Source organism: Diprion similis, chromosome 11 (assembly GCF_021155765.1).
Source record: "Diprion similis isolate iyDipSimi1 chromosome 11, iyDipSimi1.1, whole genome shotgun sequence".
Classification (NCBI taxonomy): domain Eukaryota; kingdom Metazoa; phylum Arthropoda; class Insecta; order Hymenoptera; family Diprionidae; genus Diprion; species Diprion similis.
Window position 1 is genome coordinate 630,578 of NC_060115.1, and position 103,040 is coordinate 733,617.

At 40.5% G+C, this 103,040-nt stretch overlaps 12 protein-coding genes across 20 annotated transcripts; 2 read left to right on the forward strand and 10 right to left on the reverse strand.

Annotated features, from left to right (window-relative positions):
* The first annotated feature begins 8,089 nt into the window (after nucleotides 1-8,089).
* Nucleotides 8,090-13,257, forward strand: LOC124412457. The gene is made up of 13 exons (XM_046892330.1): nucleotides 8,090-8,700; nucleotides 8,800-9,170; nucleotides 9,267-9,489; nucleotides 9,595-9,814; nucleotides 9,912-10,203; nucleotides 10,423-10,539; nucleotides 10,623-10,703; nucleotides 10,817-10,946; nucleotides 11,057-11,503; nucleotides 11,583-11,950; nucleotides 12,071-12,293; nucleotides 12,622-12,841; nucleotides 12,924-13,257. Exons 1-13 carry the CDS (start codon nucleotides 8,217-8,219, stop codon nucleotides 13,219-13,221), a joined length of 3,474 nt encoding a protein of 1,157 aa, XP_046748286.1. The 5' UTR covers nucleotides 8,090-8,216; the 3' UTR covers nucleotides 13,222-13,257.
* Nucleotides 13,258-15,283: 2,026 nt separating this feature from the next.
* Nucleotides 15,284-17,494, forward strand: LOC124412458 (UDP-glucosyltransferase 2-like). The gene is made up of 5 exons (XM_046892331.1): nucleotides 15,284-15,776; nucleotides 15,856-16,223; nucleotides 16,344-16,566; nucleotides 16,895-17,114; nucleotides 17,197-17,494. Exons 1-5 carry the CDS (start codon nucleotides 15,311-15,313, stop codon nucleotides 17,492-17,494), a joined length of 1,575 nt encoding a protein of 524 aa, XP_046748287.1. The 5' UTR covers nucleotides 15,284-15,310.
* Nucleotides 17,495-20,885: 3,391 nt separating this feature from the next.
* LOC124412576 (myrosinase 1-like) lies at nucleotides 20,886-24,437 on the reverse strand. Of its 3 annotated transcripts, none has more exons than XM_046892567.1 (8): nucleotides 24,356-24,437; nucleotides 23,110-23,212; nucleotides 22,759-22,892; nucleotides 22,429-22,686; nucleotides 22,184-22,367; nucleotides 21,707-22,101; nucleotides 21,385-21,632; nucleotides 20,886-21,209 (listed from the first exon to the last, which is right to left on the reverse strand). In XM_046892567.1, exons 2-8 carry the CDS (start codon nucleotides 23,201-23,203, stop codon nucleotides 20,999-21,001), a joined length of 1,524 nt encoding a protein of 507 aa, XP_046748523.1. In that variant the 5' UTR covers nucleotides 23,204-23,212; nucleotides 24,356-24,437; the 3' UTR covers nucleotides 20,886-20,998. The 3 variants fall into 3 exon arrangements, with proteins under 3 accessions (XP_046748523.1, XP_046748524.1, XP_046748522.1); XM_046892568.1 differs by lacking the exon at nucleotides 24,356-24,437 and adding an exon at nucleotides 23,293-23,334 and having other exon boundaries at nucleotides 22,196-22,367; nucleotides 23,110-23,214; XM_046892566.1 differs by lacking the exon at nucleotides 24,356-24,437 and adding an exon at nucleotides 23,293-23,314 and having other exon boundaries at nucleotides 23,110-23,214.
* An 812-nt stretch (nucleotides 24,438-25,249) lies between these two features.
* LOC124412585 (myrosinase 1-like) lies at nucleotides 25,250-27,396 on the reverse strand. The gene is made up of 8 exons (XM_046892582.1): nucleotides 27,322-27,396; nucleotides 27,141-27,241; nucleotides 26,912-27,045; nucleotides 26,496-26,829; nucleotides 26,080-26,422; nucleotides 25,852-26,002; nucleotides 25,540-25,781; nucleotides 25,250-25,468 (listed from the first exon to the last, which is right to left on the reverse strand). The coding sequence occupies exons 1-8, from the start codon at nucleotides 27,372-27,374 to the stop codon at nucleotides 25,339-25,341; spliced, it is 1,488 nt and encodes a 495-aa protein (XP_046748538.1). The 5' UTR covers nucleotides 27,375-27,396; the 3' UTR covers nucleotides 25,250-25,338.
* Nucleotides 27,397-29,084: 1,688 nt separating this feature from the next.
* Nucleotides 29,085-32,160, reverse strand: LOC124412459 (myrosinase 1-like; the record flags this gene model as incomplete). Its single annotated transcript, XM_046892333.1, has 7 exons — nucleotides 29,085-29,131; nucleotides 29,329-29,462; nucleotides 29,544-29,785; nucleotides 29,869-30,019; nucleotides 30,093-30,429; nucleotides 31,377-31,713; nucleotides 32,131-32,160. Coding segments are annotated over 7 exons (1,278 nt in total), but the record flags the coding sequence as incomplete, so codon positions are not given.
* A 3,479-nt stretch (nucleotides 32,161-35,639) lies between these two features.
* On the reverse strand, nucleotides 35,640-74,888 carry LOC124412581 (myrosinase 1-like). Of its 6 annotated transcripts, none has more exons than XM_046892576.1 (8): nucleotides 74,802-74,888; nucleotides 74,627-74,727; nucleotides 37,318-37,451; nucleotides 36,917-37,253; nucleotides 36,506-36,842; nucleotides 36,282-36,432; nucleotides 35,957-36,198; nucleotides 35,640-35,875 (listed from the first exon to the last, which is right to left on the reverse strand). In XM_046892576.1, exons 1-8 carry the CDS (start codon nucleotides 74,849-74,851, stop codon nucleotides 35,737-35,739), a joined length of 1,491 nt encoding a protein of 496 aa, XP_046748532.1. In that variant the 5' UTR covers nucleotides 74,852-74,888; the 3' UTR covers nucleotides 35,640-35,736. The 6 variants fall into 6 exon arrangements, with proteins under 6 accessions (XP_046748532.1, XP_046748530.1, XP_046748533.1 ...); XM_046892574.1 differs by lacking the exons at nucleotides 74,627-74,727; nucleotides 74,802-74,888 and adding exons at nucleotides 71,654-71,754; nucleotides 71,828-71,993; XM_046892577.1 differs by lacking the exons at nucleotides 35,640-35,875; nucleotides 35,957-36,198; nucleotides 36,282-36,432; ... (3 more) ...; nucleotides 74,627-74,727; nucleotides 74,802-74,888 and adding exons at nucleotides 38,468-38,696; nucleotides 38,771-39,009; nucleotides 39,083-39,233; ... (3 more) ...; nucleotides 40,778-40,878; nucleotides 40,944-41,051.
* LOC124412584 (myrosinase 1-like) lies at nucleotides 44,813-46,960 on the reverse strand. 2 transcript variants are annotated; one of them, XM_046892581.1, is made up of 8 exons: nucleotides 46,851-46,960; nucleotides 46,689-46,780; nucleotides 46,476-46,609; nucleotides 46,079-46,412; nucleotides 45,666-46,002; nucleotides 45,434-45,584; nucleotides 45,104-45,345; nucleotides 44,813-45,029 (listed from the first exon to the last, which is right to left on the reverse strand). In XM_046892581.1, exons 1-8 carry the CDS (start codon nucleotides 46,895-46,897, stop codon nucleotides 44,888-44,890), a joined length of 1,479 nt encoding a protein of 492 aa, XP_046748537.1. In that variant the 5' UTR covers nucleotides 46,898-46,960; the 3' UTR covers nucleotides 44,813-44,887. The 2 variants fall into 2 exon arrangements, with proteins under 2 accessions (XP_046748537.1, XP_046748536.1); XM_046892580.1 differs by having other exon boundaries at nucleotides 46,689-46,789; nucleotides 46,851-46,954.
* On the reverse strand, nucleotides 54,144-56,372 carry LOC124412578 (myrosinase 1-like). Its single transcript, XM_046892570.1, has 8 exons — nucleotides 56,272-56,372; nucleotides 56,097-56,197; nucleotides 55,886-56,019; nucleotides 55,477-55,810; nucleotides 55,046-55,385; nucleotides 54,811-54,961; nucleotides 54,464-54,705; nucleotides 54,144-54,348 (listed from the first exon to the last, which is right to left on the reverse strand). The coding sequence occupies exons 1-8, from the start codon at nucleotides 56,322-56,324 to the stop codon at nucleotides 54,186-54,188; spliced, it is 1,518 nt and encodes a 505-aa protein (XP_046748526.1). The 5' UTR covers nucleotides 56,325-56,372; the 3' UTR covers nucleotides 54,144-54,185.
* On the reverse strand, nucleotides 61,752-63,900 carry LOC124412577 (myrosinase 1-like). Its single transcript, XM_046892569.1, has 8 exons — nucleotides 63,831-63,900; nucleotides 63,656-63,756; nucleotides 63,445-63,578; nucleotides 63,036-63,369; nucleotides 62,601-62,940; nucleotides 62,366-62,516; nucleotides 62,023-62,264; nucleotides 61,752-61,926 (listed from the first exon to the last, which is right to left on the reverse strand). Exons 1-8 carry the CDS (start codon nucleotides 63,881-63,883, stop codon nucleotides 61,764-61,766), a joined length of 1,518 nt encoding a protein of 505 aa, XP_046748525.1. The 5' UTR covers nucleotides 63,884-63,900; the 3' UTR covers nucleotides 61,752-61,763.
* LOC124412586 (myrosinase 1-like) lies at nucleotides 66,287-68,473 on the reverse strand. The gene is made up of 8 exons (XM_046892583.1): nucleotides 68,388-68,473; nucleotides 68,213-68,313; nucleotides 68,002-68,135; nucleotides 67,593-67,926; nucleotides 67,154-67,493; nucleotides 66,919-67,069; nucleotides 66,578-66,819; nucleotides 66,287-66,481 (listed from the first exon to the last, which is right to left on the reverse strand). Exons 1-8 carry the CDS (start codon nucleotides 68,438-68,440, stop codon nucleotides 66,322-66,324), a joined length of 1,515 nt encoding a protein of 504 aa, XP_046748539.1. The 5' UTR covers nucleotides 68,441-68,473; the 3' UTR covers nucleotides 66,287-66,321.
* A 479-nt stretch (nucleotides 74,889-75,367) lies between the features above and the next one.
* Nucleotides 75,368-77,793, reverse strand: LOC124412580 (myrosinase 1-like). The gene is made up of 8 exons (XM_046892571.1): nucleotides 77,703-77,793; nucleotides 77,365-77,465; nucleotides 77,162-77,295; nucleotides 76,750-77,083; nucleotides 76,288-76,624; nucleotides 76,046-76,196; nucleotides 75,733-75,974; nucleotides 75,368-75,633 (listed from the first exon to the last, which is right to left on the reverse strand). The coding sequence occupies exons 1-8, from the start codon at nucleotides 77,747-77,749 to the stop codon at nucleotides 75,465-75,467; spliced, it is 1,515 nt and encodes a 504-aa protein (XP_046748527.1). The 5' UTR covers nucleotides 77,750-77,793; the 3' UTR covers nucleotides 75,368-75,464.
* Nucleotides 77,794-79,685: 1,892 nt separating this feature from the next.
* Nucleotides 79,686-82,301, reverse strand: LOC124412583 (myrosinase 1-like). The gene is made up of 8 exons (XM_046892579.1): nucleotides 82,148-82,301; nucleotides 81,974-82,080; nucleotides 81,764-81,897; nucleotides 81,367-81,700; nucleotides 80,970-81,306; nucleotides 80,718-80,874; nucleotides 79,936-80,177; nucleotides 79,686-79,859 (listed from the first exon to the last, which is right to left on the reverse strand). Exons 1-8 carry the CDS (start codon nucleotides 82,192-82,194, stop codon nucleotides 79,703-79,705), a joined length of 1,515 nt encoding a protein of 504 aa, XP_046748535.1. The 5' UTR covers nucleotides 82,195-82,301; the 3' UTR covers nucleotides 79,686-79,702.
* Between the last annotated feature and the right edge of the window lie 20,739 nt (nucleotides 82,302-103,040).

Consider the following 103,040-nt stretch of genomic DNA (forward strand, 5'->3'; position numbering starts at 1 on the left):
AATTGGATCATCACTTTCCCATTTTTACAAATTGTTTGATCCCTCTTCTTCCCGCTACATCAATCAGAATTCATGCCGCACGCTTTTTGTTTTGCGCATCGATTGGTACAGTTTAAGCGCACCTCTGATTTCATCCGATTTAACAGTGTTTTTTTGTTTTTTTTTTGTTTTTGCTACTGTAGATAAGCCTTTATCATTCTACCAAAAGTTCGTATATTTGTTTCTGATCCAGCGACATTCTTTAAACTTCATCACCAAGAGGGCTCGGTTATAATCACCAATTTTTTCCTTTTCGTGGTCACCTTTCAACCTGAGATTTATGCGAGATTAAAGCTTTTCAGTTTTTTTTCGTTTAATGAAGACCCAACTCAGTTTTACCTCGGGGCAGAATTTTTTTTACCGAGAGTGGCTGACCTGTTTAAGGATGATCGTTGTCGATAAATATATTTAAAATTTAAATAAAAATCAAGTACTATTGCTCCTCAGCCCTGGTTGTGTCAGCATAATCTGATCCGGGCGGATATTAATCTTTCACCAGGTAAAAGGGTACGAAAAGAAGGCGAGCTGCTCGACGAAATGAAGCTTCGAAAATTCCCTAGCCCCGGAGTCTCGTACAGGCAGAACGACTTGTGTAGTTATTATATATACGCCATACGGGGTATTCCAATGAGGACGGACTATAAATGGACTGAATACCGAAAGGCTGCGTGCTCAACCACCCGAGGGCTGTTCTATTTCGAAAAGCCACCCTTGGCCATGCCTGATACTATAACTGATATACATCTATAGAGATCACGTGTCCCCGGGTCTCAGGAAATTTGTGTGCACGCGTAAACGTACACGGATAAATTTCCTCAACAATTGTGGCTATATCAGTCCTCGGTAATTCGCCGAATAATAATTCCAGAGACGGGGTAAGTTGACGGGACGAATCATCCCCCGGGTCCCGCGTGCCCGCGGTAACAGTTTGCATGTCTAGGGACGTACCAGCCTGTGCCGACCACCCTAAACGAGTCGGTTAAGCGGGTCCTCTTAATTATGACCACCTTTTGCTGCGCAATAATCCGCTCGTATACACAACTGCCGGAGACACGAAACGAGAGTAAACTTTTCGTGATGACGTTTGTCGAGGGCAGTGATTTCGGGACTTTTCATCATATACGTGAATACTTTTTGAGCAACTTGGTAAAATTCGGAAAAATCGGTTCAGGAACTCGCGGCCGACCGTCAGGGAAGTGAAGGGAATCGGCCGCCCTGCAGAGAGATTGTGAAAAAAACTGTAAAAGTTTTTCAAGTAAAATAGGCGTGGCAGGAAAAATCTTGGGGTTCGGGGTAATGGCGGGGGACAGGAAGGTTTTCCTACTTACCGCTTCCATCTGCCATCGCAAACGTGGGACGGTCACGCAGCTCGTAATACGACGAGCAATTTTACTTCTTACTCTAAAGTAGAGCGAGCGGCATGGCAGACCGTTGTGGCAATTTGTGCGCGAACCCTCGTCACTGCGAAGGGCGCGAGGAAGGGAGGGCAGGAGGGTACATTACAGTTAAGATAATTTTTAGAATCTTTTTACGTCAAGCCCTTTACAAGCGCCACTCTTGAATCGAGGGCGCTAAAATATCACGTGCTAAATTTCTCAAGAGCAAAGATTTTCCGACGTCGACGACGCTATCGCGAACCTCCAGCGCAACTTACCGCCGTTTTCTTAACAGAGACAACCTGCAAGCTCAGCTTTTTTACGTCGAAGTCGCGTCACTTTGAAGATTGTAATTGTAACTACCTGCGCCGCGTTCCACATCATGCAATAAGCGCATCAAAGATCGGGTGTCTCTATTTTGCGGGATTACGCAAGTGCGATAAAACTATCAGGTTCAAATAAACCTTCACAAGTGGCTTTGCGATATTGGTACTTGAGTGGAAGCTACGGAATCTGTCCTCCTTAGCAATGGTTATTGTGATGCAATATCATTCGGGCAATCATTCGCACCGGCACTCTTCTACAGACCGTCATCGGTATGATTTCATTAGGTACACTTTTGATACCTTTCTCGCGCGATTGAGTAATCGATTGAGTGCTACCACCAGTTGCAATCGGCTACCATTTCATAGCAAGCGATTCATCACTGGCAGCATTATCGAATATGCATGATATTATATGGGATTGGAACATCTGACAGACGCAATCCTCAGGCCGCTGGGACGTTCGGCGCATATTGTTCCAGATGAAAATTGATAGGGAATCGCGATGGAGAGGTTTGCGCCCGTGATTCCAGGGAAGGGTGGGACGTCGCGATGCTGTTACGAGACTCAGATCAGCCCTGGGAATCAGGGAGGGAATGGTTTATAAAACGAGAATTGAATTCTCTAATCTGTCGGCTCATAGAGTTCGGAGGAGCTGAAGACAACCAGACAATTTGTATGCGGATTCGGGTTCATTGCTCCGCCCAGTCGGAGGAGGAGGAACCACCAAGGACAGAGGGATCTCTGGGAACGGTACATGTCTGCCCGCAATTATACCAGTTGCATTCAACGAGATTCCGTGGTTACATTTTCGCAAGGAATTACCCCGGGCAAGCTGACGGAGTCGGGGAAACGTAATTCGGCATTACGATGCTGCTAATCTCGTATGCGCGATGCAGTTCCATTTCATCCTGTTCTCTTCTCTCCTCTCCTTTCCTCTCACTCTTCGCCCGTCACGCGTGAACAAAATAAGCGATAGTCAATAAGCAACGAATTCTGACGTTTCTTCCGAACCGCGGCAAATTTTCGAGGCCAGTGGAGCGGCTAGCCGTGCACTCCGGGAAATTCTTCAGATCGAGGTGAGGCTACAGGCACTTGGGCTTGGCCCTCGCGATGTCAGTATCAATTACAGCTCTGCCTAACAATGCTTGATCGCGTGTCGATTCAACTTACTCCAGTAATTGGCGGCTGTTTTGTTATAAGGCTGAGTATTAGACGAGAGTAGAACCCAGTATGGATTTTTCGTAATAACCCGTTCATCATCAACGGTACCACGTTGCAGCTGGTTTTTACGAGCGAAAAATGAGGCTGATTCAGTTTCAATTCCGCTGGATCGTATAAAACGCGTCATGTAGGCCTGAAAGCAATTTCAATACACGCTGCGATATTCCCCTTGGCCGATATTGGAATGAATTTACCCACATGCAGTTGCGTGCACTAGACTTCGGTTAATGAAACCCACAGCGTTCACCGGAAAATCGACGTCGCGCAAACGCTCGACACACGAGCGGTGAAATATCAGCCTTCACGAACTGACTTGCGACATTTGAACTGCTGAAGGTGGTCCAGTGATCATACTACATTATTTTCTCGGTCGCCAAGCACGCCGATGATGGTCTTGAACTATATATAACGACATGGTTTGGAAGCAGCCACGTCCTCGGACTGCTGCTACAGGGTTGGGTCGTTATCGTTCGCCAAAGAATCGCTATCGCCGTTTGTGATTCGGCGTAACTCATACGACGGAGAGCTGGAGCAGCTGAGTAATTGCAGGGTATAACGAGACCGTAACGCGTATGCAATTTCTTCCATCAAACAGAGGGGTCGATAGCACGTTGGCAAGCTACCAGACGATCCCGGTCACAGATGTCAGGAAGAGAGCTAGGATATGTATGCGCAGCATTTCTAGCCTTCCAGATACCACCGACGGCTGCCGGCAGCATCTGTTTACACAGCAAGATCGAAAGAGCCGAGTCACTGACTGCGTAATCGTCTGTATCATTGCTCACCTCTCTAATGCCGTAGGAATCTACCCAGCCAGCGATGGAACCCTATTTCCATTTCAAGCTGGGATTTTTATTCATATCAGTTCGTGCCGGCTGGTCGTACCAATCGTGCCTACGTACCTTCGATTTTTCCCTACCGAGTCTTTTCTACCGAATGAAAAAACGTCACAAGTCTTCGGGCATTTTCACTCGTGGAAACATTGGCTGGCCATGAGTTTTCTCAGTGAGAATTAATCGATAGTATTTTTGATAAAGCAACACTTCGCCGTTTCGTGCCGTACATTCCACGCATTCCGTAATGTTGGCAGATTTTTTGAAATCCAATACCGTTGCCACACAGATCACCTTTCCGGCTGAGTTTTTTCTACTCCTTTCCTCTGTCTCTCTCTTTCTTGCGTTTTTGTTTATTTTCATTTTTACTCCGTCTCGCCACACTTGGCTAGTCGCTTTTACTTTCAAGCGAATTTCACTTCTTAAACCTAAAACCGGGTTTCACTTCCAACACTTGAATATTGCCTGCAAATTGACCGTGACCCGCGCTAATCGCGTGAAATCAATTTCCACGCCTCGGAACCCGCTTCTGAAACAGTCCAACCAGTTCTGAGCTGTTACACTCGACACATAGTTCTCGGATCGTGGAAGGAAGATTGCATAATTACCTTCAAGCGAAGGAGACACAAGAGGAAGAGAGAAAAACGGTTCAACGGTTGTGTCACCATGACTTTTGAATGCAAGTCTGTGAGAAAATATCGAAACCCAAGTCACATTAGGTACGATTGCCTCACTTGGTATGTTCGATGATTTGAAAATCTCACCGGGATCCCGAATTCGATTATGGTGGGAAAGTTACGTCAGTCAGAATCCTGTGGAAAAATTGTTTGTACGGAAGTACTAAAACGAGGGTCACTTGTTCGGCTATAAATCTAACAAATTACATCCGGTTCATTAGCGACTCGGTTGAAGTTTGTCCCTCACAGGACTGAAGAATTTTAGGAGAATTTTGTCGAAATTCCGCGAGGAATCTCGCGCGAATTCCCCTCGTTCCGCCGTCATGTAGATCATATATTTACGCTGTGAATTCACGTTGATGCTGAGAAGTGGGCGGTGACAGGGCGGTCGAGATTTCGCCGGGATTTTGATAGATCGAACGTTCAAGATAATTCGTTTTACACTTCGCTTGAAATCCAATCTGCCTCCAAAAGAACGCGTGACGATGTGAAATTAGAAACCCCTTTCCAGCCCTCAAACCATTCCATCGACGAGCCGCGAATAGCGCCGCAATCGAATTACTAGCAGTATCACGTCTACCCCTCATTCCACCAAATCGCGCCTTTATAGGTACCTTCAACAATTCACACTCGTATACCGTTCTCCTTCCGTCTACATAGATTTTTACATCACTGGACGTTGCGGCGAGGCACGATATCGTCGTACTCTCCAAGTGAATGATTTTCTTCGTATTCCTCGTCTGAAACTATTTCTTCAACCAATTATCTTGAGACATTCAAGTCCGTTGACAACTGAAATCGGTGCAGGTCATGTTTCACTAATTGGTACTTGTTGCCAGCGGCTGAGTTGAATGCAATTTATCTCTTTCACCAATTACCCGTGGTCAATAATAGATGAGTTGGATGGCTTTAGAGAGATTCCAGATGACCGAGGTCATTGTGGCACAATGTATTCCATTCCACAGCTGTTCCAATCAGCACTCACTTCTGTCCAAAACTGACGAGAAGTAAGTATACAAGGTCCGAACCTTGTTGACGGATGAATCGTCAGACAACAATGCCTGCTCTGAACAAACCGCAACGCCGTTATATTCGCATTACGAAACGACGTGAATATGGGACAACGATAACGTTCGTTCACACAGGTAGAATTATCGAGTAAACTTATTATTGCCTACTTACTTGAGACACAAGCTGCCGATAATCATAATAACTGAGCTGGAACTTGCCGTATCTTTGACAAATATGAATGACAGTTTGCTGTATCGTTGCCACGGTAATGTTACAAAAATTGCGTATTATTATTCTAGTAGGCCAATTCCAAACTCGAACACCATGATCTGTATCATCAGGCGTTGGAATATTAACCTTTAGACGGCCGGGATTTGAGAGTTAAAATCACCCTTGAAAAGTGCCCAAATTACTGTCTGGTTATCGCGTATCAACCAAATATCGTTTGAATGCTATTGTTATTGTCTAACGATTATCATTACTGTAATTAACGGTACAACGTATTGCTGTAATTTGTTTAAATTCTGAAACATTTCAAATAATATACACAGTGTGCACAAAATTCTTATAACAAAATGTAAGCTACATTTTTCAGCTGATAAGAGAGTGAAATATAGCAGGTCAACGAAAAAAAATTAGAATTTCTACCGAGATAAATAACTTGATGGACTTTATCGTTATTAACGGTCTCAGGGGCAGTATAATGAGAGCATGAGGAGATTACGTTTCAGGTTTGATTCGAGAAAGTTCATACGAAAATAGAAAACGTACGAAGAATATTAATTTCAAAACTTTGGCTATCAATTCTTTTACATTTGTAGTTTGTTATTAATTATTATTCTGCCAGGTTGCTGGATCAAAGTAAAATCAGCATTCAATTTCACAACAACGTATCACTTATTAGCGATGGACTTTTGTGGTGTTAAAAGCGAATTGTGAGTTGACAGATTGTCAACCATTACTCGATTTCGCAACTGCATCCCGATTCATGTTCGATTATTAGGGTTCAACTGCGAATAGTAACTGTAAGAAATCTTTGCTCCCATACAAGTGATAGTTGTCGCAGAATAAACTATATCGTTTCTCGCCTAATGGTCTTACTATTGTATTACACTAAAAGTGCCGTCCGAAACCAGATATGGAATGCCCAGCATACTCCTATGCTACAATTGTCGCAATAGCGATATTAAATATCCCGATAACAAATATTTTATCCATTGATACTGGGTATCAATACCTTGTTGACGGTCGAGGTCGTTTCACATCAAGTAGCGTACGCCTGACCCTATGCTCACGTATATTCATCGCTGCTACCAATAGATCAGAAATGCAGTATCATAATTTCTCCTTCCATTTCGGACCTGGATCTGAACGTTGGATTCAACTCCAATAGCTCGCAGAGATCGAGTCACTCACTCACTTATTTACTTACACTATACTGCGTTGTTCTGAGAAGTTGTGTATCAAGCGTTGGGTGCTGGTGGAATGGACGCCGTATTATTAACTTATTTTCACAGCATCCCGGTACGGAAATGTAACGAAGCCTTATCCTTATGGCGTTAGCGGTAATCGGGTGTGAGTTATATTTTGGAACCAGCTGGGGAATGTTGGATATTTATTCAAAGGCATCGATCAGGCGGTATTCCGAAAACTGAAGACTGAAGACTGAAGACTGAAACTAAATAAACGGGAAATTGAAGGCGTAGTAGTTACTAAAGATCAAGTTCTAAAAAAACTGTGCGGAAATGGATGTCAGATTGGTTTGCAGGATAAATCGATTGGTTACAAATGTTTATGGCATTTGGTTCGATGATGCACGATCACGGTGTTAAAATATCCAGTTTGCCGAAGATAATGAAACTGTATGCAGCCAACAGCAGTGACAAGTTTGACTTGATGATATTGGAAATTTTTATCTTTTCTGCCTTTATGTCTCCAACTGAACGATTCGATGCTCTTATTAGACAAGTGGTAGCAGATGTTTGCCCGCAAAGCTATCAATGCCATTGAACCGCTATATGCTTTCCACGGTGAGACTTATACGTTTTAACTGATTTTAATTGAACGTATCACAATTGCGAGTTTGCACATGTTTGTGCAATATTGAATCGGCAATGTCATATTACCTCTTCATCCATCACACTGGAAAATGGACATCAAAGTTCGTGGATCATGGATACCATCTCAGCGGCTAGATAATTTCAGGAAAAATCATCCGAATCCAAAGTTTTTCATATATCAGGATGAACTACAACCTACAGAAGAAGAAATTTCGCATGGTATTCGTAGGACCGGAACACCGGTGATAACTGATCGAGACATGAATGTCAAATAGCAAAAATCGTGACAATTACTATTTGGAAAATTAAATCAACGTACAACATGTATCGAAATGATGGAGTTGGTACTCGATTTTGTTTATATTAAGATAAAACCAATAAGTGTATATATACAGTTTACCTGTCTGGCTCAGATAATTTCAGATAAGTTCTAGTGGATCTAGGGTATTAGTGCCCGCTGATAAACAATTCGTTGTAACGAAAATTCATTGTCGATATCTTTTCCATGGCGTCGTTCATACTTAAAGAGATTAGACGGAGCACGCAGAAAATAAGTCTTCTTGGCCACTGATACCAACAGTTGGTCGGCAAGGTGTTGCGTCAAGCCGATGTGTATTAAAAGTTTTTCAGTATGATCTCCTTCGGTAAAAACTGAGTTCGAACAAAGTCCGTAATGATCTCGGGGTGTTTTTTTACCACGGTACTGCCTTTAGTAGTCGTAGGTGTGTTAAATTATGGAAATTGTGCAAGAATCCTGGGGGTATTTCCAACCCCTTCATTCAGTCATCAGGCTGTATTCCGCGGACTGACTTTGGAACTGAACAAGCGAGGACACGAGCTGATCATTGTCACTACAGACCCGGTTAATGATCCAAGCCTGAAAAACTATACTGAGATTGATATCGGTTTCATGTATGAAATGCATGAGCGGCTTGGTAGGAATATGATAGAATATCGTAGATCACCACCTTCGTGGACATACATGCGCACTTTGTCATCATACATGAGCCACGGGACTGAAAAAATTCTTACTCACCCAGAACTGAGGCGGTTGTATGAACGAGATAGTGGAGAAAAGTTTGACCTAGTTATAATGGAGCAGCTTTTTTCGTTCTCTCTGTTGCCTTTAGCTGATCGATTTGACGCCCCGATGATCGGTGAGTATTTTAACCCACACCTGTATTTTCAACAGTTTGTTATGAATTCACACTTATACTTGGATCAAGTAATAATAATTTTTCCGAAATCTCAAACAGGTATATCATCCTTGGTATTATCTACAAACACTCAATACGGGATAGGCAATACCGTTATACCATCGCATCCAGCGAATTGGGAACTCCAAGAAAACATTAACAATCCATTAACATTTTGGCAGAGGTTGAAGAACTTTTTTAAGATCTGGTCAATGATATACATCTTTAGGACTCACTTCATGCCTCAACAAGAAGAAATGGCGAGGAAATACTTTGGAGATGACATTCCGAGCCTGTATGAGATTGAGAAGAACATCAGTTTAATTTTCGTTAATCAAGCAGGACCGATTTCCTACGCCAGGCCAAATCTTCCGAAAATAATCAATATTAATGGTTTTCATATTTCAAAGCACAAAAACGCATTGCCGCAGGTATTTATCAGATTATTATATGATTTTCGGTATATTTTTCCATCAGAATGAAACAGATTGAATTGATTCATGATACAGTTGTATCTTCGGAAATAGGATCTCCAGAACGTCTTGGACAAAGCTACACAGGGATTCGTATACATGAGTCTGGGAACGAATGTCAAAAGCACTACCTTATCTGCGGAAACTCGAAATGAATTTGTAGCTGCCTTTTCAAAGCTACCCTTCAAAGTCATCTGGAAGTTTGAAGATGACGTTTTTCCAGACAAACCGGATAACGTAATGATTTTGAAGTGGGCTCCTCAGCAGGCTATTTTAGGTACCGGTGTATACCTACACATACAGTTTGAATCAAAATAAATTGTAATCAAAAGAAATTTTACTCCAAGCATGAAAAAATGATTGTTCCATTGTATTAATTCAGCTCACCCGAATCTCAAAGTTTTCATCTATCAAGGAGGACTTCAAAGCACAGAAGAAGCGATTGAACATGCTGTTCCGCTGGTCGGATTTCCAGTTATAGGTGATCAAGACGCGATTGTCAATAAAATGGTGTCTCTTGGCGTTGCCGAAAAACTTGAGATAACTGCTGTCGACAGGGATGACCTGAAAAAAGCGATACTCAGCGTTGCACTCAATGACGAGTAATATTTATTGCCTCTGTCTAACAGTTGTATGGATAGATTAAAAACTTACGGTACATACCTCAAATATGTAAGCCGATTCTCATACATGTTTCAGGTACAAGAAAAAGATGCTTGACTTGCGGTCGTTACTCAAAGATAAGCCAAGAGACTCACTTGAGAACGCGGTTTGGTGGACGGAGCACGTGATACGTCACAGAGGTGCTCCACACCTACAATCGACAACAGCAGATGAACCATGGTACCAGCGTCAGGACATGGATATAGTTGCATTTCTTTCAGCTGCATTAACAATAACTTTCGTTATAATATTATCAATTTCCTACAAGTCTTTGATGTTCACTATCAACGCCTTGACGTATTCGCCACTTGATAAGGCGAAGCGAAATTAACTGTTTCTTCTATTTGCGTAACTCATTGTTCGACTCAAGTTACGCAACGAAATTTCGTTTGTCAAACTTCTCACAATCTTATTGTAACATGTAGTAATCTAGACGATTGAACCTCATCTGGCAATAAATATGACAGCAAATTGTACACAGTACAAAATTAAATTTTACAGTCATATAATAATTACATTCAAACGTATCGCATACCTCTTTATGTAGGATACCCAGATAATTGCGGAGCTAATGTATTATGACCAGATCGCTTATAGTTCTGCTAAATCATTTACAGCTTTTCGCAACGTTATTTATCATGCTTTAAATGGATCTTACTCACGTGTACACATATTTCTTACGCTGGGGCTAAAATCGATTTTTGTGAATCATTTCTGATCCTTATTGCGTTTTCTTGACGTCCTAAGCCAGGTACATGCACGAAACAGAAACTGACACCGTCGATGATTAAAAATGACATGTTACATATCTGCACTGACTTAACTACTGTATTTGCATAGTTACTGTTGTTTTATAGTATATATATTTCTGTATCCATGTACTGCCATAAAAATTCTAGCATGAAGTTGAAATATTTCAAAATTTTATATGAGCTCTACAGTGGAACTTTCCTACATTGTCGGAGAAATTGACAAATCGTTTTACGAGTGGAATTAACAAAATTATCAGTTTGTCCATGGAGTTTATCTATGGCTTATTAAAATATGTTTTACGTGTAAGACCAGCTGATAGTGTGGTTGCGGTGAAATATCGCTACCAAGTTCAAGATGTAGATATTTTACTTGAATGGCTCAGTTTTGCTGTCACAGTTGCGTATGAACAATGGCTGTACGGTGGATAGTTGTTGCCGCCATAATATGCATTTTAAACTGTGTGATACAGCTCACAGATTGCTACAGAATATTATGCATCTGCCCGCGAGCTTCAATCAGTCATCAAGTCGTGTTTCGCAGTTTCACCTTAGCCTTGAATAAACGGGGGCATGAAATCACCTTTGTAACCTCGGACCCCATGAATGATCCAACTTTAACAAACTACACGGAAATTGACATCAGTTTTCTTTACGGATCGAATTCCGTTACGGTTCTTGATGTGAAGGATTGGTTTGGCTCGTTTGATAAATTGGGTGCCATGACGAATTTTCAAACTGCTCAAATTCTGCAGCATCCGGAGTTGAGGAAGATATATTCAGCGGGTAGTAACGAAACGTTTGACATGGTGCTGCTCGAGATGTTATACTGGCCTGCTTTCTTCGCACTGGGAAAACGATTCGATGCACCGATTATAGGTGAGTTAACTCGTATGGAAGTTCAATTTAATTTCTCGTTCTGAGAGTGTTGAACAGAATTAGTATTTGCCCGTTGAAGGATTGTCACCCTTGGGACTCACGATGAACGTTCAGTACGCGCTGGGCAATCCCATTATGACGTCGCATCCATCGAATTGGGAACTTTACTCGAAATCTTCACCGCTGACGTTTTGGCAAAGGTTGGAAAATTTCGTGAGCTTCTGGAGGTTTCTCCGTTATTACAAAAGCCATCACGTTATGGAGCAAGCAGCAATCGCACGAAAATACTTCGGAGAAGATATTCCCGATCTCGACGAATTGGAGAAAAATGTCAGTCTCGTTTTCGCCAATCAACAGACACCTATTTCCTTCTCGAGGCCGGACGTTCGAAAAATTGTTGACATCGCCGGCTTTCACGTTTCTCGAGAGACCCAACCTTTACCTGAGGTACTTTTGCGGACAGTTGAATCTATTTGATTACCTGAAATAGTTCCGAAATAATTCTGATCGATTCGTTTCGAAGCGCGATTACTCCCAGAGACGTAATAAAGTTGTATTGTTTCACAGGGCCTCAAAAACATCTTGGACGGGGCTACGCAAGGGTTTGTTTACATGAGTCTTGGTTCGAACATGAAAAGTAGCATGCTGCCGATTGCGACGCGGAATGAGTTAATGGCAGCATTCTCAAAGTTGCCGTACAAAGTGTTGTGGAAATTTGAGAACGACGCTCTTCCGGACAAGCCGGAAAACGTTCACATCATGAAATGGATCCCACAACAAGCTGTTTTGGGTATTTTTTTAGTTCATTTACTGCCATGAATAACGCTTCAAGATTTAATTTCACTTGAATTGATAACATTCGCTGATTAAGATTGCAACGCACTTGAAACATCACGATAAATGCACAATCACAGCAACAAAGAATGCGGGTTTGCAGTCATAATACAAATAATCGTGCGGCACACCATAATTGATTTTGCCCGTTGACGAAATTGTCCTCGAACTAATTGTGCGTTGAGCCACTAAAAATACAACATTAGAACTGCTGTCGCGAAAAGATGATCATTATAAAGACGCATAGAGGAACGAAGTGGGTCTCTTTCATACCTTGTTTGCAGCGCATCCGAATCTGAAGGTCTTCGTCTACCAAGGAGGTCTCCAAAGCACTGAGGAGACCGTGTCTCATGGAGTTCCCATTGTCGGAATACCAACTTGGGGCGACCAAAGAATGCAGATCGACAAAATGGTGTCACTCGGAGTCGGGAAAAAATTAGAGCTCGGCACAATGAACAGGAAGGAGATCGAAGAAGCGATTCGAACTGTAGCATCCAGCAAGAGGTACGTCATTAACTATACATATTGCATCAGTGTCATTGGTGACTATTTCACTGTATGCTTCCTCGAAATTGTCAATTTTCAGCTACAAGAATGAAATGGTAAAGTTAAGCACGTTGTTGAAAGAAAATTCTCAACATCTGCTGGAAAATGCAATCTGGTGGACGGAGCACGTGCTTCGTCACAAAGGAGCCTCACATTTGCACTCCGTCACGGCTGACGATCCGTGGTACCGTCGACAGGACATGGATATAATTGTTTTCATATCAGTTGGAACCACCGTAGTTTTAATTATCTTCTGCTACGTCTCCTACAAGCTGCTAATCGCTGTTGTCAGTACGTGCGAATCGCAATCACTGGACAAGAAAAAAAAATGGAATTGATTTCACAGCATCAATTTCACGTTAGCATTATGTGAATATTTAGATTTGTTACAATTCGTAAATTATATTCCGCACCTGTAACACAATATACTCTTATAAATAAACCATATCAATTCATTTGAAATCACACCATTCCTCCGCAAAATGAGAACGTTTTATTCTTGAGTCAGCTGTAATTTGTAAAGGTAAGTAGCATGCACATATCATGTTTACTTTCATTTCAAACGCAAAAGTTGCCGTAATTCAAGTATACTGTTGCCTTGCTATCGAAACGATATGTACAAACACCCGCAGACCGCGTTCAGCTGACAGACATAAATTTTTGCCAACAGCTGCGTATCGTATCAGAAGTAACTATACCGTATGAGTAAGCATACCCGAAATACATTTCTGCTAATTTAATATTGCTACATGAAAAATTAGCATAGGAGATACACCTTTGTTCGTCTTTGAAATAACATAACCATACTTCGTCACCCGATTGTGTAGCTTCGCATGCATGGAAGCGTCAGCATATCAATCTCGGCGTATCAAAACATAGTTTCTTGACCCCAGACCATGTAATGAATGATGGATATTCTCTCTGTGGATAACAAAGATTGTTAAAGTCAACAATCGTTATGAACCGTGCAACTATGCCCAATAGACATAATGCAATAATATCCTTTCGCTGACTCAATATTGCTTCGAAAATAAATGTTATAAAATTCTTTGATACTGAATTTTCTGGATTTTGAAAGGACTTGAATCATAAGCAGATAAACTTTTATCAGTTGGTTCATTATTGACGATTACGTATCTTGGATGTGATTCCTGTTGATGGAAAATTTCCAGGTTGATTATGTGAGCACTTTTCTTCTGCCCATTTTTTCAGACAAAAGATGACTCGCGTTATATGTTGCGACGATAACGAATGACGTTTACTATAGGTCAACATGCAATTACAATACAACGATCAGGGCTGTAATTTATAGCGAATTGATAGAGTGCGACAGGAGAGTATTTGACTGCGATGTTACAGTTCCGTTCCAGGTTTGAGGGTTGCCCACATAAAATAGAAACGTATTTGATGTTCAAAATACCATTTTTTATCGAGCTACGAAATCTATAGATAATACTCGCGTTGTTTTGGACGTAAACGATCACGATGTCGCATAATCGTCCCTCGCAAACTTTCCTATTGATTAATCGGTGACTCATAGCTGCCACGTGAACTTCTCGCCGAAAGCACATTGTCGCAACTATTACTAAAGAAAGGCCATATCATTTGGACCCTTCTCTACTTTCCTTTTTCTTCCCCTTGCTCTAAGGATTCCGTTGGGTTCCCGTTTTCCGGGGTGCGGTCTTCGGGCTTATAAAGTTTCAAAAAATTCGTGACATTACGAGTTCTTCAATATTCCTTGCGTCAAAATTGATATCAGCTGGACCATCCGAATATTCAGTCTGGTTGTTTTTGACCATTTTTCCCCATCCCCTCCAACGAAACCACTGTGACCTCGTTATTTTATGAGGTGTGTCATAAGCGAGTAACACTGCAACTTACCGATTAAAGTGCAAGTGATGCAAGAGATGCGAGAAATTAATTTTCGATTTGTGTATTGAGACCGATCGTAGGGTCTGAATTCGACGATACTTTTACATGGTGGAAAGAAGGCGTTGGTCAACGACCATTTAAAGATCGACGGGACTTTGTAAAGAACAACAACTAGGCTGAGTGACGTTTTACGTAAGTTTTCCTACACGTACCTGAGTGAAAATATAGTCACATCCAAATAAGAAATTTCGTTGAATTTGTGGCTGTCGCTGATTTACTGCCGGGGGGTGAGAGGGATTGTTTAAAAAGCTGGCTGATGTTAGAAGGTGGGCAGAGGTGGGAGGGTGAAAAAAATGCGGTGTGATGTACTAGCATAGATGTATGTGTACGAAGACTCGGGACGAGACTGCCGAGTAATAGCTGGTGGATATTGCGAAACCCGCTGAAAAAGATAGGAGTGAACCCCACACCTTTTGGTCGCATCGACTCTCAAGTTCAACTCGTAGATATTTCCGCTGGATGGTTCAGTTTTGCTGCCACAGTTGCGTATGAACGATGGCTGTACGGTGTATAGTTGTTGCCGCCATAATATGCATTTTAAACTGTGTGATACAGTTCACAGATTGCTACAGAATATTGTGCATCTGCCCGCGAGCTTCAATCAGTCATCAAGTCGTCTTTCGCAGTTTCACCTTGGCCTTGAATGAACGGGGGCATGAAATCACCTTTGTAACCTCGGACCCCATGAATGATCCAACTTTAACAAACTACACGGAAATTGACATCGGTTTTCTTTACGGATCGAATTCCGTTACGGTTCTTGATGTAAAGGATTGGTTTGGCTCGTTTGATAAATTGAGCGCCATGGCGAATTTACAAACTGTTCAAATTCTGCAGCATCCGGAGTTGAGGAAGATATATTCAGCGGGTAGTAACGAAACGTTTGACATGGTGCTGCTCGAGATGTTATACTGGCCTGCTTTCTTCGCACTGGGAAAACGATTCGATGCACCGATTATAGGTGAGTTAACTCGTATGGAAGTTGAATTTAATTTCTCGTTCTGAGAGTGTTGAACAGAATTAGTATTTGCCCGTTGAAGGATTGTCACCCTTGGGACTCACGATGAACGTTCAGTACGCGCTGGGCAATCCCATTATGACGTCGCATCCATCGAATTGGGAACTTTACTCGAAATCTTCACCGCTGACGTTTTGGCAAAGGTTGGAAAATTTCGTGAGCTTCTGGAGGTTTCTCCGTTATTACAAAAGCCATCACGTTATGGAGCAAGCAGCAATCGCACGAAAATACTTCGGGGAAGATATTCCCGATCTCGACGAATTGGAGAAAAATGTCAGTCTCGTTTTCGCCAATCAACAGACACCTATTTCCTTCCCGAGGCCGGACGTTCGAAAAATTGTTGACATCGCCGGCTTTCACGTTTCTCGAGAGACCCAACCTTTACCTGAGGTACTTTTGCGGACAGTTGAATCTATTTGATTACCTGAAATAGTTCCGAAATAATTCCGATCGATTCGTTTCGAAGCGCGATGACTCCCAGAGATGTAATGAAGTTGTATTGTTTCACAGGGCCTCAAAAACATCTTGGACGGGGCTACGCAAGGGTTTGTTTACATGAGTCTTGGTTCGAACATGAAAAGTAGCATGCTGCCGATTGCGACGCGGAATGAGTTAATGGCAGCATTCTCAAAGTTGCCGTACAAAGTGTTGTGGAAATTTGAGAACGACGCTCTTCCGGACAAGCCGGAAAACGTTCACGTCATGAAATGGATCCCACAACAAGCTGTTTTGGGTATTTTTTTAGTTCATTTACTGCCATGAATAATGCTTCAAGATTTAATTTCACTTGAATTGATAACATTCGCTGATTAAGATTGCAACGCACTTGAAACATCACGATAAATGCACAATCACAGCAACAAGGAATACGGGTTTGCAGTCATAATACAAATAATCGTGCGGCACACCATAATTTATTTTGCCCGTTGCCGGAATTGTCCTCGAACTAATTGTGCGTTGAGCCACTAAAGATACAACATTAGAACTGCTGTCGCGAAAAGATGATCATTATAAAGACTCATAGAGGAACGAAGTGGGTCTCTTTCATACCTTGTTTGCAGCGCATCCGAATCTGAAAGTCTTCGTGTACCAAGGAGGTCTCCAAAGCACTGAGGAGACCGTGTCTCATGGAGTTCCCATTGTCGGAATACCAACTTGGGGCGACCAAAGAATGCAGATCGACAAAATGGTGTCACTCGGAGTCGGGAAGAAATTGGAGCTCGGCACAATGAACAGGAAGGAGATCGAAGAAGCGATTCGAACTGTAGCGTCCAGCAAGAGGTACGTCATCAATTATGCATATTGCATTAGCGTCATTGGTGATTATTTCACTGTCTGCTTCCTCGAAATTGTCAATTTTCAGCTACAAGGATGAAATGGTGAAGTTGAGCACGCTGTTGAAAGAAAATTCTCAACATCTGCTGGAAAATGCAATCTGGTGGACGGAGCACGTGCTTCGTCACAAAGGAGCCTCACATTTGCACTCCGTCACGGCTGACGATCCGTGGTACCGTCGACAGGACATGGATATAATTGTTTTTATATCAGTTGGAACCACCGTAGTTTTAATTGTCTTCTGCTACGTCTCCTACAAGCTGCTAATCGCTGTTGTCAGTACGTGCGAATCGCAATCACTGGAGAAGAAAAAAAAATGGAATTGATCTAACATCATTAGTTTCACGTTAGCGTTATGTGAATATTTAAGTTTGGCACGATTTGTACATTATCAATCCTTGACGAGTGTTTGAGAAAATTGGTTGCGTCACACGTACGGATGGTCAATATCCGACAAGTGTGATGACATGGCGCATCTTGTCTCCTACTGCGTACACATTAGTACTCATGCGATTGCAGCACTCGTATCCGTGTAAACGAACTTTGTACTCATCGGCAATCTCCCGATTTCTGTACCTGTAACACAATATACTCTTATAAATAAACCATAATGATTCATTCGGAACTACACTATTCCTCCGCAAAATAAGATCGTTTTATTCTTGAGTCAGCTGTAATTTGTAAAGGTAAATAGCAGGCACATGTCATGTTTACTTTCATTTCAAACGCAAAAGTTGCCGTAATTCAAGTATACTGTTGCCTTGCTATCGAAACGGTATGTACAAACACCTGCAGACCGCGTTCAGCTGACTAAACATAAATTTTTGACAACAGCTGCGTATCGTATCAGAAGTAAGCGTACCCGAAACACATTTCTGCTACTTTAATACTGCTACATGAAAAATTAGCATAGGAGATACACTTTGGAATTACATAATCATACTTCGTTACCCGACTTCGTAGCTTCGCATGCATGGAAGTCTGGAGACCAATATTGTTCAGCATATCAAGCTCGGCGTATCCAGACATAGTTTCTTGACCCCAGACCATGTAATGAACGATGAATATTCTTTCTGCGGATAACAAAGATCGTTAAGTCAACAATCGTTATGAACCGTGCAGCTATGCCCAATAGACATAATGTAATAATATCCTTTAGCTGACTCATTATTGCTTCGAAAATAAATGTCATAAATTTCTTTGATACTGAATTTTCCGGATTCTAAAAGGATTTGAATCATAATCAGACAAACTTTAATTAGTTGGTTCATTATTGACTATTGCGTATCTTCGATGTGATTCCTGTTGATGGAAAATTTCCATGTTGATTACGTGGACACTTTTTTTCTGCCCATTTCTTCAGTCAAAAGATGAATTGTATTATATGTTACGACGATAACGAATGACGTTTACTATAGGTCAACATGCAATCACAATACAACGATCAGGGCTCTAAGTTACAGAAAATTGATAGAGGGCAACAGGGGGGTGTTTGGCTATGATATTATAGTTCCGTTCCAGGGTTAAGGGCTGCCCACATAAAGTAGAAACGTATTTGATGCTCAATACCATTTCTTATCGAGCCATGAAATCTATAAATAATACCCGCCTTGTTTCGGACGTAAACGGTAGCGATGTCGTATAATTGCCCCTCGTTAACTTTCCTCTCGATTAATCGGTGGCTTATAGCTGCCACGCGAACTTCTGACTGGAAGCACATTGCCGCAACTATTACTACACCAAGGCCATATCACTGCGACCCTTCTCTTGCTCTAAGGATTCCGAAGGATTCCCGTTTCCTGAAGCGTGGTTTCCGAGGTTATGAATTTCCAAAGAATTCGCGAGATTACGAGTTCTTCAATATCTCCTGCGTGGAAATTGATATCGGCTGGACCATCCGAATATAAATTCTGGTTGTTTTTGACCATTTTTCCCAAGCCCCTCAAACGAAACCACTGCGACCTCGTCATTTTGTGGGGCGTCCGAAAAGCGGGTAACACTGCAGCTTACCGATTAGTATGCTAGTGATGCAAGATATGCAAGAAATTAATTTTTGGTTCATGTATTGAGACCGATCGCAATGTCTGCATTCAACGATACATTCACACGATGGAAAGAATGCGTTGGTCAACGACCATTTAAAGATCGACGGAACTCTTTGAAGACTGAATAAACATCATACCCAATCGCAAGTAGCCGTCCATAAACTAAGTAAGATTATTTCCGAAGATTTTTGGTCAACGGCCAGGCTGAGCGAGGTTCGATTTAGGTTTTCATGCTCATACCTATGCAAAAATATTGTTACATGCAAATCAGAAACTTCGTTGAATTCGTGCCTGTAGCTGATTTACTGAAGGGGTGGGGGGGGATTGTTTAAAAAGATGGCTGATGCTAGAAGGTGGGAGAGGGGGCGGGGCGGAGAAAATGCGGCGTGATGTACTAGCATAGATATATGTGTACCAAGACTCGGGACGAGACTGCCGAGTAATAGCTGGTAGATATTGCGAAACCCGCGGAGAGTGATAAAAGTAAATCCCACACCTTTCCGTAGTTTCGCTAAAATTTGCGGGCAAATTGCTTACTGGAATCCCGTGGGGAGTAAAAGAATACACCAAAGTTCGCGCAATAAATCAGATATAAGTTAGCCACAATATTTTCATTCACACTATGCAACGGCAGAGAATGTAGTGCACTTTTAATTACGACCTGCTGCGATGTCGTGATTTTCCGTGAACTTCGGTTTTCCCAAAAAAGTTCTAAAACTTTCAAAGCCTCCGATTTATCGATTCGCTGCGGTTCAGCGGCTGGCCCGTCAATCAATAACAACCAGACATGTTCATTAGTTTGATCAGCATCATCATTCTTGTGGGGTTTGGAGAAGTCATCCACGTCCGAGTAACTCTGAGTGGTTTCGTTTGTACACAGTTACAGAGCACAATAATCAAGTTACCGCTGGATTGCTAATGACATTGTCGTTGTCCACGTACTCTTTTCTTTTATATTTCCAATGATCGTAATGAACTTTGGACAAGACGTTAAATTGAATCAGGCCAAGCCCGTGGTAAATATCAAGCTATACCCACACCGATTTGTGTCCAGATTCTTACAGTGACGCATACTAATCGATGTATTATTTTGACCTAATCGTTACACCGCGGCGTAAGTTTCCAACAACCGCTACATTGCGTCTCAAAAGTTGCGTGAAAATATTTCCTTGGACTCACCATAATCGACAAAACGATAACCTTGAGAGCTTGACAAGTCTCAAAGGTTACTTCAAATGTCGGGGTCCACTTACACGCGACCTCGGTCAGCGACGACGAACACAAAATCAACAGTATTGCTTCAGGAATCATCCACGGAATTCCAGAGTTGATGAGGGTGTTTTTCCCTTGATATTTTATTTGCACCGTAGAAAGTAAATGCAGGGCATATTCCAAGTCACAGGTCAATGAATTATACATCATATGCGGCTCGGCAGTAAGTGTTTAAGCCAGGGTGGAAGGAATGCCGGAGGAATACAAAGCATTAGAGAGATTTCTCTGGAGAGCTGAATGGACCCTGGTACACAACTTTACTGCTGTTGGTTTTTTCTTGGCTCTTCAGCTCTCCGCGGATTAGTCCACCTTCTTGAATCGACTTAAATATAGCAGGTCATTGAGTGAAGCGATAATGTAAAAAAACAACAAATTACTGCAATGTTTTTTAGCCTCCGTTAGTGAACTTTATTGTTTCATTTAGATTCCGTATTGGGCTTGATAACACGTGTCACGCTTACCATATTTGGTGAGGTGCAGGTTCTCCTTACATAGACCTATCCGATATGCCAATTACGATAACAGGAAAGTTTCTTTTCCGTGTGTTGAGACACAAAGATTTGTACGCTTGGCGAATTTTTTATCGCTGGCAAAAAGCTCCTCGTTGATATGTTCGGGCAGCCGTCGTTTCGAAATCAGATCACGGTAATACTCTCCAGATTTCTTGATTGTCCGTGGTCTGGACGGGTCTTCGAAGTCGACGTAATACAATCCAAACCGCATCCTAAAAAATAATAGTTTCTTGAATTGTTCACCGATCGTGAATGGCCGCTATCACGTTCCATCTAAATCCAAATCCCTTGCATCTATTTATTTCTATCCAAACCCCAAAAACTCTCCAGGGCTTCTGCTAGAGGCTCTTGAACAGTCGGGCAGCTGAAAAGAGTGAAAAAGCTTACGTGTATCCCTGGATCCATTCAAAATTGTCCATGAGGCTCCAATGGGTGTAACCAGTAATGTTTATCTTGTCGCGATGAATAGCTATAAGTAGCTCTGCCAGATAGCGATGCACGTAACGAATACGTTCCCAGTCTTCAAGTTTCGATGAACCATCCTCTGGCCAACCATTTTCCGTGACGATTATCTCACGATCGCCATACTCATTTCTTATCCACCGGAACATGTTGCCGAACTCTACCGGATTTTCCTGCAAAAGGTGATAAAAGATTCCTCAGTGGAAAATGAGGAATGTCATTTTTTCAACAAACTCGTTTTTATCACCTTGTGCCAGAAGCACATGGATTCCGGCCAATCCAAGCCGTCGTTCGTTAATTTTACACCACAGTCGTTGATCCAGCTTGCTTCTGTGGCGGCTGGATTGGGAATGGTGAGTAGCGCAGTGTACGTATTGACGGCAATGAAGTCAGCAGTGCCTCTGATCAAGTCGACCCAATATTTTCCAAGTTCCGGAAGTCGAGATCTCGGGAAACCCTGCTGCGCACTTTTCTCCGCGATGGCGTCTTTCATTATTTGGGGGTAGTCACCCTGTGCGCTGAAAATCGGGTGGGCGAACCATCCGAATTTGAACTGCTTCGCCTTTTCAGCGAGTGCAACGTCTTCGGGGGCATCGGTTTTAGGCACATACCCAAACCAGTGAATGACCATCGATATGCGACCTAATCAGGTGCATGCAGCCAGGGTGAATCAGTCTTCGAGGTTTTATAGAAGATGTGAAATACTACTGGTATGAAATCTCACCTTTCTGTTTACTCTTGAACCTTTCCTGATATAAATGGTAAGCTTTCGCGTGGGACTTGAGCAGTGTTTGGCCGACAAGATAAACTCCAACGCCAGGCGAGTGCGTCGCTGGTGCTAAGCCAACTCCGCCATGACTAAGTGTTGCGATCACCCAAGGCTCGTTAAAGGTGAACCAAGTTTTCACCTGGAAAATGCAATGCTTTCCATCAGAATCTTTAAGGAATCATCAAAATCAGCTGGCTTACCCTGTCCCCGAAATTCTCGAACAAGACTTCCGCGTAGTCCGTGTAATAGTCGACCAGTGCCTCGTTTTGCCAGCCTCCGAGTTCCTGCAGGGGCTGTGGCAGGTCCCAGTGGAATATGGTTCCCATTGGTTCGATTCCTCGAGCAATCAGTCCGTCAATCAAATTGTTATAATACCGAATTCCGTCTGGGTTAATCTTATTTGTGAATCCCGTTGGCAAGATCCGGGACCAAGAGAAGGAGAATCGGTAAAAATCAACCTGTGCAGATGGAGTCTCGTAATTTATCAGCATTTAGCTACGTAATTGTGGATTTTTTGTGTGGGTACGTACTCCAAGATCGTCGAGAATTTTTATGTCTTCTTCGTATTTGTGATACGAGTCACAAGCGATGTCTCCATTGTGTCCTTTCTCGACGGTATCGGGTTTCGAATGGGTCATGCGGTCCCAGATATTTTCACCTTTGCCTAAGTTCACAAAATTGAAAAATTTATAACGTAGGTTATACCGGGTTTCCCATTTTAATGTAAAATGGGACGTCCGGTATAGTAAACATCGAAAGCAGTCGCTAAATTGAGATTCGTAGGTGAGGTTTTGAACGTCACTCACTGAACTTAAAGAAATTGATAAATCTACTTTATGAACTGTAAGAGACTTTATGCCCAAAAAATTAAGTCCACTTGCCTCCTTCATTCCAGCCACCTTCTATTTGATACGAAGCTGTTCCAACGCCAAATTTGAACCCCTTGGGAAACGTTGTTTCTTTTGTGCCGGCCATGGTTCCAGACTAAAAATTAAGGCCTGTTATTGGGAACACTATGCAAATACAAATTTCGTTTATGCGACCAAAGTTCTAACTGAATATATTGATGTTCTCTATGAGAAGGAATGGAAACTGTTCAACTGACATTTTACAGAGCAGCTGCTTTGACTGCCAAATATTGAATATCTGTGATATCCAAAGTCTACGTATTTATATGAGAGAAGGGGGGAATGAAATTCATCAGCTGACGTCGATAGTGAACTCACACATGGCGGTTTGTCCGTAAAATTTATCAAAAAGAAGTGTGCATGTAGAGAGCAAACGACAGGAAACATGATACTTCACTGCATTTTATATATTTGATACACTAATTTTTAAAATAAAATTGTACGCTCCGATTTTGAAATTTGTTATCACCGGATGTGAGTTAATTATTTCCCCAAATTATTGTTGCGTTACTTGAAAGATATGGTAGATCCCGAAGGAAATTCTCATAAATGGATAACAGGCATTTCATGTCAATTGTGACAAAATTATTCTTTTTATAAATTACTGGGCTATATTGATTTGATTTAAGTAAAGCAGTAACAAACAAAAACATATAATACAATTCTGTTTCAAGATTTTACCAGAATAGGTGAATCTTTTATTAAATATTGGATCAATTCATATTTCATTATCAAAGATTCATTGTTGCAAAGATCATGATATTTATTTTGACACAAGTTATTAGATTTTCATTCATCTATCCCATTCATACTGTTCAAATTGTTGCAATAGTTAAAATACGTCTCTTCATTAATAATCAATTTCGTTATCTCCATTGTATCTTGATCTAATTTAGTTCGATTTGGTTGTTAAATTTGAAAAGGTTCCAGCAAAAGTCCCTAGTGATCTGCCTTTTGCTTTTTATTGACAAAAAAAAAAAAAAAAAATTATCTGAGAAAATTGTTTTGACAAATTACAATTGAATCAAATTTGATTTGAAAAATCTTACTGAAAAACTGACTATCAACTGACTGAAAATATGGTTACTGATTGAAGTGAGTTAGTCATTATCAGCTGAGGCAAGAACTAAGCCCAATAAATTTTATATTTGCAAAAAAAGTACTAGCAAATTACAAGAGGATTAATAGAGTCTGATTTTTATGGTACACGTCCACTTACCTTCCAGTTTTCCGGATCACGAACAAGCAAAGTACTACTGCACTTTTCTTTCTACAAATTCTGTCGGCAAGAGCTCGTCACAATCTGACCCAAACTAATCTGCTTCACCCAAAGACTTTCCGTTCTATACCTGCTACAAGATATATCCTCACCTCGTCTATTTTTAGAGCTGTCCTATGGGCGCATTCTTTCCCTGCCATAGAAGAATTCAAGGTTTCGACAGCCTCAGAGGAACATCTGTTTGGATCGTTCAACTTTACCCGGCAACTGGCTTTCTTTCGTTCGAATTTTAGTGTAGCAGTATATTAATTTTCACAAAGTAGAATTATCCAGAATACCTTTGGAATTTTTTTCATTATAATTTTTCTTATCACGTTTTACTTTATGATACATTAATTCTAGAAAAATAATAGATACATACTTATATAGTCTAAGTATAAAATCAGACGTAATTATAATATGAAAATACTTCGGATTCTCATTGATGAACCGAGCGTCTTCTCGTAACAGTTTATATCGTCCACGCACTGTTCAGCATATTTATTTTGGGAGACCGAATATATAACGACGAATTCTAATAACGTAAACCCACTGAAACACTAACTTGTCACATTACTCTTGGTGTTTCTACTCGCACCTTCATTATTCTGCAAAAATTTAAATGACCATGTAGGGTCAACTGCAAGCCACATGCAAACATGACTAGTCGGTCTACGTGGCCGTTGCATATTGATTGACAAAATTGGTTATTTACTTATCAGTGAGCTCTTTCTCTTAGCGTTTATCAATGTTTTCGTGAAATTGCAAGGTTCTTAGCTTTTAAGTCTCTCTTTCCGCGGTATCAACTCTCCGTCAATCTCTATCACAGCAAATAATATTGGATAAGATTACAGAGAAACACAACGAACGAAAATTATAACGCGTATGAAATATGGATATTATATGAAATAACGTAGGTGTATCAGGAACGGCATATAGTTCATCTACAAGTACTCGGTCAGAGGCTGCAGCTTCCGAGTTCTTAAAACAATTTTCCACCATTCCACCGACAGTTTGGGTGTCCGAGTTCTGTTTGAACTATTAAAGTCCACATGTAAAATCCCAAATCGTTCTCTGAAAAGTGATTTCCCAAAATTATAAGCTCAAATCCGACCGCTGAAGAAAGTTCACTCCAATTCACTCACGTATATCCTCTATTCCATTCGAAATTGTCGAGAAGACTCCATATGGTATAAAGTGGTACGTTGCACCCATCTCGTTTGACCGCTGTAATGAGTTCCTTCAGGTACGAGTAGAAGTAACCAATCCTCTGATGGTCAGTCAGTGTTCCCGAGTCAGAAACGCCATTCTCGAGAACATAAACAGGCGGGTTACGGTATTCATTCTTAATCTTTCTGAGAATATCTCCGAAGCCGAACGGAGTCACCTGAAATCAAAAGTGGCAATAAGTGAGGAGAGTGCCATAAGAATCGGTTCCAAATTCACTATACACCAACCCTTAGCCAGGCAGAAGCTGTCTGAGGCCAGCTGGGATCCACGCTTATCTCCAGACCAGCGTCAAGGCCAAACACGTCGTCTGCTTTTTTTGTTCTAGGGGCTACCTGGAAGGTGGTGTAATGATTCAGTCCAAAGTAGTCGGCAGTTCCTCTGCGAAAAATGGGAAGACATTGAAGTAAATACGCCTGGGAATGAAACGGACTCCAATCTGTTTGGTCGATACTAACCTGATGTAATTGATCCATTTCGGCGAAAATTTCGGCAGCCTTGATCTGGGGTAACCTTCGGTTTTGCTGTTCCGAGCGATGTTACGCTTCATAACTTCTGGGTAGTCTCCGGTTTCGGAAAAAATTGGGTGAGCGATCCATCCGCAGGAGAATTGAAATGATGTTTCGACAGACGCGTCATCTCCCGGAATCTTGGCTATCTGACCTCCGCAAGGTATCACGATGCCGATCTTTCCATTTTGGGATTTTCGAAATTCTCTGTCGTAAATGCGGTACGCTCTGGCGTGGGCCTTTAACACGTTATGACCGCACATATATCCCCCCGTCGGAGCGAGTTGTTTTCCTGAAAAGAATCATCTCGAATAAAAGAGATATATTCTGCCTGAATATAGAAGAAAGAACGCGTCCTGAAATACCTGGAGCCTTACAACCATCCTCATAGCCCTCTGTACAAAATGCATTTGGCTCGTTTATCGTGGCAAATATTTTCACCTTCGGTCCAAGCTCCCTGAATACCACCCTAGCGTAGTCGCCAAACCACTTGACTATCATGTTGTTCATCCAACCACCTTGTTCCTCGATCACCTGCGGGTGATCCCAATGATACAGAGTGACGATGGGTTCGATGTTATTGCGGAGTAGTTCGTCGATCAGATTTTTGTAGTAACGAATTCCATCTTCACTGACTTTGTCCGCGTAGCCAGTTGGCAAGATGCGAGACCAGCTGAGCGAGAATCGATAGTGATCGAGCTGAGCGTGAAATGAATTAAAAAATTAGTGAAGCTTGTTCGGAGTACACATTTTCAGGTGGAATGAGTATGAAAGTACTAACTCCAATCTCCTTGAGCCATTTAACGTCTTCCTCGTATTTGTGGTATGAATCACAAGCAATGTCACCGTTACTTTCACCTACAATCCGCCATGGTTCTGTGTGCGTGAAATTATCCCACACATTGTGACCTTTATCTGCAGATTGTAATGTAATACGGATCATAAAATAAGTCAAATTTCAAGAGTATTGAACGCTTATCAAAACCACATGCGATTTGCAAGCTCCATACCACTTGCGTTCCAGCCGCCTTCAATTTGATACGCCGCTCCTGCAGCTCCGATACGAAATCCCTCAGGAAAAGTGAGATAATCATTGTCATGACAGAAAACACTGAGGGTAAAGAAAACATTAGAATTACGCGTAAGGTCTTCACGGTTTATCTCATAACTTGAAGTTGAGTTGGCACTTACTATGAGATCAGCAAGGAAAGCAACAAAAAACTCCAGGAGAGTGTAGCGGTCATAACAGAAACTCTGTGATTTTGGAGTTGGAGTATTAGTTTAATTTTACTGGTGAATTTTTTTTTAATCAACCGTCACTTGCAAAGCGAGCTGTGAAACTAAGTATATCTCGCTCGTTCCCGGGTGATTCTGATATCAGCGGAGTGATTCATTTCACAGTGGGAGATAACAAGTCTGCTGCAATTATTTTTTCCGTTCCGGTGCATAATCAACACCACAGCTTTGTTCTTTGTGGTTAGTAGAATTCAGGTTGAAAGTAACGTCTGAATGTTGTTGAGAAAATAAAAATTTCTTTCCTCATTGCAGCTCAAGTCACAGTCGCTTATGCCTTATGCGTCTGCGTCCGTCGTAGTTGTATTCAGTAACAAATGAATCGACCTGTGTATTGTGTGCATGCTATTCATTTAAGAACTGAATCTCGTGATAATCCAACACTTATGAACTCATATCTCGTTATCAATATGATAACGATATCATGCTAAAACGCTAATGGGAGCAATGATATATTTTGTTTATCCGCTCAGAAAATGGAGAATTAAGTATTGTGTCCACGCGTCCACTTCACAATTATTAAAATCGCGTGTTACACAACGTGAACTCCCATAATTCTAATCCAAGGATGACAGGTACTTTATGGGTTAGATGTTGATTGACTAACAGAATATTATTTACGGATACATATTATGAATTAATCAGCTTGCTTGTAAGGCTACAGAGTTAGTTTACAAATTGGTTTCGAGGTAGGTTGTTCAATTGGTTGATGACTAGTTCAGCTAACGAGAATATAAGTTTATTCTCGACTTAACCATAAAATTAATAAAAAAATAGCATATTTTTCCCGCTTAAATATTTTTCCTCATTTGCGCTAAATCCCGCTAAATGCGGGAAAAATAAGATTAGCGGGAAAGATGTGAAGTGTAAATAATTACATGATAGAATATGATGACGATGACGATGACGATAATGATAATGATGATGAAAAAAGAATATTCTTAAGTAGGGGAGTTCGGCCCCCCAATCCCCCGGTAGAGGCTTCTCCCCTTACACCCCCACCAGGGCCTACGGCCCTGGACCCGCTTCAAAAATAAACTCGAATGTAACTTTTAGAAAAGAAGGATGGAGGACGTGAAAAGAGATGTGGAAGGAATTCTTGAACAAAAAAAAAGTAAAAAAAAAAAAAAATTGCACTACATACAGGGGGTCTCTGAGGCCCCATATTGGAGTCAACTGGACCACGATATGTTTTTCATCAAATTGCAGAAATAACCCTGATTTAAGCGCATTGAAAGTCCCAAGAAGGGACTCGAAAGTCGCCAAAAAATTGGAAAGCTCCGAGTGAGTTTATTATCTTGCCAGATGTGTGCTGGTTGCCACTGACGGACAGCGCGATAAGGACGACCTGGCTAGGGTCGTATACCGAGTCCGTCGTGTCCGTATTTATAATCTTATGAATTCACGTATTTTAACATGAATGTATACGTTGCAACAGTTGTGGTGACATGGAAGTTCATTTACTCTGCAATGGTTGCATTATCAAAGCCTTGAAATATTGATGATATTAAATTTATGCTTGGACTTCATGTGTGTAATCTATTTGATTCTTAGTATTAGGAGGGAAAATCTATTTCGGTCAAGATTACCGTACCTTGTGATTAACTAACGATTATGAAACAAATGAATGACCCTAGAAATTGATTCATACCCTGCAAGACTCATTTCGCGTTTTGAACATCTTTTTGACCTTCGGTTACAGAGTCAACTGTCTTAGTGAAAAATAATTATCCACATATCACGTATTCGTATAAATATTCGACATTAACAAATTATTTTGACTTCAAGTAGTAAGTCAACGTTTCAAAGACATCGATTACTTCAGCAGTCAGTAATAAATAAACTTTTTTTCCAAAACTATTGAGCACTCTTTCAGTCGAGTTGTTTATCTAACAAATTTCTAACGTCGAGTACTGTTACTGGGAACATCCTGAAGTGTACGTGTACTAATGACTTCTTGCCACCATGATGTAGAGAGTTTAGCTGATCTTGTTCTGTCCGAACTGTTGAAATCAACACTTATGATGCCGTACAATTCTCTGTAAATAAATACAATCAAGGATTTGACAATATTACAACACCATTCAGAAAAATTATTTGATACAAGAAAATATACCCACGTGTAGCCAGCATTCCACTCAAAATTGTCCAGAAGTGACCAAATGGTGTACGCCATAACATTGCAGCCGTCATCATTGATGGCTGTGAGCATCTCGCTGATGTATTCGTAATGATAACTGATGCGTTCATAGTCTTCCAATTCACCGCTATCAGGATATCCATTTTCGAAAACATACAACGGTGGGTTATTGTACTGGTCTCGAATCATACGCAAAACATTACCGAATCCTTCTGGCAATACCTGTAAACCAATTAAATTACTTCAGCAAAATGGAATTGAAGCGGTTGTAAATTCGTAATAATCATAGTTTTTCTAATACTTACGTATATCCAAAAAGCACTGCTAGTTGACCAACTGGAATTGGTAGATTTGATTATTCCACTATCCCTAGTATATATGCCAAGCTCTTCGGCTGTGTCAAATATGGGCATAACTGACGTGTAGTGATTAAGACCGAAAAAGTCTGTTGTTCCACTGTAAAATAATTGCTATAAAAAGTCACGATTCAACTACGTTTATTATGACTAAATTTCGACCGGATACGAACTTTATGTACTCTATCCACTCCTGTGAAAATTCGGGTAGACGTGAAAATGGGTAATTTTCTAGCGCACTGATGTTGGCCACTCTCGTTTTTACGATTTCTGGATAGTCTCCAACATAAATGGGATGCATAATCCAGCCGCAATCGAACTGAAAGTGTTGTTCGATGGATTCTTCGGTTACGTTGTCCCCTGGGACCCACCCGGTCGCGGACGCCAGCATTCCTATTTGGCCTTGTTGCGTCGCCCGGAACTCATCATCGTACAGATGATACGCTGTCGCATGGGCTTTCAAAGAATTGTGAACGCACAGGTAGTGGCCCATATTTTCTAATACCTTTCCTGAATTGAAATTTGATGACATCAGTATCCGTGATAAAATTTCCCGATATGCCCTGATATGGTCAGATATGAATCGTCTAGTCAGGCCTGATATGAAAATTGGCCACATCTGGCCTTATAGCGACAGATTAGACTATATACCACTATATCTAAATTTTTTTCACAATTATAGAACGTAGGCGTGCACCTTACTCAACAACGGCACGCAACACAATACACTCACAACCTGAACTCAGTACAATACACTATACAGATCTACCGATTCAGACTCTGGATAACTTATTATAAAACAATTCTTCTCTAAATCTGCATTAGGAAGATGGACTTGATTTTTGAAAGTTGAAATTATAGAGAATAGAAAAATGTTTTTCAGTTGAATTTTTATTATTCTTGATCAATTGGAACATGAAAAAAACAGAGTTTCTTTTTACCAGGGATGACTTCATGTGACTTGATATGGACATGTATACACTGATATTGTCATACAACTCTATATCAGAAGATATTTCACCGGAATATACAAAATGTCATTTATTAAAAATTGATTGTTTATCAAAATTTTTTGATATGACTATATATTTAAATATAGGGACAATCGACTTTTCTTACGATTATTAGTATTTTGTGAAAAATTTGATGTTTTGAAAAGGAAAATCGATTGTCTTGACGATCATTAGTATTTCGTAAAAATTTCGATATTTTACCACAGAACACTTGAGGAACTTCACGAAAAATATGATGTTTTATGTTTTTGAGCCATTATTTCGTAATGAAATATAAAAAAATTGTGGAAATCTAGTCAGATATAGCCATATCGATTTACATATAATTTTCAGCCGTGACAACATATGGGACCTATCAAACTGTATATGGGCTTATCAGAAAATTTTTGAAGGGTATATCACACAGAATTTGAACTTTCTTTTAATAAAGAGTAGTCATCGTACCTGGAGCTGCTGCAGTAGTTGAGTTATATCCATTTTCGCAAGATATTTTTGGCTCGTTCATCGTGATGAAGGTTTTCACCATGGGTCCCAATTCCTCGAAAATAACTCTCGCGTAATCAGTGTACCACTCGACCATCAATTCGTTTGTCCATCCACCCAAATCTTCAAGAATCTGTGGGTGGTCCCAGTGATATATTGTCACGACGGGCTCAATACCGTTATCAATCAGAGCTTGGGTTAAATTTTTGTAATATTGAAGCCCATCCTCGCTGACTTCGTTGGCAAAACCGTTTGGAAGTATGCGTGCCCAGCTTACCGAAAACCGGTAAAAATCCACCTGAAAAATTAAACGTTTGGAATGTGTAACATCAATGTTATATGGAGATGGTCGTCTTCTGACATTGTCCGCATCACAATTTTGGCAGCTACTTCCCAAACGGCTAGAAAAGAAAGTACTTGGTTGCGGGTTGTTCGCCTTATTGAAGTGCTAACGCACACCTGTCAGCTGGGTTCTACTTCTTAAGATTAGCCATCTCCAAATACAAAGACGATAGAATGTTGAATGTGATTCACAGAAGTTTGGCAGTTTAAGGCTGATAGAATAGTTTAAATGATGTTCGACCAGTATATGGTGAATGAACGAACGGATCTTTGGGCGAAGACGAATTTGGGCAGGTGAGTCAAAAGGCGATCCGTAACCTGTCTTGGACACTCTTTACAAGCCTGTCACCAAGGAGTCCAGCGCTCGATTCACCGTATAGCCCGTTGGGTGACTTGGTGGAAAAGATCATGGTGAGTCTATCCTCTCCGAGGCTGGTGAACTCGTGGATCCCTTCTTACTCCAGTGGCAAGCCGCGAACGAGCTTGTGAACTGGCCTTCTGGACCTTGGTGAGAACTTTTTTCAGCCGCCTCGTCGTTATTAACTGGTATTCGGCTGTCAAGGTTTTCCTCAGGTCGGCTCGGTTGGTCTGTCACCGTGGAATTTGGGCTTTGGTCGGAGCTACTGGGGAATCGGGCGCTGTTAACCCCTGGCGTGGCGTTGCACAACCAGGTGCGAGTTTGGGAAATTAAATGGACCACCTTTCAATTCACTTGCTAAGGTTCGTGCCGGCTGCCTACGGAATTTGCTGATGCCACAGCAGGATTACTGGGTCATCCGCGGTCGTCGGGCGATGGAACTGAAGACTCAATCGTAACAGTAACATCGGCAGTCACAGGTATTTAAACTTACTCCCAGGTCTTTCAACCATTGTACATCTTCTTCATATTTATGGTAGGAGTCGCAGGCTATATCCCCATTACTTCCGTCTGTGATGTATCCCGGATTGTCGTGTGTGAACCGATCCCAAATGCTTTCTGCTTTGTCTACATTTATGGCATAACAAAACATTATGGATGAAGAATCAGTTTTTATTTGATGAAAACAAATACTGAATACTCACCACTTACGTTCCAGGCTCCTTCGATTTGGTAGGCTGAGGTGGCAACACCAATTGTGAAATTCTCAGGAAAACTGAGTGTAGCGGCTTGACATTCTTTTACCCTGGGAAATACACCGAATTAGAATATTCTTTAATTAGAAAATGAAGCAGCAATTGCACTTACCCTGCAAAAATCACACAGAAAATCACAATCTTCCACTTATGTGTCATTACAAAAATTTGATATTGCATTAATAGGACTTGAGATGATTATTCGTTAGCAAATAGCTCGCTTTTTCAATTCGAAGTCTTTTCATCAACACTTTTATATTCCCCTACCCGATTTCCCAATCTAATCAGAACGAAAATGTACGTTCTAATTCGACAACTTAAGTGGCAACTGATTGCTGTCGCATGTATAGCTATACTTTGCCAAAAACTACTTGATATTTCGCTTGTTATCTGGGAAGGGATACTAAATGTGATAAGTGAAACCAGTTTTTGTATCAATGGCAAGTTTTCAAGTATTGTGCGGTAGATAAATCTGTCAAATGTTATCGTCAGACGGCCAAGGGTGATGATTTAGAAGAAGGTCTGGCAAAACATTGTCCTCGGAATAATTGTTCCGTACTACAGCTTGATAAAGTTCATTTATGCAGATGCATAAATCTTGAACGTGGTGAAGCTAATTTGTAAACCCTCTGTGAATAAGAATGGAGTGGAAGTCTTCTGAGTGGTTGCTTTATTTAAAACTGTTTATTTAACTTTACAACCTCATTTCATTGCTGGCATTGTATGTACAAATTAATCACCAATTCGAAACGTAAGGATTATGGTAGTGCAGCAAAGACTCATACAGAAGATATCTCAGGTCGTTTTCTCCGATTTGATTTCGTTTGTGATATTTTATATTAAACTAAACACTAAGCGTCACATTTTATTTTTTTTATTTCTGCCATCAAACACTTTGAGCGGGTTGAACCACCCTCCAAAGTGAGGCATATCAAGGGGTGATTTCGCCCCTACATAAATAATCTTTGATAAATTTGTTAAAGTAACCTTTGATATCGTCATTTTAAAATTTCATTTGTCTCCATTCGTCAGTGCAGTCAACTAATCCATGATATTTTACATATCGAGCGTATGTTCTATGGGCTAGCTCGACGGTGGTGTAATGATTCAGTCCAAAGTAGTCGGCAGTTCCTCTGCGTGAAAAAGAACAAGACATTGAAGTAAATACGCCTAGGAATGAGACGGACTTTTCATCTGCCCAGGAAATTGAAGATTAGGTATTGTTGTGATATACAAGTTCATTCACTCTGCAATGGTTGCATTATCAAAGCATCGGCATATCGATAATATTAAATTTATGTTTTGACTTTCCGCCTGTAATCTATTTATTTCGTAGTATCGGGAGGTAAAATTCACTTCGTTCGAGAATTCCATACGTCGTAATCAACTAATGACGATAATACAAATGAATGACCGTAGATTCGTACTTCATTCGTACCTTGCAAGACTAATTTCGCTTTTTGAATATCTTTATGATCTTTGTTAAAAAAAAGTCTGCTGTCTGGGTGAAAAATATTTACGTATACAAAATACGCTGCGTCCGTCGCATTTGTGTTCCGCAATAAATGAATAGACCTGTATATTAAGTGCATTTTGTTGATTTGAGAATCGAAACTCGAGATAATGCAATATTCATACACTCGTTATTTATATATTTATATTGGTATCAATATGATAACGATATCAAGCTAAAAACGCTAATGGGATAAATGATATATTTTGTTTATTGGTTCAGGAAGCTTAATATTAAGTATTGGTGTGACATCGAAGTCCATTTACTCTGCAATGGTTGCGTTATCAAATCCTCGGTAATTTTTTTTTTTATGAATTATACCTCGAAGGTTAATCATTCGAGTCTTTCAGTCACTTCGCGGGAAATTTAGTGAAATATAACTTGCTCGGGCGTAAAACATCTCACGGAGCAGAGGGAAAAGCCCGAGCAAGCCAGATAGTGAAAGCAAATTCATCGAACAGAAAGCGCATCGCATATAAATACATCAAGGTAAGGACAACCCGCGATCAATCTTGATTTCTAGATCAATTCTCGCCACCTAAGAGAACTCTCTTACTTTAGTCCACTTTTAGATCACCTCCGACGAGCAGATCATGTGATTCGTCCAGGTGATGCCCCCTGACTAGCTTGATGAGCTAGTCGAACAATTGGTTAGTGGCTCTAAGAGTCGAAACCTTGTGCTAACGCAGCCTGATACATGGAATACCAAAACCGAGAGTGGACACAATATAGGGAGACCTGATCGAGTGAACGGCGAGTTATGAATGGAAAGACGCGCCAAGACGCGCTCGTCCGCACTCGCTCACTGCCGAAACTCATCTGCCGAAATTCGCGCGCTCGCGGTTATCGGATTGCGAAGCGGCACCCGCCCGCCCCCTGGTTTTTAGTGCTGGAACTAGATTCTAACTAAGCACTGCGTCTATAACCACGTAGATCGCCAAAGGCGCGAACAGTGTTCATAATATTGAATTCATGCTTGGACTTTACGTGTGTAATATATTTAATTCTGAGTATTGGAAAGGAAAATTTATTTTGTTCGAGATTGGTGTATGACGTAATTAACTAATGAAGATCATACGGATGAATGACCCTGGAAATTTATTCATACCCTGCAAGACTCATTTAGATTTATGAATATTTTTTTGACTTTCGGTAGCTGAGTCTGTTGTCTTATTGTTAATGAAAAAATGTTATCTACGTTATCTAACATTGAATCTTAACAGATTGTTTGCACTTTAATTTGATCATTGAATGTTTGAAAGGCATCGATTACCACAGCAGTCAGTAATAAATAAACTTCTTTTTCAAAACTATTAAGCATTCTTTCAGTCGAGCTGTTTATTTACTGAATTTCTAACGTCGAGTACTGTTGCTGGGAACATCTTGAAGTGTACGTGTACTAATGACTTCTTGCCACCATGATGTAGAGAGTTTAGCTGATCTTGTTCTGTCCGAACTGTTGAAATCAACACTTATGATGCCGAATAATTCTCTGTAAATAAATACAATCAAGGATTTGACAGTATTAGAACATCATTCAGAAAAATTATTTGATACAAGAAAATATACCCACGTGTAGCCAGCATTCCACTCAAAATTGTCCAGAAGTGACCAAATGGTGTACGCTACAACATTGCAGCCGTCATCGTTGATGGCTGCGAGCATCTCGCTGACGTATCCGTAATAATAACTGATTCGTTCATAGTCTTCCAATTCGCCAGTGTCAGAATATCCATTTTCGAAAACATACAACGGTGGGTTATTGTACTGGTCTCGAATCATACGCAAAAGATTACCGAATCCTTCTGGCAATACCTGTGAACCAATTAAATTACTTCAGCGAAACAAAATTGAAGCAGTTGTGAATTCGTAATATTGATAGTTCTGGTAATACTTACGTATAACCATGAAGAACTGCCAGTTGACCAACTGGAATTGGTAGATTTGATTATTCCACTGTCCCTAGTATATATGCCAAGCTCTTCGGCTGTGTCAAATATAGGCATACTTGACGTGTAGTGATTAAGACCGAAAAAGTCTGTTGTTCCACTGTAAAATAATTGCTATAAAAAGTCACGATTCAACTACGTTTATTATGAATAAATTTCGACCGGATACGAACTTTATGTACTCTATCCACTCCTGTGAAAATTCGGGTAGACGTGAAAATGGGTAATTTTCTAGCGCACTGATGTTGGCCACTCTCGTTTTTACGATTTCTGGATAGTCTCCAACATAAATGGGATGCATAATCCAGCCGCAATCGAACTGAAAGTGTTGTTCGATGGATTCTTCGGTTACGTTGTCCCCTGGCACCCAACCGGTACAGGGCGTCAGTATTCCTATTTGGCCTTGTTGCGTCGCCCGGAATTCATCGTCGTACATATGATACGCTGTCGCATGGGCTTTCAGAGAATTGTGAACGCACAGGTAGTGGCCCATATTTTCTAATGTTTTTCCTGAATTGGAATTCAATGCAATTAGTTCTTCGTCAAGATTTGAACTCCCTTTTAATAACGGATGGTCATCGTACCTGGAGCTTTCTTAGTAGTCGAGTTGTATCCCTGTTCGCAATATATTTTCGGCTCGTTGATTGTGATGAAGGTTTTCACCATGGGTCCCAATTCCTCGAAAATAACTCTGGCGTAATCAGCGTACCACTCGACCATCAATTCGTTTGTCCATCCACCCAAATCTTCGAGAATCTGTGGGTGGTCCCAGTGATATATGGTCACGACGGGCTCAATACCGTTATCAATCAGAGCTTGGGTTAAATTTTTGTAATATTGAAGCCCATCCTCGCTGACTTCGTTGGCAAAACCATTTGGAAGTACGCGTGACCAGCTGACCGAAAAGCGGTAGAAATCCAGCTGAAAAGTTTAAGTGTCTAATCAATTTTGTTTCACAGATTATTTCAAGTATTTTCACACTCACCCCTAAATTTTTGACCCATTGCACGTCTTCTTCATATTTATGATAAGAGTCACAGGCGACATCTCCCGTACTTCCATCTGCTATGATTTCTGGTTTGTTGTGTGTGAACCAATCCCAAACGTTTTCCCCTTTATCTGGAATACATTGATGAAACATTCTAGTTTCTGATGAACAAGAACCTGACAATGCCGTAAGTACAGAAGTTGAATACTCACCGCTGACGTTCCAGGCCCCTTCTATTTGGTAAGACGAAGATGCAGCACCAATCAAAAAATTTTCAGGAAAACTCAGATTTGCACCCCAACACTGGAATACTCTGTGGAAATTCCAAAATTAGAATAATGTGCTGCGACCAAAAAATATTGGGAAAACTTACTCCCCGAATATTAAACAATAAGTAACAAATGTCCATAATTCGTTCATGAGTAGGCTGCAGTATTCCATTCACAGCATTCAACATACCACACGTGAACATTTATATTCATATGAAGTCTATTTAACTGGATCGATTGTGAAATTATAAATACAGCATGTATTGTATATAAGCCGAATCTTGAGATTATCGACTCCTTTACAACCGTTGAATTCTGTACATATCATATTTCATAGAATAATACATATAATACCATCAGTCACTGCATTTTATTCAAATCGTAAATTTATGAGATCTTTTATGATATCTAACACTCGCCAGTACCAACGATCTGGTGTCACGGACTTTTATTGGTAAGATAGTGTAATACCAAAGCATTTATGACTTCTAGAATTTGTTGGCTCATTATTAAAATTATCTCTGTAACCTTACGTTCGAATTCAGTACTCTAATTACGATGTTATCACAGTGTACTGAAAATGAGTGAGATTATTATTGAGAAAAATATTCATTCATCCGCAATAGGGTATTAAAGAAATATTATCTGGATCTATGGATTAATCTCTCAAGATTTTATTGAATACTTTTGTTGCGTCTTCCTACTAGTAAATATTCGTCAAGACTGACGAACTGAGGCGCTGAACAAGAATCGGTTATTCATTCGTACCGATCATTCTATACAGTTATATAATAGTAATCTCTACTGTATACGAAGACTATATGCTGAACCTAAACTGTTTATGTTCATATTATGCTCATCATCATGTATACATATGAAACCAACAGGTATAACAGAAAAATAAATTTGGTATAAAAATCGGTGTAACTATTCTGTTGGTTGAGATGCACCGGTGCTCACGAGGTAGGCTAACGGGTGCTGTTGGCAGTTGGAACACTTTGAAGTGTCCGGGTGCTGATGACCTCTTGCCACCATGTCGTGGAAAGCTTTGCTGATCGAGTTCTATTCGAACTGTCGAAGTCCACTCCAACGATACCAAATAATTGCCTGTAAATCAACATCAATGTAAAGATTTTTTCCAGTTATACCGTGCTTAAGAATTATCTTGAAAAACGACGGACGTGTAACCAGCTGTCCATTCGAACTCGTCCAGAAATGACCAAGCTGTGTATTTCACAACGTTGCAGCCATCATCAACGGCTGAGAGTAACTCGGTAAGATATTCGTAGTAATAGCTGATCCGGCTATAATCGTCCGATTCCCCAGTGTCAGGATATCCGTTTTCCAGGACCCATACTGGCGGATTATTGTATGTGTCTCGAATCTTGCGTAGTAGGTTACCGAATCCGGCTGGTACAACCTAAAAACGGATTTGATCAGTACGGTTTTATGATCGGAAGTGTGTATCATAGGACTGTTCGAAAGATAATTACGTATAACCACGCAGCACTGCCAAGGGACCAACTTTCATTAGCAGACGCAATTACACCACTATCTATCGTGTATATACCAAGATCCTCGTCTGAATCAAATACTGGCAAGCAAGACGTGTAGTGATTCAGGCCAAAGAAATCTGCGGTTCCACTGTTAAATTAAAACGTTTGTGAAACAATCTACCTGAACACCTAATCACATGAATTTTAGAAGTATTTGATCAAATACTCACTTAATGTACTTAATCCAATCATCGGAAAATTCTGGCAAACGTGAAAATGGATAACCTTGGAGAGCACTTATGTTGGCTATTCTAGTCTTCATTATTTCTGGGTAATCCCCAACAAATATTGGGTTCATTACCCAACCACAATTGAATTGAAAATATCTATCAATAGATTCGTCGGTCACGTTGCCCCCTGGGATCCAACCGTTACATTGTGGCACGATGCCTATTTGACCATTCTGAGTCGATCTGAACTCATCGTCGTACATGTGATACACTGTCGCGTGAGCTTTCAAAGAGTTGTGCATGCATATATAGTGCCCCATGTTTTCCAATTCTTTACCTGTTTGAAAATGTTACTGCAGAGAGCCTTCCATCATCCAATATGTTATGCTAAGCTAGTGGTGATGAGCGCTTTACCTGGAGCAAAATAAATGCCGTTGTATCCAACGGAGCAGTAGGATTCTGGTTCGTTAATTGTGACGAAGGTTTTAACCAGAGGTCCCAATTCCTTGAAAATGATTCTGGCGTAGTCAGCGTACCACGTCACCATCAACTCGTTGGTCCATCCTCCTAAATCTTCAAGAATCTTTGGATGTTCCCAGTGATATATTGTTACGACGGGCTCAATACCGTTATCAATTAGAGCTTGGATTAAATTTTTGTAATATTGAAGCCCATCCTCGCTGACTTCGTTTGCAAAACCGTTTGGAAGTATGCGTGCCCAGCTTACCGAAAACCGGTAAAAATCCACCTGAAAGATTGATTGTTTAGAATATTTAATATCAATTTTACGTAGGGACAATCATCTCCTGACATCGTCTGCATCACAATTTTGATAGGTACCTTCCGAGCGGCTAGAAAAGTACCTGATTGGTGGCTTTTTGCCTTGTTGAAGTGCTAAGGTACACCTGTAGGCTGGGTTCAGATTCCTAAGACTGCTGAACAATAGCACAGCGCAAGACTCGTGGCCAGGATTGGAGTTCGGATTACGTTTTCCAATACGAAGTTTATTCCAATTATTTTTCCAATATGAAGATAGGTACATATCTCCAAAGTATATGTAACCATCTCCAAATGCAAAGATGATACAACGTTGAATGTGATTTAACAGAACTTTTGTAATCTAAGGCCAATGAAATGATTTAAATAATATTTGACCAGCAGATGGTAAATGAACTAACGGACTGGGCGACTGAGATGGAGACTCGATCGTAACAACAACATCGGCAGTCAAAATCATTCAACTTACTCCCAGGTCTTTCAACCATTGTACATCTTCTTCATATTTATGGTAGGAGTCACAGGCTATATCCCCATTACTTCCGCCTGCGATGCGATCCGGATAATTGTGTGTGTACCAATCCCAAACGCTTTCTGCTTTATCTACATTTATGGCATAAAAAACATTGTGCGTGAAAAACCAGTTTGGATTTACTGAAAACAAATACAAATACTGAATACTCACCACTTACGTTCCAGGCTCCTTCGATTTGGTAGGACGAGGTGGCAACGCCGAATGTGAAATTCTCAGGAAAACTGAGACTAGCGGCTTGACATTCTTTTAACCTGGGAAAACTACCAGATTAGAATACTCCACTTTAATTGGGAAATGAAGCAGCAATTGCACTTACCCTGCAAAGATTACACAGAAAATTACAATCTTCCACTTATGTGTCATTATTGAAATGTAATATTCGATTGATAAAACTTGAGGTGATTATTCGTTAGCAAGTGGCTCGTTTCCTGAAATTCTGAATGGTTTCATCAAGACCTGGCAATTCCCCTACTCGATTTCTCCATCTTATCAGTATATAAAGGCACGTTCTGATTTGTTAACTTATGGACAACTAATTGGTGTCGTATATATCTCTATATTTTGTCAGGAATCAATTGGTATCACTTTTGTTATCCGGGAATCGAAACTGAATGTGATAGCTAAATCTTGTGTTTGCACAAATGACAAGTGTAAAAATATTGTGCGGTAGATAGATCCGTCAGATGTTATCGTTGGACGGCCGAGAGTGACGATTTGTATTCCTCAAAAAAAATAGTATAATCCTTAAGACTCCTGCATCAGCGAAAATAACTGGAGTTTATTTTGAAAGTAAATACCGCAACTAGATAATGGAATAAGGAAGGAAATTATTAATCTGCCTAAAAACGGACTTCAAATTAGCTTAAGAAATAAAATCATAAATACTGTCCCTACGTAACCGAACGAGGAAGAAGACGGTCTGGCAAATATTGTGCTTGGTATGATTGTCTCGTGCTACAGCTTGATAAAGTTCATTTCTGCAGATGCATGAATCTTGAACATTGTGAAACTAGTTCGTAACTCTGTGTGAATAAGAATAGAGCGAAAGTCTTCTGAGTGATTGCTTTATTTGAAATCATTAATTCAACTTCAAAACCTCATTTCTTCACTGACATTGTGTCTATAAATCAATCATATGAGCGGATCCACGTCACTTCACTAAAAAAAAAACCGTCAAGTCACGGATCTTTGCGCCATTTGAAATATCCGTAGTACTATGTAAAAAAAAAAAAAAATTTCAAGGATTTTGAATTTTTTTCAAAAATGGCCGAGTTCGAGCTATGTAAAGTTTTGTATACCACTGTTGCACTGCTATGTTTGAAAATTCATATCTCCGAAAGTATACATCGGAGCGGACTGATCCTACAATCGTTCTGTTCGTAAAAGAATGCGCTTCGATAAAAAAAAAATTATTTGAAAAAAAAACATTTCTTTCAATATTTTTTTACCGTTTTTTTTTTGATTTTGCTGCCATTTCCGCGGGACTAACAACAATTCATGGAGATAATTTTTTTCGGATACCTGTATCCTTCTTCTTTAATCCTAAAAAAAAAAATTGATGAAGAAGTTGCCAGGGCTGGAGAAAAAAAATGAAACGTCTCGTCGCGCGTCACCGCGCGCGCCGGTCCACGTCAGCGCTACTCCCGCGAACTCGGTGTGTTGTGTATATGTATATGTATCGAAGTGAGGAGGTCAGTCACATAATTCCAGGTCAAAGAAGCTGCATAACCGTTGAAAGAAATGGTGAAAAAATATCGGTTCAGAAGCATCTGATGTTGAATAATTTGAAAGAATTGTATCGATTATTCCGTGATCGTTATCCGGGTAAAAAAATCGGTGTTTGTAAATTTGCAGAGTTGGTGAATTTTTAGTAGTATGCGATTTCACTGAGAATTATGCATTTGTTGTACAAGATTCCACGCAAGGGTTTCACTAGACCAATAATCAGGTGACTATTCATCCAATCGTGGTTTACCATAAAATTTACGCCGACGACCAGTTGAGACATTTTAGTTTTGTGATAATTTCAGAGCATCTGAAACATAATACAGTCGCGGTTCATTTATTTCAAAAAAAGTTGATCAACTTTATCAGAGAGAAGTTTCAAAATTCGATTCCTATAGAGAAAATAATTTATTTCTCCGATGGAGCAGCTTCCCAATATTAGAACAAAAAGAAATTTCATAAACATAACACATCACTTCGAAGACTTTCAATGCGAAGCCGAATGGTATTTTTTTGCTACATCACATGGAAAATGGCCGTGTGATGGTGTTGGTGGAACTGTTAAGAGATTAGCTTTGCGTACGAGTTTACAACTGATTGGCAATTCCGATCCTATCCAAACACCGCTGGATCTGTATAATTGGGCAGGTTCTTATTTTCGGAGCATATCTTTTGCGTACTGTACGTCTGCAGAATATCAAGCGGAAGAATCTATTTCACAAAATCGATTCGATAAAGCCTTGACAGTTCGTGGCACTCTAAAATTACATGCGGTTATTCCAGTATCTCATAAACTCATCAAAACAAAATTATTTTCCGCATCAGAAAAGTTTGATTCGACGAAAATTATGAATTAATTTTAAATAGAGGTTGGCTACTAAGCGTTATCCTGCGAATCATCGCTGAAAATATCGGCCCTTTTCAGAGCCACCAACATATTGCAAGATTATCTATCAGTCATGTAACACAAACTGAGTGAAATAGAATTAAACCCAATTTCAGCACAGGAGTGCTCAACGAACCATAACCGTACTGGAATTCTCAGAACAGGTATACAGTTTAACTCCAAGAAAGGATGACCAGTGGACGGATACTTGAGGGCTAGGGTGGTTAATATCTATTTCCGTAGAATGAATAGCCCGGGTAAGTGGAAGAGCATCAAATCAAATTGAACTCCACTTTATCGTATATAATATACGCAACACACCGAATTCGCGGGAGTAGCGCTGACGTGGATCGGCGCGCGCGGTGACGCGCGACGAGACGTTTCATTTTTTTTCTCCGGCCCTTGTAACTTCTCCATCAATTTTTTTTTTTAGGATTAAAGAAGAAGGATACAGGTATCCGAAAAAAATTATCTCCATGAATTGTTGTTAGTCCCGCGGAAATGGCAGCGAAATCAAAAAAAGAAACGGTAAAATAATATTGAAAAAAATTTTTTTTTCCCAAATAAATTTTTTTTTTATCGAAGCGCATTCTTTTACGAACAGAACGATTGCAGGATCAGTCCGCTCCGATGTATACTTTCGGAGATATGAATTTTCAAACATAGCAGTGCAACAGTGGTATACAAAACTTTACATAGCTCGAACTCGGCCATTTTTGAAAAAAATTCAAAATCCTTGAAATTTTTTTTTTTTTTTACATAGTACTACGGATATTTCAAATGGCGCAAAGATCCGTGACTTGACGGTTTTTTTTTTAGTGAAGTGACGTGGATCCGCTCATATGTTTAAAACGTAAGAATTATGGTAGTGCAGCAAATACTTACAACGAAGGTATCCCACGTCGATCACTCCGATTTGATTTCTTTTGTCTTATGTTATAGTCGACTAAAAACTAAAGACACGTATTCTTTTTTTTTTTATCTGTCATTGAATACTTTAAGGCGGTGAAAACACCCTCCAGAGTAAGGCATGTCAAGGCGATTGGCATTTTTTTTCTCAATTCAGAAAATTACATTTCCCATTTCTCGTTATGAGTAGATACTTCTCTGGATCTTAAATTCAATGAGATTTAATAGCAATCACGGAGTAATTTTTAAAATTCAGGTTCTTGAATAAACAACATTTTGACTAACAACAATCAGCAATTAATATCCTATCTATAAAGGTGTTATTACTTTAAGCGGGCAGAACCCATATCGTTGTACACAACGGACGTCACAGATGTAGGAAGGGAAAATGTTTTGATTCGTTAAAAATTCTTTCGATAACATTCCTCAGAAGCACAAGTATGAAGTCTGATACTCATGATCGTTTAACTCTTTTATTATCACGTATTGATTGATCAGTCGAGTTAAATTGACCTCGAAAAAACTTGTGTCACTTGCAGATGGGTTTCACCACCTTGCAGAGGGTGCAGGCGTCTAATGAGCGTTATATTTGTTTGCTCTTCGTCACGCTGGGCTAAAACTATCCCATTTTTATACTTAAATGCTCACATTTACAATTCACATAACGTAATTGTCACCACTTTGATTTATATATCTATAATATATTCATGCCAGGGGATAATGATCGATGGTAAATTTGTTTAACGGCTAGTACTACTGGCAGTTGGAACCTTCTGAAGTGCTCGCGCGCTGAGTACTTCTTGCCACCAGGTAGCGGAAAGCTTGGTCGATCTCGTTCTGTTGGAACTATCAAAGTCCACTTGGTGAATGCCGAATAGTTTTCTGCAAGTTGAAAATGTGTAGGAAATGGACGTGGCTTAGGCTACTTTTGAAAATATACCGGAAACAAAACTCACGTGTAACCATCCGCCCATTCAAAATTGTCCATCAGTGACCAGATCGTGTAACCTTCAATATTGCAGCCATCGTCGTTGATGGCGGAGAGGACTTCGCTGAGGTGATCATAATAGTAGCTGATTCGATCATAATCATCAGATTCACCTTCGTCGGAATATCCATTTTCCATAATCCACACCGGTGGGTTGCCGTACGTATCCCTAATCATTCGTAGCAGATTACCTAATCCCTCTGGTACTACCTATACATTGGTTACATGATTTTCATGGTATGACATCAATCACCCAAATAATCACATTACAATAATCTATAAGTCGATTAATATTTACATATAACCAATCCGAACTCCCCACTGACCAACTGCTGTTAACATTTTCGATTACACCACTGTCTATCGTGTATATACCAAGGTCCTCATTTGTATCGAATACAGGTAATCGAGAGGTGTAGTAATTCAGACCGAAGAAATCTGCCGTTCCACTGTGGAATAAAACCACTGGTAAGTCATTTCTTCCACGTAAATGACGAATAATTGTTTATAAATGAGTATTTAATACGTACTTAATGTACTCTATCCAATCGTCAGTAAATTCGGGAAGACGCGAAAATGGGTAACCTTCGAGCGCACTGATGTTGGCTATTCTAGTTTTCATGATTTCTGGATAGTCCCCAGCGAAAATGGGATTCACGACCCAACCGCATTTGAATAGGAAATACTGCTCTATGGTTTCGTCGGTTACGTTGTCACCTGGGACCCATCCTCTGCAGTATGCGACTAAACCTATTTCACCATTTTGGGTTGCTCGGAATTCGTCGTCGTATATGTGATACGCTGTAGCGTGAGCCTTCAAGGTGTTGTGTATGCAAATGTAGTGCCCCATGTTTTCCAATACCTTTGCTGTACAAAAATCATAATGCAATAGATTTCTCGAAAAATAATAATCCCCAATGTTATGAATCACAGGCTCTCATACCTGGAGCAAACTCAGTATTGTTATATCCTTTTACGCAGTAGGACGTTGGCTCGTTAATTGTAATGAATCTCTTAACGTAGGGCCCCAATTTTTCGAAAATTATCCGAACATAGTCGGCGTACCATGTCACCATCATCTCGTTGGTCCATCCACCCAACTCTTCAAGAATCTCTGGATGGTCCCAGTGATAAAGTGTCACGACTGGCTCGATATCGTTAGCGATTAACAATTGGGTGAGATTCTTGTAGTACTGAATCCCATCCTCGCTGACTTCGTTTGCGAAACCATTTGGCAGTACGCGTGACCAGCTGATTGAAAACCGGTAGAAATCGACCTGAAAAATTGATCGTTAAAAGAGATTTCTTGGATTTCTTGTACTGCGTGCATTGAAACTCACGCCCAAATTCTTCAACAACGCCACGTCCACTTCGTACTGATTATAAGAATCGCAAGCCACGTCTCCATTACTTCCGTCCGCTATACTATCCGGGTAATTGTGGGTGAACCAGTCCCAAATATTTTCTCCCTTATCTGTAACAATGGAGATGATCGAATTGTTTTTGAAAAAAAATTAATACCAAGACGTATTGTAGAAAAGCTTAGTCGTTACCGCTGGTATTCCATGCCCCTTCTATTTGATAGGATGCTGTTGCGGCACCGATTGAAAAATTGCTGGGGAAAGTGAGATTTGCCGCCTGACATCTGGAAATTCTAAGAAAAGTGTCCAATTAAAATCCCGTCCCAAATCTAACTACAATATCACGTAACTTACTCTGTGAAAATTATACAGCATATTACACTTATTCCCAAATATTTCATGGTGAAAATTGTTGAGACCTCTTGCGATGTTTCAACAGGTTAGTTATCGATGAATGGCTCGGTTTCGACTCCTGCTGGGTTTTATTATCACGTAAATTTGGCACTATCTGAGATATTATCATTCTAATATCAGTAGAAATGTTTAAAGCTTAACTAATCGGTCATCTTAAGTGGATGTAGATAGTTATCTAGATTTCTTACGCTTGCCGCGAAGAGCCACCTAATCAAGGTAATGTGGTTCCTGGTTCCCCATTTCAAAGTACAGCACCTTTCTATTCCCAATTGCTACTTGAATATCGTGAGTATTATTGTACCGCATCACAATATTAGATTCGGTTGATAACTCATTTCCGGTATTAAATGTTGAGCGTAGTTCAGTGTTCAATACGGAGTTAGGTGATTTATTATTGCACGAGAAAAATAAGAGTAGTATAATATTCGGCAACAGTAGACTGTGAAGAATATTTCGACGAGCTAAATTTCGATAAACACGTTTGTGTGACGGAAACACATGTCAAGATAGATGAGTAATTAACTTCCAACTCGTTTTTCGAGTGCCGTAATAAATAAAACAGAGTACTGATTTCAAGCACACATCATTTTTCATTTTATTTTCTAAAACTTGTTCCAAATGAATTATTATCTACGTTACAACAGTAACGAATAAACACTTCATCCATTCCCTAAAATTATTAAGAACACGCACGAAACAGGAATGTGGATTTTATTTGTGCCTTCTGTTCGTACAGTTTATTTACCTTCAAGGCTGCATTCAAAATAGCATAAAACTTGCGATCAGAAACTAGCAAAGTATTATTCAATTTGAATTGCGTCTAAATAAATAAAATATAATAAGCAAACTTGAAGTATTCGAGAGTAAGAAGTGTCGCCGCCGAAAGTTGACATTACAGGTTGCACACTGCCCGTAATTTTAAAATTTCATAGATGGTGTGTGTCACACACTGGTAGGAACATCTTGAACCGTTCGTGTTTCCATAACCGATCGCCACCAGGATGTTGATAGTTTTGATGTTCTAGCCCGATCTGGATCGGTCAAGTTTACACTGACGATACCGAAATTTACTCTAAAAATAAAGGTGATTTAATTTTCACTTACACGTTTAGACCAAAGCAGCGAACGCTCATACCATATTTCAATAAAAAATAATGTCTTTCTAATTGACTTACGTATAGCCATCCGACCATTCAAAGTTGTCCATTAGACTCCAAGCGGTATACCTAACAACATTGCAGTTGTCGTTATTAATGACCGATAATAGTTCTGTCATGTAACTATTGTAGTAGGTGATCCGATCATAATCGTCCAGCTCTCCAAGATCACAGTACCCATTTTCGAATATTTGAACCGGGGGATTATCGTACTGATCTCTGATCATGCGCAGTAGATTTCCAAATCCTTCGGGTGCAATCTGGATGATCACGCAGTTAATTATATAGCATCATCCAATGATCACTTTATGCTCAATAGGACCTGTTTCTCGTAGTGAAGACTTACAGACATCCAGGCAAGACTGCCAACCGGGTAGCTCGTATTAACAGACTTTATAATACCACTGTCGATATTATATATACCACTTTCTTCATCTGGATCAGCAGTCAGGATGTAAGACGTGTAGTGATTCAAACCGAAGAAGTCGGCTGTTCCTCTGCAATGCAGTGATAAGTATGAGCTAATAGGTACTTTATGGATGCGATAGTTCTGAGACTTATTTAAGGTGATATTAGACAGGATACGAACTTGATGTACTCTACCCACTCATCCGAAAATTCTGGCAGACGTGAAAATGGGTAACCTTCGAGTTCGCTTATCATAGCTATTCTTGTTTTCATGATTTCTGGGTAATCTCCGACGAACACGGGATGCACCACCCAACCGCAATTAAACTGAAATGCTTGGTCGACCAGAGTCGCGTTACTATCATCGTTCAAGTACCATCCATCGCACTGAGTTGTTAGACTTATTTGACCCTGTTGCTCTGATCTATATTCGTCATCATACATGTGGTAGACGGTTGCGTGCGCTTTTAGAGTATTATGAATGCATATGTAATGCCCCATGTTCTCCAATACCTTGCCTGAATTGAAATATTGTTTTGTAAATATTGAGTTTTCACCACATCGTTGTTATCTGATTATAAGAAAATGAATCGAGTTCATCAGAGACCTGGAGAATGTCTTGTGGTGTTGTACCCATTCCCGCAATAAACCGACGGCTCGTTGATCGTGATAAATGTTTTCACTAGGGGTCCAAGTGCATCGAATATAACTCTTGCATAATCTGCGAACCACTCGACCATAAGCTCGTTAGTCCACCCCCCTAACTCTTCCAAGATCATTGGATGATCCCAGTGATAAATGGTCACAATTGGTTCGATGCCGTTGGCCAAGAGCTCTTCGGTCAAATTTTTGTAATATTGGATCCCCTCCTCATTGATCTCATTTGCGAACCCGTTTGGCAGTACGCGAGACCAACTGATCGAGAAACGATAAAAGTCAAACTGAAAAACGAATTACGCAGTAGATGTGGATTAAATTACGCACGGTGTCGCTGACACACTTACTCCTATATCTTTAATTAACTGCACGTCCTCCTTGTACTTGTAGTAAGAATTGCAGGCAATGTCCCCGTTGCTTCCATCTGCGATTCTCTCGGCATAGTTATGTGTCCACCAGTCCCAGATGTTCTCACTCTTGCCTGAAACGATTTATTTTTCAGTATTATGGATTTGCAATGCTTGAATCCAGGAGATGAACTGAAATGGAGGAGATGAACACAGAAATTTATCTCACCGCTTACGTTCCAGGCTCCTTCTATCTGGTAGGATGATGTTGCACTCCCGATAGTAAAATTGTCGGGAAATGTGAGATTCACGATTTGGGCCTCCGAAACTCTACAAAGTCAATTAGATTAGGCGAATTATAATTATTGTGACTTTATTCACAAAACTTACCTGCAAATGAGTATAACACAAATGACAAGTATTTTCAAGAACCCCTTCATGTTGAAATTTCAGGCTGACATCCGAAGTAAATTGCAATTTATATTCGCGAAAGCTGAACCCCCACTGCGTTACCATAATGGATAGCAAAAACCTCATAAAATATAAGCCAATATTTTTAGTAAATATCACAGATTAACTTATCGCTTGTAAGCTCGTTAATGTAGCTTGATTGCCGTCGGTTAAAATGTTAAGTTGAATTATATGGCCCTCACGTCACCCAGGCTTACTTTTACGTTAGGCACAAATGTCATTTAACGAATTGCATTAACTGTCATTGCTAAAGTGTAACAGTATATACATTACGACTTGACGTATTTTCGTATTTCTTGCTGTGTTTGGAAGAAAGTAGTAGGATAAAGTGACAACTACCTCACTGAAGCCAGATGAAGCGACATTATTACACCGTTTTTTACTTAATGATACAACTATTTAACTATGAAATAGTAATGTTTTTCTAAATCCAAGACAGGCTCAGTTAATAATCGAAGTAAATAAATTTTTTAATGAAAATCTGCAGTGACTTATTTATTAAATTTGAAAATTGTTGTAAACTGTGGCAAATCTTTGTATTCATCACATCCATTACAGGTTCACTAACACTGATGTAGACTGGTCTTTATAATTTCAAATTCCCTAAAGTACCTTGCCCAAATTCGTTACCAGTTCTTGGGCTATCAGTTAAATTTACTTGATTCGAAAATCGTCCTTCCTTTTCTCTTGTACCTCTTTTCTGCTTTGAGTCATACAAGATAGTCTCTTTCTCTCCAATTGGTTATGTGAATTTTTTTGTAATCGATTATAAACTTTCTTGTAAAACTCTCAAAACTTATATTTTACATTCTGATAACTTACGAGTAATGACTATCCTTATATTTGAGAATCACGTAAGAATCAAAAATAATTTTTTTTTCAGTCTGATAGGATTGCCCCTCCTCACGATATGATAATAAATTAAGCTCGCACTGCTGTCAAGTTCTTCTCTGTTACTCTTAAACAGAAAAATAAATAAAAATCAGTCAAAAACATCATCAGATTACTACCCCGATTGATACTCTGATACAACGCTTTTTTTTCATGGCAATTGCGATAAGAATTGAGTTCTATTTTTTCTATCTTCTACTACACAAGCAAAGAGTGGAAGATTTTCAGTGGAAGATTCAGCAGCGATCCTTAAGTTAACGATCTTCGTCTCTGGCGGGATAAACTTTGATAAGCTTTTAGGTTGTTTCGCCAACACAAATGTAATATTCTGTTCCCAGGTATCTTGCCTGATTGTAATAAGAAACACCAATATTGAAAGAAGTATTGGAATAATGGGTTGTACTGTACTTTACAAACTTGAAATAAGATTTGTTAGCGGAAACCTGATATCGTTAACGTGGACGTAATATCGTAATTCCTAGCTAATGCCTAATTCCTTAATTCATTACACATCGTCTTTCTTTGTATTTTCTTCTACGAATCGCAGGTAAGATCTTCGTTACTTTGGTCAAGAATGAGTACAAAGCTATCGCAGGTAATTTAATTGCTCCACTGGTTAAGATAAGTAATTCAGAAGGATGCAGATTTTCTGTTACTTGAAATAGAATTTTTGTTTGAAGAATTTGAATTTAATGGCCTCAGTCGTAACAAATTGGATTTGTTGATTTTTATGAGATTCTATTGCTTTCCATGTGAAAATACTTCGGCACAACGATCAGATCAGAGTTAGGATCCAATCAAGATCCTTTGTTTTATATTGATTTGCTGGCAGTGCCCCAAAGATTGACATTGTTTTATCCGTTACTCAATTTTTTTGGATCGAATTTGAATTTGCGACCTGAGTTAAGCGTGAAAACTGCGTGGCATCAAGTATCGCGAAATTATCAAATACTCATGGAGGAATTCCTCACCTCACATCAGTCAATGTAACTTAGTTGGCAAAAAGTTTTCATCCTGGCATCAAAATACTTACAAATCAAGCATGAATTCGTTTTTCCACTCTTCCGTTTCTTTCATAATTTATCACATATCCCAGCTAGAAATCGATAAATGGGTTGTTCAGCGTTAGCCCGTAATTTGTCGCTTGAATTTTTTTCGTTCTTCTTCAATAGAATATTCTAGAAAGATGCAATTTGTGATAGGAAATATTATAGATAATCTGAAATGCAGGTAATATGGATCTCTGGCTAATCATACAGCTGACGATAACAATAATCCGAGAATTCTTCATGGCTGTAGTAAATCTTTGATAGATCAATGATATAATCATTTCCTCAATGGAAAGGCAATAATCCGAAAGGCGCACAGTCATGCACAACACATACATAAATATGAGAATTTTTATCATGTACAGCATTATGTATGATAACGTTATATAACAGCAATATACTAATTGTAAACTTGAAAATTGGCCCACCTTTCTCACGTAAGAGGATCGAATCTCACCTTGGGATAATTTCGCTGATACGTGACGTCGAAATTACGATGGACCATCAATCGGTTCGATCACATTGATGTATAATTCCACTGTTACACAATGGCCCAGATAAGAATATGTAACAAACAACACTTCATATCAGAGGTCACTTATTATTAGTTGCGGTAATAATACTTGATAAAATTGTGGCGCTGACTATGACACACAAGAATTTTTACAGTTCACGTTTCTTATCTGATTTTCCCAATTTTGATTGAGGGATCTTAAATAATACAGGATAAATCAATTTAGTGCCATTGCACACAATCTGAAGTTCAATCAAACATGTCTTTTCGCTGGATAACTGGGCGCTGATCGCAATCCTAAAACGTGAGAAATTGGTTTTGATTAATAAGCCAGTGATAAAGAATGATTCTGCAGTATAGATAAAGAATAACAAGCCCTCTAAGTAATCACTACAGGACATAATATTTGTGGTTCTACACATGTTTTGGATATCGTGTTTACTGCACATGATATCTTTAAAACTATGCCACTATGCCAAATATCGATTTAGATAATTTCCTATAATTTCGCTAATCTACTTTGTCGTCATCGACCAAAGTCCATTTTCATCTTTGTCATCGTTTGTGGACCAGCATCAAATTACGATCATGGATTGGTATGGTAAGCTTTTCAAATGATTTACAGCAGTTGAACGAGGACTCTTAAAAGAAGCCCATCAACTTAAAAATAGCATTAATAAAGTAGAAGTTGAAAAATAAGGGATCGGTAATGCTTCAAATAATTTTCCCTCAGTGATTGATTGCCAAAAACTATGAGTACTGTAGGAATAATTTGTCCGTTATTTCACGAGAACTCGATCAAGATCGGAAAATCATGTTTCTGATCTCCTCAAAACTATTTTACATAAAAACTCTTGACACAGTAGAAGCCCATAATTTTGTACAATTTTTTTTGACCAACCCTATTTAAAATGTGATGGGGATTGTTATTTCGGAAGTGCCCATTCTGAATTGCCCGAGGAAATCCCGAGACGCTCAGTAAAATGTAACAAAATCTTGGAGCCCTAGCAGGAGTGAGACATTTCATAACAGCCAAGGTGACATTGAGAATTGACGTTTATGAAACTAGTACGCTGATAAGTTACAAACCTTTCCCTTGAACATTATCAGAAGAAGGATTATTTATATAAATTCTCTGATGTAGATAATCTTCAAGTGCAACCTCTGTAGTAACGAAACGTCTAACTTTTGCCTGGACTCAAAAATGTCTATATAGATTGAATGAATAGAAGCTTGCTGTATAGTAAATAGAATCGTATTTCGGATGGGATCGGAAGAAATATTATTGAAGACTTGGAGGTTTAATTTTCGACGGAGGCTTTGGCATGAAATTTTTGAAGCCAATCTGAAATATGATCTAAGATCTGAAAAGCAAGGCCTCATAGCAAAAGCGTATACACTTAATAATCGATGCAGGATTGAATGGTAGAAGGATTTTTTTTTTTTTTTTATTACACGTAAACATACGCGATCACAATTTAGAAGAAAAATGATTGTGGATTCGCGTCTATATTGCGTAATACATTAATTGTAACATTTGATGAGGAACATTTAGTGATTATATGCGGCAATGAAAATACAAAAATTAAAAATTCCAATCAGCTAGTATGTATTGCTGATATATGTACTCAGCCGTTGACCCGTGTCCTGTCGAGTGTAAAACTTTAACGATAACTGGCTGATGATCTTATGCGCTATTTTAGTCCAGGAAACTCTGTCTGAAATGGAGGTACTCTTGGACCGTTTTCAGTTACAGTAAGTTGTGAGTAAATATTCTCCAATTATTTTTGCCATGGTAGGAGAGTTCGGGTGGCAGCAGTGTTCGTGGGGACGGCCTGAAGCTTCCGTTTAGAAAGAACCTTGGCCCACCAAGTCTGTGAAATTTTGGCGGTTCTGTTGGTATCGGCGTCGTCAAACTCTACATGGGTAATTCCAAATCGTTCCCTGTGCGAAAAGATGGGTGACAATTGGAGAATTCATATCGGACAAAGGTAATATGAATTTTCAAATGTGAAAGAAAGCAAGAAAGAAAGAAAGAAAAAGGAAGATATCGACTTACGTATAACCAGCTTGCCATTCGAAATTGTCTAAGATACTCCAAACGGCGTAACCCTCGACGTTACATCCGTCTCGTTTAATGGCAATCAGCATTTCTCTCAGATATTCGTAATAATAGCTGACGCGGTTGTAGTCGTCAACTTCACCGGAATCGGAATAACCATTCTCTGTGACCCAGACTGGTGGATTGTTGTATTCGTCTCTGATTTGACGAAGTAGGTAACCAAATCCTGAGGGATTCACCTGCAATGGTAACGTGCGAGCACATTTACATACGTTTACATATACGTCCGTAAATGAGTATATTGTATACACGTATATTCTTATTTGACTGGGGAATGCACTTACGTAAAACCAATCCGAAGCTGTTGCCGCCCAGCTAGAATCCACGGTTATTATCAAACCGTGATCGTAAGTATAAATGCCTTGCTCTTCGTCAGGGTCAGGGTAAACGAGTTTAGATGTGTAGTGATTAACACCAAAGTAATCATTTGTTCCGCTGCAAGTTCATTGTGCAACGTTAATGTATTGAATCAAGTGAGGTTTGTCGGACTAACCGTGATGGTGCGTTTGAATAACTCACTTGATGATCGCTATCCATTCATCTGAGAATTCTGGAAGTCGCGACCACGGATAGCCTTGATATTCACTGACCAAGGCCACTCTGGTCTTCATGACATCCGGGTAATCGCCATGGTATATCGGGTGAGCCATCCATCCGCAAGTGAATTGAAAGGCAGTCTCAGCTTCTTCCTCATAACTAGCGTTGTACGGTAAGTATGCTTTGAGGGGTAGTACTATGCCGACTTCACCACCCTGTGTTTCCCGGAACTTTTCGTCGTACAGTCGAAACGTTTTCGCATGAGCCTTCAAAACGTTGTGTCCGCAAAGGTATTTGCCAATATTTGCAGGGATCTCTTTTGCTGAAAGAGCATTTCGAGCGGGTCTTAAAGAACAATCCCCGGGAATTGTCCCGTTACTTATTCGAGTAAAATATCTTGGACTTTTCATCACCTGGTGCTTTTAAGACTCCTGCATAACCGTCCTCGCAGAAAGAATCTGGCTCATTGATGGTTATCCATCGTTTCACACTGTCTCCTAGTGCCTCGAAAAGAATCTCAGCGTAATCCACGAACCAGCCCACTATCAGTTCGTTTGTCCATCCTCCCATGTCCTCGATAACTTGTGGATGATCCCAGTGATATATTGTGACGATGGGCTCGATGCCATTCGCCACCAACGCTGCGGTCAAGTTTTTGTAGTACTGCAAGCCATCTTCGCTAATCACGTTCGCGAAGCCAGTTGGAAGGACGCGTGACCAGCTGACGGAAAATCTATAGAAATCGAACTGAAAAAATGGTAATACCAGTATGTTGATTCGATTTCGTGCAATTATTTAGTTTGAAATTTCAAGTAAACCAACTCCGAGTTTTTTAATCAGGTCCGCATCCTCCTGATACTTGTAGTAAGAATTGCAAGCAACGTCACCGTTCCGTCCATCACTTATTAGCTCGGGACGGTTGTGGGTAAGGTAATCCCACACATTTTCACCTTTGTCTGCAATAATTAGGATCAGAAATCTATGTAAGCCTCAATTTCCTTGCAACACGTCGTCGTAATGTTTCGACTCTCACCGCTAACATTCCAAGCTCCTTCAACTTGATATGACGCACTTGCAGTTCCCAATTTGAATCCACTCGGGAAAGTGAGTTTCACGACATCGCAACAGGATATGCTGTGGGGATTCAGAAGTCGAAGAAACGATAACGATGATGACTTTGCGTAACAAAAGTTTCAGTGAATACATACCTTGCAATAACCGCACAAGTAACGATGGTCACCGCAATTACGAAACGCGCCATTGTATCAATGAAGCGTATAACTACTTCCCTTCACCTTAGACCATGAGTTATAACTGCTTTCAATCACAACTCGTGCCTTATATTCCACTCAGATAGATATCTTTCATGTAAAACCTGATATGTCCGGTATCACCGTAGCGATATTACAAAAGGACTTGTCGGCACGAATTAGTGATTTCACGTAGAAATAGATATTTAATCGTGTTCCGATTATTTTCAGTATTCTCACCCAATCTCATATTTCTGATGAGATAATCACTTTATAACTTTGTAAATAAGATATTACACACCACATATTGCACATTTCTGATTCAAAGTCAAATATTCTTGATGATATGCTCACCATTTTTATAACGGCCCATTATCAATAACTTTCAATTGAGTATTATGAAAATCGATCATCTCCAGTTTTTAAACCTTGAAAACAAAATGTGTCCTGCAACATTTCACTTGTTAAAAAATGTTCAGACGTGTGTTAGACTCGCAAACACATATCTCCCTGATTCGCTGAAGACCTTGGAGTTTGGAAAACAATTGATGTGTTCACATTGCCACGCATATCACCTGACAGATAGAATATGATGAGTTCGAGTAAAGGGATGAGTGCTTTCATTTTATTTTCACGAATAAATTACGGATCAAGGTTCGATAACAGGTTTTATCTGCTCGGAGTGAGGGGTGGTATAATCGACAACTGAACAGGACGTCAAACAATCGATTTATCTGAAATTCTTACCTGCTGTAGTGTGTACTCAAATTGAAAAGTTCACCAAGTTCGAAAGTTTTCCGATTTACCGTTCACCAAAAATGCCATGTCAGTTTATTATTTCAGGCAGATTGTGGTTTGTATGCAAATTGTTTTCGTATCGTTATCGGTATGAAAAACTAATGGTGATATAGATATCGTACGTGAAAAAATCCTACCTTTCAGAAAATGTTATTTATTTCTCGATAATTTTTCGAAATCAATCTCAAAAATCCGTTTGTCAGAAAAAACGGCTTTTCTCACATGCTACTACAATCCATTTTACTTTTGAGTATTTCCTGTGAAAGCTCAGATCGTGCCAGTAAGTAACTCAAATCTTCAGAGTGGGATGGTCATAGAATCTCACATTAGCTAGGTTCAATTGATAAAGGTCTTCTGATAATAGGTACTGTCGTTCAGAAATTGAACGGAATATTTTTATTTCTCTCAATTGTGGGCCATCAGACGTATCTAACGGCACTTCATGCGGCCACTGCACCATCATCTCTTGGATTTGTGCTTATTAGTTCACCACGGGAAAAGGGTGAAACTTAACAGGGTCAGCAACCGACTGCGCAGACACGAGTTTTGCAATCTACTCATTGGTTGGCGAACGAAAATATGGCCATAGTACGACCGACGAAAATCAAACTATTCAGCGCCAGCGAAGTTGATCACTCAGCCTGCTAAGTTCCACCAATGCAACCTTCATGGGAAAATATGCGTAAAGACGTGCATAAATAGGTGAAAAGGAATTAACCTAGTATGTAACACGAGTGTAGTTTACTCGAAACACCACTTTAATTCAAGTTGATGACCAGTGCTACTTGACTGACATATGCCTAAATTTCTCACACGGCTTTCCACTATTATTGATATGCACATGTTCAGGGTTGAAGTTCATTTAACGATTACTTTTGCCATGGTAGTAGAGTTCGAGTAGCGGCGGCGCTCGTCGGGACAGCCTGAAGCTTCCGTTTGGAAAGAACCTTGGCCCACCAAGACTGTGAAATTTTTGCGGTTCTGTTGGTATCGGCGTCGTCAAACTCTACATGGGTAATTCCAAATCGTTCCCTGTGCGAAAAGATGAGTGACAATTGGAGAATTCATATCGGACAAAGGTAATATGAATTTTCAAATGTGAAAGAAAGCAAGAAAGAAAGAAAGAAAAAAGGAAGATATCGACTTACGTATAACCAGCTTGCCATTCGAAATTGTCTAAGATACTCCAAACGGCGTAACCCTCAACGTTACATCCGTCTCGTTTAATGGCTATCAGCATTTCTCTCAGATATTCGTAATAATAGCTGACGCGGTTGTAGTCGTCAAGCTCACCGGAATCAGAGTAGCCATTCTCTGTGACCCAGACTGGTGGATTGTTGTATACGTCTCTAATTTTACGAAGGAGGTAACCAAATCCTGAGGGATTCACCTGCAATGGTAACGTGCAAGCACATTCACATACGTTTACATATACGTACGTAAATAAGTATATTGTATATATACGTATATTCTTATTTGACTGGGAAATGCGCTTACTTGAAACCAACCCGAAGCTGTTGCCGCCCAGCTAGAATCCACGGTTATTATCAAACCGTGATCTTGAGTGTAAATGCCTTGCTCTTCGTCAGGGTCAGGGTAAACGAGTTTAGATGTGTAGTGATTAACACCAAAGTAATCATTTGTTCCGCTGCAAGTTCATTGTGCAACGTTAATGTATTGAATCAAGTGAGGTTTGTCGGACTAACCGTGATGGTGCGTTTGAATAACTCACTTGATGATCGCTATCCATTCATCTGAGAATTCTGGAAGTCGCGACCACGGATAGCCTTGATATTCACTGACCAAGGCCACTCTGGTCTTCATGACATCCGGGTAATCGCCATGGTATATCGGGTGAGCCATCCATCCGCAAGTGAATTGAAAGGCAGTCTCAGCTTCTTCCTCATGACTAGTGTTGTACGGTAAGTATGCCATAAGAGGTAGCACTATGCCAACTTCACCACCCTGGGTTTCCCGGAACTTTTCGTCATACAGTCGAAACGTTTTTCCATGAGCCTTCAAAACGTTGTGGCCGCAAAGATATTTGCCAATATTTGCAGGGATCTCTTTCGCTGAAAAAGCATTACAAGCGGGTCTTAAATGACAATCGGTTACAAGGACTTGTCCCGTTTCTTATTCGTGCAAAAGATTTTAGACTTCTCATCACCTGGTGCTTTTGACACTCCTGCATAGCCGCCCTCACAGAAAGAATCTGGCTCATTGATGGTTATCCATCGTTTGACACTGTCTCCTAGTGCCTCAAACAGAATCTCAGCGTAAGCTACGAACCAGTCCACTATCAATTCGTTTGTCCATCCTCCCATGTCCTCGATAACTTGTGGATGATCCCAGTGATATATTGTGACGATGGGCTCGATGCCATTCGCCACCAACGCTGCGGTCAAGTTTTTGTAGTACTGCAAGCCATCTTCGCTAATCACGTTTGCGAAGCCAGTTGGAAGGACGCGTGACCAGCTGACGGAAAATCTATAGAAATCGAACTGAAAAAATGGTAATACCAATATATTGATTCGGTTTCGTGCAATTATTTAGTTTGAAATTTCAAGTCAACCAACTCCGAGTTTTTTAATCAGGTCCGCATCCTCCTGATACTTGTAGTAAGAATTGCAGGCAACGTCACCGTTCCGTCCATCACTTATCAACTCGAGACGGTTATGCGTAAGGTAATCCCACACGTTTTCACCTTTGTCTGCAATAATTGGAATCAAAAATCTATATAAGTCTCAACTTCCTTGCTACACGTCGTCGTAATGTTTCGACTCTCACCGCTAACATTCCAAGCTCCTTCAACTTGATACGACGCACTTGCAGTTCCCAATTTGAATCCACTCGGGAAAGTGAGTTTTACGACATCGCAACAGGATATGCTGTGGAGATTCAGTATTCGAAAAAATGATAACGATAATGATTTTGTGTAACAAAAGTTTCAGCGAATACTTACCTTGCAATAACCGTACAAATGACGATAATCACCTCAATCACAAAACGTGCCATTGTATCATTGAAGCGTATCACTACTTCCCTCCACCTTGGACCATGAGTGATAGCCTCTTTCAATAACAACTCGTGCTTTTTATTCCACTCAGATAGATATCTTTCATGTGAAGCCGATATGTCCAGTATCACCGTATAGATATTATAAGTGGACTAGTCGGCATGAATTGATGATTTCATGTAGAAATAGATATTCAATTGTGTTTCGATCATTTTCAGTATTCTCACTCAATCTCAGATTTTTGATGTCATAATCACCTTATTACTTTTTAAATAAGATATTACACATCACATATTGCACATTTCTGATTTAAAGTCAAATATTGTTGATGATATGTTGACAATTTTTATAACGGCCCATTGTTATTATCTTTCAATTGGGTGTTATTTAAATCGATCATCTCCAGTTTTTAAACCTTGAAATCAAAATGTGTCCTGCGGCATTTCACTTGTTATAAAATGTTCAGAAGTGTGTTAGACTCACAAACACATATCTCTCTGATTCGGTGAAAACCTTGGAGTTTGGAAAACAATTGATGTGTTTAAATTGCGACGCATATCACCTGACAGATACAGTATAATGAGTTCAAGTAAAGGGATGAGTGCTTTTATTTTATTTTCACGAATAAATTACGGATCAAGGTTCGATACCAGGTTCTATCTGCTCAAAGTGAGGGGTGGTATAATCGACAACTGAACAGGACGTCAAACAATCGATTTATTAGACATTCTTACCACTTGTCATGTGTACTAAGGTTAAAAAGTTCACGAAGTTTGAAAGCTTTCCGATCTACAGTTCACGAAAATTGCCATATCAAAGTTTATCATTCCGATCTGGTTGTGGTGTATATGCGAATTGTTTTCGTATCGTTCGTATGTAATGCTGCAGGACTCATTTTATCGGTATGAAAAACTCATTGAAATATAGATATCTGACGTGAAAAAATCTTACCTTTCCGTCTGTCAGAAAAAACAGCTTTTTTCATATGCTACTACAATTTATTTAACTTTTGAGTTTTTCCTCTGAAAGCTCAGATCGTTCCAGCGAGTAACTCAGATCTTCAGAGTGGGACGGCCATAGTATCTCACGTTAGCTACATTCAATTTATAAAGGTCTCCTCATAACATACTGTCGTTATGGAATTGAACGGAATATTTTTATTTCTTTTAACTGTGGGCCATCAGACGTGTCTAACGGCACTTTATGCGGCCACTGCACCATCATCTCTTGGATTTGTGCTTATTAGTTTACCGCGGGAAAAGGGTGAAACTTAGTAGGGACAGCAACCGACTGCGCAGACACGAGTTTTGTCATCTACTTATTGGTTGGCGGACGAAAATATCGCTATAGTACGACCGACGAAAATCAAGCGATTTAGCGCCAGCATAGTTGGTCACTGAGCTTGCTAAGTTTCACCAATGCAACATTCATGGGAAAATATGCGTGAAGACGTGCATAAATGAGTGGAAAGGAATTAACCTAGTATGCGACACGAGTGTAGTTTACTCGAAACACCACTTCAATTCAAGTTGATGACGAGTGCTACTTGATTAATTGAAAAATATGCCTATATTTATTGTATGGATTTCCACTATTATGGATATGTACAAGTTCAGGGTTGATGTTCATTTAACGATTACTTTTGCCATGGTAGTAGAGTTCGAGTAGCGGCGGCGCTCGTCGGGACAGCCTGAAGCTTCCGTTTGGAAAGAACCTTGGCCCACCAAGACTGTGAAATTTTTGCGGTTCTGTTGGTATCGGCGTCGTCAAACTCTACATGGGTAATTCCAAATCGTTCCCTGTGTGAAAAGATGGGTGACAATTGGAGAATTCATATCGGACAAAGGTAATATGAATTTTTGAATGTGAAAGAAAGCAGGCTGATATCGACTTACGTATAACCAGCTTGCCATTCGAAATTGTCTAAGATACTCCAAACGGCGTAACCCTCGACGTTACATCCGTCTCGTTTAATGGCAATCAGCATTTCTCTCAGATATTCGTAATAATAGCTGACGCGGTTGTAGTCGTCAACTTCACCGGAATCGGAATAACCATTCTCTGTGACCCAGACTGGTGGATTGTTGTATTCGTCTCTGATTTGACGAAGTAGGTAACCAAATCCTGAGGGATTCACCTGCAATGGTAACGTGCGAGCACAATTACATACGTTCACATATTCGCACGTGAATAAGTATATTATAAGTATATTCTCATTTGACTGGGACATGCACTTACGTAAAACCAATCCGAAGCTGTTGCCGCCCAGCTAGAATCTACGGTTGTTATCAAGCCGTGATCGTAAGTGTAAATGCCTTGCTCTTCGTCAGGGTCAGGGTAAACGAGTTTAGATGTGTAGTGATTAACACCAAAGTAATCATTTGTTCCGCTGCAAGTTCATTGTGGAACGTTAATGTATTGAATCAAGTGAGGTTTGTCGGACTAACCGTGATGGTGCGTTTGAATAACTCACTTGATGATGGCTATCCATTCATCTGAGAATTCTGGAAGTCGCGACCTCGGATAGCCTTGGTATTCACTGACCAGGGCCACTCTGGTCTTCATGACATCCGGGTAATCGCCATGGTATATCGGGTGAGCCATCCATCCGCAAGTGAATTGAAAGGCAGTCTCAGCTTCTTCCTCATAACTAGCGTTGTACGGCAAGTGTGTCACAAGAGGTAGCACTATGCCAACTTCACCACCCTGGGTTTCCCGGAACTTTTCATCATACAGTCGAAACGTTTTTCCATGAGCCTTCAAAACGTTGTGTCCGCAAAGATATTTACCGATATTTGCAGGGATCACTTTCGCTAAAAGAAAATTTCAAACGGGTGTTAAATAACAATTCTATACAAAGATTTGTGTCGTTTATTATTTGTAAAAAAGATTTCAGACTTTTCATCACCTGGTGCTTTTGAGACTCCTGCATAGCCGCCCTCACAGAAGGGATCTGGCTCGTTGATGGTTATCCATCGTTTCACACTGCCTCCTAGAGCATCAAACAGAATCTCAGCGTAAGCCACGAACCAGTCCACTATCAATTCGTTTGTCCATCCTCCCATGTCCTCGATAACTTGTGGATGATCCCAGTGATATATTGTGACGATGGGCTCGATGCCATTCGCCACCAACGCTGCGGTCAAGTTTTTGTAATACTGCAAGCCATCTTCGCTAATCACGTTTGCGAAGCCAGTTGGAAGGACGCGTGACCAGCTGACCGAAAATCTATAGAAGTCGAACTGAAAAAATGGTAATACCAATATGTTGATTCGATTTCGTGCAATTATTTAGTTTGAAATTTCAAGTAAACCAACTCCGAGTTTTTTAATCAAGTCCGCATCCTCCTGGTACTTGTTGTAAGAATTGCAGGCAACGTCACCGTTCCGTCCATCAGTTATCAACTCGGGACGGTTATGCGTAAGGTAATCCCACACGTTTTCACCTTTGTCTGCAATAATTAGAATGAGAAATCTGTATAAGTTTCAACTTCCTTGCAACACGTCGTCATAATGTTTCGACTCTCACCGCTAACATTCCAAGCTCCTTCAACTTGATACGACGCACTTGCAGTTCCCAATTTGAATCCACTCGGGAAAGTGAGTTTTACGACATCGCAACAGGATATTCTATGGGAATTCAGTAGTTCGAAGAATTATAATAATCATAATTTTGTCTTGCAAAAGTTTCAGAAAACACATACCTTGTAATAAACGTACAGATGACGATGGTCGCCGCGATTACGAAACGCGTCATCGCATTAATGCAATATGTGACTACGTTCCTCTACCTTGGACCATCGCTGATAGCCTTTTTGAATAATAATGCGAGCCTTATATCTCACCCAGATAGGCATCTTCCATGCTAAGCCGACGCGTCCGGTATCGCTGTAAAGGTATTAAGAGGACTAATCAGCACGAACTGATGATTTCATATAGAAACAGATAATCCGTCGTGTTTTGATTACTTTCAGTATTGCCACCTAATCTCATACTTCTAGTACGCCAATCTCCCTATAACTTCATACATAACATACTACACATTATACACTGCACATTTCTGATTCAAAGCCACATTCTGATAATGTTGATGATATCGTTATCAGTTTTATGACTGCCATCTGTCACTGACTTACGATTAGGTATTGTAATGGATGAGAATTTTTCTACTCTATTCACATAATTTTGTCTATTTATCTCGTTAATTGACAAACAAATGAGTGCGCGTAGCAAAACAGCACCCCATGATTTCTGCCGGGCCACGACTGGTAGCTCAAGAACTTCACTCGTTCTGCCGGGTGGCATCGACTTACTTGCTATTGTCGCATAAACAAATCAGCATTTTGTTATAAATAACCAGGGCTCAAATCAGCGAATCAGATTTGTTCATACATTTGAGGTTGCACATCGCGGATCTTTTTTCATCCCTTCTGCCTGTTCTGCCCATTGGCTTGTTATTTCGAGTTAACGTAGAGTCTTTGCCTTTTAGATCCATTTGTCAACTCTTCTCGCTGGTGAGGCATCGTGGATTGCACTTTGGTCTTTCTGCATGCCGGACCCTTGAATATTACGAGTTAGGCCAACAGCCGTGTGCCCAGATTGACTTGGTCATTCTGCTTACCAAGCTGTTGGTTTTTGCAAGTTGCAGATTTTGATACTTAATTTCATGTCGTAGCTTCTTGTTATTCGCTCATTGTCAGTGAAGTCAAATATAGGTATAATTTCCAAAGTTGGCCTAAAAATGTCTTATCAGAAACCTCTTGCTAAACGAGAGTCGACATGAATGTCAGTTTCCTTCCTTGACTTCAATGTAACTTTTACCATTCGTTAGGAGTTCCTTGTGAAAAATAACAGGAGCCATCTAATAGTGGAGGGTTATTCTTTATCCTAGTATGCATGTGTGTAACCACTTGGAAGCCCAGATTCACTATTACTAATCCTTGTGTGACTATCCAACAGTGGAGTTGTGTTGATTAGTTTTGAATATAACTATCACCGCATCTCCTTTTACTTTTTCTAACTTTTTTTTCATATTTCGAAGGCAACTATCATGTATAAGAAGCCATCTCGAAAAGTATTGACGTCCCGTAGCTCGCGAGTTGCAGACGCTCTCGAGTGGACATAGTCCAGAAAGTAATTAGTGATAGTCACTCTCAGGCTACTATCTGAACTACTCGCGAGAGTGAAACTTGCGAAAGATTACTCTCACGTAGTAACAGTCATGAGAGTACTCTCGAGAGCAACTCTCAGATTTTGCTCTCATATGGAGAGGCACCTTTAGTCTCACAAGCGCTCATCGCTCTGATCCATGATAGTTACTATACAGAATACCATTTCGGATTGCATCTTCCGGTGAAGGTCTCGGAGTCTGAAAACAACAGATGAGTTAAAATGCCATATCACCTGACAAAACAGAGCATAATAAGTTCAAAAAAGGGAAAAGTGCTTTCATTTTTTTTTTTTTTTTCACAAACAAATTATAGATCAAGGTAACTGGTTTCATCTGCCCGAAGGAACTGGTGGTAACAAGATATCCTGATAACTTGTTGGGTGAGTATAATATATAAATATGAAAACAGCTGTCTTTGATTGTATTGGGCATTCCAGTTTGACGATGACTATAAATACCATGTTGGATGTTAGTCAATAAAATGTTTGTGGGGAATTCCCTTTTCTTCCTTAACAACAATGAGACACCATATATCGAGATTTCCACACGCGAAAAATGAAATTGCAAGGCGCACAAATGACAAGAATCGTATCATTGGAATAGATTGTTCATACATCTTCACCTATTTCTAATATTCACACGGAAGAGGTTGATTTTGAAGGGATTTTATTTATTTGTGAACGTAGATCTTGATGTTATTTACAACAAGATGTGATTATCATTACAATTCAGTGCAGTCAAATGAACAGCTATACAATTTTCCGATATAACCTTGATTGGAAAATATGCATAACGACGTACATGAGTGTGTGAAAAGGAATCAACCTTGTATTCGAAGGCGGTGTAGTTTGCTAAAAATGCAATTTCAATCCCGATTGATGATGAGTGCTACTCGGCAAAATAGGCAGTGTCGTTTGAAAAGATGCCTGTATTTCTTATATCGTTTTAGAATGTGTCTGTATTTGTTATGTGGCATGCTAGCAATATCGATATGTACAAGATCGAGGTTAATATACATTTATTGATTACTTTTTCCAGGGTAGTCTGGTACGAGTGTTGGTGCTTGTGGGGACAGATTGGAGCTTACGCTTGGAAAGAACTTTCGTCCACCAAGTTTGCGATAATTTTGCGGTTCTGTTGGTATCAGCGTCGTCAAACTCCACATACGTGATTCCAAATCTTTTCCTATCAGGAAAGACGAAGACAATTACAGTTTGTGTACGGGAATAAGGAATCATGATTTTCGAAACGTGAATAAATGCAGGCTACTGATCAACTTACTCATAACCATCTTGCCATTCGAAATTGTCTAAGATACTCCAAACGGCGTAACCCTCAACGTTACATCCGTCTCGTTTAATGGCTATCAGCATTTCTCTCACGTATTCGTAATAATAGCTGATGCGGTTGTAGTCGTCAAGTTCACCGGAATCGGAGTAACCATTCTCTGTAACCCAGACTGGTGGATTGTTGTATTCGTCTCTAATTTTACGAAGCAGGTAACCAAATCCTGAGGGATTCACCTGCAATGGTAACGTGCCAGCACATTTACATATAAGTTTGTATCTCAGTATTCTTATTTGACTGGAAAATGTAAGATTGAATTTTGACGATGCACTTACGTAAAGCCAATCCGAAGCTGATGCAGCCCAGCTAGAATCCACGGTTGTTAATAAACCGTTATCGTAAGTATAAATTCCTTGCTCTTCGTCAGGGTCAGGGTAAACGAGTTCAGATGTGTAGTGATTAACACCAAAGTAATCATTTGTTCCGCTGCAAGTTCATTGTGAAACGATAATCTATCATGTTAGGTGAGGTTTGTCGGACTAACCGTAATGGTGCGTTTGAATAACTCACTTGATGATGGCTATCCATTCATCCGAGAATTCTGGAAGTCGCGACCACGGATAGCCTTGATATTCACTGACCAAGGCCACTCTGGTCTTCATGACATCCGGGTAATCTCCATGGTATATCGGGTGAGCCATCCATCCGCAATTGAATTGAAAGGCAGTCTCAGCTTCTTCCTCATAACTAGCGTTGAACGGTAAATATGCTTTGAGGGGAAGTACTATGCCGACCTCACCACCCTGGGTTTCCCGGAACTTTTCGTCGTACAGTCGAAACGTTTTCGCATGAGCCTTCAAAACGTTGTGTCCGCAAAGGTACTTGCCGATACTTGCAGGTATCTGTTTCGCTGAAAGAGCATTTCAATGGGGTCTTGAATAAAAAAAATCCCACACAAGGACTTGTTTCCTTTCTTGTTCGTAAAGAAAGATGGTAGATTTTTCAGTACCAGGTGCTTTTCGAACGCCATTGTAACCACCATTACAGAAAGAATCTGGCTCATTGATGGTTATCCATCGTTTCACACTGTCTCCTAGTGCCTCGAAAAGAATCTCAGCGTAATCCACGAACCAGCCCACTATCAATTCGTTTGTCCATCCCCCCATGTCCTCGATAACTTTCGGATGATCCCAGTGATATATTGTAACAACGGGCTCGATGCCGTTCGCCACCAACTCTGCGGTCAAGTTTTTGTAATATTGCAAACCGTCTTCGCTAATCACGTTTGCGAAACCAGTCGGAAGGACGCGTGACCAGCTGATTGAGAATCTATAGAAGTCGAACTGAAAAAATGGTAATATGCGAATATTAATTCGGTTTCGTGCAATCTTTCAATTTGAAATTTTAAATGAACTAACTCCAATTTTTTTGATCAAGGCTACATCCTCCTGGTACTTGTAGTACGAATTGCACGCCACGTCGCCGTTCCGTCCATCACTTATCAACTCGGGACGGTTATGGGTATGATAATCCCACACATTTACACCTTTGTCTATAATAATTGAAATCAAAAATTGGAATAGGGTTTGGTTTCCGTGTAACACATTGGCACAATGTTTTGACTCTCACCGCTAACATTCCAAGCTCCTTCGACTTGATATGACGCACTTGCAGTTCCCAAGCTGAATCCGCTCGGGAAAGTGAGTTTTACTACATCGCAACAGGATATCCTACGGGCAGTCAGTAATTGGAAGAATTATAACGAGGATAATTTTGCGTAGCAATAGTTTCTGCAAGTACATACCTTGTAATAACCGTAACGACGACGATTGTCAGCGCGATTATGAAACGCGCCATTGCATTGATGAAGCGTGTGACTACTTTCCTCTACTTTGGACCATTAGTAACAGCCTTTTTGAATAAAAATGCGAGCCTTATATCATACTAAGATAAACATCTTTCATGTTAGGCTGATATGTCCTGTATCGCCGTATTGCTATTAAGACGACTAGTCGGCACGAACTCATGATTTCATACAGAAATGGATATTTAGTCGTGTTTCGATTATTTTCACAAGTATCACCTTATCTTATACGCGTGGTAAGTCAATTACTTAATGACTTTGTACATAAGATAGTACAAATTATATATTGCAGATTCCTGTTTCAAAGTTACATTCTGATATTCACGCCGATATACTTACCATTTTCATGACTACGCTCCGTTATTGACTTACAATCAGATATGGTTTGAATTGATAACCTTCAATTTTCAAACTTCGAAAACAAAATCTTTCCTGCAGCATTGAACTTATTTCAAAATGTTCAAACGTGTGTTGGACTCACGAGTGCACATGGCTCTGATCCATGATGGCCGGCAAAGAATACGTTCCCGGATCACACCTTCCGGTGAAGGTCTCGGAGTTTGGAAAACAACAGATAAATCGAAATTGCCACATCACCAGACGAATAGAGTAAAATAAGTTCAGAAAAGGGGAAAGTGCTTTCAATCTTTTATTACGAATAAATTATGGATTCAGGTTCTATAACAGTTTTCCTCTGCTCGAAGAAAGGTGTGTATACAAGATACCTAGAGAATTCGTTGAATGATATCGGAGCAGCTATCGTTGATTGTACTGAGCGTTCCAGTTCGACGATGCTATAAACACCGTGTTGGATATCAGTCGGTAGAAATGTTACGGGCGAATCATTTTTTTTTGAGCGCGATGAGGTGTAATATTTAACCCTTGACGTAGTCTGGCGAGAACTCGAGATTTTCAGGCCAAGTATAAAATTTCAAGGTGCACATATCATTTGCACCTGTTTCCACAAATTACACGGATGAAGCTGATTTTCACATAAATTTATTTATTTATAAACGTATATATCGGTGCAATTTACACAAACAATTAGATCAGGATTACTATTCAGTGCAGTCAAATGAACGGTTGTATAATGTTCCGATACAACCAACATAAATGCTAGGGGAGGAATCAATCTAGTATTCAATGGGAGTGTAGTATACTCAAAATGCAACTTTAATTCAAGTTGACGACAAGTGCACTCGGGAAAATAGGCAATGTCGTTTTAGAATATGCCTATGTTTCTTACATGACATACTAGCATTATGGATATGCACAAGTCCAGGATTGATAGGCATTTATAGATTACTTTTGCCAGGGAAGTCTGGTACGAGTGTTGGTGCTTGTGGGGACAGATTGAAGCTTACGCTTGGAGAGAACCTTCGTCCACCAGGTTTGCGATAATTTCGCGGTTCTGTTGGTATCGGCTTCGTCAAACTCCACATACGTAATTCCGAATCGTTCCCTGAAACAACAATCGAACAGGATTACAATATTTTCCAAACAATTGGAATGGGCATTTGTATCCACACGAAGTATTCTCAGTTCCGCGTTCACTCACGTATAACCAGCGCTCCATTCGAAGTTATCCATTATGCTCCAAACAGCGTAACCTTCGACGTTGCATCCATCTCGTTTTATGGCTATCAGCATCTCTCTGACGTAATCATAAAAATAATTAATCCGATCATAATCGTCCACTCCATCGGCATCGGAGATACCGTTCTCCATAACCCACACTGGTGGATTGCTGTATTCATCTCTAATCTGGCGGAACAGCTCGCCAAATCCTGCAGCGTATACCTACGATAACGTTTGATAAAACATAGTCACAAGTATTTACTTCTAAAATTTTTAATTAATATCCAACCAATAACATACGTAAAACCAAGTAGAACCTCCGAGAGGCCAGCTTGGATCAACAGTTACTATCAAACCGTTGTCGGAGTTGTAAATTCCAAGCTCTTCGTCAGGATCATCGTAAACCAACCTTGATGTATAGTGATTAAAACCGAAGTAATCATTGGTACCACTGTAATGTAATGAGATGACCATAATGATCCATAATTTTTATCTAGCACTTTATAAATGTATGTATTTAACATTTCGTAAAACTCACTTGATGATTGCTATCCATTCGTCGGAAAATTCTGGGAGACGTGACCTTGGGTAACCCTGAGACTCGCTCACCAACGCCACTCTCGTTTTCATAACTTCAGGATAATCCCCAAAGTACAGTGGGTGAGCGAACCATCCAGTGACAAATTGGAACGCGACCTCGGCAGCCTCAGTATAACTAGAGTTATACGGCAAGTACGTTATGATAGGAAGTACTATTCCGAGTTTCCCCTCTTGAGTATCACGGAACTCTTCGTCGTACATACGATAAGTCTTAGCATGTGCTTTCAAGACGTTGTGTGCACAGAGATATTTGCCAATACCGGTTATTACTTTGCCTGAAAAGTTAATTACTCATAATTATTGGACTACCATTATTCAGAACAAGTTCTAGTATAGATACTCATTCTTCTCTGGACAATTATTCACACTGAAATAAAGAGGTGTTATAGGACCTGGAGCGTTTACAGTGTCTTCATAACCATCCGTGCAAAAGGAGTTGGGCTCATTCATGGTTATCCACCTTTTCACGCTGCCTCCAAGTGCCTCGAAAAGAACCCTGGCGTAAGCCACGAACCAGTCTACTATCAATTCGTTCGTCCATCCACCCATCTCCTCTATAACTTGTGGATGATCCCAGTGATATATTGTTACAATGGGCTCAATGCCATTTGCCACCAACTCTGCGGTCAAGTTTTTATAGTACTGCAAGCCATCTTCGCTGATTACGTTTGTGAAGCCGGTTGGAAGGACACGTGACCAGCTGACAGAGAATCGGTAGAAGTCAAACTGAAATAACACCCGCAAGTAAAAATTTCTTCATCCATTTATTGATACGTTCCAGTCATCAAAACGAGGCTCGAGTAATTCGTGATTCCTAAAAGCGATCATACTCCGATAGATTTGATCAGCGCCACATCTTCCTTGTATTTGTAGTACGAATTGCAGGCAACGTCTCCGTTACGTCCATCTCTTATGTACTCGGGATAATTGTGCGTCCAATGGTCCCAAATGTTCTCTCCTTTGTCTGAGGAAGTCGAATGACAAGTAAGGGTGTTGTTCAACTAATTTATGAGCAAAATTTTTTTTACCGCTGACATTCCAGGCTCCTTCGACTTGATACGCGGCGCTGGCAGTTCCTATCTTGAATCCACTGGGAAAAGTGAGCTTCACGATATCACAGCAGGATATTCTGCAGAAATTCAATGATGAGCAAATTTACAAAATATCTATGTGGCACGACGCAGGACGGGCTAATTACATACCTCGTAATTACCATGCAGAAAATGGTTACTATGACCATGTAACGCTCCATTACATAAAATTTGAGTGTGTTGAACCACTTCACTCGAGCTTAGATGGTTGGCAATTGCCTTTGTAAATAGCATTTTGAGCCTTATATCTTGACTGCATATCTAACCTAGTAAGCCACAATAATTCACTATAATTGTAGTGGTATCAACGAGTCATTGGTAAATCAGATACGACTGATTCCATGATGAAGTGAGTAGATAATGTCCGTTATACGTTGACGCTAAATAAAAATTATTTATTTTAACCTCGTACATAAATATCACCTATTTCATGCTTTGTATTGAATTACCTGTCGAGAATAAGAATCTAGAATACAAAATAATCATCCTCTCTTTTTCACAGCTATGAGACGAATTATTGTAGGTAGATCGGAAGGATGAATGCAGAAGGGGAGACAAATGGTGTTTATACGTATGTTAGAATTATTTTCTTTATTCGTCAAGGTTTATCACGTCACAATTCATCAAAATATAACGAAAAAATAGCTGAACTTGAGACATGTTTTCGGTGGTATTGAAAGATCGACTACATAATTTGTAGATAAAAACCGAATTTGGAAGTCGATGAAAACTGAAGCCAGATTAAGAGATCGAAATCAATAAATGGAATCAACTCAACCACATGCACCACAAAAGCAAATCTCGTTTAGAATTGTACTTGTCAGTTGATTAACAACAGCTGGCAGTAGTGGAACGTTTCAATCACTTATTTGACACGATATCCATACGACTGATAGAATGTACTAAAGTAATTACTAACGTCCCCAAAAATTCTTTGATGACAAAATAGTCATGCCTTTGACTGAAAATCCTTGCTACAATAAGTTGTAAACACAATTGGTTGATTATTTCTCCCAGGGTATTAGAGTTTTAGTGACTGCAGCCGTGTTCGTTGGGACAGCTTGGAGTTTACGTTTCGAAAGAACTTTCACCCACCAGTTCTGTGATAATTTGGCAGTTCGGTTTGTATCAGCGTCATCGAATTCTACGTGGGTGATGCCAAATCGTTCTCTGCAAATAAAACACAAGTGAAATTGTCGACATTGGTGTGAAACCAACAAAACAGAGGATTGCTAAACGTAAAGCAAAGCAACGCTATGAATCGAATCGACTCACGTATAACCAGCGTGCCATTCGAAATTATCTAATATGCTCCAAACGGTGTACGCCTCGACGTTACAACCATCTCGTTTCAAGGCTATCAGCATTTCTCTTATGTAATCGTAATAATAGCTAATTCGGTCGTAATCGTCCAACTGTCCAGAGTCGGAGTAGCCATTTTCAGTAATCCACACCGGAGGATTATTGTATTCATCTCTAATCCATCGAAGCAGAACACCGAATCCTGGGGGATATACCTGCAATAATAACAGTGCTCAACCAGATGTCTGAATTGATATTTCTACGAGAATGAGAGGTACTGATGCTAGATTTTTTCGTTACATAAAACCAATTAGAGGCCGTTGCTGGCCAGCTGAAATCGATGGTACGTATTACACCACTGTCGATTCTGTAGACACCGAGCTCTTCAGCTGGATCAGGGTAAACCAGATTGGCAGAGTAATGGTTCACGCCAAAATAGTCATTTGTTCCACTGTAAAATGATGATAGCAAAATCAGAAACCCGTGGACCTCAATGGAGGGCAGAAACACTAGTAATTGACACTGCGCAAACGTAAGACTGACTTTATAATGGCTATCCACTCATCGGAAAATTCCGGCAGCCGTGACCGCGGGTAACCCTGATATTCACTAACCAAGGCCACTCTAGTTTTCATAATTTCCGGGTAGTCCCCGAAGTAAAGTGGATGCGCCATCCATCCACAATTGAATTGAAACGCGGTTTCCACAGACTCCGTATCGCTGGAATTTGTGGCTATAAATGACGAGAGAGCTAATACAATGCTGACTTCACCTTGCTGGCTTTCCCGAAATTCCTCATCGTACAGACGATACGTTTTCGCATGAGCTTTCAGAACATTGTGTCCACAGAGATACTTCCCTATACCGGATATCACTTTTCCTAAAATACGAGACACAGTTACCACATATTCAGACCCAATTTCAAAATACCTCATTCCATTCCATTCCATACGCTTAAAAACGAATTGTAGTCTTTTTGGCGTACCTGGGGCTTTTGTGGTGCCTTCGTAACCAGACTCGCAGAAGGTGTCTGGCTCGTTAATAGTTATCCATCTTTTGACGCTGTCTCCTAGTGCTTCAAACAATATCCTGGCGTAATCTACGAACCAGTCCACTATCAGTTCATTTGTCCACCCTCCCATATCCTCTATAACTTGCGGATGATCCCAGTGATATATTGTGACAACAGGCTCGATTCCATTAGCAACTAATTCTGCCGTCAAGTTTTTGTAATATTGCAATCCATCTTCACTAATCACATTAGCAAACCCGGTTGGAAGCACACGTGACCAACTGACAGAGAACCGGTAGTAATCAAACTGAAAAATAAGCGAATACAGATGTTCATTGAATTTCAATCAATTTGCCGACAATTGTAATTTGAATTGATGGTGTAATCATACTCCGATTTGTTTGATAAGTGCCACATCCTCCTTGTACTTGTAGTAAGAATTGCAAGCAACGTCTCCGTTCCGTCCATCGGTTATCAACTCCGGATGATTGTGTGTCCAATGATCCCAAACATTTTCCCCTTTATCTGGAATGATCAATGTAAGTTTGTACTAAATATTCAAACAATTTCATACCGGTAGAAGCTTTGATCCTCACCGCTGACATTCCAGGCTCCTTCCACTTGATACGAAGCACTAGCAGTTCCTACGCGAAATCCACTTGGAAATGTGAGTTTGACGACATCGCAGCAAGATATCCTGCAGATATAAAAGGCGATGAAAATTTCATAAAACATTGATATCTACCGACAAAAGAATTGCTCAGTACGTACCTTGTGATAATTGCGCAGAAAATAGTCACTGCTATAAAGTAATGCTCCATAGCAGAAATGCGGCGTGTGGCAAACTCACTCTGGCTTAGGTCATCAGAAATTGTCTTATCAATTAGAAACTTCAGCCTTTTATTTCCAATTGAACCTCTTGCATATTAAGCCGTGATAAGTCAATGTTGTCACAATAGTATAAACGTGCTATAATCTCATTAGATGTGACTAAGCTCGTGACGAGTGCAGGAATAGTTGATCAGCTTAGGTCAAGTCAAGGCAAGTGACCTGACTGAAACTGCTTCTCAAATTTTACATATCGATGCAATAAATCCTGCATTAATCATAGTTTACGCAGACCAAGAGCTGTGTGATGCATGAGCGTTGTTGGATAATCGATCTTGGTGGGTGACTTGAAAAGTGTACTACCTAATAGTAAGGTGAGTTCGTTTATTGGTGAATATGTATAAAAATTTTGCAGCTTAAAGTATTACAACACTATGTGTATAAGTAAAATTCGTTGATGCATGTTGCACGTGACACTTTATGATGTATTTTCGATGCGACGCGACACATTCGCCATAGAATATTCTCATAAATAGCATGGTTTTCTTAGGCTGTTTTTTCAAATGTAAATGACAATTGCAATACCTCTGCAGCAAATATTCTCAATCATTTCTGCCAAGGTAGCCCAGTACGAGTATTAGTGTTGGTGGTTGGTGTAGGGACTGACTGAAGCTTGCGTTTTGACAGAACTTTTTTCCACCAGGCCTGTGATAATTTGGTGGTTCTATTCGTATCAGCGTCGTCAAACTCTACTCGGATAATACCAAATCGATTCCTGAAAAAATTCGTAGTGGAAAACCGATAAATGGTCTTTCTTGCATAAAATCGGACAGTCGATTGTACGTAATGTTGACCAGTTTGTGTGGTTACTCACGTATAACCATCGGCCCATTCAAAATTATCGAGAATGCTCCAAACACCATAGCCTTCGACATTGCATCCATCCCGCTTAACAGCAATCAGCATTTCTTTTAGATACTCGTAGAAGTAATTGATTCGGTCGTAATCTTCTAAATTGTCGGCACCAGAGTAGCCATTTTCCATAACCCATGTCGATGGATTATTGTACTCATCTCGAACCTTACGAAGCATATATCCGAATCCTTCAGGATATACCTATAATGGGGGCGTGTCTAATCAGTACTTCATACAGTACTGCTGGAGAAAGTATTCTGTTGATAACGTACATATAACCAAGATGAAGTCGCAACGGGCCAGCTCGAATCAACAGTCATTAGCAAACCACTGTCGGAGTTGTAAATTCCAAGCTCTTCGTCGGGGTCATTATATACAAATCTGGACGTATAATGATTTATACCAAGATAATCGTTCGTACCGCTATAAAATAACAAGAAGAAAAGACGCGTTGTATGATCAGAGTTTTCTGATTATTGGATGTATTTCTGTCCCTGCAGTGCCAAGTTCTCACTTGATAATTGCTTTCCATTCGTCGGAAAATTCTGGAAGACGTGACCTGGGGTAACCCTGAGATTCACTGACCAAGGCTACTCTGGTCTTCATAATTTCTGGATAATCCCCAAAATAGAGGGGATGTGCCATCCACCCGCAGTTGAACTGAAACGCGGTGTCAGCCGCGTCCTCATAGCTGGAGTTGTATGGCAAATATCCCGAAACAGGAAGTACGATACCAATGACACCGCCTTGCCTGTCTCGAAACTCTTCCTCGTACATGCGATAAGTTTTGGCATGGGCTTTTATAACGTTGTGTCCGCAAAGGTACTTCCCGATATCTGTTATGATCTTTCCTAAAAAGTGAGTCATGATACAAACTTGCATGTCAGTCGGTGAAATGAAAAATTAATTTTCTTATTTCTCGTTGTATCAAAAGCCCTCGAAATTCAAGTAAAACTAAAAAAAGACCCTTTCATACCCGGAGCAAGCCTCGTGCTTTCATAGCCATCCCCGCAGATAGAATCAGGTTCATTTATGGTTACCCATCTTTTGACGCTGTCTCCTAGTGCTTCAAACAATATCCTGGCGTAAGCTACGAACCAGTCAACTATCAGTTCGTTTGTCCATCCCCCCATCTCTTCTATTACTTGTGGATGATCCCAGTGATATAATGTCACAATAGGCTCAATACCGTTCGCTACTAATTCAGCGGTCAAGTTTTTGTAGTACTGCAAGCCATCTTCGCTGATTACATTTGCAAAACCAGTTGGAAGGACGCGCGACCAACTCACGGAAAATCGATAAAAATCAAACTGAATAAATATAAATGCATGATGTTTCAACAATCGCAACGAACAATAAGCACATTTTTTCCTATATTATCAACGTACTCCAGTGGATTTGATAAGAGCCACATCTTCCTTGTACTTGTAGTAAGAATTGCATGCAACATCTCCATTACTTCCGTCAGCTATGATTTCAGGATGGTTATGCACATAGTAATCCCAAACGTTTTCTCCCTTGTCTGCAAGAAATTAAATATCATATTGGGGTATGATTTGGACAATTAATATGAAGCATAACTGATAATTACCGCTGACATTCCAGGCACCTTCGACTTGATACGCCGCGCTGCCAGTTCCTAAACTAAAACCACTCGGGAAAGTTAGCTTGACGACATCACAGCAGCACACCCTATAAGATGATTTCATCATTAGAGGCAAGTTTATCGAATATTTACATTTAGTCTTGGGACTACGTTGAGCGGAAGAATCTGAGTGCCCTGTTCGGCAATGGTTTTAATATTCACAAATAATCCGTGTACCTGTATAGATACAATCACCTTCGCCAATTAGATACGTCATTGCAGTTACTTGAGTTTTTTTGTTTTGTCTTTTAATTTTATTTCACACAAGTGCACTGAATACTTACGTACTGATAGTCGCACAGATAATCGTGGCTATCAAGTAACGTTTCATTGCATTACTGTGACGAGGTATCTGCCTGATTCACTATAGGACGGCAACGGTTTACTTTAGACAAAAGACTTTTGGCTTTATATAGGACCTACCGCCAATTGCACCAATTAATTAGTATCGGAATACCGCGAGGTCTTGACTGCAGATTAATTCTTCCATCTCATTGTCAGTGGCTGGTTGATTATCGGATGGTGATATATTAGGTGATCATTGATAATACGCAGACCCGTGGGTCGATTGCAATACATATATGTATACACGGCAGTATTTGATGTAATCCGATAAATCCAGGATTGCAATCTATCTCAATGGTTATTTATTTTAAAAGCAAGAATCATTCATTACACTTTATAATCCTTTATGTAATCTTGAAACTTTATGGTACGTATTACCTCAAAATACTGCAAACATAACGTATTTGAGCTTTAAATGATTATATGGTTCTAACAGCAGATATATTTGGTACAATCAAAGAGTTATCGATGAATTCACAGATTTTCACAGTAATTTCACAGCAAAGACGGGTATAAAGACGAAGGTAGCTGTGGCAGGGATTCTACCATTTATTTATGGTGTCACTGTGCTTCAACACACGCTTCGAATGGTCCAAAGCTCACATTTTTCGGATCTGTTGTTCTGGGATAAGAATGATTGACCTTGTACTCTATTGATAAATTGCTAATTTGAAAAAATTTGTCAGTTGGTATACCACGGCTTTAGATTGATTCCACGTGAGTATAACTCAAGGTGACTATTAGACCGTTGTCAGAGTTGTAAATTCCATCCTCTACATCGGGATCATTGTATACGAGCTTGGATGTGTAATGGTTCACACCAAAGTAATCGTTAGTTCCAGTGCAAAATGAAGGGATCATGTTATGATGATCTCAAACTTTTCATTCACCAAACACAATTACGTAAGGATATATTTTTGAGAACTCACTTGATAATAGCTATCCAACGTCTTATATAGCAACGTCTTCATTCCGTCTATCTCTTATCAATTCTGGACGATTTTGCCTGAAATAATCCGAAACGTTTTCCCCTTTATCTGCAAAGATGGAAAGTATTGATTACCATATGATCAAATCATCAAACAATACTTCAAAACCTAATTACACGAAACATGACTAGTTACCGCTGACATTCCAGGCTCCTTCAACCTGATAAGGAGCGCTCTGGCCGTTCCTATCTTGAATCCATTTGGAAACGTGAACTTGGCGACATCGCAGCAAAATGTCCTGTACGAATTGGACAGTGAAGAAAAAAATCACCGAGTATTCAAGCTGCAGATTAGAATATCGACTGCGTCGATAGTCATATTTGAATTACCGCGCAGATAATCGCCACGATCAAGTAACGATCCATTTTGTAAGTGGGGCGTTTCTGTGGGCTTGTCTGGCTTATTGAATTATTTACTGGCTTCGGAAGTGGCATTGTTCTCTTTAAATAGTATCAAGCTTTTTTCACTTCATATCGTGTTATATCGTAAAATGTCGTATCTATTTTACGAAGAGAGATTGATACTTGAGGTAAGATTTGGTTTGTGATATGCTTGATTCATCAGTTGGAGAGTTACACGGCTGATAAGTGTATTTTTTATTATCCGATATAGGCATTTACGTTACGGGCATTATTCAGCTGGCTGTCGCACTGGTACCACTTACAAAATAAAAAAAATTACTAAAGAATCTAGTACTTTTCCCCGATTCTAGAGCTGCGAAATTGCTTATCGCAACCGATCCTTTCGAATGTTTAAGCGATTGGACAAGTGTCTACATTATTTCCAGTATAATTCCATTCTCTCGGGATTTCAAACGTTACATTTATTTAAAAAACGCAATCCATTGTGATTATTGGTTTACTTATTTAATGACGTACTCCAATTTTTTTTTTATATATTCAATATTTAACGAATCATCCAGTATTTTTTCACGCGCTGCGGAACCATATTCATTGATGATTCGTCGTCGTGTTGACGGAGGGTGGCAGAATTGGCGGCTGCAGTTGTCTTGTACGCATCACGTTTTGCAACCAGGAGAATGAAAGCTTTGGGGTTCTCTCTCGGCCTGGACTGGTCATGTTAACATTAATAAACCCGAATGTGTGCCTGGAAGAGAGAAGACTCGCAATGAGATAATACCAAGCCCGCTATTTGCTGAACTTTGAATCTGACTTTAACTCACCTATAACCACTGTTCCATTCAAAATGGTCCAATAAACTCCAAAACGTGTATCTCTGAACGTTACAACCGTCACGCTGTACGGCTCGTAGGACTTCCTTTAAATACAAGTAGTGATACTTTATTCGTTGGTAATCCTGCAGTCCACCATTATCCGGTAATCCATTTTCCGTAATATATACAGGTGGATTGTTATACTCGCTTTTAATTTTTCGCAGCAGCCAGCCGAAGCCCTCTGGAATAATCTGAAATGTAATGAATAGTATTCTATCATGACAATTACTCAATGTTATGGAATTTTAGAATTCGAAGAACAGAAGTTCAGTTCGTCTTTCAATAATATCTTCTGATGAGAATGAGTTTAGAAATTTCAATGCTAGCTAACTCAGTTTCATTATTAATTTATCTTGACAATAAACTCGACCGAAAAATTCGGATGACGAAGTATAAATGCCCAAAATATATGAGCACATACATTTTTTTGGGCTCTACATATCTGATCTATGCAACACATATTTTTGGATGCATGTGATAATTAAATATATTCTTAATAATATATTAAACGTAAATTGAATATATGTGTGAAATTATGACACATACATTTAATCGTATATACGACATGCATGTGCGTAGGATATAATCCGCGTTTATCAAACAAGTGAAAATCACATAATTTGTACAAAAAAACGTCATGAATTTTTCACACATATAAATTTTTACATAAAGAATCTTTCAAGTAGCAAATTATCTGAAATCAACAGGTTAATGAAGCAGTGAGTCATTACACGAAACCGTTTCAACGATCCCGCCTCCCATCTCGGATCACTTCTTATTGACACGCCCGAATCGTCAAGCATAAACGAATCGTTTTGGATTGTGGTTGTTGGAAAACTCACAAGATACGACGAGTAGTGATTGAGACCAAAGAAATCCGCTGTGCCACTGAAACCAAGGACCCAAAATGAGTAGAAAAAAAGTTAAAAAGTGAAAGATGAGATACATGAAAAACGTAAACTTTTAAATCTATCTTCACTCACTTTATGTACCGTATCCATTCGGGGGAAAATTTTGGAAGCCGAGATTCCGACAAGCCTTCATTCCTACTCACTTCAGCCACCTTACTCTTCATTAATTGAGGATAGTCGCCAACGAATATAGCGTGTGATATCCATCCACATCTGAATTGGTAAGCTGTTTCCGAAGGTAACGTTTCACCTTCAGTCTCAGGCAAGAATCCACTGCAATGGGAGATGATACCAAGTTTCCCGTTTTGGGCCGAGCGATACTTCTCGCCGTACAAACGATAAGCTTTTGCGTGAGCCTTCAGCATGTTATGCCCGCACGTATAAGCTCCGGCTGGGCCCAAGTTTCTGCCTAAAGTTAGAAGAAGCATCCGTACAAATTTTCCGGGAAATGTTTTCGCGTTTTACGTACCTGGCGCGATAAGGGTGCCGCCGTATCCTTGGAAACAGAGGATCTGCGGCTCGTTGATGGTCACAAAGACCTTGACCTTTGGTCCCAGTTCCCTGTAAAGCACTTCCGCGTACTCCGTGAACCACGTGGCCATCGACTCGTTCATCCAGCCTCCCATATCCTCCAGAACTTGTGGGTGGTCCCAATGGTATATGGTCACGATAGGTTCTATGCCGTTGGCCAGTAGCTCGTCGATAAAATTGTGATAGTACTGAATCCCTTCTTGATTGATCGAGTCTGCCGATCCATTGGGAAGTACGCGAGCCCAACTTATCGATAGTCGGTGATAGTCAAGCTGTAAAATTGCCATGTCTTAGAGATAATTTGCCGCGACAGTTTTCAACGTTAGGAGACTTACTCCCAGCATCTTGATTAATTTCACATCGTCCTTGTACTTGTAATAAGAGTCGGATGCTGTGTCACCGTTACTCTGATCATCGATCTTCCATGGCACGTTGTGTACAAAATTATCCCAGATGCTCTCACCCTTATCTGGTGAAAATGAAAATCACGTTAAATGCGAAAGGATTATCCAATTTGCAGCGTCAATAAGATTTGAAGTAAGTACTGCTGATGTTCCATGCTCCTTCGGTCTGGTAGGATGCTTCACCGATGCCGATTTTCAATCCAGCCGGGATCTTGGAATACGCATTATCGTCCTCTTGCATCGACGATCTGTAATCACCCAATTATCCTTCACTGAATGATATCCTGACGAAATGCACACACGACGATTACTTACCTATGCGTGAGGACCAGGAAGATCAGAAATATGAAACTCTTTTCCATATTGAGCCGCTCGCCAACTCTTCCGGAATGCGCCTCTCACTAACGATAAACTAACTGGTAGATAAGTTATTTCATTCGAACGAGTGAATCGTCACGTGATTGTTTGTGAAACACGTTTTCGTCAACGAACCAATCAAACACGATCAATCCTTGGTTGAGAACCGCAACTACAGCATCCCACTCTCTCAATTTGAATGAGCGAATATTCACTGATTCCCAGCTGTTTGGTACATTACTACGAAACATAAGTGCATGTATGCAGTAACGATTTCATTGATTTCCAACATACATATACTAGTTTTTTCAGGGGGTGTATTTATAGCTGGGATTTAGTGAATTTTCGTTGATCCAAATTTAGAGAGCATCCTAGATTTTGCGAGGGGCAAAGTCGAGAGAGAAGATGAAGTTGTCGAGTTAGCTAAGCTTCTAGCCCATTTTCAGCTGTCCACTCTCTCGTTAGTTACTCAATAAACGAATCAAGAACTTTTCCATCTTAGGGCTACTTGGGAAAGTTGATGATGGAGTTCGCTGAATTGTTTAATGCCATTAGGATACGAGGGAGCTACAAGTGACTCTCAAAATCTCGTCCCATTACTAATTCGATAAATTCTTTTGCCAACCGCCTCACAGACATCTGCGAGTGGCACGAGTATTGATTGACTGATTTTTTATTTCAATAGAGCGAAGCAGATTGAGTTTCATAATGAATTTCCGATCGTTCGGTACTATAGTTCTGATGATCGGTGCGTCTTCGCCGAGTACTTTTAGTAAGACTTGTAGTGATTCGTTGTCGTCAACTGCTTGACTCTATGAAGTCACAAAGCTAAACAATATGATGAAGATAAAATTTCTCAACTGTATCCGAATAAAATTGGATGCTTTTTTTCAGTACTGAAGGTATAATAAGCCGTCAACTGTGAATGATGAGATTTTGGAGATGTGTAATATTGCTATTCGTAACAACACTGCGATTCTTAGATCGGACACAGATAATTTAAGCAACTCGTATCACAATTTAATTTCCACCAAACGTAGGAACTGATTCTTTTAGTGGTAAATGGAGCTTTGTTTCTCCCTGCATTCCTTGCTCCGGTGATTGAGGATTGTTTTGTAGTGCTTAGAATGAATTTTTGATTTTTTTTTTTTTTTTATAAATGAAATTCAACTCTGAAGAGAGCCTCCGTCACAGAATCGAATCGTCAGCAAACAGTTTTTGCTGATATATGCTGATATAGGTTATCTATTGACCTCCGAAACTGAAGAAGCTTTAACTTTTAAACATGGTAACCCACTCACTGTCGTAAATACTCTACATCTGAAATACTTTATCCCTAGAACACAACTCAGTATCGCATCTTTCGCAGTGTGTTCACCAAACTTGAGACGGATGACCAAATATATATTCGAGGTTATCAATAGATGCATATAGTGTTTAGAGTTGATTGATGACCTTGGCGAAGTTCAAGGCAAGGTTACTTTGATGATGTGGCATTGATTCAATCCATGAGAAATGTTACTTTATCAAGATCTGGAATAACTGCAACGATTTCGTTAATTCTTGTCAATAAAGTTCTTTTTATTTGATTTTTGAATAAAATTATTCACAATGACAGGGTAAGATTTGAGAAATTTTAACTACATGAGATTAAATTTAACGCTCAATATTTGTTTTATTTTTTTGATATATGTATGCGGTGATTTATTACATACGGTGATTTGATTTTATTCAGCGATTCAAACAGCGTTTATTTCATAATTCTGGAGCATTTCGACTTCTCGATGTTAATTGCAATGAGTTTATCATGTGTTGATGACCTGATATCGAATCAGTTCACTGAAATATCAGTAAGCCAAAACCTGAAATAACGCAACTTTCTACCGATTTGTTTATCTACTTATTAACATTACATCGGTAAGTTCATAGTTCATTGACAAAGTTGCTTTTATTCAGTCGTGCAACCAGAATTTATAAAACTTGCCTTAGTTTCAACCACATTTGACATACTTAGAACTTACGATTGCCAGAAAGAAGATGGTTTACCGCGATATCATTTTTTGAAAGATCGTTTCATTCTACAAAGCAACGAAAATGTAGCCTACTAAGCAATAGATCAAGTCGTTACGGGACGAAAAAGAACAATTTCTTTGTATCCCTTGAGTCGAAACAGAGCCGAATGCCAAAGACTTAGACCTCATTCTTTCTTATTTTAACGAGGAGAAAATATGAGATCTGAAAAATAATTTCTTGCGAATGGAGTGGCGTTTATATAAATATATGGGGCATTCCACCCAAACCCAACCTAAATGTGTCCCTAACCATCGGCGATTTTGTTCACTTCTAAGTATGGTACTTCTAAGAGTGTACAAAAAACTTTTAGTGTACTTCATAGTGCACTTCGATATCGGTCTAAAAATTTTCGTTTTTTAACAACGAATTCATGAGAAAAATTTGAACCAGTGGATTATGGCTATCGATTCGATAATTGGGTTTTCGTGTTTTTGGGAGCAGTAAAATTATACCCGTGGTCGAGGAATCTGCAACTCGCAAACAGATATTTTGTTTTACGCTACACTATACATAAAAAAAAATTGCCGATGGGGAGGGTCAAAGGTAGGTCAGCTTGGGGTGGAATGCCTCATATACTACCAACCTAAATTCCCTCGTTTCTAATTTATGAAAACTCCAGCGTGTAGCGACGCTGAAAGATTTATGATTCCGTATTAAAAAACAAACAGTACGGAACATTAGGGGTTACCAAGAATATAATATGAGCCGGTGCATTCTTTCCTGGAGAAACCGACCGTGGCCGGGTGGGAGGAATAAAAACAAATTTATAAAGGCGGAGGAAATTATCATTCCTATCCCCCCTCCTCGCAGTGTAATTGGATAAACAGAATCTAAATTAATTCCTATAAGCTCTGAGACAAAGAAATGAGAGATTCACGATTTCCTCTCACTTTGGAACATCATAAGCACATTACCTCATAACTCCTTGTACAAACAGCCATGAATATATTGCGATGGCTTGAATTGAGGTTGAAACCAATCCGCGAGTTAATTCAAAGTGAAATCAAAGACCAATATATTAATGCGGTGTAAAAAAGTTGTTAAATGATGCATGAAGCGATAATAAAAGCAAGTAATGAAAGATCATTTTAGTGTTTAGAGGCAGGGGACGTCATCAAGGCATTATAATCAAAGCTGTATGCTAGATATTGTGGTATGTGGATGGAATAACCTAGCAAACCTTGCGACACGATTCTTTTTTTTTTTTTGCAACACCCTCATCGCCAATGATATACATATGCCTACAGCTGCTCAATATCGACGCGCATAGATATGGCGTCGTTTTGTTCGTCGGATGCCTTGCGATATTTCCGGCGAATCGTGGTGATTCTTTTTATTCATCCCTTTTTTTCCCATAACTCCCTCCACTTTTTGTCCTGAAACCCTAACAAATGTTTGTATGAAAGAAGCCATTACCGGATGGTAGTGGAAAAACCCGAACCCGGCGTCGATGTGCGAGAAGAAAAAACTGCACAGCCGCCAAGCGGGAGATCTAAAATTTTTTGGCTTCGTTCCCAGATGGAAAAAGAAACTGTCCGATCCGATGTGCGCGGTTCACGCTTACGTATTAATCATGCACCGCTGGGAGAGCAATGCTAGTCCCCGTCCATATGGGACCCGCGTTTAATGTCGGCTTACCTTTATAAACGACTGCTCTCCGGACCATATTAAAATAGCTTGGAAGTAGACCCTGGAATTTCTGATCAAAGAGCGTTCCCGTATTTTACCCCGATTCCAGGCTTCATTATACCCAACACTTTCACACTTTATAAAGCGACACAACATTCGGCACATAATTTTAGCCCCGACACTTCTAAGTTCCATTTACATTTCCGGTAAAGACCATCAAGGTTACGAATGACAAAAGCCGCTTGACACTGGTTACAAAGCATTGAACGATATTGCACCGTTCGAATTCCGCACCGTCTATAAGGTATTTTACCTTCACTATTCGACAGATGAGAATTCAACTTCCAGTGTTGTTTTTAGAAAGAAAACTTTTGGCCGAGACGGTTTACTTGTTCCGAAAACCAATAACGAACCGACTCTTGTTGGTATCGCCTTTACCCTCTGTTCAAATAAGTGTATATGTATACAGTGCAGCCGGGGGTTGTGGTTCGTTCCGCAGGTTGGTGGCTAACTTTGCACTTGAGCTGGTTCTCGATATTGCATTTACTAGGAATCAACGAAACCAGAACAACATTAAGTCAAACACAATTATCGGCAATTAGATCTCCTTGCATGTAGGCAAGTATTCAGTGACTATACTGTATATCTATTGCTGAAATCATTTCACGGTCCGCTGAAACTTTGATTCTACATCACCCTCATGGATGAAAAATGCACAACCTGAAGCGTGAATTATGCATAATTCAACTCATACCCCCAGTAAAACTATCATTTATCATCTAGTGCAACATTGAGCTTTCGAAGGAAATTTTCGGGAGTAAAGATTTGTAAAAAAACTTGGTGCTCAGGAGACTTCAATAACAACAAATTGACTCAAGGAGTGAGTGCCATAGTCTGATTTCCGGAGGCTTTCTTCAGCCACTGTAGCAAACTCGCGAGGGTGGTAACAGCATGCGAAAGTGAGGGATGAAAAATCGACGTGGTGAAAAATGGTGATTGCGCTTTGACGTGAGGCGCGAGGTGTTAATACAGTAACAATTTCAGTAGAATGTAAACGCGTTCGTTTTGTATCGTGTGTCGCAGAAGTTTGCTCATATTTTCTGAATACATCTCGGCAACACCACCGAGTGACATTTTCGAGGCAGTGCCTCACACCGACCTGGTAACTACTTTCACTGATTTCCATATGAAAATATGCGACGAGGCTTACAAACAACTGTTCGACGCTTTCAACTTCTCCGAGATCCACAGTGCAGTGTTTCCTTGGTGAAAAATGAGACGAAAAATCGCTTTTCCAACACAAGAATTTACGTCTTTCCACTTTTAGCGCCAAGTCCTGCTCGAGCTATACTAACTTAATTGTATTCCTCCCCTAAGGAGCGAGATCAATTTTTTCTTTCAACCCACTTTACACTCCTTTTAGTTCAGCGAAGAAGCACATGCTAATGTTAGCGTTTTAAGCAATTAATTATCCCCACTTCCAGTGGTCGATCGTCTTATTGAAACAACTCATCGCCACCAAAGAGGCTTTTCGATGAACAAAACGTAATTGAAAACGCTGGTGAAATGATTATACACATCATTCATGTTCGCACATCCACGCACGATGGGCGTATTCTGGTTTCTGATATGAAGCGCCCGGGGCCTCGCATGTGGATCTGGACAACCACTAATTTGAATTGACCCGGCAGATCCGCACGTTTCAGCACATAATGCAGCCCGAGTCCATATCGTGCACTGCGTGCCTTGGACATACAACGCTCCTCCATGAGGTGTCATGCCGGTCTCATTATGCAAATTGCGACTATTAGTGTTGAGCTGAATTTAAATGAGTCGTTTAATTCACACCCAGTCCAATCCTTTCTAGTTATCATGGCCTAAGTGGCTTGCCGATCACTACATAATTATGAAGCGAAATTCTGTGCGGATCATTTACATGAACGATAAAATTCTTTTTCACAAATTACACCGTTTCTCGAGTACATTTAAAACCTTATGCTTACGTTTGTAGGGAATTTGTAGGGAATTTTGATAATTTTCAGGATGCCTCAGGTTTCCAAAACACTCTCTTTTTCTTCTCACACGTGATTGAGATTGAGCACCTGGTTTCCGTTTCAATCTTATCTCAACATCAAATAAATATCGCTTGATAAACGACACATTCCTCAATAAGCCGCTCTTTGACTTGGAATTAATTATGTATTGGGCACGGACAATCTAAAAGAAAAAATGATCTATGCGATAAAAATATCAAATATGCCGTTACAATTTATTTTAATACTCGCTCTGTATCTACATTTGCCTCAAGGATCTATCCAAGGCATAAATAAACTAATCAATTCAATTCAATTCAATTCAATTCAATTCAATTCAAATAAACGCATGTAAACGAAGTGTATATGTCGACACTTTTGTACCAGATGGCTCCTTGATAACACGATGCATTTTATCAAGCAGTATCGAATCATGTCGAGCAAAAATTGGGTCGATCTTAGTGCCGTTATTACGCTAATCAGTTTTTTCGTTTGTTTGATTTTTCTTAGAGCTTTCACGATCGTTGCACAATATCTGAAGTGGGTGCCAATTAATCTTGTTGCTTTGAGTTGGCGTCATAGGATACAATCTCAAGAACAGTACTAGAGATGGAAATAAACAAACAAACTTGATAACCAAGTCAGGTCATAAGTCTTAACGAGATTATTGAATAATCTAATCACCGTTTGGCGGCACGCGCGACTCGCTGGTATAACCGATGAACAATGCGAATTGGTTCCATGAAAATCGATAACTTTTCTCACACCTATAGATCAGTTAACACGATTGTTTTGTTGAGAATATACAAGGAATCAGGCCGATGGATGGTTCATACGGAAATTTGAGGGTGAAAAGCCTTTCGTACCGCATGTTCGTTAACATTTGACTAGCGTCAATAAAACGTCTACGACGTTAGCCGCCGCATGCAGGCATTGACGAAAATTTCATTTTACAGTTACAACCGTCCTCGTATCATTATACGGCAATGGGTATTATTCGCAGGTACAAGCTAGCTGCCAGAATGGCTATTAAATTACGCCGACGATAAACGTGATATTTTATAATTCAACCCGACGTGCATCGCAACGTTTAACATCGATAAATTAAATTTCCTATGCTTTCGTTGTTTTGAACTTTAACACACTCATACAGGTTTGGATCTACGTTGTTCAGATTCTTAAATTGTTATTGCTTCAGCGGTCGTGTGGAATAACATTTTTTGCTATACGCCAGTGAAAAAATCTATAAATTTTATTCCCAATAATTTTATCTAACTTGGAGGAAAACAAAATGCCTGAGTAAAATAAGTAATTGATATTAATGAGATTCGACGCCTTAATAACTCACAGCATAACTGCCCAGTTGATTCTCGTCAAGCACAACGTTCTGTTTTACTAACAAAATGCAAGAATGAACTTGACGCTGAAGATAATAATGGAAATTGAAGATCTACATCGATGTATAATTTATCCAATACATTATGATGAAAATATCATTCGCCGCCTGATTACTTTCACTTGCACAATCCACAATGCAGGCTGCAGTCTCCTCCATGTACTTATCAAAAGAAATCAAGCAGTTAGTGACCATAATATGTTCTACAAACATGTCCTGCGGAAGACAGTCTGACGATGAAAAAAGAAAAAAGCAGCGAGGGAGAGAGAGAGATAAGAAACCAAAAAGAAAAAGAAGAAGAAAAGAAACAAAGAAGAAGATATTAGGTGTGGTTTTTCCTTTGAGTTTGCGGCACATGGTGACACGCGTGGCACATACGAAGACGATGTCTTCGGCGAGGTACGAGGACTTGGATGGCCAGCTTGACGATGGTCGAGGAGAATCGGGAGAACCAGGGAGGATCGTTTTAATCTCAGAGCGGAACAGCAACTGGCGCGTTATTGCCTCGCCTATATTGAGTGTTCATTCTATCGTGACCAAGCCAGCCATCCTAGACAGACCTGGAGGAGGATAAAGAGAAGAAGGCAAAGAAGAAGAAGGAGAACAAGAAAGAGGAGAGGAGAAAGAAGAAACGGGACTGAAGGGTCAATGGTGGCAAAGGGAAGGCACGGCGCTGAGAGCGAGAGACGAAAGGACGAGGGGAGGCAGGATCAGCCCTGCTCCGAGTGGGGTCACCTTTGTTCATTCGAGTCTGTAGTTCAAGCGATCATATTTTCTGGCCATCCGATCAGGATCTTCCGCTACCTCGTCAAACGTTCAGGGACTGCCTGCAGCTCCCGCCCTTTTCCCTCGTCCCAGCCTTTGCTTCGTTGGATTTTATGCCGTTACCGTCATCGTGCCGAGGATATAGGATATATATATTCGTCTCATAGGTATTCGAATTAGATTGGATTTGTCGTTTTATCTCGTACCAATCTTGACTATCACCAATGTTTCAGATTCTAGAAACCAACCTCGCACGCTCTGCAATTTGGAAACTTCTCGGTCAATTACTGCTGCGAAATTAACGAAGGATTGGATGGTGGTGAAGTTTGACCAACAGCATGGATTCCGTTCGATACGGAAGAAAAGATGGTCGATAAGGACACAACACTGGCGCGTTGAGCTATCGTCGTATACTGAAGCAGCGTTTCCCCTGAACCGGTTCTTTGCATAATTACAATTCAGTGCAGAGTCAACTGTGGCAGGGTGCTTCTGTGTACCGCGCGCATTACCGGAATATGTAAACCTTATTTACATCTAGTTCAGCCAAGTTTTGTCGTACCTGCTTGACTCGGCGTCGAGTCGCCTCTCCTTCACCTATAATAATTCGTCGAGACTCAACTTTGGCTGTTTCGCTTGGATTACGCGACTTAAGCGAACTGCATGGGTCCGCCTTCGCGCCCCGAAGCGTCTGAACACACACGCACCTCTGCGCTGCAGGAGCTTGAATAATGAATTCCAAAAACGAATATATCGTACACTGCACCATAGAATTAGGAATATCTGGAAATGTCATCATGCCGAGGTCTGGTCGTAGTTGAGAAGGAAAATGAGTCTTAGTTGGAGCTGGATTCTTCAGGCAGTACGAACTGTGTTATGTCGTGCATATACATATATATATATAGAAGTATATACATGTATATAGAAGTGGGTCGCGTTGCACGAGGAGGATGGTTACGACGACGTTCGTAACACCGCCAGCATCGTTATAACCGGACTGTACCTACCAAGTGTGAGGTAATTACCCGACCGTCTGGGGACTGCGATAATGCACAATGCAAATCTCATTACACAAACGGACCGTTTCCGAAGTGACCCCCCGTCCTGGGACCGTCGGCTTTGACGGAGGGAAACGTTGCCGAATATGATCATCGTGGAGTTGCCGACGACGAGACTCGCCGCCTGGCTGTTCAACTGCACAACGTTAATTAATCTCACTTCGGCAAACGACGAACTCTCAACACCTCGCAAAAATTCTTCCTCTGCACTCTCACAGGTCGTGCAATTTCACTGTTTATTTATTTAAGATTTAGAACTTTTTTACTTTAATTCATTTATTTTTGTTCCCTATCGTTCCTTAATCACAAGGATGTAGATTTTAATTTAGCATTTGTGCGGTTGGCCGTTGGTGCCTGATACACTCAAAGGACGTATAGAATGGAGGTAGATACGGATTGTTTGAATTTCGACGGATATCACGTCAGCTAATGGATTTTACGAATATCAACAAGCTTAGCCCCGGCTTGTTTTTGCATTTTATCACGGGCACATATCATGTCCCTCGAGTTTCGCGTGGTGAAATCTGAATGATAAAAACGCCGCTGGCAACAGCGGCACAAAGTGCTCAGCGCTCTGATTTACTTCCAGCTATTATTTTTTTTAGATTCAATATCCGTCTGCTGTTATTTTCTTTTCACTTCTTCTCTTCCTTGGTTGCGAGCGAAATCACTGCGCTGTTTTGAGCTTTGGAACTTTGGAGAGGAACTGTTTTAATTTTTCATCGCGTTCTTTGTCATCAAAAGTAAACAAATTCTCGAAAATTTGAAGCAAATATTTGACCTGCCAGAAGAAAGTCGAAATTATGAGGTGACGACGGGGATGAGGGGATGAGAGGTCGTGTTGGGCATAAATATTTGTATAGTTGTAACGTTTGGCGCGGTCGCGATCGCGAGGGTGCCAGAATCTCGGGGTGACGCTATGGAGTTGGGGGTGGTTTCTGGGGAAAAGGAAGTTTGGGGCGCGACACGAACGATATTTTGTGTTTACATGACGCAACCAGCCTACGTGGTTAGACTCGGCGCTGCATCTGGTTGAAAGGAAAGAAAAGAGACGATAAAGAGTAAAGAAGAGAGCGCGGAAAATAGGAAAATACAGACATTCCGCACCGCTTCGCGTGTGAAGAAATGGAAAAATCTAACCCACGTTTCACCGCATACGCTGTTAGAATTTTAAAACGATATCCACGAACCTTCAACAATTTACAAACAACCAAACTGCAAGAGCCTTCGTCTAGTTAAATTTCCGCTATAATCTCGTACGAAACGAGTGACGATTTGCCGCGAAGGTCGGAAACGCGACCAGGTAATGATCCTGGGAAAAGTTTATACCAGCGAAGTATTTTCTCGGTAATCGCGTGCGGAAAATTATATGTGAACTCCGTCCCCCATGGGGAGTCTCGCTTTTCAAAGTGTGGTGAAAAAATCGATTCCAAAATTGTCTGTGAACTATCCCAGCAGTTCGAACCCCAAGCCCGGGCTTCTATTTGCGTTGGCAAATTATAGAGATCGAGCATTTCTGTACCAATTACAGATATCAAAGTTTTCCATCTCGCAAGTGCAATTTTTTTCGCAAATTACTGTTGTTTCGCACCCCTGCTGAAAGGGGTGACGTGGCCTGGAAATCAGCGAATTGTAGAACCGTTTCTGCATTTCACTACCGAAGCTTCCGGAAAGTGTCAGACGATCACGTGACTCGTGAAACCGAAATGCGCAAAACGCGGCTCTCCATTGATCCTTAGGGTAAACACTCGGTTCATGCATCATTGAGTACCGAAAACGTCGAGCTCCGTCCGACGAGCAGAAACTTCACGTGTAAAATGTAGTGCCGCACTGACGTGGGAATCAAGGATACCATTATTCTTGGAAACGTGGTTAATATTTCTGCAATCACATTCATTTTTCTCGCCGAAGCAGCTGCCTGATGCGCGCTGCAGTTTGACCTGGAAAAATGTAGTCGAATGGAAGCAGAATTACGGGTAAAAAATATTGCACGGTTTTCACTCATATCCAGGGTGGTAAGCAACCCCCGATGAGAAATCGTCGCCTCACAATTAGCACAGCGTCGTCCAACCATTGGAACCAACTTTTCTCACATGAAAGAGTCTCTGATTGAGTGTAACGTCAAAACACGTCTTCAGGATCCTCAAGTATGGTGGTTGGTACTATAGCATAACTAATGACTTAAACTTCAGTGGTCCGAGAGGTAGGAAAAGAATAAAAAGAATGATCATTATGAGAAAATATTGACGAAGGCGAGAACGATTGGCTGCGGACATTTGCGAATGCATGAAATTTTATCAAAAAGCTCTTTGAGACTCGTTAACGTTAAAAAAGCGTTCGATTTGCGGGGATCGCGGACGGTCCGCGTCGTAGTAAAATAATGTTAACGCGATTTCTCGAGTGCCTAATTGTTTCGTTAACCAGCCAATGGGAATTCAGCAATTACCTTCACCGAGGCGGGAGATGCTGATCGGTTTCTCGGACGGGTCATAAAAGGCCGTTGGCACATGCCGACGGAATCCTGAACGGCGTTACGGCGCCGTAATACGTCTACGTCTATATTTGCGGTAACAGCGTTACACTCTCTCACTGTATATAATCTGCAGTTTACGCTTTCCTACACCTAGATAAGCGATTCGCATGCGACGCGTGTACCGAACAGAGTAATAATATCGGGCATAAAAGGAGGACGCGCATGAAACCTCAAACGTGTGTGTATCAGACGAGACTCGTCTCGGCCGCCCTGCCATCAGAATCACTATCAACTGCACCCTGCGTGCGGACACTTAACAACGTTTACGGGGGACGCAGCCGGCCTGCGACGCGTCGAGACTAATTCCTGGTTGAGACAAGACGGCGATGTTGTAATTCCGTAAGTTGACATTATCCGTTAGAAGTTATCACGCATCGATCGACATTCACTTTTCGACACGATTAGTTATAGACGAATATAGCAGTTGCTGAAAATCGAGGGTAACTCGCGATGCTGAATTCGACGGAAAAGCAAGAATTAATACCTTGTAGTCACTTAAAGCCAAATTTTCCTCCTTTCTAGCCCTTCAAGATCCTGGAGTTGTAGGTGCGACGACCGTCGAAGCGGTATTGCGCAAATTACTTTTCGAGTGGTTGCTGGGGGTCGCCGTTGATCACGTTTTTGCGTTTCCTTTTCTTTTCAGCTTTCCAGTCTTATACTTTTTGTCCAAATCTTCCCTGCGTAACAGCTATCGATTACTATCAACCGCTATCCTTGATAAATCGACGACCAATTTTCAACCGTCTTTATCCTGGGTTAAAAAAAAGTTAACCGACGGCAAATCTTGAGTGGATAACTGTTACTTCTCCCACGAATTTCGACAGCTGAAAACTCACCGCGAATAATTACCTGCAATGATATCGTTTTCCGATTTAAAATTTGCTTCCACTCCAACTGACCGCGTTACCTACCAACTTTGGTACCTCGATCGTGCAGGAACAATTTTCGAACGGACACATGGCTGGAGCAAGACCCCCCGATTCATCCGTGATCGTGTTCGATTTGAACGTAATCGCGACGACGTGATCGCATCATACAGATAGATGCGAACTGCAGGGGAGGGTCAGGGTTTGGTTAATGGTCGTTTTGAGGGCGCCCATTAGGGCCAAAGCACTTTGCTGCTCGATTTCATATCGCGCTGCAAGTTTATGACTTCCTGTTTCCATGGAAAAGGGATAGATAGAGCTGTTATAAGCGTTGCCTGCAGACGGGGTACAGAAACACGTAGAAACATGCGTATAATATCCAAGAAAATTGACCACCACGACCGCCACCGCCACCCTTGCGCGAGCTATTGATATATTTTTACGAGTGGCCCAAGCTGATAAGTCGAAACGTTATGTGCGCTTTATTGGCACAATAAAATTGTGCCTATAAATTTTCAGGGTAATTTCGACCCCGGGTGTATAACGTAGCTGCCCGACTCCGTAAAGGAAAATACAACGCACAGAGGTCAATATATGCGGATTATACGGATCAAGGTATGCGAAAATACACGTCAAGTTACTCCAAGGTTTATTCCTCCGTTTTCACTTTTATTCCATTTTTCCTTTCATTCTTAACTTTTTTTTTTCGAAAGCAAAGTGTGTATTTAACCTTGGACGGATTTACGCGAGCCACGTGCCTCGAATCGTGACAAGGGATCGCTTGAGCCTTAAAATACCCGTCTTACGCCAGCAGTGATGCTTTCAAGAAAATGAGTCAACTCAAAATCCCTGCTCCTCGATCATTCTGCGGAAATGAAAGCCTCCGAATGCCTTTGGTGAAAAACTAACTAAAATAAAAGAGAAACAAAATTTTCTATCAAGCGGTGACAGCTATTCGTCACTCGTCCGGTGCGTGGTTGTGGAATAATTACTTTTCAAGACAAAGAGGGGAGAAGAAATGTGTCAGCGGAAAGAAGACTCTGTTCATGGACTAAAAAAAGATACCTCTGTACCAATTTCTCATGCTACACAGATTCTTTCAGTGGTTTCAATGATATCGTGGGCTGTGCGATTAATTAGCCAAAAAAACGCGGGAATAGTCTTCAACTTTATTCCCTTGTGATATAATGTACTATCAGGTTGGTAAAATGAGTTAAAAAAGAGCCCATTTTCGAAGCAAGGAATATCATGCAGAGACGGAAGTATAGCAGGAAAGAAGAAATTCGATCAAGGGTAGAAATGAATCGCAAGATCGTATGTTCCTTGGATCGAATACAGTGCCAGTTTAATGTAAGGCAACGGTGAAACGATCCTATTTATTCAGAGAAGGAGCCGAAGACGAGTAGCTGGCACTGCATGGAGTGTGCTTCTGGCGGTGCAGGAGAACTCCGAGGGGAGTAGACGTGGATAGTCTGTGGATAACGTGTTTAACTTCCCCGACGTACAGTGCAACCCTGCACCGTATGTATTCCGGCGTCGGTGAATTGCGGCTTCATTACTTAATCAATGTTCTACTTGCCACAGCGTTTGGCGCGCGCCCGACAGTCTCCCCGTCTGCTGAACAAGGATGCAACTTTAATACCAGACGACGCCGAGCAATTTTCAACTATGAGTAACTAGTCACGAGGCGAGTCCTTCCACCCACCTCCACGACTCCAGCTCTAATACGAGTTTCAGCTGCACCTACAGCCTTACTTGGCCTGCTTTTCAGCGGCCAGCGACGGACTCGCGACGTTCACAATTAAGCCCTTAGTCCTGGTGAACGGATGTACACCCCGGACTGAGAGCGAAAAATTGGATGAGAAACTGCGAGCTCTTTGCTGCACTCCTGCTAAATCCTACCCATGATCTACGCTGCCACCTGCAGATAACTTCTGGTCTAAACCGCGAGTAAACCAAGCCTGGCTGTGCAGATCCAAGCGCTATCCTGCTGGAAGTAATTCCTGTAAATGGGAAATTTTATTTACCTTTTTTTTACAAAGGTTAACGTGGCTTTAAACCTGACTCTCAACCTGTCGTGAACAATATTTTCACCGTGTAGGGGATGCTACGTTTAAGGGGGTGCCCTAGTACATTTCGACGTGTCGTATACATCGCCAATATCTAAATCCACCTACCTCGATCGCAAAAGAGGGCTCAACAGCCCCATTTTACACGCAAGTTTGAACAAAAACACTTCAATGCATTTTCATTTGACGCAGAAATGATAAAACGGCACGGAATCCACGAAACCGCAATAGTAAATTCGTAGAATTCATGCCATTTCTTCATTTCTGTGTCGGACGAAAATGTACTCAAGCATTTTTGTTCAGAATTGTGTGTAGAATGAGGGTGTCGAGCCCTTTTTTGCGTTTGAGGTCCGTGGACTTCGATATTTAGATATATATTCTACAACGTCGAAATCGACTAGAACAGCCGTTTAACAGGTAAAAAAAAATCTCGTCGTCAAAGTTTGCAACCAACTTTACGACGGAGTTGAGAACAGCGGTGAAACAAGTAAACAAATGCCAATGGTCATACGTAACTTTTCGAAGGAAAAATCAATTCTCTCGACAGCAATCACATCATCAGAACTTCCGAGCTGAAGAATCGATCAACAGGCAATGCAATATATTATACAGATTCACATGCTCCGCGTATTTTATATGCCAAAATTACGTAACACGCGTGGAACCCCATCGTTTAGTGACAAGGTAAATTCGTTACCTATTCGTGTCACGCCAGAACTCGTTCCCCGGCACGTACGTCGCAGGACGAAATTTCGTGCCATTATATCCGACTCGTAGTCGGTCTGGATTATTTATATCGGACTCCCCGTGGCCACGTACTGGTGACGCGTCGCGACGCCAGACTCGGGTGCCTCAAAGAGTGGGCAGTGAGCGACCCGCAGACGCCGTAATGTATGCGGCGCCTCCTCTATCGACATCATACAGTGACACGATTACCCCGTCATGTCTTTCCCCCTCAAGAAGAGTCAGGCGACTTGGTAAATTAGACCTTTTCCCTGATCTTTCCTTTCACGTGTTCACATCAGCATTCGAAAAACGCGAAATTTATCTTGGGAAGTTGAGGAATACTTGTTGGTGTCAGGTACTGACTAAAATTGTCAGTGATTTTCATTTTGAGATACTCAAACCTCTCCGGACTCTTGATATCGATGAGACTGTGTCCATATTGTAAAAGAAATTTAATTAATGACGGTTTGTTGAATGGTTCGGATTCTTTTCGAATCTTCGCAGACTCAATAACACTGGGAAGCCAATTTCGGCCTCTTGAATTTCGGCGATACGATTCCTCAAAGTCGAATTTCGGATCACGGAATCACGCGAGTATCGACACGGCGACCTTGTTCTACGAAAGTAGAATTTTGATCGGGCAATTCTCGACCTTCGGAAACGTCGGTCCCCGGTGTCTTGGCTGCCGGTACCGCAGACCCGGAGGCGGAGGTGAAGCGCCTCGAGTCCAAGGGGGACAATCGAGTTAACCGGAGTGAAGGGCAAAGGTCGAGGCGAAGAAAGACACCGGGAATATCCAGAGGGCGGACGAAATGCCGTGGCCTCCGAATGCCCAACTGAATGGAACACGTGATTTCCGGTCCATTTGTTAATCGGAAGCGAAATTATAAATTAATTATTATAAATTTGGTCAAGCTCCAAGCTCTAATTCGGAATCAAAAACGAATACCATATACCTCCAAAAAAAAAAAAAAAAAATACCATAAAATGGTTCCCAGGAGATGTCGAGCGCCATGCAGAAGGCGGAAGGTCGATTTGGGGAACAAACAAGGTAGCCGAGCATTCCCTGGGGAATACGTGTACATGTAGAGCATGGATGCACTGCACGTAGCCGGTGATTGAAACTGTTTGCAACTAATTGAGTACCCTGTTGGAATTGCAGCCGGCAATATAGTAATTTTTTTAAAATTTTCTGCTATCTTGTTTCCGCTTTAACAGTGCTCGTACGAATGTGCGTTTGAAGCGCGATGAAAAAAGGAAAAGAGAATGGACAATCAAGCGTGATCGTTTCACGTGCTACGTTCAAGTTGTACGTCGACACTTGCAGTTGCAGACTTTACACGGTAATTGGCAATTACGGTTTTCGTCCCGCGGAGAGATGAAATTGAAAATTTTCAAGTTCCTCATTTTGCTTATTTCGTCTAAAATTATTATGTCAGTATAGAATAAGGTTGTTGGTCAATATGTTTGGATACTACCATATAAGCTGGACTTTAAAAATTTTACACCTAATTGCGAAAAGAGTCGAACCGCACGATTTTCCAACATTACGCAACGCTTTGAAGTAATGAGAAAAATAAATTATACGTAACGATGATCAGGTTTCGGGTTTGTTCGTTTTGATTAATTAACGATACTCATCACTCGAGTAAGCTGCTTCATACTATATAAAAGCTTGTGCCTCGTTAGCGGAGAAAAAGTTATTAGAATTTTCTTCATTGTAACAAGTCGTAAGAGAAATATAAGATTCTCACAATAATACAGATATGTTTGTATGAATAGAGAGCAGAGAGTTTATTTCCAAACAAGTCAAGATCAGGATTTGGAACAGATGTTTAAAGAATCGTCTTGAAAAATAATTGCCATTTCGAACGGATCTGTATTCTCCCGATTTCTAAAAGTAATCTCGTATCTCATCTCGCTTATGAATATGTCGCTGAGAGTAGTGAGTGGATGCTGGGCGGTGAGGTCAAGGGTATTGGAAATCTTGACGAAGGGGAGAGGAGTTAGCTCGAAATCGGAGAAGCCGGCCGGACGTTGGACGAAGACGGATGATATCCCGTTGAATCCCTGCGAGGGTCTTGAAGAACCGGGTTTGTCAACCCCTTGCAGGCGGCGCCCCGCAGCCGACAATCGCTGATAGGAGAATTTCGCGAATCCGGTCCATCCAGAATGCCATAAAATATTTATGTCTTCACCCGTCCCCAAGTTCGTTCCCTCGTTCCTCCGTTCGTTGGGTTCTCCCTCTTTATTTTCCCTTCTCGACTGCCGCTGTCACCCGCCCATCGACTCCGCTCATCCCTTGTTAAACTCAAATGCCTTTCTTACCCCGTATGAAGGTATGGGTGATAAAAACGAAGAGAGAAAGAGAACGAGAAGAAAAAGGAGACGAAGACGGGGTGGAGAAGGCCCTCGAAGCCCGCGTCTGTACTCTTAAAACGGCTTTTAAAACCGTCGACAGAATCCTCCGCTATTCGTCATTCGTGATTAAACGTCACAGAAAATCACTCAGGCTCTCAGATTTTTCCGCGATATTGCTGCCGTTTATCGTTTCTGATCGACGAAAGGATTTCAGACACTGCAGGGGATGGTACCTCCCTAAAACATTACCCGCCGTACAAATCCGCAGCTCGGTCACTGATGGGTAAATGGAAAATAATTTCTCGTAATGGAATGAATTTCCATAAGTCGCATAATTTCAGTTTTTCACGTTTTCCCCGCACGTGCCAACCTGAGCGATATCAACGACGTCGGGGCAACGGGAGACGCGGCTCGTCATTACGACGTCGGTACCTCAAGAGGCAATAAATAATTTACCCTTCTCCTCCGCGACCCAATCCAGTCTCCGCCAAGTTTCCGATAACAAGAGGATGATGGGTTATTCAACGGAGCGACCCACACCCGCCACAATTTCTATCATGTATTAGAATTATGCATGAGCCCCCAGAGCGTCCGTATCCGTATCTCCACCGACGTCTTTCTCTTTCTCTCATCTTTCGGCCACGCGAATGAACAAATAAATTACTAAATAAAAACGAGAGCCAAAAGAAGATCGATAGTCGGCTGTAGCGGCGGAAGGTTTGTCAGTAACGCTCGTTATCTTCACTTCATTCCTTCTCCGTTGCATTGTGCAGATTATTACCAGATGCCAGGTTATCCTTATTCATGTTATCTCGCTAAAGATGGTTGGCTCGCCTCCAGAGCTCCGGCTCGCCTTGTTTAGCCTACGCTGCGCCGCGTGCCTTTGGCCGGATGCGCTTCTTTATCGAAAAGCTCCGCCCAGCAACTTTGTAGCGATCCTTGGGTTCGAGGAATACACGTACGTACACTACGTGCTAGCAGCTATGCGATAAGGGGATTTCAGCTTCGGGGTGATGTGCAGGCGTGGCAGCTGAGCTTCTGGTTGGCTTCGATGGAAAACTCGTTTCACCAAACTCGTAAATACACACACTTCAATCGCTCTATTTACTCTCGCATTATCTCAAACTTTCTACAATTTCCCTATAGCCTTTTTCTCAACCGTCGCTTCGTATGAATTAGAAGATTCCAGTGCAAAATCAGTATTGAAGTAATTAATACGTTAAATTTAACTGCCAGAGATGATTCCTTGGGTTTTCTTCTATTTATCGAAAGGATCACATCTGCTTTTGAGGATACGTACAATCGTGTATGTCGAAATCGTGCTGGGACAATGAAAATTATACAAATTCTTCTCATTTTTATTTCGAAAACCTGTGTCAAGTTTGGAAGCTATTGTCTGAACCATATCAGGGTTATTATGCTCAAAATTTTTGGTGATTTTACACTGATTCTTAAATGGGAAACCGTCATACTCAATGTCAAATTATGGACAGTTAAAACTGTAATAACCCCGATATTATTCGGACAAACGCTTCGTAAACGATTTGTATAATTTTCATTCACCTGGAATGATTTCGACCCGTACGCCTCTAGACCCTTAAGTTCCCTCATGACGCATCTTGAACCGTGTGAAAAGTAAACTGTTGGAGAAAACAACGACTCGAGTCGTTCACCACTCGCCTGTATAGTAATTACTGTTTTATTCGAGTGGATTATTCGTTCCTTGATGGAACGAGGCCTTTTACGACTCGCTTAGCGCGTTCTACTCGGGGCTGAACTTAACTGAAGCCCTCTAACCTGCTGGGAGGGATGAATAAACCGCAGTTTGTATTCGCCTAGGAACTATGCTAGCTGAAATGTAGTTCAAAGATATAAACGCGAGTCTTGTACCGTATTTAAAACCCTCCCTGGAATTTCGCTCCGCACTTCGTCTGCCCAAGATGACCGTAGTCTTTTACGTTTCACGAGAAGGAATGAAGCATTTCTAGGATCAGCGACAAGATTCCTTGATCAGAAAGAGAATCGGAATGGCAATAATCCGTCCCGCGTCGCTCCGCATTCATTACTCGAGCCCAAAAACCGCAGGGATTCTGCCTTCGGGGTTGGAAATCTGTTTGTTTCATTATTTCGCCTTATCCAGGGAGCCCACCTGACGAGCAAACAGTCGAGACTTATTAGCCGGAAGCTGAAGCGACTTGGATGCAGCAAAAGTGGCGGAAGGAGTAGCTTAAATCAACTAGGTGAAATGAAATGAGATGAAATATTCACTGCCCGGTGAAAAGCGAGGCGCTGCGAGTATTTGTATGATAAACAGAATTTCGCAGATTAAGCGAAACTTTCATTCTTCAGATTATTATGCACGCTCTCTTTAACTTCCTGTTTCTCTTGCTTGGATGTTGATATTATGCCGTAATTAATCCTTGACTTTAGCCCCTAATTCACTCGCCGATTAACTTGATTTCCGCTTAATTATTCTCCAAAAGATCCTGGAAGGCTGAATAAAATGTTGGAGAAAAAAATTCAACAGCGTTTTTTTTTTTGCGTAGGAAAGTGAATGAGAGTAAAAAAAAGTTGAACTCTGTTGCTTATTTTCATTAAATGATATACTTTCTTTGACGTAACGCTGTTGTGTTAAAGAAAAAAAGAAGAGATGACGGATCTCGAATTAAGAATTACCTACTTGAAGCTACGTCTGAAATTTCATCCGACAATTTAGAACATCTTAAGTTGTGTTTGTGCGCGTTTTACACGTTCCGATCCTGTATGTGAAAGTATTACGATATAACTTTGAGAAAAGATACGTGTAATCGTATTTGACTTGTCATCCTCTTCACTTCTGTCTCGGGAGTATTGAGATGAAAAAAATCGAGCAAATTCGCACTCAGAGAAAAGTGTACTTGAAATGGAAATACCTTGTAAGAGATCTGAAAATTTCCTCAGAGACAATAAAAAATTTCCCCGGTAACGCAATTCGCGAATTCGTGCACAGGATGAGATAAAAAAAATTCACCAGACACGGAAAGGCTGGGAAAATTTTCTTTTCGATCTTCAATAATAAAATAATAAAATAAAAGAGTGTATTTGCTTCACTTTGCTGGCTTACAAGTATGAATCGTTTTTTGATGAAAATATGCTCAAGCAGACTCTGAGAAATTGAGGAAATACGAATTCACTCGGATGTGAAGAATTTTAGAAAAATTTCTCGCACCCCTATCGCAAGCTGAATTCGCGTATCACGAAGCTTGCGCATTATTATCACAAAGTCAGTCACGCCTAAATTCTTAGCATAAGCGATTGTCGAAGTGGGTCAAAGGGAAAAGGGTAGAGGAAAGATTGCTGACTCGG

What these genes read in the sequence shown, in the direction of transcription:
- LOC124412458 (XM_046892331.1), top strand. Translation starts at nt 15,311, where the DNA reads ATGGCTGTACGGTGTATAGTTGTTGCCGCCATAATATGCATTTTAAAC. An exon ending in AGACCCAACCTTTACCTGAG is followed by an intron (nt 16,224 to 16,343) that starts GTACTTTTGCGG and finishes ATTGTTTCACAG; the next exon opens with GGCCTCAAAAACATCTTGGA. An exon ending in CCCACAACAAGCTGTTTTGG is followed by an intron (nt 16,567 to 16,894) that starts GTATTTTTTTAG and finishes CCTTGTTTGCAG; the next exon opens with CGCATCCGAATCTGAAAGTC.
- LOC124412580 (XM_046892571.1), bottom strand. Translation starts at nt 77,749, where the DNA reads ATGAAACGTTACTTGATAGCCACGATTATCTGTGCGACTATCAGTAC. An exon ending in AAGCACGAGGCTTGCTCCGG is followed by an intron (nt 76,625 to 76,749) that starts GTATGAAAGGGT and finishes CTCACTTTTTAG; the next exon opens with GAAAGATCATAACAGATATC. An exon ending in GAATGGAAAGCAATTATCAA is followed by an intron (nt 76,197 to 76,287) that starts GTGAGAACTTGG and finishes GTTATTTTATAG; the next exon opens with CGGTACGAACGATTATCTTG.
- LOC124412577 (XM_046892569.1), bottom strand. Translation starts at nt 63,883, where the DNA reads ATGACGCGTTTCGTAATCGCGGCGACCATCGTCATCTGTACGTTTATT. An exon ending in ATCTGTACGTTTATTACAAG is followed by an intron (nt 63,757 to 63,830) that starts GTATGTGTTTTC and finishes GAATTCCCATAG; the next exon opens with AATATCCTGTTGCGATGTCG. An exon ending in GAATGGCAAGCTGGTTATAC is followed by an intron (nt 61,927 to 62,022) that starts GTAAGTCGATAT and finishes CTTTTCACACAG; the next exon opens with GGAACGATTTGGAATTACCC.
- LOC124412585 (XM_046892582.1), bottom strand. Translation starts at nt 27,374, where the DNA reads ATGACCGCTACACTCTCCTGGAGTTTTTTGTTGCTTTCCTTGCTGATC. An exon ending in AGGCGGCTGGAACGCAAGTG is followed by an intron (nt 27,046 to 27,140) that starts GTATGGAGCTTG and finishes TACAATCTGCAG; the next exon opens with ATAAAGGTCACAATGTGTGG. An exon ending in AAATGGATCAATTACATCAG is followed by an intron (nt 26,003 to 26,079) that starts GTTAGTATCGAC and finishes CATTTTTCGCAG; the next exon opens with AGGAACTGCCGACTACTTTG.
- LOC124412578 (XM_046892570.1), bottom strand. Translation starts at nt 56,324, where the DNA reads ATGGCGCGTTTCGTAATTGCGGTGACCATCGTTACTTGTGCGGTTATT. An exon ending in CAGCTTCGGATTGGTTTTAC is followed by an intron (nt 54,706 to 54,810) that starts GTAAGTGCATTC and finishes TTACCATTGCAG; the next exon opens with GTGAATCCCTCAGGATTTGG. An exon ending in GAATGGCAAGCTGGTTATAC is followed by an intron (nt 54,349 to 54,463) that starts GTAAGTCGATAT and finishes CTTTTCGCACAG; the next exon opens with GGAACGATTTGGAATTACCC.
- LOC124412583 (XM_046892579.1), bottom strand. Translation starts at nt 82,194, where the DNA reads ATGGAAAAGAGTTTCATATTTCTGATCTTCCTGGTCCTCACGCATAG. An exon ending in AATTAATCAAGATGCTGGGA is followed by an intron (nt 81,701 to 81,763) that starts GTAAGTCTCCTA and finishes GCAATTTTACAG; the next exon opens with CTTGACTATCACCGACTATC. An exon ending in GATCGTTGAAACGGTTTCGT is followed by an intron (nt 80,178 to 80,717) that starts GTAATGACTCAC and finishes ATTACATTTCAG; the next exon opens with ATTATTCCAGAGGGCTTCGG.
- LOC124412581 (XM_046892572.1), bottom strand. Translation starts at nt 74,851, where the DNA reads ATGGAGCATTACTTTATAGCAGTGACTATTTTCTGCGCAATTATCACA. An exon ending in AGGAGCCTGGAATGTCAGCG is followed by an intron (nt 74,556 to 74,626) that starts GTGAGGATCAAA and finishes TGATCATTCCAG; the next exon opens with ATAAAGGGGAAAATGTTTGG. An exon ending in AGGCACCACAAAAGCCCCAG is followed by an intron (nt 73,899 to 74,003) that starts GTACGCCAAAAA and finishes CTCGTATTTTAG; the next exon opens with GAAAAGTGATATCCGGTATA.
- LOC124412576 (XM_046892567.1), bottom strand. Translation starts at nt 23,203, where the DNA reads ATGGCCGGCACAAAAGAAACAACGTTTCCCAAGGGGTTCAAATTTGGC. An exon ending in AGGTGGCTGGAATGAAGGAG is followed by an intron (nt 22,893 to 23,109) that starts GCAAGTGGACTT and finishes TTGTGAACTTAG; the next exon opens with GCAAAGGTGAAAATATCTGG. An exon ending in TCGAGAATTTCGGGGACAGG is followed by an intron (nt 22,368 to 22,428) that starts GTAAGCCAGCTG and finishes TGCATTTTCCAG; the next exon opens with GTGAAAACTTGGTTCACCTT.
- LOC124412584 (XM_046892580.1), bottom strand. Translation starts at nt 46,897, where the DNA reads ATGAAATATTTGGGAATAAGTGTAATATGCTGTATAATTTTCACAGA. An exon ending in CAATACTGAGTTTGCTCCAG is followed by an intron (nt 46,003 to 46,078) that starts GTATGAGAGCCT and finishes ATTTTTGTACAG; the next exon opens with CAAAGGTATTGGAAAACATG. An exon ending in GAATGGGCGGATGGTTACAC is followed by an intron (nt 45,030 to 45,103) that starts GTGAGTTTTGTT and finishes TTCAACTTGCAG; the next exon opens with AAAACTATTCGGCATTCACC.
- LOC124412586 (XM_046892583.1), bottom strand. Translation starts at nt 68,440, where the DNA reads ATGGCGCGTTTCATAATCGCGCTGACAATCGTCGTCGTTACGGTTATT. An exon ending in TGGCGTTCGAAAAGCACCTG is followed by an intron (nt 67,494 to 67,592) that starts GTACTGAAAAAT and finishes ATGCTCTTTCAG; the next exon opens with CGAAACAGATACCTGCAAGT. An exon ending in GAATGGATAGCCATCATCAA is followed by an intron (nt 67,070 to 67,153) that starts GTGAGTTATTCA and finishes ATGAACTTGCAG; the next exon opens with CGGAACAAATGATTACTTTG.
- LOC124412457 (XM_046892330.1), top strand. Translation starts at nt 8,217, where the DNA reads ATGATCTCGGGGTGTTTTTTTACCACGGTACTGCCTTTAGTAGTCGTA. An exon ending in TTGATAAGGCGAAGCGAAAT is followed by an intron (nt 10,204 to 10,422) that starts TAACTGTTTCTT and finishes CTCTTTATGTAG; the next exon opens with GATACCCAGATAATTGCGGA. An exon ending in TCTGCACTGACTTAACTACT is followed by an intron (nt 10,704 to 10,816) that starts GTATTTGCATAG and finishes TGAGCTCTACAG; the next exon opens with TGGAACTTTCCTACATTGTC.